Source organism: Giraffa tippelskirchi, chromosome 3 (assembly GCF_054371585.1).
Source record: "Giraffa tippelskirchi isolate mGirTip1 chromosome 3, T2T-mGirTip1v1.2.pri, whole genome shotgun sequence".
Classification (NCBI taxonomy): Eukaryota; Metazoa; Chordata; class Mammalia; order Artiodactyla; family Giraffidae; genus Giraffa; species Giraffa tippelskirchi.
In genome coordinates, this window is record NC_137277.1 from 169,081,235 (window position 1) to 169,218,233 (window position 136,999).

The following is a 136,999-nucleotide window of genomic DNA, read 5'->3' on the forward strand; positions in this document are numbered from 1 at the left end:
ACGGTGAAGAAAGCTGAGCGCCGCAGAATTGATGCTTTTGAACTGTGGTGTTGGAGAAGACTCTTGAGAGTCCCTTGGACTGCAAGGAGATCCAATCAATCCATCCTAAAAGAGATCAATCCTGGGTGTTCATTGGAAGGTTTGATGTTGAAGCTGAAGCTCCAATACTTTGACCACCTCATGCAAAAGGTTGACTCACTGGAAAAGACCCTAATGCTGGGTAGGATAGGGGGCGGGAGGAGAAGGGGACGACAGAGGATGAGATGGTTGGATGGCATCATCGACTCGATGAACATGGGTTTGGGTAGACTCCGGGAGTTGGTGATGGACAGAGAGGCCTGGTGTGCTGCAATTCATGGGGTTGCAGAGAGTCGGACACGACTGAGCGACTGAACTGAACTGAACTGAACATGTAAGAAATTCCAGGAGAAATATCAATAACCTCAGATATGCAGATGACACCACCCTTAACGCAGAAAGGGAAGAACTAAAGAGCCTCTTGATGAAAGTGAAAGAGGAGAGTGAAAACTCAACATTCAGAAAACTAAGATCATGGCATGTGGTCCCATCACTTCATGGCAGATAGATGGGGAAAGAGTGACAGACTTAATTTTGGGGGGCTCCAAAATCACTGCAGATGGTGACTGCAGCCATGAAATTAAAAAACACTTGCTCCTTGGAAGCAAAGCTGTGACTAACCTAGACAGCATATTAAAAAGCAGAGACATTACTTTGCCAACAAAGGTCCATCTAGTCAAAGCTGTGGTTTTGCCAGTAGTCATGTATGGATGTGAGAGCTGGACTATAAAGATAACTAAGCACCAAAGAATTGATGCTTTTGAACTGTGGTGTTGGAGAAGACTCTTGAGAGTCCCTTGGACAGCAAGGAGATACAAACAGTCCATCCTAAAGGAAATCAGTCCTGAATACTCATTGGAAAGACTGATCTGAAGCTGAAGTTCAAATGTTTTGGCCACCTGATGCGAAGAACTGACTCATTTTAAAAGACCCTGATTCTGGGAAAGATTGGAGGCTGACAGAGAAGGGGACAACAGAGGATGAGATGGTTGGATGACATCACAGACTCAATGGACATGAGTTTGAGTAAACTCTGGGAGTTGGTGATGGACAGGGAGGCCTGGCGTGCTGCAGTCCATGGGGTTGCAAAGAGTTGAACATGACTGAGCAACAGAACTGAACATGTAAGATTACCATATGTGAAGTTTATCAAATGAGTCTGTTCATTATGTGAAAAATGCCTTTTAAATGCACATAAATTATTTGTGAAGTGAAGTGAAAGTCTCTCAGTAGTGTCCAACTCTTTGAGACCCCATGGACTATACAGTCCATGGAATTTTCCAGGCCAGAATACTGGAGTGGGTAGCCTTTCCCTTCTCCGGGGGATCTTCCCAGCCCAGGGATCAAACCCAGGTCTTCTGCACTGCAAATTATGTATATGTGTATGATATATATTCACATGTATTATCACATATTTTGTATATCGTATATCACATATACTTACATATACTGAGAAGACATTTTTCACACAATGGACAGACTCAAAAGTGAGCATTTTATATTATGCTAAATTACGTACTCCAGCCATTCCAATTATAATACAGTCACAGTGTATACATTAAACATACACATTTTTTAAATTAAACATTTAGTTTCACTCTGAGTGGAAATGAATAGAAATATAGAACACAAAATCAGAAACTTTACTCATTTTTTTTTTGCATGTAATTTTCTTTGAATAATGTAAGCCTCATTGGGATCAAATCTTAAGCTCAATAAATAGAAGACACAGATCATGGCTCACTCTGTTCAGTATCTGCTAAATCACCAAAGAGGCTCAGATTAGCACTGCAGCCTTCTTATTTTTATTTCCCTAGAGATGCAGGAAGCCTGAAGGTTAAAGCACAAAATTGCTTCCACCAGTCTCATGAATTTTGAAGCACTTCCTGCACCGTGCTGATTTCACATTGCAGAACCGGCCTTAACCCTGACTCTCCTGCTACCATGGCAACCTGTTGGTTCAGAATGAACTGAATTGTGGGATTATCACAAAGAGGGAGGGAGAGGGGAGTTCTGCTTTATTTATTAAGTCAGTTCACTGTGTAATGCTTATGAGTGGGAAGACCAAGAAAAAGTAATTCTGTTGTTTCTTTTAAAGTCTGTGTTATATTTTAAACACACCATGGCTATTAAATATTCATATTAAGTCTATAGAGGTTAGTTTATCATTGTATCATCAGTGGGATGTAGACAACAAATGAAATCAAAATTAAAGTCTTCATTATCTCATTGAAGATTCATTTTAAAAAAGATGAGATTTGAGCAGTGTGCAGAAAGGACAATATATGAAATTGGAACTTGATCCTGTCAGTTTTCCCTGCCCATATCGGGTAACTTCAGCATGATTTGCAATGTTAAACTTAAAATAAACCTGAAGTGTTGGTTCATACCACCCACAGACTTCTGAACATTCTAATTCCCGTGAAATGGCCTCAGTCAAATTGGAACCCATGACAGATGGAATCAGAACTTGTTGCCTCATCACAAATCACTTTCTCAAAATAGCAGCAGCATGGGAAATAAACCTGTTTGTAAATGGAGTAAAAGCCTTTCACAATATGGTCTATTTCTGTGAAAATATACATATTCTTCCTATCCTTCTCTATATAATGTCTAATACTAGGATTTACACATTGCAAATGGCTAATAATAGTCGTTGATAATTAATTGGGAAATTTTACCTTACATATTTCACAACTACTTTGTTCTCCCCACGGTAAAACCACTTCACCCATATTACTGATAAATCCTCACAATAACCTTATAAGGTAAGTATAATCCCAACCTTAGATCCAGCTAGATTAAGTGTCTGCTCAAATAAATCACGGAGCTAGAATTTTAGTCAGTTTTGTTTTTTGTTTTGTTTCATTTATTATCTCCAAAGCCTCTTCTCCAAGTAAATGTTCCAATCCATCAGGTCAGAGGGACTTTCTAGAATTGAAGTCTGAAAGCTCTTTGAGCTATGATACAGGGATTGATATGCCAGCCAATGTTAGAAAGGCTAAGCTATTATGTGGTGGTCCAAATGCACCATGTAATACATGTGTGAAAACTTAACTGTTTAAAATAGCAAACTCGTGAGTGTTTCTAGATTCTCAGGATTAGAAAATTGCCAATTAAAAAGGGATACCCGTGTGGGGAGCTGCAATTGGGTTCTAACTCAAATTAAGGTAAATAGTAAACTAGATACTCTTTAAAGCATAAACGGTGGTACTATTCTGGGATTTCAGATGTTCTGAAAGCACCAAGGCTAAAGAACCCCTGAGATGACCATGTGGGATGCACAGTAAGCACTTTTTTTTTTCTATTAAACTGAGTTGAGGTTATAAAAGGTACATATTTCATAAAGCATAAGATAGCAAAGAGGAAGTATGCTTGATTACACCTTCTCATTTACTCAATGCATGTTTACTGAGCAGCTCACAGGAAAGAGCCATGGGTTGGGCACTATAGAAGACACGGAGAGGGTATTCAGAGCAAGTCTCTGACCTCAAAGAGTTTGTAATTTAACAGGTGAAACAGGTCAAGGTGAATAGCCATAGCTATGTAGCAAGACCAAGAAAAAAAAATGTTGCAACAAAGGTGAAAGAAAATCACCATGAAAGCAAAGTAAAAGGAGCAATCAATGCACTCTTGATGGAGGTGGCAGCATGCACACTAAGTGTTGAAAAATGACAAAATGTTAAAAAAGTCCAGCAGACTGAAGAAGCAAAAGCATTGAGATATAAAGATGTGCTGGAGCAACAGGAAGTACCAGTGTGGCTCCTACATCACTATGTCTTAGCACAGACTTTAGAGCCCAACTTCACCAAGACCTTCCACCCCATCATCCACTGCTCCCTGTAACATCTAAAGTCACAACAGTGATAATGATTTAATAAAAGACCATCAAGGGGAAAAAAAGTCTGATAAAATAACAAGCCTCAAGGAGTAAACAATACATTTTGACTTGAAAAAGTCCTGAGACTAGAGAGCAGAGTGGATGTAAGCATATGTAAATGATATGGAAATTAACCATAAATACACATGTGGCTTTGATCCTCCAGAAAAAAAAAAAAAAACTTGCTGATGATTGCTATAAAAACTCTTTAGAAGGTAGACACTGTCTGAACACTTGCAGACAAATTATCATCTTTGTTCCAAATCAAAAGACTTAAACTCTCCAAGAAAAACTCCTCTGGCTTTTCAGTCCCTGGTTCTTTTCACCCTTCAGAAGTTCCCTGATCAAAGCCCACGGGACTTCCTAGCCTTCCAACTGTCAGGAAGAATAGCAGCAGCATAAATGTCATTAGCCATAGAAGCTACATATTTGGGTTGGTATAATTTATATCTGCATGTGATCAATTTCCATCACATTTACAAGAGCGGTAAGTTTTTTCTTCTGTAATACTTACCTATATTGACAAAAATAGAAAAATAATTATAATTTTGTAATGCTAGAGAAGTATGGCATTTTAGAGGATTGTCTAATCATATCATTAGCTGTTCTGATAATGCATATGTTCAACTGAAAAAAAATTTCTGGGTCCATTTATCACAAGTAGACAGCTCCTACTTATCCCCTTTCTACTAATGCTAAGTTACAGAAATAACTGAGTTCCAATGTTGCTACTACATTTCCTTTAGGCAAAATTGAAAGACTTGATAAAGAAATATATTGAAATCTGAATCAAGAATTTCTATTTCATTAATTTCATTCTGTAAAAAATTATTTCCTTAAATATTAATTTCATTCTGTAAAAATTTAAAATGAGTATATTGAAGCAGTATTGATAAAATAAAATTGTTACTTCTTTATTCTTGCAACAAGGATTTTCTTGTCTCACTGTTCTAAATTTAAAGTTCAGCTCTTTCTATTTTCTCTCTTTTTTCCCCCTGTCTTATTTCTTTATTCTAAATTCATTCGTTTAGTCAATATCTATTTTCTGTGTACTTTCTATATTCCAGTAACTGTTCTAGGGAGCTAGAGGTACCACAATGAATAAAACAAACAATAATTACCTTCAGGAAGGTTACATGTAGTGGTGAAGAAGTAAGAAATAAAGAAAATAAAAGTGCAAATTAAGAATATTAGATAAGAGACTTCCCTGGTGGTCCAGTGGATAAGACTCTGTGTTCACAAAGCAGGAGACATGGGTTCAAACACTGGTTGGGGATAAAAGATCCCATATGATGCATGGCAGGGCCAAAAAAAAACAAAAGAAGAAGAAGAAAAAAAGAATGGGAGATAAAAGAAGTAACAATAAAAATCAGACAAGGAATAGAAATAGGAAAATTGGGTAGGAGTTGAAGTTTTGGAAAGAGTGACATTGAGAAGTCAGTATTTCACAGAAAACTTGAAGTAAATAAGAGAGAAAACCATTTAGATATTTGGGAAAATAGCACTTCTGAAGGAGGAGACAATAAATGCAAAAGTCTTGAGGTGGGAGCATGCTTGGCATTTTCTAGGACAGTGAGAAAGCCAGTGCAGGTAGAGCACAGAGTTCTGGAGAGAGCAGTAGGAAATGAGTTTAGAGTCAGATCACAAAAGCCATGTAGATCATAGCAATAGCTTCAGTTTTTATTCTCGCCAACAAAGGTCCATCTAGTCAAAGCTTATGGTTTTTCCAGTAGTCCTGTATGGATGTGAGAGCTGGACTATAAAGAAAGCTAAGCACTAAAGAACTGATGCTTTTGAACTGTGGTGTTGTAGAAGACTCTTGGGAGTCCCTTGGACAGCAAGGAGATCCAAACAGTCCATCTTAAAGGAAATCAGTCCTGAATATTCATTGGAAAGACTGATCCTGAAGCTGAAACTCCAATACTTTGGCCACCTGATGCGAAGAACTGACTCATTTGGAAAGACCTTGATGCTGGGAAAGGTTGAAGGCAGGAGGAGAAGGGGACAACAGAGGATGAGATGGTTGGATGGCATCACCAACTTGATGGACATGAGTTTGAGTAAGTTTCAGGAGTTGGTGATGGACAGGGAGGCCTGGTGTGCTGCAGTCCATGGGGTCACAAAGAGTCAGACATGACTGAGTGACTGAACTGAACTGATCATCTGATCCAGATTATAAGTGGGTCAGATTGGTTGCTGTGTTTAGAATACAGTGGAAACAGGAGAAACCAATGGAAGTATGTTCCTAGGTGAGAGAGAAGCATGTCGGTAACAGTGGAAGAAGTAAGAAGATGCAATGTGGACATATTTTGAGGTTGTGACAACAGGATTTGATGCCAGCTCATGAATGGGTTATGAGATAAAGAGAGGAATCAGGGACAAAATCAAGGGTTTTGGTCTAGAGATGGGACCAAAACTTTGAACCAAATCTTTGAACTGAGATGGGAAAGTGAGAGGGACTGAAATTGTGTCGAGAAGTAGGAAACCAGGAGTTTCTCTAAGGCCATGTTACATTTGAGACACATGTTGGACATCCAAGAGGAGAGGTTATTTAGACATCATTGGAGTCCAGGGAAATATTATAGGCTGGACATACATATTTGGAACTTGTTGACCAAAAGAAGACCTGACTCATTTGAAAAGACTCTGATGCTGGCAAAGATTGAAGGCAGGAGGAGAAGGGGACGACAGAGGACGAGATGGTTGGATGGCATCACCGACTCAATGGACATGGGTTTGGGTGGACTCCAGGAGTTGGTGATGGACAGGAGGCCTGGCATGTGGTTCATGGGGTCGCAAAGAGTCGGACACGACTGAGAGACTGAACTGAACTGACCAGTAGTTGGTGATAGACTTAGTAAGATCACCTAAGGAGTGAGTGTAGACAGAAAACAGAAGGGTTCTGAGGTCTAAGCTCTGGTCTCCAATGTTCTGAAGCCAGGGAGATACAACTAGACAGCAAAGGAGACTGAGAAAGAATAGCCAGTGAGGTCATGTGAGAACCAGGTATGTGTGATGGTCTAGAAACCAAAGAAGGTATTTAAATGTAAAATATATACATATGATTGCAATATCAAATATTGCTAAATCAAATAAGATAAGGACTTAGAATTGATCACCAAATTTGACAATACAGAGGTCATTGATGACCTCAACCAGAGCCATTTCTGGAAAGGGTTTGAGAATGTGAGGGACAATTTGGGTAAGTACTCACAATTCTCAAAGAGTTTCTTCTAAAGAGAAGACGAGATGGATGAAACTGGAGCCCATTATACAGAGTGAAGTAAGCCAGAAAGAAAAACACCAATACAGTATACTAATGCATATATATGGAATTTGAAAGATGGTAACGATAACCCTATATGCGAGACAGAATAAGAGACACAGATGCATAGAACAATTTTATGGACTCTGAGGGAGAAGGTGAGGGTGGGACGTTCTGGGAGAATAGCATTGAAACATGTATATTATCATATGTGAAACAGAACACCATTCCTTGTTCGATGCATGAGACAAGGGCTCAGGGCTGGGGCAATGGGATGACCCAGAGGGAGGGGATAGGGAGGGAGGTGGGTGGGGGAAAAAAAAAAAAAGAGAGAGAGAAGACGAGATACAGGCAGCCGGTGTGAGGGAAACTGGGATCAGGAGAGGTTTCGTTTGCTTGTTTTGTAGGTCTTGCAGTTGGAAGAAATAGCAACCCATCTTTATGCTGGTAGGGATGATCCAGTAGAAAGGGGAAAGTGATGCACAAAAGGAGGGAATTACTGATGCAAGTTTCTTGAGTAAGCAGGAGGGCAGGGTTGATCACATAAGTGGAGTCATTAATAAAGGCACAGGGACACAGAACAGTTATTCAAAGCAACAGGAAAGCAGAGACTGTACCATGGATGCAGGTGGGTAGGTAAAAGTAGAGACGAGAGTTTGTAAACATCAAAAGTTTGTAGACATCTACATAGACATCAAGTCTGTGTAGACATAGACTTCATTTTTCTCAGTGAGACAGGAAGCAAGATCATCACTTAAGAGGATAGATGGTGAAGGCAGGATTGGATATTTGCAGATGGAGGAGAAAATACGATATTATCATCTAAGAAGAGAGAGATCTAATGGTTCAGGGGATATTAGGATTCCAGAACAGCATTAATGGACCACTTGAGATCTGTGAGTGTGAATTTAAAGTGAAATTTATCAGTGTGGTTACGTGTCCTCTCCTGTTACATTCAGTTGTAAGAGAGAAGGTAAGAGTGGGTGGAGAACTGGGCTTGACTAGAATTCTTGTTTAGCAAAGACATTACAATGAAGGGAGAGATAGAGAGGGGTCAAAAATGTTTTCAAAGGAATAATTATAATGATGAGCCATGGAATTTAAACTTAACAACAAGGGTGGTGAAGAGTAAAGGGGATAAGAGAGAGTGGAAAGATGGTGGGATCCACAGGTTCCATTTTTGGTGGGTGTTGGGGATTATTGGAATTAAGGTACTAGAGACAGTATAGTGGAAACATAGAAGGTAGCTGCTAGTGTGAAATATTTGGAATTCAGATTTAGGATAGGTTGCAGTTATTAGTAAGGTTGTAGTTATTAGTAAGGTTGCAGTTATTTTCAAGGGCATATGTCACTTTCACTTTCACGCATTGGAGAAGGAAATGGCACCCCACTCCAGTGTTCTTGCCTGGAGAATCCCAGGGACGGCGGAGCCTGGCGGGCTGCCGTCTATGGGGTCACACAGAGTCGGACAGGACTGAAACGACTTAGCAGCAGCAGCAGCAACTATGCAACTGAATAGCTGATTAAGAATGGAACCTGAAAAATATTGGAAAGGTCATCTTTATGCATATTGAAATCAACAAGTATTAACACAACAACAATGTAAGAAAAAGTGACAGTGAGCAGGGTCTGTGTTTAGTGGGTGAGGGTAAGTGACTTGGGGCAATAGATGTCTGCAACATAGAGGGGTAGAGGCTGAGTAAGTGATGACATGAGACATGAAACTGGATGCTTTTATGGAAGAGGGAAGGTGAAAAGTGAGCAGCAAAGAGGAGCAAGAAAGAGAGTCTCAGGGGAAGCAGGAACCTCAGAGGAGAGGTAGGATTTCCTCAGAGAAAGGTTAAAAAGAGCAGTTACAAAAGAGTTTGAGGATGCAGGGGATTTTGGTGATGACCAACCTTGAGTATCAAAGAACAAATGAAAAAAGATACAGGATATAAGAAGGAGTAGGAATTGGGTCCAAAGAAGTGACATACAAAGTTTAGGGGGCATTTGAAGTTGAACGGTTCTATGAAGACTTACAAGACCTTTTAGAACTAACACCCAAAAAAGATGTCCTTTTCATTATATGGGACTGGAAGGCAAAAGTAGGAACTCAAGAAACACTTGGAGTAACAGGCACATTTGGCCTTGGAGTACAGAATGAAGCAGGGCAAAGGCTAATAGAGTTTTGCCAAGAGAACGCACTGATCATAGCAAACACCCTCTTCCAACAACACAAGAGAAGACTCTACACATGGACGTCACCAGATGGTCAACACCAAAATCAGATTGATTATATTCTTTGCAGCCAAAGATGGAGACGCTCTATACAGTCAGCAAAAACAAGACCAGGAGCAGACTGTGGCTCAGATCATGAACTCCTTATTGCCAAATTCAGACTTAAATTGAAGAAAGTGGGGAAAACCATTAGACCATTCAGGTATGACCTAAACCAAATCCCTTATGATTATACAGTGGAAGTAGGAAATAGATTTAAGGGACTAGATCTGATAGAGTGCCTGATGAACTATGGGCAGAGGTTCGTGACATTGTACAGGAGGCAGGAATCAAGACCATCCCCAAGAAAAGGAAATGTAAAAAAGAAAAATGGCTATCTGAGGGGGCCTTACAAATAGCTGAGAAAAGAAGAGAAGTGAAAAGCAAAGGAGAAAAGGAAAGCTATAACCATTTGAATGCAGAGTTCCAAAGAATAGCAAGGAGAGATAGGAAAGCCTTCCTCAGCAATCAGTGCAAAGAAATAGAGGAAAACAATTGAATGGAAAGACTAGAGATCTCTTCAAGAAAATTAGAGATACCAAGGGAAAATTTCATAGAAAGATGGGCTTGATAAAGGACAGAAATGGCACGGACCTAAGAGAAGCAGAAGATATCAAGAAGAGGTGGCAAGAATACACAGAACTGTACAAAAAAAGATCTTCACGACCCAGATTATCATGATGGTGTGATCACTCACCTAGAGCCAGACATCCTGGAATGTGAAGTCAAGTGGGCCTTAGGAAGCATCACTACGATCAAAGCTAGGGGAGGTGATGGAATTCTAGTTGAGCTATTTCAAATAGTAAAAGATGATGCTGTGAAAGTGTTGCACTCAATATGCAAGCAAATTTGGAAAACTCAGCAGTGGCTACAGAACTGGAAAAGGTCAGTTTTCATTCCAATCCCAAAGAAAGGCAATGCCAAAGAATGCTCAAACTACCACTCACAAGTACACTCATCTCACACGCTAGTAAAGTAATGCTCAAAATTCTCCAAGCCAGGCTTCAGCAATATGTGAATGAACTTCCAGATGTTCAAGCTGGTTTTAGAAAAGGCAGAGGAACTAGAAATCAAATTGCCAAATTCCATTGGATCATTGAAAAAGCAAGAGAGTTCCAGAAAAACATCTATTTCTGCCTTATTGACTACGCCAAAGCCTTTGACTGTGTGGATCACAATAAACTGTGGAAAATTCTGAAAAAGATAGGAATACCAGACCACTCGACCTGCCGCTTGAAAAACCTGTACACAGGTCAGGAAGCAACAGTTAGAACTGGACATGGAACAACAGACTGGTTCCAAATAGGAAAAGGAGTACGTCAAGGCTGTATATTGTCACCCTGCTTATTTAACTTATATGCAGAGTACATCATGAGAAACGCTGGGCTGGAATTAAGATTGCTGGGAGAAATATCAATAACCTCCAATATGCAGATGACACCACCCTTATGGCAGAAAATGAAGAAGAACTAAAGAGCCTCTTGATGAAAGTGAAAGAGGAGAGTGAAAATGTTGGCTTAAAGCTCAACATTCAGAAAAGTAAGATATGGCATCCGGTCCCATCACTTCATGGCAGATAGATGGGGAAACAGTGGAAACAGTGGCTGACTTTATTTTGGGCGGCTCCAAAATCACTGCAGATGGTGACTGCAGCCATGAAATTAAAAGACGCTTACTCCTTGGAAGGAAAGTTATGACCAATCTAGACAGCATATTAAAAAGCAGAGACATTACTTTGTCAACAAAGGTCCGTCTAGTCAGGGCTATGGTTTTTCCAGTAGTCATGTATGGATGTGAGAGCTGGACTATAAAGAAAGCTGAGCACCGAAGAATTGATGCTTTTGAACTGTGCTGTTGGAGAAGACTTGAGAGTCGCTTGGACTGCAAGGAGATCCAACCAGTCCATCCTAAAGGAGATCAGCCCTGGGTGTTCATTGGAAGGACTGATGTTGAAGCTGAAACTCCAATACTTTGGCCACCTGATGTGAAGAGCTGACTCATTGGAAAAGACCCTGATGCTGGAAAAGATTGAAGGCAGGAGGAGAAGGGGATAATAGAGGATGAGATGGTTGGATGGCATCACTGACTCAATGGACATGGGTTTGGATGGACTCCAGGAGTTGGTGATGGACCGGGAGGCCTGTCATGCTGTGGTTCATGGGGTTGCAAAGAGTCAGACACGACTGAGCGACTGAACTGAACTGAACTGAACTGAAATAAGGAGTGACTTGGAAATCTTGTGTAAAGGGCACCGTCATCTTTGTCTTGAGTGCATGCATGCATGCTCAGTCACTTCCGTCGTGTCTGACTCTTTGCGACCCTATGAACTGTAGCCTGCCAGGCTCCTGTGTCCAAGGGATTCTCCAGGCAAAGATACTGGGGTGGGCTGTCATGCCCTCCTCCAAGGAAGCTTTGTCTTAACTGTCCTCAAAATGGGTAGGTTCGAGAGGCTGTGAGTGTTGAGGGGAGGGAAGGCTTGGTAGATGATGATCTTGACAAAAGTATGCAGATTTCTGGGCCATCTGACTCCTGATGTTGGCATGGACTCCTACAAAGGGGTGCTGTCATAGTGCGCTCTTCCAGCAGTGGCCTGCAGAGGGCACTGGTGAGGAGGGCTCAAGCTACTTCCTGACTTCTGCTGAAAGAGGCTGCAGGGCAGGGAAAAGGGCAATGTTGCCCTAATCTCAATTAGTTTGTCATCCACCTCCTTGAAATATACTTAGAGCTTAATTTCTTATGCTAGTAAGCAATGTACTGAAACACTTATGAAAAAAATATCTTTGGATCAGAAATAAATACATCTGATGAGTCAATAGCTGGGGAATATGGTGAAGCTGCAAAAGGGCAAAGATGCTTGCTGACTGGTGTCTGAGAGAAGTCACACAGAGTATATATATCCCAAATTAAAATATCTCCCCAGCTACCAATCATGGTGCCAGAAATGTCACCGTTAGAGAATCAGGGAATCTCAAGCGTAACTAAGACTGAGAAAAAGCAACATGGTACCACAGAACGAATGCAGGATTTGGCATCTCACTGATCTGTGTGTAAACCCCAGCCCAGGGCCGCATCAGCTGTGTCATGTCAGCTAACTTGCTCTAATTTTCTAACTCCCCTGTAGAATATTCACACACCACAGGGAGGGCAAGTTTCTGTTGGGTGGAGACAGGTGCCAAGTTCACATTTCTGCTTGGGGCGACCATGGAAAGATTGTTGATTTAGGACACTGGCTGCATGAAACAGAAAATTGAAGAGAATGTTTAGCGGGCTGATGACATATGTGGACATCTGCAAAGCATGGTGTATAAATATGCACTTAGACTCTAAGCCCCACAAATATCCTAGATCTCTGCATAATCTCCAGTTCATAGTATTTCCCTGTGAGGTATTTGAGTAAAAAGCACTTATTAGGAACACTGTAGAGACAATTCACCTCTAAGCTCTCTTCCACTTATAGATTCTAGAATTCATTGAGAGTGTATGATAATTGGACAGGAAAGAGTCTGGGCAAAGTTATAAAACAGGAAAATAGAGGTTCAGTGTTTTTCCAAAGGTATGCAGGACCCTCTTATTGTGTTTTGACCATCAAGGATTTCCTCTCCACTCTCCCTCCGTCACAGCTCAGATTGTAAGAATCTGTCTGCAATGCAGGAGACCAGGATTTGATCCCTGGGTCGGAAAGATCCCCTGGAGGAGGAAATGGCAAACCACTCCAGTATTCTTGCCTGGAAAATCCCATGGACAGAGAAGCCTGGCGGGCTACAGTCAGTGGGGTCTCGAAGAGTCAGACACGACATAGTGACTAAACCACCTTTCCTCCTTCACACACACACACACACACACACACCACACAGATGCCCTCTCGTGGAAATGACCCACAATGAGACACATAAGCCTCTCACCACCCCACCACCAATGCCCCAACCGTCAGCTGAAAGACCACTCCCAGAGAGGCAGTGCGGTGGAGTTAGGTTAGGAAAACAGGCTTTGGCAACTCATGACATTGGGTGACTTGGGGACAATTATTTAACCTTTCTGGGTTTTGCTTTTTCTGATGTAAAAGGGAATAATAAGAGGCCCTTGACAGTGATACAGCACAAACTGAATGGAGTAAAGTGTTTAGTCTTGTGCTCAGTGCACAATAAATATTCAATAAATAGTAACTATGATTCATTTCCTTGGTTTTTTATGAGCACTGTTGTTCTGTTGCTCTATATATTTTCTTGCTGCTGCTGTTGTTGATTTCCTGTTGATATGTCAGGATGCTGATAGCATCAACCCCTGAAGTGATGCACATTATAACAATTCTGTACAGCCTCACCCACTCAGGATTCTATCCAGTCCACAGACCCAGAGAGAGGGCAGCTGATGTATTCTCCATCGTGTCTGTGCCATTGACTTACCTAACAGTCAGTCTGGGGGTCCTTTGGCCCCTCTCACATCATACAAAAAAGTAGCAGTTTTGTCTTCTGGGGAGCAGGGTAACCTGAAAATAGGCAGATTGCTTCCAATTCTAGTTGTTTCCAATTGCCCTATACCCATCTCTTCTTTTTCAGTGCTGGTTATAGAAGACTTAAATGTTTTTATTTACAAAAGTCAAGGGTAAAAGGTATAAATATAAATTATTCCATAATCACAATAAAACTAAAGGCAAGCTCTAGGTAGTGAACTGCTAGAGGATATTGCATTCTACAAATGTATAATGTGATCATGTATTTCCATTCATTATTTCTTACCTGGATTGACTGTGGAAGGAAATAATTTTCTCTTTTAGCTCCATACTGCTTGATCCACAGCCATTGCCTCTGGATTTCCAGAATGAATAACCCACAGTTGTCCACAAATAACATTTATTAAGCAACAATAAAACACACAATAGAAAAGGCCTTATAAGTAAAACTATATATTTATAATGCTTTATTTTTTTTGCTCCGGTACTCCACAAAACACTACAGACAGTAACAAAATAATTCAGTAAATATTAAAAACTTTCAAGAGACTTATAGGACACTCTTTATCATATGTGAGCATCAACAATGCCACGGCTATTAGATACACTATTAAACACTATCATAGATATCTTTCTTGAATTAGGGCTATGATTAATATTTTTATTCAGAAGTCATAACATTTACACATACCCATACACAAGAGAACAGTTCAGAGTAAATGAAGCAGACACTCCAGTGAAATGGAATCATCTGCCTGTACAGCATTTAAAGGTATTACAGTGTTAACAAGAGAGAAGTCAACACACTAAAGAGAAATATTGGGGTTTGCTTGGGATGGGAGGGGTGAAGGTAGGGCAATCGGTGAGAGCTGCTCACATATTTTCCATTGCTCTCTTAGCAATGTGCTCCCTTCCCTTTTCTGCCTTTTCTTGGTTGAGGTATTCCAGCACTTTCACTAACAGATCTTCATCCAAGTACGGTCTGTTGGGAGTATCATCACTCTTCGGGGTCCCTACAGGGAGCCTCTTGCTTACCGAGGCCAGTTTGTCAGTCTCCTGAGAGCTGTGTTGACTCAAATGCTCTTTGAGGGCCTGCTCGATTTGGTTCTCATCCCGTCGATCATCCTCAGTTGAGCCTTGACTGGGAACTCGCTTCACTGAGTTGGCATTCATGATCTCAGGGTATTTAACCAGCATCTTGGCCAAGTACTCTCCCAATTCTTGATCCTTGTCATTCAGGTTCTCATATGCCATCTGTCTGTTTTCAACATCTGGCATCCAGACAGCTTTGGGGAGCTGGTTAGCTTTAGATCTTCCAGGACCATAGGGCAGTCTTGACAGAACTTTCTCTCGGTTATACTGATTGGGAAAATATGGAGGCTTTGGATTTGCAGCACTCTCCATCCCTAAAAGATTTAGAATGTCCTCCACACTGAGCCCATCCGGTAGGGCCTCTGCCACAGCATGACCAGGTGCTTTAGGGTAGCCATTCTTGGAGAGCATCTTATTTTGGAACAGATCTGGATGGTCTAAGTCAACCTCTGAGATGTCTTCAGGTTCAACAGGAATCTCAAGCTCCTGCTCTGGTTCCACTGTCTTCTCTCCAGTTTTGAGCATGTCAATTAAGTCTTCAGGGGGTATCTGTAAATTCCTTGAGATTTCAATCAGCTGATAAATAGATTGAGGATCAAGTGGTTTCTCAAACAGCCTAGTTGCTCTTTCCCCAGTTTGCCCATTCTGGGACCTCCCACTTCCCACAGCATTCACTAATCTTTTCAGATAGGCAATTACTTTGGAGACATCATCTGAGAGTTGGTCTTTACTGTCTTTCCGGAGATCTTCATCTTGGAGGCCCAGCTGCCCAGAACGCTTCATTTCCTCATTGATTTGCTCAGCTTTGTCTGCATTCTCTTTGCTGTCTCTTACCTCTTCCTGGGTTTGACTCTCTATTTTTTCCTCTACTGGGTTCCAATCTTCTCCCCCAACCACGTCTTCATAGGCAATGTTATTAGCCTTGTAGATATCATCTTCATCGTCTGTGTAAAGTTTTTGCTCCTCATCAGCCCTCTCACGCTTCTGGTTGTTTGGTCCTGTCAGTTTCCCCAACTCTTGGAAGACAGATTCCAATGTAGCAAGATTTTGAGGAGTATATTGTTCCTCCACTATTTCATTTGTGCGTTTGAAGGGGTTGTCCCTGGAATTCTCTTCATACATAGGAGGGAATCTCATGTGCTTGAGCTTTCTCTCTGCCCACTGTTGAGTCTCATAATCATCAGGCATGTCCATTGGAAAGTTCTTTTCTGAATTCAAAGTATAAGGCCTGTTTTCCTTTGGGGCAGACTGGGGCTCATTTTCAGCCTGTCTCAAAGCTTCAGCTATTATCTTCATCCATTCATCTTCACTCAGGGAATCCCTTGAACTTTCTGGCAAGTCACCGTTTTCTTTTTGCTGAAGGGGAACAGAAATACCTTGGTAGGGGTTGTAGTCTGGGCTGCTTTCTTCTTTGTGAGCTTGTTGTCGGAGCTTTTCTATGTACTCCAAAGCCCTGATCATTTCAGGACTGGGAAACCTTTGGCCATTTTCCAATCTGAGATCTGGTTCCTTCTGAAGCAGCTGGTTTCTCTGAAATGAAGCAGCTTCAGCTTCAGAGAGGAGGAAAATTAAAGGGATGAGAGACAGGACTGCTCCAAGCCAGTGAGTCTTAGCTTCTGCCATGTTTGAAAGATTTCCTTAAAGCATAGAAAACATGAGTTAACACAAATGAAACTGACTAGTAGACTCTATAGCAAAAAAAGTAATTAACCATTGAGGGGGGAAAAGAACATAGTAGAGATTACTCCACATTAATTTAGGATGACTCTTTTTGAAAACTTAAATGTTTCATACCCAATCCTCACAAGCTAACCACAGGAATCTTTAGCAAAATTTTTACCCATTTTGCACCAAATTTGTATGGTATTCTTTTGGTTAAAATAATAGCAAAAACACTGATATGAGGTTTCTCAAATACGATTTTTTAACTTATAAGACATGTTTTGTTTTAGTATGCAGTATTTCTGTTAAATAAAGATTTTCCAAGATGAGTTTTAGTTATTTGTACAGCATTTATATTGAAATCACTGGCAGAAAAATTAGATGGCTCAATTTAAAACATGCATGGACACACACACAGAGTTATATCCTTATCAAAAATCATGTGGTTTAATTTCTGACTTGTCCATCTAACTTGTTGTAGAAACACAACAAAGGTGACATTACTATAGAAGATGAAGTGATATTCCATGTTAATGTTAATCATACTGAATTCTCTTGTGGATGAGTCTCAGTCATATGTATTTTCAGAAATAACTTGTCCTTTAGTCTGATACCAAATCATATTATTAATTCTGGAAGGTCTGTACCTTAATGACCTCCAGAATATGGGTCTTCTCAAGTCCAAGCTAGCAGGCAAACTTAACAAAGTTTTTTCTTTTTAATATTCCCAAAGCAGTATTTATTTACTCAATGAATTCCAAAATACTGAATTTAGAAGTCTGGTATTTTATGATCATTCATCTTGATTGACATGTAATAGCACACATGGTACTATCAGGACACACAAGCACAATAGTCAGAATTGCAAAAAAAAAAAAATCCATAATAGCCAATGATATTTATTTCAGTGTAAATGTACCAATGTGCTGAAATATAAACTGTTTTAAAACATCTGTGCCCCATATTTCTTCTAATAATTTTACTGTGACTGTCTTGTAAAATGCAATCATGATTATATTATTCCTCAGCCCTCAAGAGATATAGTAAATAATAACAGATGCTACAGAGAGAACATAAGTTTTCTGAACCAGTCTATTTCTGAACTTGTAAGTGTTCAGATTCAGCTTGACTTAGGTCTGTGCCTATTTGGGTGTGGACCTATGAAATCTCAAATAACTCATTCAGTTAGAAAATTTTAAAATAATCACTATGTAATTCCCAATTAAGAAAAATGCATACTGTGTGTTGAATTCTTCCACTTAAAATTTTTCATTCATTCTTTTTCTTCAAGGCCTTATAGTCTTTTGTATGAATTAGCAAAGGATTAGTTTTTACATGCTTTACATTTGGCATTGCTAACATTGAAATCTATTTTAATACATGCAATTTTGTTACAAATAAAGTAAAGGAATTTTATAAGTTTCTAATGGTATCTTAACTGAATTATGGTTTTGTGATATATAAGTTAAGTTATTGGATATCATTATCTGTTAGCTTAGACATCAACTGTAGAAAATATCATTGTTCACTAGATCATATTGGTATTTAAGTAATATTTTCAGTTTTTAGAATCTAAAAATGTTGTACTTACAGAAATTTCTTTAGTACAGATTTATTTATTAAAATGACTATTAAAATTAATTATTAAAATATGCACTTATTTACATTAAGTTGGCTACTTAATTTACTGAAAGGAAAATCTTTAAAGGCATGTCAGAGAAAACTTCTAAAATACTTAATATGAATCAATGTTACTAGAGGAAACTGTATTCATAACTTACTAGGCTTAAATAAAAGTACATTATGCATTCTTCTTTATATTATTTTAGGACTAGTTTAGATTTGAAAATCAATTTTCCACATTGGCATTTGGACTAGCAATTTTAAGAATCTTAGTGAACTTATTTTCTTTGAAACATTAACCCTGAAGTATCCTTAACCCAGTTATATGCTAGGTTATGTGCTGATCTTTAAAATCATTATTTTGTAAGTGAACTTTGCTGTGGTGTTGGAGCATAACATTCAATGCAGTTATTTAAACCACAGGCCTAACAAAAGCTACTGTTTGGTCATTTACTCAGATTCAGTTTGGGTGACATAGTTATTGCCTTTGACTAAGACTCAAGGGATTTTTTCAGATGAGCTGCTAGCAGCTCATCTAAATAGTGAAGGTGGTTTTAACAGTTCTGATGTTCTGTGTAGAATTTGAACCAAAAAACCTCATAAGTTAAAATGTCTTTTCTATTTAAATTATACTAGAGCATTGACAAATGCAACTGGATGTATCAAATTTGAGCAATTCAATTAGTTAGGATACAGGAAAAAGAAACACTTGTCCGATTCAAAATATTTAGCAAAATATTGTACAACCTCTTTCAACCAAAGCATAATAATAAATAATTTATATAGTTATAAATGTTTCCTCATACATTTCAGTTATCTCTTTGTTACCCATGGTCATATCCAACCTATAACCCAAGATAATATTTCCCCCTGAATAAATGAAGGAGCTCATTCTAGTCTTACTTTGCTAGGACCAAAATTAGTAAACAATAATGTAATCCCTTTCAGAGTATACCAATTGAGAAAATAATTTTATACAGTTAGTTAAATTTGAGCTCTTGCAAAGTAAATGTCAAAGAAAAAACAAACAAACAAACAAACCTAGCTCCAAAATTGGTTGCTTCTATCACCAATGTGTTTAACAGCTTTTGAATCATCGGACACCTACTGTTAAGAATATTAAGCATATAAATTGTATCCCTGCTCTTGTATCTGGTCCTTAGGGTAAGAAACAATAAACTAAGGAAAGAAACAAAATGTCAGGCTTGGTTAACTTTACATTAATAATGTGTATTGACACAAACATCCTTAACTTTTTCATATTCTTATATATGATTATCTAAATAACACAATGGTTAATAAATACCTGACAGCAAGCAGTGTAAATCACAAATGCAATCATGCATATATATGCACATATATACAGTGTCCTTAGGTTGCCAGATGAGCAGCAGGTTGCCGTTCAGCTATTCATAGATATAAGCTTGCCAAATGGTCTTTTTCTTCTTCGCTAGGAATTAAGGAGAGAATACGCAGTTTAGAACTTTCCAGTAAGTAGAAGGGAAAAGCAGTCTTACCTCTTATTTATATGGCAGAGGAAGTCCACAGCATGTTCCTCCCGGTCCGCGGCTTGAGCTGCTCGGACCGTTTCAGCACCCGGACAGCTCCTCGGCTTATAGAGAGCCGCCGCGCCTGACTCCGCACTGCCACACTGACGTCACCCGCTCAGCCACAAACCGGAGCACAGGCGAGGGTTTTCAAAGAACCCGAGAGAAAATAATCACTTTATAGATTTAAAAAAAAAAAAAAGTTGCATGCTTACGCCACCTGTCTTTCTGTGACAAAAACTGCAGTTCCCTTTCTTTTAACAAAATCTTTGAGGCTTGAAATAAAATGCTTTGCACAATTTCCCTTAGAAAAATCCGTCAGATAGACGTGGCTAATTGCAATATAATCTCATCTGTGTCCAAACAGCTTGTGATAAGGGTTTCCTGTTGCTATTGTTGTTGTTATTATCGTTGTTAAAAGAAAGTGTTACAGATAAGGACTTTTTTTTTCCTTCAGTGGCCACAAAGAAATTACATTAACATTCCTCAGTATGCTCCAAGAGGAACAGAATACACGTTTTGAATATGAAGTCGTATTTCACATTAGAACCACAAGTAGCATTGTTTTTAAAATCATGTTTATTTGAATAAAAAAGTGTTCTCTTTTTTATGTGAGTCGACCTCAAGGCTCTAATGAGTTAGGATTTTAATCTATGGCTTCAATATCTTTTTGAAGTGTATATTTCTAAGGACTCAGGTCTAATAGTTGATGATTCTATATGAATCTGTTGGCATATTTTACAACATCTGATCTCAAAAAGGGAAGCTCAGAAGTTGAGAATTCTTTCAATAAGAAAAAGAAAAAACAATTTTCTGTTTGAGAAAAGTGTGACACATCAGTTCAGTTCAGTCGCTCAGTCGTGTCCGACTCTTTGCGACCCCATGAATTGCAGCACGCCAGGCCTCTCTGTCCATCACCAACTCCCGGAGTCCACCCAAACCCATGTCCATCGAGTCGGTGATGCCATCCAACCATCTCATCCTCTGTCGTCCCCTTCTCCTCCTGCCCCCAATCCTACCAAGCGTTAGGGTCTTTTCCAATGAGTCAACTCTTCGCATCAGGTGGCCAAAGTATTGGAGTTTCAGCTTCAACATCTGTCCTTCCAATGAACACTCAGGATGGGTCTCTTTTAGGATGGATTGATTGGATCTCCTTGCAGTCCAAGGGACTCTCAAGAGTCTTCTCCAACACCACAGTTCAAAAGCATCAATTCTTCGGCGCTCATCTTTCTTCACAGTCCAACTCACATCCATACATGACCACTGGAAAAACCATAGCCTTGACTAGAACGGACTTTTGTTGGCAAAGTAATGTCTCTGCTTTTAAATATGCTATCTAGGTTGGCCATAACCTTCCTTCCAAGGAGTAAGCGTCTTTTAATTTCATGGCTGCAATCACCATCAGCAGTGATTTTGGAGCCCAAAAAAATAAAGTCTGGCACTGTTTCCACTGTTTCCCCATCTATTTGCCATGAAGTGATGGGACCAGATGCCATGATATTAGTTTTCTGAACGTTGAGCTTTAAGCCAACTTTTTCACTCTCCTCTTTCACTTTCATCAAGAGGCTCTTTAGTTCTTCTTCATTTTCTGCCATAAGGGTGGTGTCATCTGCACATCTGAGGTTATTGATATTTCTCCCAGCAATCTTGATTCCAGCTTGTGTTTCTTCCAGCCCAGCGTTTCTCATGATGTACTCTGCATATAAATTAAATAAGCAGGGTGTGACACATATGCAACTGTAATTAGTTTGCAACTGAAAAGAAGTTATGCTATAAATATTTTCTTCCTCCAGTTGAATCAGGTGAATTGAATACTTTCCATAAATGTGACCAATTCAAGGGATGATACAGTATTAATACTTAACTTCCAATCTCTCAGACTTGTAGTCATAATCATTGTTGTGCTTTACCAGGTAACCTGATTATATAGTTTATAATTTATATAAGTTTAAATTTTTAACTTCATTTTATTAAAGATATGATTTTCCTAAAAACCATTTATTTTGAAATAAACTTTATGCAAAAGAATCTTGCTATATAAAAGATCCCTTTTGTCTCTGTTAAATGAATAATTAGCCACTGATTTATTCATTCAGTAAGTTGTAATGCCTACTAAGTGCCAGATACAAAGATGAATAGTATCTACATATGTATATGCATATATATATATATATATATATATATATATATGTTAGGTTGGCCAAAAAGTTCATTTGATTTTTCTATAAGATGGTATGGAACATCCTGAACAACCAAACTTTTTGGCCAACCCAGTGTATATATTGGCCTAGTGGGGATAAGAGACAAACAGATTATTTTTATTTTAGGATAAGAGACAACAGATTATTTTTATTTGATATAAATTGAAAAGCACTAAGAAAGATGTCAGCCAGCAGAGACAATAGGGAGCATTGTTCAGTCTAGAAATCTTGGATGGGAAGGGTTCTGGGAAGAGAAGCCTGAGCTGAGGTTTCCATTATCAAGTTTTACTTAATGATTTCTAACTATGCTAGGTAAACCACAGTACTCTTGAACTCCTTGAGGAAACAGAAATAGTTTAAAACCTTAGGAAAAAAATAATCTTGGGAAAAATAGCCCTTGATTTTCTCTCTTTGATCTCCTGGTTAAGATATTTGATCCCTGATGACTGATCATTTGTGAATTGACATGGAACTCATACAGGCTTAGACTGGAGTCCCATGGCCAATTTATCTAATGTATTTATGCCTCATAATGGGTTTTTAGCACCATTAAGTTTAAGTGCTAAGTTGATGAGACCTGAGTTAACAAATCTCATTTCTCAAGTACATCTCAAAAAAATAAATTCATTTGCATATATTTTTGTTAGCTTTGCACACATAACATTTTCTTAAATCCTGACAAAGATAAACCACTCTGAGTTTCACCTAATTTACCTTCCAGTACTTCTGTGTGGCCAGTTGAACTAACCAATATCAACACAGCGTTAGAAGATTCCACAAGATTACTCTTAAAGGGTTGACTTGATTCAATAGAGGTCTCAACAACCCTCAAGGAAGTCACTCTTGATCAGCTAGTGCATATATGTGAAACTAAACATTTTGGCAAAGATTAGAAGCTATAGTTCTTCTAAGATCCCATAGTCAAACTCTTTGCTTAGAATGTTTTTAATTATCAAAAATCCATATAAAACCTCATTCAAAAACTCCAAGTAGAAGTGAGATGTCAGGAGGTAACAAGTGAGATGAACTAGCTTTATCAGCTAAAAGTGTGGGAGAGCAATGAGGCATTTGTGATTAACTGAATTCCTTTCTACTATATAAAACTGTGATAAACACCTACTATTTACTTAGTTCCATTATGTTGCAGGCACTGTGCTTGGAGTTTTGACAATCTAATTTAACCCTCTTGTCAACTATAATAGTTAGCTCTATTTGTCTCCATTTTACAGTTGAAGAAACTGAAGCTCAGAAATAACTCAGTTGGCCACTGTTTCCTCTCTCATAATTGGTAGAGGTAAGATTTGAACCTAGTTCTTTCCAAAGGTATATCCATAATAAAGACCATGATTTGGGCACTCTAGCTAGGTGATAGGAATACAGAAATGATTATGGCTTGGATCTAATAATGAAAGATCCAAGTCTAGAATACAATCACTTTGACAAAATTCTCAGGGGTTGTTCCAACTGTTTTTCCTGGTCACTGCTCAGTTGGCACAGGCCCAGACTCCTATTTGGGGCAGCAAACATGGAAAACAAGAGTGGACATTAGATCATCTCCTTGATGCTATGGGGCATATTATAATGTCTTCCAAATAAGAGAGTAGTTACTGAATTTGGAAAATTCTATTCAGTGGCCTGTGTTTCATGGATTTTTCAATGAATTATACTTAATATATCTCTAAAAGTCATTAATTTTTTGCCAGTAGTTATTTGTTCTAAAGGGAACTATATTCTCTAATAGAAATCTATTTGGAAAAGAAGTTAAAATGCAATATACATAGAGAAAGCAAACTTCTTGTTGATGTGAAATCTTTTAGAGCATGTATAATATAGTAAAGATAACCTATAAATCTTTTTATCACTAAGCTTGAGATAAGATCATTTTGAACATCCCTCACAAAATTTTAATTTTCTGTTAGGTCTAAATTGCCAATTATCATTGCCTCCAAGAAGCAAAGCTCTACATCTTGGACATTTTCAAAATAATTATGTGCTGTGTATGATAATGGTTTTTACTCAATTAGCTTGCATCCTCACCGTGGTGCTGTTAAGATCAAGCTAATCATTCACAACTTAAATCTAAGTAATTAGAAGGGACTCATTCCTTTTTATGATCAGATTTTCTTAAATCTTAGTCATTTTGTCCTTTGTTATTTAATTTCATATTTCATTTAAACCAGATTCTGATTTTCCTATCATTTGTACATGTAATTCTCTACCTTAGTAATCCTTCAATTTGAAATGTCTCTTCCACTCCATTACACTTCTCATTTTGTTTCAATTTATATGAAAGCAATTAAGATCCAGAAGGCCAATACATCTTCTTTCTTCTCTTTCTCTCCCCTCTTTCCTGACTCTAACTTCGTCCCTCATCCCTCTATTTCGGAAAACAAGATTTTCATGGAGAATTCGGTCTGCAGCCTTATTTTATACAGTTCTTGGAGTTCTCACAGCAAGTTCACTGGAGTGGTTTGCTATTCCCTCCTCCAGGGGATCACATTTTGTCAAAACTCTCCACTATGACCCGTCTGTCTCGAGTGGCCCTGCACAGCATGGCTCATAACTTCACTGAGTTAGGCAAGCCCCTTTGCTGTGACAAGGCAATGATCCATGAAGGACTGCAAACTTTGGGAGATGGTGAGGGACAGAGAAGCCTGGCATGATACAATCCATTGGGTCACAGAGTCGGACATGATTTGGCAACTGAATAGCAACCAGTCTGCAGCATATGTGACCTGAGGTCCTCCAGCACTTGCTGGGGGACAGAGGTGGTCTGTACTGTCTTCCCCAAGCCCCTCAAGGCCTGGGATCCTTTTCATTGCTCATTCATCACCTGTTTTCCTCTCTTCCCTCCTTCCTGCTTTCCTTCTTTATGCTTCTTGTTGATGCTTTACCTCCCTGATGTGTTGCTTCCAAAATTTACCTAAACTCTTCTAATTATAGTACAATGTATACAATAAGTTCTAATTTATTACAATTGGAATTTATCACAATTTATTTATTATTATACTTTGCTACAATAAATTACATTTTATTACAATAAAACAATAAATGTTCCTTCATGACATAAGATGACTTTAAAAAGAAAACTCATATCAAAGAAGAGTAAAATGTTTTTCTACTTCTCTTGCAAAAGCAGAGCTTATCAGAGAATGTATAAATAGGAAACTTCATACTGTATTAATATTAATACTGTAACTACTTAATACTATAACTACCTAGTTTTTCAGACGAGATTCATTTGGTGCTAGGAGGCCTTGGACAATGGCTGGCCAAAAATAAGTTGTGTTCAATTGAGTTAACATTTTCTCATGCCTACTGTCAAAGCTTGAAACCCTGCATTTTGGAAATTTTTAATCCTCTCAAAGTATCCTTATGCAAACAAACTGCCTTTATTTGTTAGAGCTTCTGGCACTGCCAGAAAATTATGTTTAAAAAATTTTTTAAGAAAAAATTTTTTTCATTATAGGAGCACTTTATTTTTTTCTACTGTTTCCCTTATTTTGTAATAAAACATTTTCCTAGTACTTGAGTTAAAATTTTAAATTTCACAAAAAGAAAACCAAACTACTTATAATTGCAGTATCTGTTTGTTCTTTGTAACGTTTCTGCTCCTCTTAGCAATTACTGGTGGCACCATATGGACTAGATAACATATAAGATCCCTTCTAACCCTTGAACCCAATACCTCTTTTCTTTGTGAAATGAAGATCAGCTGTGAAACTACTTTTGCATTTGTCTACTAAGTACTAAAATATGATCTTTCTCATAAACCCTCAGTGAGAACCACTTAAACCAAATAAATTTAGGCTTTCTTCTCCATTGCCTTTGGATTCTGAAGCCATCTGGTGCTCATAGGAAGAGAAAGTACCATTGTCTTAAATCTAATATCATGCATGTTTGAGCATCTGCTCCTTCAGTGGGCTTTGGGAGAAGAAAGTTAGTGTGATAGAAGTTAATTACTTTGCCTAAAACAATACTGTATGTCTTAATCTTTCAAATTCTCCTGCCACAATTGTTTTGTGAATCAACATTTTCAGTATTTACATGCAAATATTTTAATAAGGATATTTTCTGTTTGGAAACCACCCAACCACATACTCCTTAGCCTCCTTTTAATAGGAAATCCAGAAAGATGTAGGAGAATCTTGAAGATCAAAGTTCAGCATCTTTACAGTTAAGTTTAGCATTTCAGGTCTGGGGCTCCCACTGACATACCAGATGACTTTCACACTTCACTTAGCCTTTGCATGGATTTTAGAGAGCTGTTTTGATAAAATGAATATATCAGTTCTGGAGGTAGGGCACTTGCATATATAATATGAGGTAAGAGCTGAAAACCTAAAATGTTCTCCTTGAATCCAGCCATTGTGTCTGTATCTCATATCACAGTCGATTTTTCTCTTGGATATTTTTGTCCAGAAATTAGCACAGAAGTTGAAACATCTAACTATTTTGACACTGAAGTTATTTCACCTGTAAGTGGGGGGATATAAAATACATGGTACAGCAGTGATTTTCAAAGTACAGTCCAGATCAGCAATATTGGCATCACCTGGGTACCTCTTAGCAAAATATTCTCTCATGGACCACATATTTCTCCTAGTAAGTACTTACTACAGTTGTAATACAGTATTCATTGTTACCACATATAACCTAGCCTGTCCTGACTGATACAACTATTGAAATCAACTGGTTTGGTACATCATTATAACTTGAATGTCTATACCCTACTGTCATAGTCGTACCCAGACAAAAATGGTGAGATGAATTTGCAGTGAGGCTCTTGTCCTGCTTTTTCCTGGGACTCCTGTTCTCCAAGAAGCCAATCAGATGCATCTATGTTTCCCAATGTATAGAAGCATATTCACAGCACTATCAGAAGTGATTTGATGCCAGATGTAGACATAGCATCAAGTAACACTGAATTTCATAGTTTCGGAAATGTATTCCTTGCACAATGTCACAATTTCCTTGGTTACATAAAGAAGACAATTTCAGTTGGGGACTAGCGTGTTTTTAACAGTTTTCTACAACTTGAAAATCTTCCTTTTTGGTCTCAGGCTTAGAGCTGTCTGTAAGTTGCAGAATCTACCAAGATTTGTTAACAACTTTGTATTTTTAATGCATTATGGTTTAGGTTGCCTTCTGTTTATGTAGGTGATAAATTTTTCAAATTGAGGCAGTGATACAGACCTCCTTATATTTAAGCTTAACAAAAGAAGCATTTACAGAACAAATTTTTCTGTATTTTTTCTTTTCTAGTATTTATTTTATTTATTTGGCTGTGCCAGGTCTTCGTTGATCTTTGTTGTAGCATAAGGGATCTTTTTTAGTTGAAGCATGTAGGATTTTTTTTTTTTTTTTGGTTACAGCATATGGAATCTTCAGTTGCATGCAAACTTTTTAGTTGCAGCATGTGAATTTCTTTTTTTAGTTGTGGTATGTGAACTCTTATTTGGGTCATGTGGGATCTAGTTCCCCAATCCGGGTTTGAACCTGGGCACCCTGCATTGGGAGCATAGAGTACTAGCCACTGGACTTAGGGAAATCCCTGTTTTTTTCAATATAGAAAACACATACTAAGAAAATAATAGTATTGATAATGCTTAGAGATAGCAGAAATAACTCTTTGATTGACAATTTGGGGGGGAAATTTTGCATTACACTGTTATTTAACCTTGTGCTGTGTGCTTAGTTGCTCACTCGTGTCTGACTTTTTGTGACCCCATGGACTGTAGCCCACCAGACTCCTCTGACCATGGAGAGTCTCCAGGCAATAATACTGGAGTGGGATGCCATGCCCTCCTCCAGGGAATCTTCCTAACCCAGGGATCAAATCCAGGTCTCCTGCATTGCAGGCGGATTCTTTAACGTCTGAGCCACCAAGGAAGAATAACCTTCAGTGAGGTTTAATTCTCATATTGGGGTCCAGAACTACTACTGGCTATACAGTCACATCATCCTACTCCTCTTCCCATCTGCAAGAATGCTATATTCAATGACCAAAAAAAAAAAAAATTCTTAATATAAAAAATGTTTCAGTTCCAGAGTCAAACTTGCCTAAGAAAAAATTCAGTAGCAACAGTTACAGGTGGCAGAAGATAGAATGCTGAGCTTCTGTCTAGCTGTGTGACCTCAGACAAATCACTCAACCTCTCTGGGCCTCGGTTTCCTCATTTGTCAAGTGAGGATCTTATTACCTAGGCTGCGGGCCTCAGACAGTTGCTGCAAGAATCCAGTTATATAACAGTTGCAAAAATGCCCTGGAAAGTTTGAAGCTTTCTGCAGCTGGGCTGCCTGATTATTATTCATCCCCTAGCCCCTGAGAATTCACCGAGCTTGCCATACCTAAATTTTAAAACGGTAACCAAGCAAAAAAAAAAAAAAATCGTTTCCTTTATACCAATGTGATTAGAATTGATTTTCTGGACGCTGCTGCAAGGCAAGTCATTTGCAACCTCGCCTCAATTAGAAAGAAGAGAAGAAACGCAAGTGTTTGCGTAAACGCTGGGAGCCAGTTCCGCTCTCCAGCCGGCGGAGGTGGGGTTTCTTCTGGGAGGCCGCTTCTGGCACAGGCTGCCTCGACTCCAGAGTGGCGTCAGACAGATGAATTGGAAGTCCAAACACACACGGCTATAGGGAATAAGACGTGAGTCATGGTTTGCTGGGGCTGAGAGGCAGCTATGAATGAAAGCGAACATTTCTTTTCAGGCCCGCGCCGCCGCCGCTCAGCCCAAGGCCAGGTTCACGGTTTAATCATCAGCATCTCCGCACAGCCCAGCACGAAGGGGCCCAGTGCAGGCAATTTTCGCATTAAGCATTCATAAAGACGCGGCCGTTCGTTTCATTCATCCCCCGGTTCTGTCCTAATGAGCCTCGGGAACAAGGCTGAAGTGTCTTGACACTTTGGTGCCTTTTCCTGATGGGCGGACTACAGGAGGCTGATGATAGAGACAGTAGGGGAGCAGCGTTTCAGAGGGTCCAGGGATGCAGGCGCTGAAGTGACTGCCAGCCATCTTCTTCCAGCCACCTTGGTGGCTGAGCCAGTGTCAGGGTTCTGAGCGAAGGAGACTCTTTAAGGGCTTTTGTTTCCTGACCTCAACTACGAAATCTCTAAATTGCCTGTTTGTCTCTCTAGTATCTAAGAACTGAAGTAGGATTTGGGGGTCTTTTAACAGCAGCCACCAAAAGGCAAGGAGATAAAAAATCTGCTTTGTCTACTGCAACCGTGGATTCCTTCCTTCCCAACTATGCTTCATTACTCTTCATCTTAGCCAAAAGTCAAGGATCTTTTATCCGTTAAAAGGGGGGAGAAGTGGTTAATGGGCAAGTTCTAGCGCCAGGCTGCCCAGGTTTGAACACTGTCTCTGCCACTGACCAGTGTGGAGGTCTGATCAGGGTGTTTTCTTTGTGACTCTGCTTTCTCCTCCATAAAGTAGAAATCATTAGGCACCTCACAGGGTTTTGTGCACATTCAACGGTAAGCATTTAGTAAATAGAGTAATACTTAGTAGTAGTAGTAATATAGTATATAGTACTATTACTATTATTATTAGCAAATGTTTATCAGATATTTCCCTGGTGCCAAACATTGCACCAAGATTATAGAAGGTATCAAGGATAGAACGTAAATAAGATTCAGGGGCTTCCCATACACTCATGGAGTCTAGTCAGGAAAATGGGTTTTGGGGAAGACATCTGTATACAGAGCTAATTGTAATGGGCTGGGATAAACGTGCACATGAGGAACAGTGGATGGAGAGAGAGCACAATGAGTCCTGCACAGGCAGGCTGGAGACTTCAGAGAGCAGGGAAACTTTGAACTTGTCTAAGATGGTTTCAAGCTGCCGGGGAAATAGATGCATTTGCTTCATCTCAACCTCCCAAGCAGCCTGCATCTTTACACAGAACTTTCTTCCATTGTCTACAGAGCAGTCTGGTCCCGTACCCTGCATATGATCACAGGGTGCATGGCTATTCTGGAGCCTCATCTCTGGGTCCAGGGCCTCTCTCCTCACACCTGTGCTTCTTCAGAAGACATCCATGTTCCAGGATTTAGCTGTGTCTTCCAAACACAAAGATAATAAACCCAGTTTAAAGAGTGAGTCTATTTTAAGAATAAGAAAGGGACTTGCCAGAAACCAAGATTTCTTCTGCTATCAGAATATCCTCCTCTTTAGGCCATGGAATTATGATCTCATAGTTTTTATCAAATAGTCACAATAGAACACTGAGATAACCATTTTTCAGGAATTCTTACATGAGAAAAGGAAAAGTACATACCATACATCAACATGTATGGCTCAGAATATGATGGATATAGTTACTGGTTGTAAATGACATCTACTCCGGAATTCATAGAATACAGCACAACTTTTGTTTTGTTTTTCTTCGCAAAGTCAATCAAATCCAATTCAATAATTGAATTTCTACTAGATGCCAAATTCTACGGATATTCCTGTAACTGTAATAAAAGGAGCAGAAAGCCATGGAAACACACACAAAAAGATGAAATAAGAAAATGAATGGTGTAGTGAGAATAGTTAATGTTTATTAAGTTTACTGTGTACCACACGTTTGACGATGACTGAACCTTTACGTAGGAAATACTATATGTCAAATTCTCCAAAATTGCCATTTTTAGATAAAAATTGTTGCATATGGACAATATTATGTGATTCAACTAATTTTGTTGATGAGGACAATGAGGTTCAGAGAGTGTCATGAACAGACGCCAATGACCTGTGGTCAGACAATCCGGGCTGTATTTCTGGCTTTACCACTCAATGTTTCCTATCCTTATAAGGACACTGGGAGGATTAAGTGGAAAGCTGTAATAAATGCAGTTACTGGCAAATTATCAGATCTTAATAATCTTTTCTTCTATAATAACCGGCCCCTACTTAAGGGAGAAAAAGAAAAGAAATAGGCTGACCCCCATTTCCTAGGCAATCAAGGGATTGGGGGTGGATGGACTTTCTAGTACCCTGGGCTGAACACCAAGTCTGGCCCTGTTTACCCCAGGTCCCAAATCTGGAAATATTTAAGAATGTAAGGTAGCAGTTCAGCTTGAGGCTAAATTAGAGCCAAGAAAAATCATCCTACATCAACCATGGACACCAGGGAACTGGACCAGAGGAAGGTTCTGAGTTAGAGGTTAAAGGAGCAGACTCTGAAAGAGGGGTTTCCATGGTAAGTAGAATCAATGAGTTCAAGGTCAGGAAACAGGAGACAGAGGCTTTTTGTTGAGTTTCTGGAGACTTGGGATGAACCTGCCAGGTCTGATTAAAGCGAATGCTGAGAAGTTGACAAAAACTACTGGAATGGAGCATGAAAAGAACTTAGAGAGTCATTTCAGTTCAGTTCAGTCACTCTGTTGTGTCCAACTCTGTGACCCCATGGACTGTTGCATACCAGGCTTCTCTGTGCATTAGCAACTCCCGGAGCTTGTTCAAACTGATGTCCATCGAGCCGGTGATGCCATCCAACCATCTCATCCTCTGTCGTCCCATTCTCCTCTTGCCTTCAATCTTTCCCAGCATCAGGGTCTTTTCCAGTGAGTCAGTTCTCATACAGAGTAAGACATAGAGAGTAAAAGAACTAAAATGTTGAGCATCCCATTGGTGGTATCGCTGAGGGCAGTTTCCCCAAAGCCACGGAAATGGAAAAGGTTTCTAAAGATTCTCACAAAGCCTCCTCTGCTAGTTCTGTTTGCTGCCCTGGGGCAAGCCATGAAGGAGAGCTGGCACCTGGCAATTATACCGACATGATAGGAACTCTCCACCCCCCATCAGAATTGAGATTATAGTTTTTACCCTCATAGTCTCAGTATTTTATCCCACCCCAAAATATGATGAGGTAAGTAGAACAAATTTAAGCTAAAGAATTTGATGATCATCTTTTAAATAAGTGGAGTCCCCACTGAACACATTTAAATCTAATTGGGCATTATTGGCACCCAGTTTTGTATAACTGGACCTTACGTAGACTATGTGGTAAATGTGTTTCCCTCGGACTCCCACGTCACCCTGTGAATCTGTGATAGAAGCAATTCCCTCCCACAAGAGCCATCATTACTCAGGGTTGCAAAACCCAGCAAGACGGATCAGATGTTCATCACCCTGTGCTTGTCATCATCTCTCTTGTGATTACTTGTCACCATCAACACAAACCATGGCCACAGAGCGTGGACTGTTGAGTTAAAAAAGAAAAGGAAGTTGCAGTTGTTTGGGATCCCTACATCTTCCTTGGCAGCCCCGTCTCTCTCCATGACTGCACCACCATGAGGACCAACCACACTGAAGCCCTGCTCTCTGATTAAACCAATCTGTGAGAAAGACAGAAAATGTCATTTGAGTAAGCTTCCACTCATGCATTCACTCAGTCATTTGCTCATTCATCAAATGTTTAGTGAACTGATTGAATAATTCAGGACAGAATGAGCTGTGTTCCCTTCCCTCTCATAGCTCAGAGCCTAGTAGGTGGCAGTGAGGGTGGGTTTATGGAGGTGGATGACAGAGACACATGCATAAGTCCTTGTGACCAAAAAAAAAGAAAAGCAGAAGAAAATACATTCTCAAGAGAGTCACAAGGAAAAGGCCAAGAAGCAGGAGGAGTTATTAATTCTCCCCAAATTCAAGAAAGGAGTCATGAATATGATGGCATTTAAATAGGGCCTCAAAGAAATAAAGAAAGCTCATGCTAACATGAGCCAGATACAAGGTGGGGAGAGAACAGGTCTGCAGGAAAAAATAGAATTTGGTTTGTCACGATGAAAGCTAACATTTATTAAATGTTTTCCTGTTACAGCCACAGGAAGATTTTTAAGATAAGTTATAATACTTAATTCTTATAATAATCTTGTGAGACAGGTGTCTTTTATTCTTACTTTACAGAGAAGAAACATAAAGGCAAAAATATCCAGCAACATTCCAAGCTCAGGCTTTTACTAAGGGGAGGAGCTGCCTGCCTCCTAACCATGCCCCCAAACTGAAGGATGTTATAGAGCAAGTCTAGAGTCTTGATAGAGGACCCCATCCCCTTGGAATGCCAGGTGGAAGGGCTTGGGCTTTTTTATTGTCTAAGGACAGAAAGGAAATAAATGACAACACAGAGGAAAACAACTTGGGCAGCTGTGTAGAGAATTCATTTGCATTTTAATGAGAACGTTTACCACCTCCAGCCAGAGTTTTTAACTGAGGGAAGCTCAAATTCAAAGTGGGAGGGAGCCTAAGAGGTTAGAGACTTCCTGATGGAGCCTGAGTGGGAAGAAGGTCAGCAGAAAGAGACTCTCACACGGCTAGCGAAGGCAGCTCTCCAGCAGAGAGGAATCCACCCCAGCCCTTCTCCTTCTATAAGGAGGGAGGAAATCTCTGTCGTTTTATCCAAAGTCACAGAGGTAGAGGGTGGCAGAAGGGAGATCCGAACATTAGTCTTCTCTCTCCAAGTCCTATGTTCCTTCCATTGCATGACTCGTATTTAAGCTTCTCGATATTTCAACTAGGAAGAGCCCTCTAACAGGCTGCCTGGAGCTGAGCTTCCAAGCTCTGCCAGGTGCCTCCAGCCCAAGGGGCACATCCAGCCCCCGTGGCACCATGATTCCTACATCACAGGGAGGACTGTCAGCTGCCCCTTTTTCCCCACCCCAGGCTACTTCACGGTGCACTCCTCCACGGCCCGGGGGCCTCCTACTCTCAACCACTCATGTGTTGTCTCCTAAGTTTCCCCATGGACTGTAGCCCGCCAGACTCCTCTGCCCATGGAATTTTCTAAGCAAGAAAACTGGAGTGGGTTGCCATTTCCTACTCCAGGGGATCTTGCCAACCCAGGGATGGAACCCATGTCTCTTGCATCTCCTGCAGTGGCAGGTGGATTCTGTACCACTACTAGCCCATCTGGGAAGCTCTTCTCCTAAGTTCGAGAGTGTGCACGCTAAGTCGCTTCAGTCATGACCAACTCTGTGTGACCCTATGGACTGTAACTGCCAGGTGTCTCTGTCTATGGGATTCTCCAGGCAAGAATATTAGAGTGGGTTGCCATGCTCTCCTCCAAGGGATCTTCCCGACCCAGGGATCAAACCTCTGACATCTCTTGCATTGGTAGGCGGGTTCTTTACCACTAGTGCCACCTGGGAAGCCCTCTCTTAAGTTTAGACCAAAGCAAATAATCTAGAAGTACCCAGAGAAAAGTTAAAATAAATCCAGTTGGGATGTCAGGTGAACCAGATGCAGAAGATCAAGAGTCTTCTGTATTTTAAACGCAGGTCTCTTAAGAATGAGATATAAATCTCATGACCACTGTGGAACTTATCCTCTTACAGCTTCACAATTGGACACACGAAGCTATTGACCTTTCACCTAATTGGTCCAAATTAGGTTTTGCATCTGATTGCATGCAAGCCTTGCTGATTTGTTATTTGTGCATTTGGCCACCTGATTTGAAGAGCTGATTCACTGTGAAAAGACCGCGGTGCTGGGAAAGATAGAAGGCAAGAGGAAAAGGGAATGACAGAGGATGAGATGGTTGGATGGCATCACAAACTCAATGGACATGAGTCTGAGCAAACTCTAGGAGATAGTGAAGGATAGGGAAGCCTGGTGTGCTGCAGTCAAGAGTTGGATGCGACTGAGCGACTGAACAACAACAACAATAGGAAACAAGGCCAGCCTGATTTCAGCTCTATGCTCTTCTGCACAGCACTCTTTCTTTCTTTAGTTGGAGTGTCTTAGCAGGAGAGAGTACTCCCTGATAGAGGAGCCACTTTTCATCAAGTCATTCAACATTTTGCAAATTTGACTCAAGCAACCCCAGTAGAATGTTCCTCTGTTTGCTGGAACAGCAGCTACATGGACTAAGAGAGAAAGACCAGAAGACCAGAAAGGCAGCCAGGACGGACAAAGGCAGGCATGCTCAGTCAGTTGTCTGTCTAAGGAAGTTTCATCTGCTGGGTGAAGTAGGGAAAATCAGTGATACTCCACATCAGGAATGCAGCAGTACTGATGGCGATTGTAGTATTTAGAAGGAGAGAAACAGGATCCACTCACACAGAGGAGAACTCTGCTCATATCTAGGTCAAGTGTAAGAGACCAACCAAGCAGGCAGGATGGGAGTTCTTGACCATTCCCTACTGAAAATCCTTGAATGACTAGCCACTGCTCTCAAATTAACATCCTAATTTCTAACTCGGCTCAGCAGTTGCTTTTGAGCCTGTCCCTCCTTACCTTTCAAGATCCACCTCCTTTCACTCTAGTCTTACCTTTCTGCTCCTCAGTCACACAGGGCTTTCTGCCACTCCAGGACCTTTGTGCAGGCCATGTCCTGAATGTGGAGCATGGCTCCTAAGCCCTCTTAATTAACTTTTGTTCAGTGTGTAGCCTTCCCTTTACGCATCATCTTCTAATGGAAGCCATCTTTGATATCCAGGTTGAAATAGGTTCCCTTTTCACAGACTCACAAGGACCCCAATTTCCTATTGTATTGACTATATTTTCTTAATTTCTGGCTTGAAGAAGTATAGTCAAACTCTCTGCTTTCTTTTTTTCCAAGATTTTTTTGATGTGGCCATTTTTAAAGTCTTTATTGAATTTGTCACAATATTGCTTATGTTTTGGCTTTTTGGCAGCAAGGCAAGTGGGATCTTAGTTCCCTGACCAGGGGTCAAACTCGCACCCCCTGTATTGGAAGGTGACGTCTTAATCACTCGACCACGAGGGAAGTCCCCCAAACTGGCTATTGAATCAGCATTTTATGATAACATGCCCCACCCTGAGTGAGCCTCCATAGCCACTTATCTCACCACCCAGGCAACATGAGGATGGTAAAATTATACATGAATGAGGTGCCAGGACATGGGGGCTCCACTTTGCCAAGGAGAAAATCATAAGTAGTCAGGAACTTACTTTGTGTGTGTTTATGTCTTATTATTTATTTCTTATTGCAATATAATTGAGATAAATACTGTATAAATTTAAAATGTTGATTTGATAAATTTATCTATTGCAAAGATAACCACCATAACATGAACAACCACCTTCTATCACATCACATAATTATCATTTCTTTTTTGTGGTGAGAACATGTAGGATCTAGTCTCTCAGCAACTTTGAATAGGTAACAGAGAATTGTTGATTATAATAGAAGCTTACTTTTAAGATTCGTCTGAAAAAAGGCATCTGTGTTTTCATGAAGCCCTGAAGGCATTGCAGAGTGTTTCTGGAAATACGTCCATTCCGTTAACACCCAAGAGCATTTAGGAACAACATCTGAGTGATAGTTGACATAGCTGTAACTGTAAAATAACAGTGCTGATAGCCAACTCCCAGGGCTTAATCACAGAATGCTAGTGTTGCCTTCCTTCTTGCTTTCTCTTTAAAATGTGTCACAGAGGCTAAACATACATCCTGAGCATTTCTTTGGAAGCCCCTGCTCTGCTTTCTGACACAGCATGTCCAATTAGATGCCCAACATCCAGCACCTCTGACCCCATCTGTGGGAGGAAGGCTCTCAAGTTCCGGCTTCTATTTCCAGCCTCGAAGAAGATGAGCCCAGGGAGGTGACGCATCGAAACACTTCGCCTGTTGTTTCCTAATTGACAGCCTGAAAACATCACATCAAATGATCCTCTCTCCAAACCCAATTAAGTAGCTTGCTTCTCCCAGAAGGCATGCTTTTTTTTTTATAGTTCCCTTTATCCTCGTTCTCCATTCCCATTCCTAACTCTGGCCACCTCCCCATAGGAAAGCATCAGTTCAGTTCAGTCGCTCAGTCGTGTCCGACTCTTCGCGACCCCATGAATTGCAGCACGCCAGGCCTCCCTGTCCATCACCAACTCTCGGAGTTGGAAAGCATACTAATGTGTTTAATGCTTATCTTTCTTGGTTGTTTGTATTTTTACAAAATGGGCTTTATCGTACAATATGCATGTATTTTTATGTACATTGTATTGTACATTGTATTTTTTGCACTTTTTTCACTAATCACTATACCTCTTCGATTTAGTTACTATGCATGCATCTAATCAGTACATTATGAGTGTCCACACCTTATCTGGTCACTGACTCAGTGACAGGTCCTCTGCTTACTTCCAACTCTCCCTCATTGTGAACAGTGTTTCAGAAGGCATCCCTATGTGTATCCTCTTATATCTGAACATATTCTTATTTTTCTAATGGCCAGATTGCTCTCCAGAGGTTCTTAAGAACTCCTCTATCTTCACATTCCCATCCTAGTCAAACCTTTGGCATTTTCCAGCCTCCCACTTTTTGCCAAACTAATATGTGTAAAGTGTTATCTCATTATTTTAATTTGCATTTTTCTGGTTACTAATGAGTCTGAGCAACCTTCCATATGTTTGATGGCTTTTTGGATTTCCTCTTCTGATTAAATTTTCTATTTATATCCTTTGCCTATTTTTCTTTTCTGTTTGCTGTCTTGTAAATATTCATCCCTTGTCAGTGTTAAACACTGCAACTATCTTCTCCCATTCTGCCATCTATTAACTTTGTCTATAATGTTCTTTGCTAAACATAAATCCTTAATTTGGATGTCCTTGAATTTGACATTTTTTTATTCTAAGGTATTCATTCAAGATTTTATTTTAAAAGATTTCCTTTACCCCATGTCCCAAATACTTTTTTTTTTACTCTTAAGTGAATAGTTTTCCTATTTATGTTTAGGTCTTTAATCTCTTTAAGGTTCATCCTTGGTTGTGGTATTAGTAAAAATCCAGTTTTGTTTTTCTCCATATAAGCAGCCACTTTTCCCAGTCTCACCTACTAAACCATCGGTCTGTCAACTCTCCATTAATTTATGGTGCCATATTTACTGTAGTAATATTTATTGCAGCCATGAAATTAAAAGATGCTTACTCCTTTGAAGGAAAGTTATGACCGACCTAGATAGCATATTAAAAAGCAGAGACATTACTTTGCCAACAAAGGTCCGTCTAGTCAAGGCTATGGTTTTTCCAGTGGTCATGTATGGATGTGAGAGTTGGACTGTGAAGAAAGCTGAGCGCCGAAGAATCGATGCTTTTGAACTGTGGTACTGGAAAAAACTCTTGAGAGTCCCTTGGACTTCAAGGAGATCCAACCAGTCAATCCTAAAGGAGATCAGTCCTGGGTGTTCATTGGAAGGACTGATGTTGAAGCTGAAACTCCAGTACTTTGGCCACCTCATGCAAAGAGCTGACTCATTGGAAAAGACCCTAATGCTGGGAAGGATTGGGGGCAGGAGGAGAAGGGGACGACAGAGGATGAGATGGCTGGATGGCATCACCAACTCAATGGACATGAGTTTGGGTAAACTCTAGGAGTTTGTGATGGACAAAGAGGCCTGACATGCTGCGATTCATGGGGTCGCTAAGAGTCAGACACGACTGAGCAACTGAACTGAACTGCACTGATTTATTGTAGTATATGACATTCTGTATATTTGTGGGACTCTTTCTCATCTTTTCATCATATTTCACTAGTGTATATATTTGTTCTTGAACATATGCCATACTTTTTCATTGTAATAGTTTTGTAGTACATTTTGATTTCTGGAAAGGCTAGTATGCCCTCAATATTTTAAAAGTTAACTTAGATATTCTTGGATCTTCCTTCTCTGAAATAAATTTTATAGATTTATCAAGTTCTTTTTAATGTACAACTAGAAAGTTGAATGATATTCATTAAATTTAAAGATTAATTTTTAGAAAATTTACATCATTAAACCCAAATAAATGTTTATTCATTTATTTATATAATTTTCAATGTATTTAGTTTCAAAGTTTTTGTCTCTTTGCACAAAGTTAATTCCTAAATGCTTTATGGATTTTGTTGTTATTATAAGTGGTATTTAAAGTTTCATTTTATTATATTTGGTACTAGTATAGAAAAAATTGATTGCTATATGGAGTTTAATTTTGTATGCTTTAACTTACTGAATTTCTTTGTTAGTTCTAAGAGTTTGTATGCTTGTTGTGATTACATTGTTTTAGATTAGTGTATATCGTCTCAAATAACAATAGCTTTGTTTTGCTTTCCTAAGACTTTATATCACTTTCATATGGGCCAGGACCTTCAATACTGTGAAAACAAGGCCTGGTATAAGGTTCTTTGTCTTTTCTGATCTTAGAAGTAATACATTATAGTTTCTGTATTACATATATTTGCCACAGGTTTGGGGGACATACCAGAGATCAAATTCACTGTCATCGATAAAGCGAGAGAGTTTCAGAAAAACATCTATTTCTGCTTTATTGACTATGCCAAAGCCTTTGACTGTGTGGATCACAATAAACTGTGGAAAATTCTGAAAGATAAGGGAATACCAGACCACCTGACCTGCCTCTTGAGACCTGCATACAGATCAGGAAGCAATAGTTAGAACTGAACATGGAACAACAGACTGGTTCCAAATAGGAAAAGGAGTACGTCAAGGCTGTATATTGTCACCCTGCTTATTTAACTTATATGCAGAGTACATCATGAGAAGTGCCAGGCTGGATGAAGCACAAGATAGACTCAAGATTCCCGAAAGAAATATCAATAACCTCAGATATGCAGATGACACCACCTTTATGGCATAAAGTGAAGAAGAACTAAAGAGCCTCTTGATGAAAGTGAAAGAGGAGAGTGAAAAAGTTGGCTTAAAGCTCAACATTCAAAAAACTAAATCATGGCATCCAGTCCCATCACTTCATGGCAAATAGATGGGCAAACAGTGGAAACAGTGGCTGACTTTATTTTTTGGGGCTCCAAAATCACTGCAGATAGTGATTGCAGCCATGAAATTAAAAAATGCTTACTCCTTGGAAGGCAAGTAAGACCAACATAGACAGCATATTGAAAAACAGAGATATTACTTTGTCAACAAAGTTCCATCTAGTCAGGGTTATGGTTTTTCCAGTAGTCATGTATGGATGTGAGAGTTGGACTATAAAGAAGGCTGAGCACAGAAGAATTGATGCATTTGAACTGTGGTATTGGAGAAGACTCTTGAGAGTCCCTTGGACTGCAAGGAGATTCAACCAGTCCATCCTAAAGGAGATCAGTCCTGGGTGTTCATTTGGAAGGACTGATGTTGAAGCTGAAACTCCAATATTTTGACCACCTGATGCAAAGAGCATCCGGTCCCATCACTTCATGGCAAATAGATGGGGCAACAGTGGAAAAAGTGGCTGACTTTATTTTTGGGGCTCAAAAATCACTGCAGATAGTGATTGCAGCCATGAAATTAAAAAATGCTTACTCCTTGGAAGGAAAGTAAGACCAACATAGACAGCATATTGAAAAACAGAGACATCACTTTGTCAACAAAGGTCCATCTAGTCAAGGCTATGGTTTTTCCAGTGGTCGTGTATGGATGTGAGAGTTGGACTATAAAGAAGCTGAGTGCTGAAGAATTGATGCTTTTGAACTGTGGTGTTGGAGAAGACTCTTGAGAGTCCCTTGGACTGCAAAGAGATCCAACCAGTCTATCCTAAAGGAGATCAGTCCTGGGTGTTCATTGGAAGGACTGATATTGAAGCTGAAACTCCAATACTTTGGCCACCTGATGGAAAGAGCTGACTCATTGGGAAAGACCCTGATGCAGGGAAAGATTGAAGGCAGGAAGAGAAGGAGATGACATAAGATGAGCTGGTTGGATGGCATCACCGACTCAATGGACATGAGTTTGAGTAAACTCCGGGAATTGGTGATGGACAGGGAGGCCTGGCGTGCTGTGGTTCATGGGGTCTCAAAGAGTCAGACACAACTGAGTGACTGAACTGAACTGGGGGACATAAAGTTTAATCAAGTTAAGAAAATCCTTTTCTTTTTTTAGTATCTGTTCATCTTTTATTTCCCATAGTAATTTCATTCATTTTTTAAACTTTTTACTTTATGTTGGAGTATAGCTGATTAACAGTGTTGTAATAGTTTCAGGTGGACAGCAAAGGGACTCCGTCATACATATACATGTATCCATTCTCCCTCAAACTCCTCTCCCATCTAAGTGGCCACATTACATTGAGCAGAAATCCCTGTGTTGTACAGTAGGTCCTTGTTGGTTGTCCATTTTAAATATAGGAGTGTGTACACATCGATCCCAAACTCGCCAACTATCCCTTCCCGCATCATTTCCCCTGGGAACCATAAGTTTGTCCTCTGATTCTGTGAGTCTGTTTCTGTTTTGTAATAAGTGCATTTGCATCAAGGAAATTCCTTTCTATTCTACTCCTTTTTCAATGCCATACTGCTTAGCTCATTTATTTTTAAGTCTTTCATTTCTCATAATATCACATTATTGTTATCGGAGTGCATGGTCTGCTAGATAGCGATCCCATAGTTTTCTCAAAGACACCACGGTAGCTGCTCTAATCCTGCGTCCACAACCATGGTGTTTTGGAGGAAAAGTCAAGGTTTTAACTCAAAAAAAATGACTTCCAATTAAGGACTGACTGTGTCCAATGCTAATCTGAAATTGAGGGAGATTCAAGGGGTGTATATAAAGCCATCTCCTCTCAGTCAAGAAACATAAACTTTCTATGGTGTCATGAATGGAGCACTGACAAGTGGCAAATTTTAGTTCACAACACAATTGAGACATTTGGAGCCATTTACATTTCAAAGGAAAAATTCACCGACAATAACCATAGGAAGGAGAAAGGTTACATGTACTTGAATGAAGCCTTAAGGGTATGGAGAGATTGTAACAGGAGATGGGAAATAATAGAGGCTGAAGAACTCAGACAGTGATTGTTGTTGTTCAGTTGCTCAGTCATGTCGGACTCTTTGCAACCCCATGGACTGCAGCATGCCAGGTTTCCCTGTCCATCGCCAACTCCCAGAGCTTACTCAAACTCATGCCCATTGAGTCAGTGATGCCATCCAACCATCTCATCCTCTGTCATCTCCTTCTCCTCCCACCTTCAATCTTTCCCAGCATCAGGGTCTTTTCCAATGAACCAGTTCTTGCCATCAGGTGGCCAAAGTATTGGAGTTTCAGCTTCAACATCAGGCCTTCCAATGAAGATTCAGGACTGACTTCCTTTAGGATGGACTGGTTGGATCTCCTTGCAGTCCAAGGAACTCTCAAGAGTCTTCTCCAACACCACAGTTCAAAAGCATCAGTTCTTCGGTGCTCAATTTTCTTTAGAGTTCAACTCTCACATCCACACATGACTACTGAAAAAACCATAGCCTTGACTAGATGGACCTTTGTCGGTAAAGTAATGTCTCTGCCTTTTAATTTCATGCTGCAGTCACCATCTGCAGTGATTTTGGAGCCCAAGAAAATAAAGTCGGTCACTGTTTCCATTGTTTCCCCATCTATTTGCCATGAAGTGATGGGACAGGATGACATTAATATTTGGTATAAGGAAGGGATCTGACTAGAGCAGAAAATAGTTGGAAAAGTATGAAATAAGTTCACATAGGCTTGGTGAAGCCAGAAAATGAAGAGTCTTTAAACTCAGGAGAGTAACTTAGTTTTAAAATGGTAAAAATGAAAGGTATTTGACAGCAGATTAATAAAAGGAGTGCTTTAAAATTACAATTTTCTAATTCTATTAAAAATATATATGTTCCCTTTATAGCATGGATCCACTCAATAGGTATTACTGAAGTCAGATACTGATGGAGTAGATATGTACTCTAAGATTCATTTGAAGTGTTCTGTTTAGACCATAGAGCAGACCTTCCCAAAAGCTATTTTTTGTTCTTTCTATTGGCTTGTTCACTTGCTGGTTGGTTTGTTTCAAGTTTTAATTTAGCATGGCCGTGTACAATAAATTGCTTATATCTTACTCAAGGATTTTTGATTTGGCCATGATTTTTACAACATAGTACTTTCCATTCCTGCTGACCAGAAAATAAGCTTATTCATTAACTGCATTTTTGACTAAACTCTGGCTAAATTTTCCTAAACAGAACAGCTTATTAATCTGACTGGTAGATTAGCTGGCTGGAGTTATGGGTTCAGTTATGTCCCCCCAAATTCATATGTTGCAGTCCTAACCTCCCATACCTTAGAATGAGAACTTATTTGGAAAAAGGGCTACTGAGGATATAATTAGTTAAGATGAGGTCATACTGGAACAGAGTCCATCCGTAATCCATTATGACTACTGTCTTTTAAAAGGGGCAAATTTGGAGACAGATATGCACAGGGAGAAGGCTATGTGAACATGAACCAGAAATAAGGGTGATGCATTTATAAACCAAGGAACACCAAAGACTGTCATGAAACTAACCGAAAATTAGGAGGGAGGTATGGAGGAAACTTCTTCACAGCCTCAGAAGAAACCAACCTTGCTGACACTTTGATCTTAGACTTCTAACCTTCATAACTGTGAGACAAATTTCTATTGTTTCTGCCATGCAGTTTGTGGTACTTTGTTACAGCAGCCCAAGCAAACTCATACAGTTGGTTCACAGATATGCACTACCTTGGCTCTATCAGAAAGGCATGAGAGAATCAGAACAGGAAAGTAGCAACACAAGGGAGGAGGAGTGATAGTCTGGCTCCTTTGCAGGTCCTTGTAGAATTAGCTCCTTAAGAGATTCATGTTAGAATTTTTCATTTTTATTTATTTTTTGGCCATGCCACACAGCACATGGGATCTTAGTTCCCTGACCAGTGACTGAACCCATGTCCCCTGCACTGGAAGTGCCGAGTCCTAACCACTGGACCGCCAGGGAAGTACCAAAGAGATTCCCATTAGAATTTCAGTTGAGAAGTTCAAAATGTCTGGATAGGACAATGTATCCTGGAGAACATGTTTTCTTCTCAACTCTTAGAGATAATAGTTGAAGAGAGAGATAATAGTAGAAGCTGTTTCAAAAGAGAAACAAGGTATCGCCCAAAAGTAGGGTGCTTACAAGTGTCCTGTTGTCCATGCAGCCAGCCCTAATGCTCCACAGCTGAAGGACAAGCCCTTGGGCTGAAAAGAGAATGCCCATGAAAAGGCTGGCTGCCCAGGAATCAAACATCCTTAACATCTGAGAGAATTTCCAAATAAGAGGAAGGCAGGCTTGGAAAAGAGTCACACTAATAAAACAAAGGGGATGAAACATTTTCAACTTGGTTCATGGCATATGGGTTTGGGGCATTTGACTCAACTTAGCCAATCAGTGCTGAGCACTTGGAATCTTGGTAAGAGTTTCAGTGAAGCAGGAACAGTCAGAGGTTTTCAAGGATATGGAGCAGAGTCCAGTGGCATCATGACAAATGTCTTATTTGGGAAGATACCAGTGGTGGCTACCTACACTAACCAGTATAGTGAGGTGACTCTGCCTTGACCTTATCTTCCCAACTCCCCTGGTTTTGCCAGTTTGCCAAGCCTGCCTCTATACTTCCCATTGCTGGACTTCTCACTGGTGGTACAGTGGTTAAAAATCCGCCTGCCAATACAGGGAACGTGGGTTCAATCCCTAGTCTGGGAAGATCCCACGTGCCACGGGGCAACTAAGCCTGTGTGTCACAATGACTAAGGCCAGGCTCTAGAGCCTGTGAGCCACAACAAGAGAAGCCACCACAATGAGAAGCCCGTGCACTGCAACAAAGAGTAGCCCCCACTTGCCGCAACTAGAGAAAGTCCGCACACAGCAAGGAAGACCCAACACAGCCAAAAATAAATAAATAAAAATTAAATTAAAAAATAAATATAATTCCCATTGTTTGAAGGAGCTGTCTTCCATTCATTGCTGCTTAAGTTAACCAGCACCTGGTATGTGTGGCTGGAAACCAAGAACACTGACTGGTGGAGTCACTTATCTATTCCGCCCATGTGGGCCCCCAGCACTAGTGACCTCGAGTTTCCTCAGCCTCTGGGCCCTCAGAGAGCTGCGTCCCACTGCTATGCTCTCTCAGCACCTTGCGCATGCCTCTAATGTGCCACCCATGACCCCCCATCTGCTTTTCTGCCTGCCCAGCATGATCTTGGGCTCTTTCAAAATTAAGAAAGGGATTTGCCTGGTGGTCCAGTGGCTAAGAATCTGCAGTCCCAATGCAGGGGAGTTAAGTTTGATTGCTGGTCAGGGAACTAGATCCCACATGCCCCAACTAAAGAAATTGCATGCCACAACCAAGACCAGCTAAATAAATTAATTAATTTAAAAAAAAAAACAAAAACCAAGAGAACAGTAATATTTGGCTTTGGTGTTTCAGTTTCAATCTCACCGTGCATGCTAAGTCACTTCAGTCATGTCCGAGTCTTTGTGACCCTATGGACTGTAGCCCACCAGGCTCCTCTGTCCATGGGATTCTCCAGGCAAGAATACTGGAATGAGTTGCTGTGCCCTTCTCCAGGGGATCTTCCACACCCAAGGGATCGAACTCAGGTTTCTTACGTCTCTTGCATTGGCAGACAGGTTCTTTACCACTAGTGCCACCTGGGAAGCTCAGTCTCACTAGCACCTGATAAACTTTTTTTTTTTAACATACTTTTTCGAATGGTTGTCTCCTATCTCCCTTAACCTCTTCCTCATTTTTGAGGATTTGAGAATAATATGGCTCCCAGAGGAAATGGAGGAACAGTGTATGAAATAGAACCAGGGATCTTCTGGATTCCTCTAGGTGCTCAGATGCCACACTTTTGAGATGGCCTGAGACTCTAGTCCTATCCACTCTTGGATTAGTTCTCCTGCCTCTAGGCGAACACTCTGCTACCTTCATTTTTGTACCAGAACCACCATTTCTGTAAATCTTCCAGCAAGTAACTGAAAGTTGAATGAATTCAAATCTAACCTTTTTTTTTTTTTTTACTAATTAACTAGACTCTCCTAAGGCAGTAGTAGGCCCACTAAGACTCCTGCTAATACCTCCTCAAGGATTCTAAATCATGAGATTACACAAAGGGCCCTTCCCCTAACTCTTGCTGGACGTCCACTTCTCTAATTTCTCTCTGGTTCCTGGAAACTCCATCTCCAGCAGGCAATATTACTTAATTAACAATATTTGTCTACCAGCTTTAAGTAAGATTTTCTAATTGCAACAGTTTCACATCACTTTTGCTCATGTTGATAAGTTATTTAAACATCATGAATAATTCAGATTGAGGTTTTGAATTGTTAATCAGAATAATGATAGCTTCAGTTCAACAACTTCACTTGCAGTGACTTTGAAAAAGGCCCCAAAACCATTTCCTGCAACAGCCTGAGGCTCTGCTCTCAAAGCAAAACAAGAAATTGCTAAAATTGCTATACAGTGACTACTTTTGTGTTAACTTTGGACGTGGTAATACAACGCAGACTGATATCACTCCATGGCTACACTTCACAATTGCAAATATCACTGCATTCTCTCTCACATTGATTTGCAATCTCTCTATTAGTAGCATACCCTAAAAGACAGAAACGGTATGGCCCTAACAGAAGCAGAAGATATTAAGAAGAGGTGGCAAGAATACACAGAAGAACTGTACAAAAAAGATCTTCATGACCCAGATAATCACGATGGTGTGATCACTCACCTAGAGTCAGATATCCTGGGGAGTGAAGTCAAGTGGGCCTTAGGAAGCATCACTAGGAACAAAGTTAGTGAAGGTGGTGGAATTCCAGCTGAACTATTTCAGATCCTAAAAGATGATGCTGTGAAAGTGCTGCACTCAATATACCAGCAAATTTGGAAAACTCAGCAGTGGCCACAGGACTGGAAAAGATCAGTTTTCATTCCAATCCCAAAGGGCAATGCCAAAAAATGTTCAAAGTACTGCACAATCGCATTCATTTCACATGCTAGCAAAGTAATGCTCAAAATTCTCCAAGTGAGGCTTCAACAATACGTGAACAGTGAACTCCCAGATGTTCCAGCTGGATTTAGAAAAGGCAGAAGAACCAGAGATCAAATTCCCAACATCTGTTGGATCATAGAAAAAACAAGTAAGTAAGAAAATAAGTGTTAGTCGCTCAGTCGTGCCTAACTCTTTGCGACCCCATGGGCTGCAGCCCACCAGGCCCCTGTGTCCATGAGATTTTCCGGGCAAGGATACTGGAGTGGGTTGCCATTTCCTTCTCCAGGGGATCTTCCCAACCCAGGGATTGAACCCAGGTCTCCTGTACTGCAGGTAGATTCTTTACCAACTGAGCTACAAGGAAAGCCCTAGAAAAAAAAAGAGAGAGAGAATACCAAAAAAAATCCATTTCTGCTTCATTGACTGTGCTAAAGTCTTTGACTGTGTGGATCACAAAAAACTGTGAAAAATTCTGAAAGAGATGGGAATACCAGACCACCTGACCTGCCTCCTGAGAAATCTGTATGCAACTCAAGAAGCAACAGTTAGAGCCAGACATGGAACAGCTGCCTGGTTCCAAATTGGGAAAGGGGTCTGTTAAGGTAATGTATTGTCACCCTACTTATTTAACTTATATGCAGAGTATATCATGCGAAATGCCGGGCTGGATGAAACACAAGCTGGATTCAGGGTTGCTGGGAGAAATATCAATAACCTCAGATATGCAGATGACACCACCCTTACAGCAGAAAGTGAAGAGGAACTAAAGAGCCTCTTGATGAAAGTGGAAAAGGAGAGTGAAAAAGCTAGCTTAAAACTCAGCTTTCAAAAAACTAAGATCATGGGATCCAGTGCCCTCACTTCATGGCAAATAGATGGGAAACAATAGAAGCAGCGACAGACTATATTTTCTTGGGCTCCAAAATCACTGCAGATGGTGACTGCAGCCATGAAATTAAAAGACGCTTGCTCCTTGGAAGAAAACCAATTACAAACGTAGACAGTGTATTAAAAAGCAGAGACATTACTTTGCCGACAAAGGTCCATAAGTCAAAGCTATGGTTTTTCCAGTAGTCATGTAGGGATGTGAGAGTTGGACCATAAAGAAGATTGAACACTGAAGAATTGATGCTTTTGAACTGTGGTGTTGGAGAAGACTCTTGAGAGTCCCTTGGACTGCAAGGAGATCAAACCAGTCAATCCTAAATGAAATCAATCCAGAATATTCATTGGAAGGACTGATGCTGAAGCTGAAGCTCCAATACTTTGGCCACCTGATGTGAAAAGCCGACTCATTGGAAAAGTCCCTGATGCTGGGATAGATTGAAGGCGGGAGGAGAAGGTGAAGACAGAGGACAAGATAGTTGGATGTCATCACCTACTCAATGGACATGGGTTTGAGCAAGCTCCAGGAGATGGTGAAGGACAGGGAAACCTGGCGTGTTGCAGTCCTGGGTTTGCAAAGAGTCGGACACAATTGAGTGACTGAACAACAACTAAAAGACAATGGAAACACCCTTTCTGTTTAAGGACTATCAAGTGAGCAGAATTTAGCAAGTGTCTCAATCTGAGAACAGTTAAAGATTGCTGTCTATGTGGAATAGTCCTGGCCTCACCTGTACCCCTTGGCAGATGACTCACTTTCCAATCTGTTACACCAGGTTTCTCTTTTCAAGACAAGCTCCAGCTTGCATGCCCAAGTGGCACCTGATAGACCCACTTGGATGTCCCATCATCTCGATACACCCAGTTTAACTGATTCCCTGTAGCTCAGGGTTTTTTTTTCCCCAAGTACTGTGTCTTGGTTAATAATGGGGAGACAGCAGGATATAGTAGTTAAAAGCATATCAGTTAAAGTATTGGATTGGCCAATGAGTTCATTTGGAATTTTTCCATAAGATAGTATGGAAAACCTGAACAAAATTTTTGGCCAACCTAATAATTCCCAGCTGTAAATTCTAACTCAGCACTTATAGCTACATAACTTGAACAGTCTTTTTAGGCTCTCTGTGCTTCAGTTAACCTCATCTATCTGTAAGATGAGCATGATAATACCAGCACTTATTTCATAGGATTAAATGAGTTAGCATTTCTAAAGCACTTAGACCAGCTCCTGGCCCATAATAGGCATTTTTAAAGTGTTAGTTAAAATGCCGTCGCCCTCCACCCCATCAAATGGCCCTGGTAACTACCTTCCCTCCATCTCTCTTCACATGTTTCATGTCCCACCTTCCCCATGAATCTCTTCTTTATCACATCAGCACACAGTGGTCCCTCCCTTTCTCAGCTGCAAGTAGCACATGGAACTGAGAGTGTTCTGTTCCCTTATTGGTACATGTCTGCCATATTCATTATATCTGCCACCCGTTTGTCATTCCTCCTGGGTAGTTATCCTTGGGTGTTGGTGGACTTTGTTTCTCTTTTATTAATCACTGAAGGTCAGGGCTTTCAGAATTCCCCGCCGGCCCAGTGCTAGGCATGTAGTAAGCGTTATATAACTGGCAATTATCTATTTCGGTAGTTGAGTGAAAGAGACAGAAAGAACAAAGATTATGACAGAGAAACATAAGAAGCAGTCAGCCTGAGAGAATAGGTCATGTTTCCTAGCCCTCTGCACTCTCAGATCATAACCTTCCTCACAGTGTAATTATTTGTTTAATGGTTATATCCTCTGCTAGAATGTAAAACCTCCAGAAAGGTGAAGACCATGGGAATGCATTTCCACTGCTTCTAGGATTCTTAACTGTAACTATGTGGCTATCACTCTGATAATGCCTCTGGTTATAGGCAGTTATGTTTATATGATACTGAATAGCCTGAATGTAAGGAGATTTTGTAATTTACTATTAATCACCAAAAGACTTCCCAGGTGGCACAGTGGTAAAGAATCTGCCTGCAATGCAGGAGATGCAGGTTCAATCCCTGGGTCAGGAAGATCCCCTGGAGAAGGATACGGCAACTCACTCTAGTATTCTTGCCTGGGAAATCCCACGGACAGAGGAGCCTGGCGGGCTATAGTCCATGGAGTCGCAGAGTCAGACACGACTGAGTACTGAAGGTGGTGGTGTTAATCACCAAGTCATTGTGGTTAGATTTCTGCAAAGAAGAGAACTATTTACACAGGACTAATAAATGACTCTCTGCCTATAGTTCAACTCCACAGATTTTTAATAGCCTAGATCTGAAATTCAGCATTAAGGAATTGACTGTTCTACCTTAACTTCACAAATGTATTTCTTTTCTGACACACAGGAAAAATCTATAAATTCAGTTCGCTGTTGAAACAGGAATGAAAAAAAAACCTGAAATCATCAGAATTTACCATGTCACCAAGCACTATTTGTCTCTGCAATTTACCCTGACTAGCATCTCAAAGTTTGACTGGGGTAGAATAAGGTAACTTAAGAGTGATTGACATTTGTTTCCATTAATTTGTGGAAATAGAGAAATAAAAAATTTAATAACCACAAATTACTCTCATGATATTTTATCTGTTTTAAGCATTTTAGCAGATTGGCAGTGAATAGAATGTCCTATTTAAGTATATTCAATCTAAAACACCTCATTTGCCTAAAGAAAGACAACCATTAGTGAAAAGTTTATTTTTCAAAATTCAAGAAGTAGCTGAAACATGTCATGGTTTTTCAGAGAGCATGCTTTAATGACCCAGATTTTTCTTTTGAGCTACTCAAAAGAGAATCTCTAGAATGGCTACCAAAGTACATGAAAGACACTAACCTATGAAATAGAAAGTTAGAGACCATTCAGGAAGGAATCTTGACTGATACAATTACCCTTCTTATAATGCTTATCAATATCAGGCAACATATTTTAGCCAGAGACTTCTCTAACCACTGACTCATTAATGCTCCTATTAACATATAATTTTCGAAAAAGTTAAAAACGTGGGCTTCCCTGATAGCTCAGTGGTAAAGAATCCATCTGCCAATGCAGGAGACACGGATTTGATTCCTGATCTGGGAAGATCCCACATGCTGCAGAGCAACTAAGCCCATGAGCTACAACTACTGAGCCAGCGCTCTAGCGCCTGGATACAGCAATTACTAAAGCCCACATGCCCTAGAGCTTGTGCTCTGCAACAAGAGAGAAGCCCCTGGTCACCACAACTAGAGAAAAAGCCCATGTAGCAACAAAGACCCAGCTCAGCCAAAAATAAAAAAATTTTTTTCAGTTAAAAACCTGATGCTCTTATAAATACAAAATAGACACATGTCAAAATTTCCATTCAACTGATTAATTAATTAGTGAGCCAGTAAGTAAAAAGAGAAGTAGAGTCAGATACTCCATAGAAAGCTAAAATAAGTTTGCTAATAGTTTCAAAACTGGCAAATGTCCTACTAGGCAATAAATAGTAACTTTACAGGTGATCAGTTTTATGGGTAGGAATTATTTGCTTTGTCCCCAAACATAATTTGTGATATCAAATTTCCTACAAGCTAATTTCTACTCTTACAAGGCTGTGAAAATCTCTAATTAGAAGGAAATAAGAAGTTTAACAAAGATATAGCCTCCTCTCTGGAAAATTAGATAGTCCCCAGGAGGGGTGGGCCTGCTGCTGCTAAGTCGCTTCAGTCGTGTCCAACTCTGTGCGACCCCAGAGACGGCCGCCCACCAGGTTCCCCCATCCCTGGGATTCTCCAGGCAAGAGTACTGGAGTGGGTTGCCATTTCCTTCTCCAAGGCATGAAAGTGAAAAGTGAAAGTGAAGTCGCTCAGTCATGTCCAACTCCTAGCGACCCCATGGACTGCAGCCTACCAGGCTCCTCCGTCCATGGGATTTTCCAGGCAAGAGCACTGGAGTGGGGTGCCATTGCCTTCTCCGGTGGGCCTGCTAGAAACATGCAATATTGCACTGAAAAAGCACTCAGTAATGATTGGGAAAAATCCCCTGTAGGAGGAAATGGCAACTCACTCCAGCATTCTTGCCTGGAAAATTCCATCGACAGAGAAGACTGGCGGGCTACAGTCCATGGGGTCACAAAGAGCCATGACTTAGCAACTGAGTACACGCACACACACAATGCTAGCCTAGTTAGCTTGGCTGCCATAACAAAGTGCCACAGACTCAGTTGTTTAACCTACAGAAATTTATATCTTACAGTTCTAGAGGCCAAAAATCCAAGGTCAAGGGGCCAGCAAAGGTAGGTTTTCTTCTGAGGTCTCTTCTTTTGACTTGATTTGACTTGCATGTAGCCACCACGGAGCCCTTTCAGTGCAATCACAGAGCTCTTTCTGCCTCTTCTTTTAAAGGCATTAATCCCATCTTGAGGGCCCCACCTCAGGATCTCTTCTAACCCTAATTATGTCACAAAGGTCCCATCTCCAAATACCATCCCTTTGGAATTTAAGGCTTCAACATGCAAACTGGGAGGGAGGTGAACATCCAGTCCACAACAAATGTCTTTTGTCTATTTCAAAGTTTTCACATAATTTTCTTAACTCTCCAAACACTTCAGTCTGATAAGTGAAAACTATGATCTGTTCTGCTTCAAAGGCAAAGAAATTAAAACCCTGGAAATTTTTTGAGGAAGGATGTTCTAAACAAATATGTGAGGATCATGTACAACAGGAAAGATTCAAGGTCAGAAATGGTGAGTTGATGAGGATGAGAAAACAGAAAAATTCTTACTTCCTGGCCAGCTGACTTGTCCTGGAGTTCCTGGTCTTTTATTCGGATGACTCGGGCGATCAGCAGATGGGTAAGTACAAGAATACCACCATCTGTTAAGTACCACCATCTGCTGCATGCCTACTATGTGTCAGTCACTTCATATACATTGTCTTGACCGCACACAGTAACCCTGCAGAGTTATTATTCCCATTAGGCAGGAATATGACTTGGTCATGAAGTCCTGGTGAGGTGCTCAAAAAGACTAAGTTGAGAGCAGGTCTAGTTCTGTCTGGTCCCACTGAACATGATTCATTCTGTAACACAGCCTTCAACTCTAGGCTTCATCTGTGAGTGTTGTATTCATGGGAAGCACCACACATTCATTTATTCTCTTACTGAGTCCCTCATATGTACATATGTGAAGAGATAGTGACTTCCAAGACATTCAGGTCCCTGGCACCTTTAACTGAGGTGGGAAAGACAAGGAAACGGGACCTGTGTATGAAAGAGATCAAGGATTTGACTTTGGAAATGTTAAGTCTGATATGCCTGTAAGACATCCAAGCAGAGATGTCAAGAAAGCAGCAGAGCAGAAGAGGGCTAGAGATTCATCAGCATCAAGTAGTTATTTAATGATAAGCAAATTCATGCCTCCAGAATAATACTCTTTTGCAAGAAAAATCATCACCAAACCTGACACTCAGGGGTATGGGCATACAGATTATTGAAATATTTAAACAACTTTATATGAGTTGGCTACCTGTGACTGCCTCAAGTCTCCCAAAGGCTCTTTCCCTCCCTCTGAATTCCAAATACCCCTGGGCCTGCCCACCATCCAGTTACTAAAGGTATAATATCTCTAAGTAGTGGCAATTCAAATTGATCTCTACTCATACCCTACTATTTAGAATATTTAAAATATCACCTCTAATTCATAACCACTAAGTCTTGACCTCTTAATATATGCCAACCACCATGTTAAGTCTTTATTTGAATTGCCTTATACAGTCCCTATAACCACCCTTTGTAGTAAATGTTAATATCATCCCCATTACACAGTTGAGGAAACTGAGGCTCAGAGGAGTCAATAACTTGTCCTAGGCCAAATGGTGAGTGATGGAGTCAGGATCTAAATCAAACAGTCTAACCTTGGAGCCTGTACCCCATTCTGCTCCTCCAGCCCTAGAGAGGCTCTATCCTTGGCTGACAGCCCTGACCAGGGCACAGGGATCTATTCAGCCTATAGCCTTCAGCTCCTATCCACTAGAACAATGAGTAAACAGAGTTCTCTCCTGGAGCTGACCACCAAACTGGTGCTTATGTTCAATACTGAACAGTTGTTTTCTTCCTCCAAGCTCTCTCTTATGAAGTATGACAACAATGGGAAATTGTTGATTCCATGCTTTTCATACCAGTTTAAGTTATTTGTGCTATTCATATGTGTTCACTACATAATTTAATCACTTTGTGTCACCTGTCTCACTTGGTAGCACTTAACCAAAATAATTGTCTGAGCATCCCTGTTCATACTTCAAAAATAATGTTCAGAGACAAAAACAGTGGGTGGTCTTACGGTGGTCTTTATGTCAAGTCCTAATAATACAATGATGATGAGGATGATGAGGATGGAAACATAAGATTTTAAAGTGGAAAGTTAACAGCTACACACTACTATGTATAAAACAGGTAAACTACAAATCATACTGTACAGCACATGGAACTATCTTCAATATCTTATGATAACCTATAAAGGAAAAAATCTGAAAAATAATATATATGTGTATAAACATATATGTGTATATATATATAACTGAGTCATTTTGCTATACAACAAAACTAACGCAACCTTCTAAATCAGCTATACTCCAATTTTTTAAAAAAGCACAAAGTCTCCTTAGAGGCTATTGCTGTTGCTCTTCAGTTGCTAAGTCATGTCTGATTCTTTGTGACCCCATGAACTGTAGAACACCAGGCCTCCCTGTCCTTCACCATCTCCCGGAGCTTGCTCAAACTCATGTCCATTGAGTCGGTGATGCCATCCAACCATCTCAGCCTCTGCTGTCCGCTTCTCCTCCTGCCCTCAATCTTTCACAGAATCAGGGTCTTTTTCAATGAGTCAGTTCTTCTCATCAGGTGACCAAAGTCAGCTTTAGCATCAGTCCTTCCAATGAATATTCAGGACTGATTTCCTTTAGGATTGACTGGTTGGATCTCCTTGCTGTCCAAGGGACTCTCAAGAGTCTTCTCTAACACCACAGTTCAAAAGCATCAATTTTTCAGCGCTTGGCTTTCTTAATAGTCCAGCTCTCACATCCATATACGACTACTGGAAAAACCATCAGTTCAGTTTTTGAGACTGCATCCATAGCTTTGACTATATGGACTGTTACCTGGTTTTTTGTTATCTGTTTGTGTCTCCCCAAAATTCATATATGGAAACCTCATTCTCAACGTGATGATATTGGGAGGTGAAGTCTTTGGGAGATTATCAGGTCATGAGTGTAGAATCCCCATGAATGGAATTAATGACCTTTATAAAAGAGACTCAGAGAGCACTCTTGAACCTTCTGCCATGTAGAGGACACAGCTGTCTATGAACCAAGAAGTGCGCCCTTCTCACCAGACACTGGATTCGCCAGCAACTGGATACTTAGACTTCCAGCCTCAGAACTGTGGGAAATAAATTTCTGTTGTCTGTAAGCCACCAAGTTTATGGTAGTCAGTTGTAACATCCTGAACAGAAGAAGACACTAACTCATACACTCATCTTCCTATTTATAGTAAAGTTTGGACACATCCTATATCGTGGATGAACTTCAGAGATGTTATGTGGCATAAAATCAGCCAGACACAAATGGGTGAATATTATACAACTCCACTTATATGAAATATCTGGGCTAAAATTCATGGAGACAGGGGGTAGAATAGAGTTTACCAGCAGGGTGGAGAAAGAGGGTAGAGTGGAGAATTGTTGCTTAATGGAGTTTCTCTCAGGGATGATGCAAAAGTTCTGGAAATAGTGGTAATAATTTTATAACAATGTGACTTAAAGTAGCTGAATTGTACACTTAAAATGGTTAACATTATAACTTTTATATTATATACATTGTCTGACTAATTTTTTTAATCCAACAGACTACTCATATCTAAGCAACTGACAAAACTCAGCCATTTTAAGAAAAAAAAAAGCAGCAGAGGCAAGATAAAGATTTTTTTCACACATATGAAAGCTGGTGATTTTTTTATCAGCAAACCATTATTACAAGAAATATTAAAGAAAGTCCTTTAGGCAGAAGGAAAGTGATACCAGATGGAATTGTAGAAATATGATTCTATACCAAAGACTGAAAAGCTAAGAAGTGGTAACTACATGGGTAAATATATGAGGTGTATTTTATTATTGTCTCTTTAAAAGATAATTGACTAAGCAAAAATATCAGCAATGTAGTATGGAGTTTACAATACATGTGAAAGTAAAATATAGCAATAGCACAGAGGTCAGGAGAGAAAAGCAAAGAGTGATACTATTGAGAGGCCCTTATACTATACATAACACGTATAATATTACTTGAATGTAAACTTTTTTTTAAGCCATGTTGCACAGCTTGTGAGATCTCAGTTCCCCCACCAGGGACTGAACCCAGACCATGAAAGTAAAAGCCAAGATTAAATACAGAAAACAGAAATTACTGCGGGTGATACAGAAGGTTAAATGCTTTAAAAAAAAAAAAGAAACAGTTTGAAGGTTGGAGAAAGTCGAGTCCAAGTTCCCATCATTGTAAATGTGATGCAAAGTCAGGAGTTGCTACACCCATCGCCTCTGCTGCTAATTTTAAAGCCACTTCCATACACAAATCCAGTGACCATAGTGATATGTGGAATCCAGCAACTGCTAAAATTTATTTCTATTAAAACCTAACTGTCCATCTCTGTCCACCTTCTGCTGAGAGATGACATTCCCTATCCTTCTTCTTTTTATGTCTCATGAAAGTTCATCAAATAATTGAATCTATTCAGTGTTCAGGACCCTAGCTCCAAAAGAGTCAAGGTAATGCCACATTTTTAGCTTTCTAACTTCCCTAAAAAGAAGGAGGGCAAAATGAAGACAGAGAAAGTCAATCTAAGTAGCCAGGAAAGCTAAAACTAGTCAGTTTGACTGAGAGAATAATTGACTCACCATTTGAAATCATTTGTTAACAAAAAAATTATTTATTTCCATTTTGTTTGAAAGTTTTTCAGTTTATAAAGTGATAACTTTTTTAAATCAAAGTATGTATTTTATAAGTCTAATGCCAAAATCAAATTACAAACACATTTGCTTATTTCTGGGCACTTTATTTAAAAGGGTTCAAATCAGTGTGCTGCACAAAAAGAAGCTGACCTTATTAAATACTTTTTTATACTACTGTACCTGTTAAGTCTTGTTTGGCTTGCCTATAACACAATAACAAAACACTATTGAAAATAGTTTCAGGATACTTTTCCAGGTCACCAAAGTTTTGGGTTTTTTTTTCCCCCCTTTCAATGGCTAAAACAAAATGGGATTTAATATCCACAAGGCAAAATAATACAGGTAAAGGTAAAGATAAGTGAACCTAACTATATATGTTAATGGGTTCAAGAATCTTAGAATGAATTGAAATGTCTCAAAACATATGGAAAACGTGCATATGCCAATGAAAACATCTACTTATTCCATGGTCAGTGAAGCCAAAAAATATTTAGTACTTATTAAAATATTCTTATCAAACCTTTTTTGAGCAGTGACACTATTACTTCTGAGCCAGGTCACCAAGACCAGCCCAGGTGAAAATGACCATTGGTCTCAATTGAGTGTTTTTTTTCTCGTCATGTCTCAGTCATTAATGAGCAAGTAGACTTTGCAAAAGGTGGACCTAAGATTCCAGAAATGAAGTGGCGTGAGTTGAATGGGCTCTTGAATCCATCGTGGTTCATCATAGAAGCTCAAAAGTTCAGTGCTCTCAGCAACCCAGGTGATCTGAAGGAAGAGTCAGCATCACATAGAACTATGGGCTCACTGTTTCATGTTCTATTTCAGGCCAAATAATATCAAGCTGGGGAGAAGATGTGTCATCTATACATCTAGTTTGTATACCTGTAATTTAAAAAATTATATGGCATCTATTACATATTTTGCAAATGTGCTTTGTAAAAACTCCTATAAGTAGGTGCTATTATTATCCCTTTTTACAAATGAGGAAACTGAGGCACAGAAAAATGAAATAATCTGTCCAAATTCTCACAACTAATAAGCGGCCAAACAGAATTCCCATTCAGTAGGTCTGTTTCCAGAGTCCATTATGCCAGTCCAAAACTGCCACAGCAAGCTGCTTCCATGAAAGAATGAAAGAATTTTCAAGTTTAATTTCTTGCTCTACCTTCAGCACTTCTCAAACTTTTGGTGCCGTAGGTCTGGACACAGAAACAGTTTTCTTTGTTCTCCTTATCTCAAGTCAAAGCTGATGATTCAAATTACTCCCCGGGTAGGGGCTTCCCAGGTGGTGCTAGTGATAAAGAACGTGGCTGCCAATGCAGGAGACATAAGAGAAGTGGGATTGACCCCTGGATCGGGAAGATCCCCTGGAGGAGGAAATGGCAACCCACACTAATATTCGTGCCTGGAGAATTCCATGGTCAGAGAAACCTAGTGGGCTACAGTCCACAGCATTGCAGAGTCAGACACGACTGAAGAGATTTAGCACAGCACAGAGTAGAGTCCATCCAGCTGTGTGCAAATAAGTCTAACTGTTTACAAATGGATAGGTTTCTGCTTTCAGGCCACTACATGTTTACTTTTAAAGCATTTGTTTAAACCTATTAAGTTCAGGGATTCTGTCAAAGTTGCTTACAAAAACATCAAACCCAAATTTAATAGTCTTACAGAGAAGGAATATATTGACTCACATAATGGAACAGTGCTGAGGTTTCAAGTGTGGCTTAATTCAGGACCCAGAGCGGTGTTACTAGGATCCATCCATTAGCTCTACAGTCCCAAGTCTTTCCTGATAATACAAACCAATTGCCACAACTGGATACCCTTAGCCCTGATTGGCCTGCCTGGAATCACGTGACCTGCTTGGATCAAGCAGGATGCTGGGGTAAGTAGCACAGTGTCTGCTGTAGGAAGTAACAGGACCTCAGTCTCTAAGGTCTCAATAATCACTTCCCCTGCTCCACCTATTTTCTGACTTAATAAGACAAACTTGAACTCAGAGCATTTCAGTTTTGCATTAAAGAAAGAATATATCTTAAAAACAAAACAAAACAAAACACTGTGCACTCATTATCCTTCACATTTCCAATGCGAGATAGGTCAGTTCAGTTCAGTCACTCAGTCATGTCCGACTCTTTGTCACCCCATGGACTGTAGCACGCCAGGTTTCCCTGTTTGTCACCAACTCCCAGAGCTTGCTCAAACTTACGTCCATTGAGTCGGTGACACCATCCAACCATCTCAGCCTCTGTTGTCCCCTTCTCCCGCCTTCAATCTTTCCCAGCATCAGGGTCTTTTCAAATGACTCAGTTCTTCACATCAGGTGGCCAAAGTATTGGAGTTTCAGCTTCAGCATCAGTCCTTCCAATGAATATCCAGGACAGATTTCCTTTAAGATTGATTGGTTTGATCTCCTTGCAGTCCAAGGGACTCTCGAGAGTCTTCTCAAACACCACAGTTCAAAAGCATCAATTCTTCGGTGCTCAGCTTTCTTTATAGTCCAACTCTCACATCCATACATGACTACTGGAAAAACTATAGCTCTGACTAGATGGACCTTTGTCAGCAAAGTAATGTCTCTGCTTTTTAATATGCTGTCTCGGTTTGTCATGGCTTTTCTTCCAAGGAGCAAGCGTCTTTTAATTTCATGGCTGCAGTCACCATCTGCAGTGATTTTGGAGCCCCCCAAAATAGAGTCTCCCACTATTTCCATTGTTTCTCCACCTATTTGCCATGAAGTGATGGGACCGGATGCCATGATCTCAGTTTTCTGAATGTTGAGTTTTAAGCCAACTTTTTCACTTTTTTGAAATAGGTCATGTCCCTTGAAATAGGAGGTTTATCAAGTCAGTATATGCACAGAGTTTTCAGGTGATTTTCTCGAAAGACTTCAATTTTAACTGTCTTATCAGACACACAGGAAAAACAATTCATTACCAAAACATGTTTGCCAATTTTACTGTTTTCTTTACAGTAGTTTTTTTTCTTTTTTTTTTTTTGAAGTGATACCTATTATGAAGAGATGAGGCTCCCATTCAATACTGAAAGCTCGCCTTTGCATTAAGCTTTGGTAACGTCAGAGAATCCACACTACTAGGTCATTGGCTCTTTGATAATAGCAGTAAGTCTTGTCCACAGGTGAGTATTCAGGACCTACTACAGTGCTTAGGACATACGAAAATGTTCTTTTAATGCTTAATAAATGAATGAATGAATGATAATTGTCAATATTTAAAACTTACTAATTTTATGGACTCTGAGGGAGAAGGTGAGGGTGGGACGTTCTGGGAGAATAGCATTGAAACATGTATATTATCATATGTGAAACAGAACACCATTCCATGTTCGATGCATGAGACAAGGGCTCAGGGCCGGGGCAATGGGATGACCCAGAGGGATGGGATGGGGAGGGAGGTGGGTGGGGGGTCCAGGAAGGGGAACACATGGAAACCCATGGCTGATTCATGTCAATGTATGGCAAAAACTATTACAATATTGTAAAGTAATTAGCCCCCAACTAAAATAAATAAATTTATTAAAAATAAATAAATAAATAAATAAAAAATGGGAAAAAAAAAAAAAGAACTTACTGTCAGAAACTATTCTAAGGGTTTTATATTTATTAACTCAGTCTTTGTAAAAAGTTTTGGGGAAGATACAGCTATTATTCCCATTTATCAGATCACAAATCTCACATACATAGTAGGTGATGAAATGATATTTTATTTTCGTTTTCCTTAATTTTTAAAATTTTAAAAACTTTACTTAAGTATAGTTGATTTCCAATGTGTTCATGTCTTCTGTATAGCAAAGTGACTCAGTTATATGTATATAACTGTACACTGTATACATGTAAGAACTTTTCCTATTCTTTTCCATTATGGTTTGATGGTGTTGTAATCAGGCAATCCCGCATGAGAACCCATGCTCTTAAGCACCATGATGCACTCATGATACTGACACTTGTGTCCATGGAGTAACGTCTGTATGTATAGTCCTAGGAGTGGGAGCTGCATGGTGGATGCTGAGTCTCTTCCTTATGAGACCTAAGTTTCTAAACATCCCTTGGTATTAATTTGCTTCATCCCCAGGGGTATCACTTCCCTTTCACCAAACACCCCCAGCTACCCCAGCGCACTGGTCACTCTGACAAGATCCCTTCCCCCTCTAATATTTCACAAGTTCTATATTTTAAGATGTGTCTGAAAATAGTTTATTTCATATTGGGAAACAGAGGTCTCAAACTCAAGTGCTTCTGGGTTCTCACAGATAAAGAAATTTTGACAAGTGTGGTCAAATGTCACTGGACTTTCCTGCCAAAGGGCATTTAGATGCAAAATACTTACTTTTTAGTGGTGGCCAAACAAAATGGTTGAGAGGGCTGCACTAGGGGCCAGCAGTTTTCAGCTCTTATACTGAGCTTGGAGGTTTGTTCTAAGAAAACCTCACTGAGATAGCCCCAGTGGCCTCAGAGGACACCCCTAAAATAAAATGAGAAGAAGACTGCTGAAGCTAAATCAAGTGAGGGGGACCAAGTTACCTCCAGTAGAAATCTAGAATGCTCAGAGTTGACCTTTGTAGTTAATTTTCCTTTTTTTTTGTTTAAACAAGTTATACCTTAAATATCTCTTCTTATAGATATTTCTTTTATCTTTTACTTTAGCTTTTGTATAAGTTGTGTATTTAATTTAAAAAATATTGGTTTCTTTGTTTTAAGAAATGCAAAGGATTTGGAGCTAAAAGAATAAATGTTCTATTTTCCTCACTTTGGAATCCATTAAATATTAATAGAGTCAGAGCTTCTCCTTGACAATTATAACATCTGTCATTTTCTTAGGTCTTATTCTTTCTTTGCACGAGCTCCACAGGCAACTCCCAAAGGAAAATTTCCTGCATGGAAACAATGGGAGCTTTCGAAGGGGGGGAAAGTACCTTTTCTGTGTGGAAATTGAACAGTCTGCATGTGTCCAAAGGAAGTCAATAAAAAACAAAAGCAAGCACAAGAATTAATCAAGAAGTACACCAAAAGCTGTAGTTTATGAAAATAAACTTATCACACATCTTCAATTAAGAAGCTTAAAATGGTTCTGTACATTAAAAAAAAAAAAAGAGTAGAGGGATACCCAGACCTTTGGTCACCTCCACTTTAGGAATGCTTAGGTTTATTTTTTTCATTTTTGTATTCCAAGTCATCTAAAAATATGTTATTTAATGAGAATTATGTTCAAACATCTTTTGATATTGATTTCTAACATAATTCCACAGTGATAAGAGAACAAACTTTGTATGATGTCAATGCCTTTAGACCATGAAATTTTTGAACCTTGTTTTATGTCCCTAGGTAAGTTCCAGTGTCTCCTGGTTTATAGTGTATGGGAGCTTGAATAGAATTTGTATCCTGCTTTGTGTGAAAATCGTATAACTCTTAGTTACGTTGAATTGGTTCACAGTGCTTTTCAGATCTACTATATCCTTCTACTTTTCTATTTTTGAGAGTTTGATATTAAAACTCCAACTAAAAATCTTAATTTATCTACTTAAAAAATAATTGTAATATATTATGGAACTATATGTAACTTTCTTCTGTATTTTCCAAGTTTCCTGTAAATATGTTATCATACTTTCATAATTTAAAAAAAGAGAAAAATGCAAAAATATAAAAGTGTAAGTTAGAATGCTTTTAACCCATTCAGTAAAACATCAATTAACTAGGCTGTAATTAATTAGAACATTTCATTACCTAAATTTTGTTTTGTTTCTCAAATGTTTTCTTTAAAGAAAAGTAGCAATTAAAGATGATATTACAGGTTTCTTTTAAATATATTGCAAAGACTATCTAGCAATTAGCATAAATTCATCCCAATTTTCTATACCTTCTATAGTTACAGGCTTGTTCCATAAAAAAAAAGATTACTTTGAGATAAAGCTCAGAATCGTCAAAAAGGATTTAATTTTAATCATTATGCTATATTCAAACTAAAGCAGAAGAGTGGGCTCATACTTCTATCCATATGTACTTGAGAAAGATTTTAGTAGCAAATTAAAGTTGAGTAAACAGAGTATTCCATGCTTGGGGTATTCTACTTAAAAGAAGTCAACAGACACTATGGTATACCAAATCAGATGTGAGGAAGACAGCTTTCCCCCATCCAGAAGGCCAGGTAAAGCCTCTGAGAAGTGAAAATCATTCAGTCATGTCCGAGTCTTTGCGATCCCTTGGACTATAGTCCTTGGAATTCTCCAGGCCAGAATACTGGAGTGGGTAACCTTTCTCTTCTCCAGGGGATCTTCCCAACCCAGGGATCAAACCCTGATCTCCCACATTGCAGGTGGATTCTTTACCAGCTGAGCCACAAGGGAAGCCCAAGAATACTGGAGTAGGTAGCCAGCCTATCCCTTCTCCAGTGTATCTTCCCAACCTAGGAGTTGAACCAGGGTCTCCAGCATTGCAGGCGGATTCTTTACTGAGTTAACAGGGAAGCCTTTGTAATTGCCTATATGTGGGCCAATCTTTCACACATAGGATTTGGGGCTGCAGTAGCACTTTGCAGAAAGCACAGAAAATTGTACCTTTATTGCTTCAGCCTGGAAGGAACATATTTCAGTTCCTGCTACAGTCCAGTGGTCAAAGCTAGCCATATTGTTCTGTCCAACTTCAAACAGGGCTGAGAATGATTATTTTTCATGTGTTAAGGGGGTGATAGAGAATGGGAGATATTGATAAGCCCCAGTAATGACAACCATGGTGCAATAAGCAGACTTAGTGGGCCCAACTGAAACCATTAGGTGGCATTTCCAGGGCTTCAAAGGGTTCTGGTACCAAGTCCTTTATGTCTCAGTTGAGAAAGAATTCAGCGAGAGGCAAAATGATAGATATGAATATTAGAACAGGATGCTTGTGAGACTTACAAGCAGGTGGGTGAGAGAGTGCCTTCTTAAGAACTTAGTGGGTTACAGGTTTGTAATCAAAGGAAAAGTGGAAAAAGGGAAAGACCACTTTTTTTCTCATTTTTGAGTAGACATCATGCTTTCATCATCAGCAACTCCTCCAGGTTCAGTTAAGTTCAGTTCAGTCGCTCAGTCATGTCAGTCTTTTTGCAACCCCGTGAACCACAGCATGCCAGGCCTCTCTGTCCATCACCAACTCCCAGAGTTTACCCAAACTCATGTCCATTGAGTCGGTGATGCCATCCAACCATCTCAGCCTCTGTCGTCCCCTTCTCCTCCTGCCCTCAATCTTTCCCAGCATCAGGGTCTTTTCAAATGAGTCAGCTCTTCGCATCAGGTGGCCAAAGTATTGGAGTTTCAGCTTCACCATCAGTCCTTCCAATGAACACCCAGGACTGATCTCCTTTAGGATTGACTGGTTGGATCTCCTTGCAGTCCAAGGGACTTGCAAGAGTCTTCTCCAACACCACAGTTCAAAAGCATCAATTCTTCTGCGCTCAGCTTTCTTTATAGACCAACTCTGACATCCATACATGACCACTGGAAAAACCATAGCCTTGACTAGACGGACCTTTGTTGACAAAGTGATGTCTCTGCTTTTTAATATGCTGTCTAGGTTGGTCATAACTTTCCTTCAAAGGAGTAAGCGTCTTTTAATTTCATGGCTGCAATCACCATCTGCAGTGATTTTGGAACCCAGAAAAATAGTCTGTCACTGTTTCCACTGTTTCCCCATCTATTTGCCATGAAATGATGAGGCTGGATGGCATAATCTTAGTTTTCTGAATGTTGAACTTTAAACCAACTTTTTCACTCTCCTCTTTAATTTTCAACAAGAGGCTCTTTAGTTCTTGACTTTCTGCCATAATGGTGGTGTCATTTGCATATCTGAAGTTATTAATATTTCTTCTGGTGATCTTGATTCCAGCTTGTGCTTCATCCAGCCCAGCGTTTCTCATGATGTACTCTGCATATAAGCTAAATAAGCAGGGTGACAATATACAGCCTTGACATACTCCTTTTCCTATTTGGAACCAGTCTGTTGTTCCATGTCCAGTTCTGACTGTTGCTTCCTAACCTGCATATAGGTTTCTCAAGAGGTAGGTCAGGTGGTCTGGTATTCCCATCTCCTTCAGAATTTTCCACAGTTTATTGTGATCCACACAGTCAAAGGCTTTGGCATAGTCAATAAAGCAGAAATAGTTGTTTTTCTGGAACTCTCTTGCTTTTTCAATGATCCAGTGGATATTGGCAATTTGATCTCTCGTTCCTCTGCCTTTTCTAAAACCAGCTTGAACATCTAGAAGTTCATGGTTCACATATTGCTGAAGCCTGGCTTGGAGAATCTTGAGCATTATTTTACTAGCGTGTGAAATGAGTGTAATTGTACGGTAGTTTGAGCATTCTTTGGTATTGCCTTTCTTTGGGATTGGAATGAAAACTGACCTTTTCCAGTCCTGTGGCCACTGCTGAGTTTTCCAAATTTGCTGGCATATTGAGTGCAGCACTTTCACAGCATCATCTTTTAGGATTTGAAATAGCTCAACTGGAATTCCATCACCTCCACTAGCTTTGTTCGTAGTGATGCTTCCTAAGGCCCACTTGGCTTCACATTCCAGGATGTCTGGCTCTAGGTGAGTGATCACACCATCGTGAATATCTGGGTCGTGAAGATCTTTTTTGTTGGGCAGTGGAATTTTCTTGATTCCATGTGGTCAACTGTGGACTGTCATGGCACTATGGAAATATTATTTCAGGCCTCAGTACAATGAGAGGGTCTTTACTTTGAAATGTCATCTTTCCATAAATTATTGCTTTTTATGTGTGTAGAGAGCATATCCTGCATGCATGCTCAGCCACTCAGTAGTGTCTTACTCTTTGTGACCCCATGGACTGTAGCCTGCCAGGCTCCTCTGCCCATGAAATTTTTCAGGCAAAAATACTGGAGCTGGTTGCTATTTCCTCCTCTAGGGGATCTTCCCACCCAAGTCTCTTGCGTCTCCTGCACTGGCAAGCGGATTCTTTACCACTGCACCAGAAAGCATGTTGTTAGGGGTCATTAACTTACTGAGCTCACTGGAGAGGATGTGGTCTCCTGCTACCTTTGTTTTATTGTTTGGGGGCGTGTCTCGTGCTTCTGCTGCATGGTTTTGTTGCTAAGCAAGCCTATTTGGTTTTGTGGTTATGCAAACCTGCTTTCTTGAGTGATCATTAACATAGAAAGGTCACCCACATTTTTTCTACTTACAATCCCCTAGTGGGATTAACTATTTAATCACCTACTTTCTCCCTTTACTCTGTCCCTTTCACAACCAGTAGTCTGTATTTCTGCTCTAATTTCTCCTTGTGCAACTGGATGAGGAGGTCAGACTCCTGTGAGTCCTGGAACCCTAATTTTCAGACAGAGGAGGCTGTGTGAAATTCTTCAAACCAGGCTTATCACTCAAAAATCAGATCCTGCATTTTAATCACCACTTGATTCTATGTGCCTGCCTTCAGCTGGTCAGGACCCATGAGAGAGAAAGATGAGCAATTGGCCTCCTCCCAAAAATCCACATCTGGCAAAAATATAGAGTGAAGTCAGACTTAGAGAATGAATTTATGTTACCAGGGTGAAGGGTGGAAGGAAGGGATGGTTAGGGAGTTTGAGGCCAACACATACACACTGATATACTTAAAACAGGTAACAAAGTCCTATTGTATAGCACAGGGAACTCTGTTCAATGTTATGTGGCAGCCGGGATGGGAGGAGAGTTTGGAGGAGAGTGATACATGTATATGTATAGCTGAGTCCCTTCGCTGTTCACCTGAAACTATCAAACATTGCTGATCAGCTATACCCCAATATGGGCTTCCCTGGTGGCTGAGCAACAAAGAATCCACCTGCCAATGCCTGCCACTGCGGGAGTTGTGAGTTCGATCCCTGAGTTGGGAAGAACTACTAGAGAAGGAAATGGCAACCCACTCCAGTATTCTTGTCTAGAAAATTCCACAGACAGAGGAGCCTGGCCAGCTACAGTCCATGGGATCACAAAAGAGTCAAACATAATTTAGGAAGGAACTAAACAGCAGTAACAATATCCCCATACAAAGTAAAAAATTTAAAAAAGATAGAATGGATAACTAACAAGGACATACTCTATAGCACATGGAACTCTGCTCAATATTATGTGGCAGCCTGGATAGGAGGAGAATGGATCCATATATATATAAGGCTGAGTCCCTTTACTGTCCACCTAAAACCACCACAACATTGTTAATCAGCCAGAGTCTGATAAAATAAAAATATTTTTTAAAAATATAGAGAGAGGTGCTATTGGAGGTGGAAGGTTCTTCACCCTATCCAAGGTTGTGTGTTATGAGTAAGGATTAACAGTTCACATTTCTGAGAAGAAAGTGAAACTATTCAATAGCAAACTGTCATCTGTGCCCATGCCTTCTGTCCCCAGTATGCATCCTGCATGGGAAGAACAGAAGTGTTGACACAGAACTCATCCAAACAGCCTCCAGATGTGCAGTCTTATTACAAATTCCCACAAGATACTCTGGAGAAATAATTCATCTTCCAGTCCAATTAGACATGAAGCAGGAAATCAGGAAACACAGATAGAGAGGGCACTGAGTTGATGAGAGGACCCTTTTGCTTAAAAAAGTACCTGCAAAAGTCAACAAATGGAAATTCATTTGGTACACTACGTTGGGGTCAACAGCGTCATTTGAGGTTCTTATTTTCTCTCTCTATCCTTCTCTAAATTCTTTTCCTTTAAGTTCCTCCATTTTTCCTTTTTACAGCAGAAGATGGCTATGTTTCTAAGGTTTAGAGGAGAAACAAGACATTTCTCATGTCAGAAAAAAGTGCTGCAATTGGGGAAACAATGTTTACTGCAGTAATTCAGTTATGTTCAGTAACTTATGTTCCTTTTGTAGAAAATCTTAGTTTTCCATGATACAAAACATTAGGGTTAAAACTAAGTTTTAAAAAAAAATACTATATGTAGAAAAATCCCTAGAAGCTATTTTTAAATTTTTTTTTGTTCATTTAAAACTTATTTTTAATTGGAGGATCATTGCATTACAATATTGTGTTGGGTTTCTGTTGTTCAACAACGTAAATCAGCTATAATATAAGTATACCTATATCCCCTGTCTCTTAACCCTCCCCAGAGACTACTTTACCAACATATTAACCAGCTTTGTCTTTGGATGATGAGATTTCAAGTGATTTCCTGGGCTAATGGTGCCAGCTTCGTTAGAGTGATTTACATTTTACTCTGTTGGCGCCATGATAAGCTGTCTGGGAAATCAGTTTCTCTCCAACCGTCCCCTTTGACCCTGAAGTCTCTCTTCCTCTTGTTTTGCTTTTCAACTTTATTGAGGAATATTTGACAATTGGAATTATAATATGTTTGCACAATATAATGATTTGCTATACATATATACTGTAAAATTATTCTCATTTTTGAGCTAATTAAAACACCTACCACATCACATATTTACTCTTTTTTATTCAATTCATTTAAACTAAAAAAAAAAGGTTTACTCATTTCTCCCTTTTCTGGCAATCACCAATCTGTTCTCTACACCTATGATCTTGGTTTAGTTTGCTTTGAGATTCCATATATTAGAGAGATCATGCAGTATTTGTCTTACTCTGATTTACTTCACTTAGCATAATGTCATCAAGATCCAGCCATATGTTACACACAAATGGCAAAATTCTATTTCTTTTCATGGCTGGATAAATTCCATTGTATATATACACCACCATTTCTTTATTTGTCCACTGATGGACATTTAGGTTGTTTCCATATCTTGACTATTTTAAATAATGCTGCAATGAGCATGGGGATGCAAATATCTTATTGAGTTAGTGTTTTCGTTTTATTCAGGTAAATAGCCAGCAGTGAAATTGCTGGATCATATGGCAGTTCTATTTTTTTCTTTTTTGAGGAACTGCAATACTGTTTTTCATACTGACTGAACTAGGTTACATTCCCACCTAGACTGTGCCAAGTGTCCCCTTTTTTCACATCCTTGCCAACACGTGTTATTCTCAGAGGGAACTGCTCCGTGTGTACATCCATGAGAGGAATAAAATTCAGGAGCTTCCCGTGTCACTCTCCTGGTCTGAAGTGAATCAAATTCTCTCTTAATATCTGAGGAGTCTTCAATCTTTCAAATGAAAATAAATGTATTTGTTACAATCAAGTAAGAATTTCAGTTATTTGTGTTGATAGAAAGAAAAGTTTCTACATCAATTTGGTACTCCTTTTTACTAAAACTACAACTACAATATTTTTGTTATGAGCTGAATGTGTCTCTCCAAAATTGCATGCATTAAAGCCCGAACACCCATGAAGCTCTATTTGGAGACAGGGTCTTCAGGAGCTAATCGATTTTAAATGCCATCAGAAGGATTGATAGGATTAATATCCTTACAGAAAAACCTCAGGAAAACTGTCTCCTTCTTCCCTTCCTCATAGACACACTAAAGAAAGACCATGTGAGAAAATATCAAGAAGGTAACCATCTGCAAACCAGGAAGAGAGCTCTCATTAGGAACCAAATTAGCCCATATCTTGATCTTGGACTTCTCAGACTCCAGAACTGTGAGAAAATTGATTTATGTTTTTTAAGCCACCTAGTCTCTGATATTTTGTTATTGCAGCCTGAGCAGGCTAAAACAAATTGCTTCTATCTATTTTTTTGTCTTATAAATTTTTCTTCCAGGAATTTGCATTTCTTCTGTGAAGGTTATTAGTTCTGTTCATTGACTATTTCTGGCTCTCTGCTTTCTGAGCCCATATAGTATCGCACTCTTTTATTTCCTTTGAAGTTAAGCAGAGCCATGAGACTATCTGGCCAAACAAACACAGGCTGATCATGATATAGTTATTCTCTTCCCTCAGCTGATGTGATTTTAGAACCTGTAAGCACATGATGTTGGCATAGTGTTTCTATCATCCAGGGTCTTTAAGTGACTATGTTTAGCAGAGACTTTCTACCCAATGGTCACTGCTTAAGGAATAAATCTGTGATTTCTGGTTATTTTTTCCTGCTGCATAGAAAAGCCTGTCTTGACTGGTATAGGTTCACCATTTTAATTGAACATAGTTTGGGAAGTCCAAGCCATGACAATCAGAGAAGAAAAGGAAATAAAAGGAATAAATATTGGAAAAGAAAAGGAAAAATGTCACTATTTGCAGGTGACATGATACTTACTATACTAGAAAATCCTAAAGATGTTATCAGAAAATTTCTAAAGCTCCTCAATGAATTCAGTAAAGTTGCAGGATACAAAATTAATACACAGAAATCTCTCACATTGCTATAAACTAACAATGAAAGATCAGCAAGAGAAATTAAGGAGACAATTCCATTTATTATCACATCAAAAATAATAAAATACTTAACACATAAACCTACCTAAGAAAAGTCTCTAGTGGTAAAGAATCCGCCTGCCAATGCAGGCTACATGTAACAGACCCGGGTTTGGTCTCTGGGTTTGGAAGATGCCCTGGAGGAGGGCATAGCAACTTACTCCAGTATTCTTGCCTGGGAAATCCCATGGACAGAGGAACCTAGCGGGCTACAGTCCACAGGGTTGCACAGTTAGACACGACTGAAGCAACTTAGCACACGCCTGCAAGGAGACAAAAGATCTGTACTCTGAAACTTTAAACCTTTCAAAATTTAAATATCTGTTTTTTCATGGAATTAGACTTTTCTTAGAACAAATTGTCATATCAGTTTTCATCTACCTTGTGGGGTCAATGAACACTAAACTATACCCCCAACCCAAACACGTGTTATATTGCTCTGGATTCAGTTATTAATAGTTTTATTCTTTTGGACCCATTATTTCTATCTCTGTACATCCTATTGCTAAATGATCATACCCATGAAAATGATAACTCATTAAGAATTTTTTATCAGGAGTATCTTACCATGAATACAATCTGGGATCCTTAACTGCTAGATAACTGAATTCTTGAAGGATAGGAGACAGATGAGGACATTGGGTAAGCTGCACAGTGGAGGGTTTTGGACAGAAGGGCATGAATCTTCTGGAAATAAAAAGTGAAAGTAATATAAAAAGAAGAGAACGTCTTCACAATGTTTTTACTCAGAAGAGACTCCAAGACACTCCAAAAGAATGTAGTGAGTGCTTTTCTCTATGGGAAATTGAAAGTGTGAAAATGTTCCTTGCTCAGTCATGTTTGACTTTTTGGGACCCCATGGACTATAGCCTAACAGGCTCCTCTGTCAGTGGAATTTTTCAGGCAAGAATACTGGAGTGGGTAGTCATTCCCTTTTTCAGGGGATCTTCCCAACCCAGGGGCTGAACCTAGGTCTCCTGCATTGCTGGAAGATTCTTTACTGTCTGAGCCACCAGTAAAGTCCCTATCCCTAAGTGAATTACTTTCTTATAAATCAAGAAAAGCTGGAGGAAGAAATGGGGTGTGAAATGTACCAGTTAGAGGAAGAAAGCTGGACAGCAGTGGGAAAACAGAAATGCTTCTATACATCACAAGGTATAGTTACAGGACCCTCATAAGAAACACAATTCCCTCTGAATTCAGCATTCTTTGTTACACATACAGTATGGATCAGATATTGAGCACTATTTCCAGAAGAATAGACTGTTATAAAAATGGCAGCAGTGAAAGAAATGGGGACAGCAGGAGCAGTCATGAAAGTACACTAAGAGTACCATAATACATATTTTTCCATTAAAAGTAAATGCTTCACATAAAAATGCACTGTTTCTCAGTAACTACTCTGTTTTGTAGCTTCTGTGAATCAAACTTGGGCTATCAAGTGTATAAGAGTGGAAAATAATGAGTCTTGCTAATTACCATCTTATCCAATTGGCATGCAGCTTGGGAGGAAAAAAATTACAGTTTGTATCTCCCTGGGGAAACAGTGGAAACTGTGTCAGACTTTATTTTTTTGAGCTCCAAAATCACTGCTGATGGTGATTGCAGCCATGAAATTAAAAGATGCTTACTCCTTGGAAGGAAGGTTATGGCCAACCTAGATAGCATATTTAAAAGCAGAGACATTACTTTGCCAACAAAATCCATCTAGTCAAGGCTATGGTTTTTCCAGTGGTCATGTATGGATGTGAGAGTTGGACAGTGAAGAAAGCTGAGCGCCGAAGAATTGATGCTTTTGAACTGTGGTGTTGGAGAAGACTCTTGAGAGTCCCTTGGACTGCAAGAAGATCCAACCAGTCCATCCTAAAGGAGATCAGTCCTGGGTGTTCATTGGAAGGACTGATGTTGAAGCTGAAACTCCAATACTTTGGCCATCTCATGTGAAGAACTGACTCATTGTAAAAGACCCTAATGCTGGGAAGGATTGGGGGCAGGAGGAGAAGGGGATGACAGAGGATGAGATGGTTGGATGGCATCACCGACTCGATGGACATGGGTTTGGGTAAACTCCAGGAGTTTGTGATGGACAGGGAGGCCTGGTGTGCTGCGATTCGTGGGGTCGCAAAGAGTCGAACACTACTGAGCGACTGAACTGAACTGAACTGAACTGATAAAAAGTTGATCTCCCCACAAATGCTTTCTAAAACATACCATTCCCTTCTTTATTTCCAAAGAATATGAAAGATGACAAGATACTCTTGCATCTCCCACTTCTGCTGACAAGATTCCATGCTAATTACTTTGAAGGGATGCTCATGGTTACTGAAATGAAGAGCCAAATGAAGAGCCAATTGTCAAATATGACAATATTAGGAAAATCCTATAATATTTGAATAAGATTAGTTCTTCTTCTCCCTCCAGTTTCTCCATCTTTCTCACTCCACTACTCCTAAAACATGAGTTCTTTGACTTCTTTGCAACATTCAGGCCAAGAGCCCTTACATTTTCTCTGAATCACCCCTCTCCTGTCATCATGTCCTTCCCTCTCCATCTCAGACAGCAGGGTCCATCACCTCAAGCAGGATCTAGCCAGTATCCCCAAAGCCTTTGTGCCGCTATCTTTCCAATGCACTCATCTATCAACAGTATATCAGATTCAATTAGCAAAACACCTATTCACAATGGCATAAACAATAAAGTAATTATCCCACATAACAAGAAGACCTCTGGTTCAATCATGTTAACAAAAACCAAGTTCTGTCTTTCAACCCTGCATCTTTATATGTCATCTTGCCTTCAGACCATTTCACCAAGCCTCACCTGCAGGACAGCACCCCATGGTATAAAACTGACCATCTTTTCCTTCTCTTTCTTTTTAGAAGCAGAAAAACATTTTCCTGTCTGTGGATTCTACATTCTTACCTAGAATTCCATCACAGGCTCATACCCTTACCCAAATCAGTCATTGATAAGGGACCACCAAGGTTGGCTTAGACTAATCAGGACCAACTTCCCTTGAAGGAAATGTCTAAACTGAGGTGATGCATGCATGCATGTTCAGTCGTGTCTGACTCTTTTCCATCCCGTGGACTGGGACCCACCAGCTCCTCTGTCCATTGAATGGGTTGCGATTTCCTACTCCAAAGGATCTTTCTGATCCAGGAATTGAGCCTGTGTCTCTTGTATCTCCTGCATTGGCAGGTGGCTTCTTTACCACTGAGCCACTTGAGACTGAGAAGAGTGGTCACCTAAATAAAAGCAGGACTCTGTTAGGAAGGAGAAAGGGAGAAGAGTGAGTATGATGTAAGCAATTAATCATGTTTGAATTTTAGTGCAGTCTCACCAGCCACCATTACTACAGCCTGACACTAGGCTCTGCTGGCAAAATCATGCACGTATAAGGAATGCACATTCATGACATTTTGACAAGTTGGACACTAATACCTCCTAACAGTTCATCTAGTCTTGTCTTCCCAGAGGGGATAGTCTAATCTTCATGTTGCTTCACACACTAACACTCACATCTCCCTCTCATTCTCTGAAAGTTACAGGGAAATTTGGTGCCATCACAAGAGCTCTATGAATTTTCTAAACCATTTCTGCAAATGTACTTGCATTTGCCCCAAACTGTTTCTTCTTCCTTGCTGTGACAACAGAAAAGTTGTTCCTGATCCTAAATAGAGTAAAACCTTTTACATCTATTACTGATTCTGTTCCTTCTCTCTTTTCCAAGATCCTTCTGCCAATAGGCCCCCTCTCTACCCTATTTTCAATCTGCCCTTCACTGCAAACTTAATCCTACCAATGTGTAGGGAGAAGCAAGCCAGCTGATAGTTGGGTGATTTATGGTGGTTTTGTTTAGTGTCAAAATATCTCTCTTCTGATCTATGTTTCCTTTTGAGATCCTGAAGAAAGTCTTTGTAACTCAACATTTGTTTGTCTAGTCTTATAAATAAAGAGGGGTTTAAAAAAAACCTTCAATGTTTTCAAACTGTAGTGCTGGAGAAGACTCTTGAGAGTCCCTTGGACTGCAAGGAGATCAAACCAGTCAATCCTAAAGGAAATCAACCTTAAACATTCATTGGAAGGACTGATGCTGAAGCTGAAGCTCTGGTACTTTGGCCACCTGATGCAAAGAGCTGACTCATTGGAAAAGACTGATGCTGGGAAAGATTGAGGGCAGAAGGAGAAGAGGGTGACAGAGGATTAGATGATTGGATGTTGGATGGCATAACCGACCCAATGGACACGAGTTTGAGCAAACTCAGGAAAATAGAAGGACAGAGAAGCCTGGTGTGCTGCAGTCCATGGGGTCACAAAGAGTCAAATACAACTTAGGGACTGAACAACGACAACAACAAAAACTTATCAGCATGCTTATCTCTCAATTTTTTAAAAGAAAAAATTCCCATTGTACCCCACATTCCCATCTATGAAATGCACTGGGCAAAACATTTTAAAGAGCTTTAACATAAAGTACTTGCTAGCATAAGGAAGGGGAGAAGGAAAATTAATGAAGAGAAGGAAATAATCTGATAAACACAGCTAATATTGAGAGAAGTACCTCCTGGAATTATTTGTCCCCAAAAATGTCTTTCAGTAGAAGGAAAGGCACATCCAAAGAAATAATGAATTCCGTAGCACGTGTAGCTCCCTTTTCTCTGTATGTCCCTGGTCCCTTCTTTTGCTTGGCAAACTCCTTCATTCTCTTCAAGACTCTGCTCAGATCTTAATGTCTCAGCACACTGTTGGTTTGCACCCTCAAGAACTCCCCAGGAGATAGGGATGCTCACCATATCCCTATGTTTTAGTTGCTGCCAACATTAGACTATGAACTCCTCAATGATACATTCCTACTCCTAAAACTATACATGATACTGTACACATCTAGATTTATGTCTGGTACAGAGATATTTGTTGACTAAATAATATGGATATTAATAAAAAGAGTTCCCCAGGTGAAATTCAAAACTGGCCCCTGCACATGGAGTGCACAAAGAAATCAAAGAAAGAGGCAGACCACTCCTGATTGGTAGATGGCAGGTTTGTTAAGAGCTTCCCTGGTAGTTCAGCTGGTAAAGAATCCATCTGCAATGCAGGAGACCCCGGTTCAATTCCTAGGTCAGGAAGATCCCCTGAGGAAAGGATAGGCTACCCACTCCAGTATTCTTTGGGCTTCCCTCAGCCCAAAGAATTGATAAAGAATTCGCCTGCAATGCAGGAGACCTGGGTTCAATCCCTGGGTTGGGAAGATCCCCTGGAGGAGGACACGCCAACCCACTCCAGTATTCTTGCCAGGAGAATGCCCATGGACAGAGGAGCCTGGCAGGCTACGGTCCATGGGGTCACAAAAAGTTGGACATGACTGAGCGACAAAGCACAGCACAGTGCCAGTTTGATAAGCAAGGAAACTTATATATGGGTCTTGTCTTGAGCAGTTGTAACACCAGTAGATCTCTGCACCTGTTCTACAGAATCTTCAGCGTTTATAAAGAGGCCTTAACAGGGTTCAGCAGGTATTCAGTCCAGATGGTCTCAACAATACCTAACTCTCTCAAGGCTGTATCCTTAAAATAGCACCTAGCGTGGGAACTGTGGGCAGAACGAACATACAGCCCAAAAACAGGTGACAAGAGGGGGAGCCTCTGATGGCCTGGGTCCAGTTGTTGGGTCAACTGGCAGTCATGTCCTCTTTCAGACCCCCTGCAACACAAAATTTCCTTGACACTCCCTTCTGAGGACAAGGGCAAACCTCTAAGTCTTTGGTTCCTCTATTAATCTCCTTGTAGACTTGTATTGTCAATATTTGCTCTTCTGTGGTTATTTTCCCCAATTGGCTGTGAGCTCATTAAAAGCTGAGAAATGTTTGCATTCTCACGGCACACATATTTTAATTTTTCTCACACAGTATGAGATCAACAACTGCTTGTGAGTTATGGTGGCAATTCTATTAAGAATACAACATGTTTTACGAAAAATGACAGCTTACATTTTCCCCCATGGCTGATGGAAAGATTACAAAAAAGACCAGGAGAATTTGTTCTTTTAAAGAAATGGGGAACTAAGATCTTGCCTGTCACATGGTATGGCTAAAAAAGGAGGAGGAGGGGAAATCTAGGATTTCTGCTTCTAACACTTTAATACAGAAATGTGACAGTTTCCAAAGGTAGTCCCTGGCATAATTGCAAAAACCACATTAAGGTGCTAAAACATTCATCTGAAATTCCTGTGAAATTAGACATTCAGGGTTTTTTTTTTAATGACTGGAATAACTGAAAAACTGTAATAAAAAACTTGATGTGGTCATGAAATGAAAAAAAGCCTTAAAACTGCCTTATTAACAGCATGGAATTTTAAACAGTTTAAACATTAACTCTTTGCTGCAGGGGGTGTCAAAGGCAAGAGATCTTGTAATGATAATTGCTAAAATACTCTTAATTTGTTTCCAACCATTTGAAATAGCTCTTAATCACTGCTCTATCTTTGATCAAGGCAAAGAAAAAAATCATGAATGTTAAAATCATTGAGCATGCCCAGGGCCCAACAAAGGGCACATGTGTTCAAGTTTTTAAAGCATGACCCAAAATTAAAAACCCGACAGTTGGCAGAGACTTTAATTGATAACGAATGTAAAGATGGACTTGTCTCTTCCATCTGTTACTCCTGGTTTATGGATCTCATCATTACTCACTTAAATTTTACAGAAATTTCAAGATCGTATTTTTCTCACTTGAATGTTAAAAATATTTTAAGACCATTCTCTATTTTCATTTCAGTAGCTTGATTGCTCATTTATGACATTTTAAAAGATACATCTAGAAGAAGATGCTGTGAAAGTGCTGCGCTCAATATGCCAGCATATTTGGGAAACTCAGCAGTGCCCACAGGACTGGAAAAAGTCAGTTTTCATTCCAGTCCCAAAGAAGGGCAATGCCAAAGTATGTTCAAACTACTGCACAATTGAACGAATTTCACACGCTAGCAAGGTAATGTTCAAAATCCTTCAAGCTAAGCTTTACCTGTATGTGAACCGAGAACTTCCAGATGTATTAGCTGGATTTAGAAAAGGCAGAGGAACCAGAGATCAAACTGCCAACATCCACTGGATGGTAGAAGAAGCAAGGGAATTCCAGAAAAACATCTACTTCTGCTTTCATTGACTACACTAAAGCCTTTGACTGTGTCAGTCACAACTAACTGTGGATTCTTTACCACTGCACCACCTTGCCTAACATAGTCATGTTAAACAAAAAAAGAAGAAGAAACTATTTCTTATTTTTATTTTATTCGAAAACTCTAGATATTTTCAGACATTTCTAAATTAGCTTAGTGTTTCTTTAAAAAGCCATCCAAATAATTCTTAATGTTTTTAAAGAGAATTTATTTTACCCATAAAACAGGAGTATTTTGGCTCGTTTCCCTTTTCTTGTTAAAAAGCTGAAATATAAAAGTTGAATTTATAAGTAGTAATAATTTGCACTGAAGAAAAACTTCCTAAAAACATCTATGACAAAAACAAACAAACCAAACTTAATCAGCCAGGATTACACATCACATTTTAATTATCAGAGGAGAATGTTTAGATGGAGCACTTCCAGCTTTATATGTGAAGTGACATGCTGTTTTAATTTCTAATTAATTTCAAAACCACCATTTCAAAAGACCAATCAGCCATTCAGCCATGGAGTTATCAGATTTGATTGTCAATAGACAACAGTTCAGAGCTTCCTAATAAAAAGCAAAATAGAGGAGCATTTATGGAGATCTGCTAGGATTTAAATAATTACAATTGTTAGCAGATTGCTATTTGATTAGCATCCATAGGTTCCTGACTCTGAATACTAATGAAAGGCAAGGTTCACTGATGATCTCAAAGTCATCCAGTTACAGCACTCATCTGTAGACCAGATATCTAATTAAGTTGACTGATATGACTGTTTTAGACACCATCGTTCATACACTCGGCCCCATGAGACATTAGGTACTATTCGGAGTGTGCGTGGGCACGTACATACATATACATACATAAAATGTCATATTTAATAGTAGTAATAATTGTATAAATAGTAATCACAAATAAGCAGTGAGTGTTTTTTAAATGGCCATCACTGTGCTAAGAATTTGACATGTGTTGTCTTATCTAAACCTTACTACAGGACCACAAGGGCTTCCCAGATGGCGCGAGCGGTAAAGAATCCACCTGCCAGTGCCGGAGACATAATGAGATGTGAGTTTGGTCCCTTGGTAGGGAAGATTCCCCTGGAGAAGGAAATGGGAACCCACTCCAGTATTCTTGCCTGGGAAATCCCATAGACAGAGGAGCCTGGGGGATACAGGCCATGGGGTCACAAAGAATGGGACATGACAGAGAGACTGAGCACACACCATAGGACTGCAGGAATTTCTCTGGTGGTCCAGTGGTTAAGACTCTGTGCTTTCACTGCAGGGGGTATGGGCTCAATCCCTGATTGGGGAACTAAGATCCCACAAGATGTATGGCCAAAATAAAACAAAAATTTTTTAAAGTTTATTGCAATTCTGCGGGGTAGGCGCTTTAGTTATTTTCACCCTCCAGGTGAGGAATCGAAGGCTCCCAAGGGTTAAAAAACGTCAGAGCTAAAAATTGGCCGAGATGTGGCCCATATCTCAGTCTAGGAACTCACTCACTAAGCCTCAGGTTTCTTCGTATAGAAAGGGAAGGATAATAATAACAATCATCACCACAATAGTGGCAGCTATTGCATATAAATCTACTGTCTGTCTGTCTCTCTCTGCATGAGCTGGGATTTTCATATTCTCCTGCCCAAAGATTTTGGAACTCCTAGCTCTGTAGTCCTTCTGACTCCGTGACCTAGGCTTTTGCTCCCATACCTTCAAACTCAGATGGAATTACACCAAATTTCCTGGTTTTCCCACTTGCAGTTATTGTGGGACCTCAAATCCTCCATAATATGTGAACAAATTCCTATCATAAATCAAAGTCTCTCTTTCTCTTCCTACTTTGTTAAATATTTTAAGCATTTATTTTATATCAACATTTCATATTTTGTTATTTATCATGTTACTCACATATAGAGAATGTCTACATTATTAATATTAAAAAAATGGATTCTAGCAATTGTTTTTGGTGTTGTAGACTTTTAAATAAATCACATAAATCAAGCCATGTCTGAGGAAATGACTGACTATGCTTCTGAAATATTAAACCAGTGGTTGATGAGTCTCCTCTTCAATTAGGGAGAGAATTAGGGAAGTTATGGTTGTGACCTGCTTTTGATTTCCAACATGAGAGATTATGTTTGTCTCATCTCCCTAATATGAGAAAATATCAAAAAGGCAGAAAGCAGTGATTTTGCTAACAAGTCTTAGATAAAAGGGCAAAACTAAATTGCTGGGCAAGTTATGTCCACTTGTCTGAAGTCCCTCTCCACTCATTATAGTCACCAAGTAAAGGAGTGACTTTTGGATGAAAGTCTCATTTCTCAAAGATTTCCTTTATTAATCTGTTTGGTCTGCTGTGTACAGAAATTTTTTTTTTTTTTTAATAAATTCCTAGGAACAGCTGGGGTTGTACAAGTTAGGTCACAATGGGTCAGCACTGCTGGAAAAACAAAATTAGAGTTTGGGGGATATTAAATAAAAAAGAAAAATCTGTAACATTTACTCTGATGAAGGAGAATTAGTGTAAAAGTACATCAGTTCAGTCAATTCAGTAGTTCAGTCGTGTCCAACTCTTTGCAACCCCATGGACTACGGCATGCCAGGTTTCCCTGTCCATCAGCAGCTCTATCTCCTCTAAAAGTAGATAGAAACTGGCTAACCCAACTCTTACAGGTAAACATTCCAAGACCTTAAAAGGTGATACTGGGACCTCTTTGGGAGTGTGGTGAACTACCTACGAGCTCACGGGGAGGTGGTGAGGTACATATAAGGACCAAATTGCTTTCATAAAAATGACCCAAATAATAGATTAAACACAGATTCCTGGAGTTTATCAGGGAATTTACATATTTTAGGGCTTCCCTGTTGGCTCAGATGGTAAAGCATTTGCCTGCAATGGAGATCTGGGTTCGATCCCTGGGTTAGGAAGATCCCCTGGAGAAGGGAATGGCAACCAACTCCAGTATTCTTGCCTGGAGAATTCCATGGGCTGAGGAGTGTGCTGGATTATAGTCCATGGGGTCGCAAAGGGTCAGACATGACTATGTGATTAACAAACACACACACACTACATATTTTAAAGGTGCCCCAGATTTTAAAAATTAATGGAAAGTCAATTTGCAAATATTGTCTTTGCAAGTAAAAATGTCATAATTAAATCAGCTTTTAATGAACTAATCTATAACCATCAAATGACATTTCAGCCATAAAACCAAGGAATATAATCATTACCTTTAAGCAATCTTGCCACAGAGATGCAATAGTCAATTTTGAAACAGGTAAAATTTAAACAATCCATGAGATATTTTTGTCTTTAAATCAACAGTTCAACATTTTTTTCAGTTATTTATCCTACCCAATTGAGCAGCTCTTTTGAGTTATACACACACTACTTCCATCTCGGTTGCAAATGACATAAAATTGAGGAACAGAAGTCAACTGGTATGTGGACTCCATAATGACATATAAAAGTTAACACTATCCATTACTGAACTAATTAGGCTAATTGCCTTCTCAGAAATCTAGATCTGAATATACTGTAAACAGTGACAGTCTATTCCCACGTGACTAATGCTACGATTGGAGTTTAATCAGCAGTTCCATGATGCTCTCAAATTCAAACTTCAAGTTTGGGCAGTCTTTCTGGGCAAAAGCATTAACAAAGTTACAGGTTTTAACCATGTCCTTCCTAAGGATTTTTCAACTTTCAGTGGCAACATGGCTTCGTGCCAATTGTACTAGAAAAGTTGAAGACCTAGATCAGTGATTTCCACAGTGTCCTTCTTTTCCACCAAAATGGGAATCACCCGCAGAACCACCAGAGGCAACTTTGAAGTCTACATTCTCACAAATTACACCGGTAATTCTGATGTGAGAGAGAACACTGCTCAAGATCCTATTTTAAACTTTGTCACTAAATATATTGGCCAGCATAGATAAAGTATATAATATCGCACATCTTGGTTTGCCAATCTATATATGGAAATGACATTTAAATCTTTCTCCTGGAAATACTGGAAAGGTAACATTAGTGAATTACACTTAAAAATTAAAACTGAGGATTATGTTTAAAGAATGGCATAACCAGTTTAGCATTAGAAAAATCTGGATCCAAAACCCAATCTACTGCTTAGTCATTGAATTTATATCTCAATTTCATTCTTGCAAAAAGGAGATAATAATGCCAACCTCATAAAATTATATGAAATTAAAGGAGATATTATAGGCAAATTGCTATCTTGTGATTGCCACATTGTGAATACTCAAAAGAAAAAAAAAAAAGGTAGATATTACTAAGATGAGGAAAGCTACAAATTTGGTGGGGTTTACCAAATAAGAGAGAGAAATAAAATTACGTTGTCATAACCACTAATATTTTTGGAATGTTTGTTACCAACTGCATATAACTAGCTCCTCCTGACTGATACAGAAGTCACTTGATGGTAGAATGTTTACTTTTAAATAAAGGAATTGTTTTGTTTATGAACTTTGGTCATTATGGATATAAAATTCTTTAGACAATGAAAAATCTACAAGGAAGATACACAACAATTCTCTACTTATAAATAGCATTTGCAGAGGCAAACATAGAGAGCCCTTGGCAGGAATATATCTCTTGCCAGATGTTCAGTTTCACATTTAACCAGATGTCCTGTAGTTTTTATTCTCCAGTCACAATTCATTTCTAATGCTTATGAAGATGAGATCTTCTTGAGACACCATGAGGGCAGTCCTCTTTCGGTGGACAGTTTGCCCCTATCCTGGCATCCCAAACTCTCTAGACAGCATTCTATCTGCCCAGATCCACCCGTGCTTCTGCTGAGTGAGACACCAGCAGGTCACTCGCCACTTGTCTACCAGCCCAGCAGCTCTCAACAGTTCCTCTCTGAGCCTGGGAGGACCCCTTGAGTCTTGTCAACATCTGTCACTGATGAGTTTGCGTAGAAAGACACCGACTAACATGTGTCAGGACGGAAAAGTAATGATAGGAAACCACCAAGAGTAAATCATAAAGGCTATTACTGTTGCAGATCAATACCACTTAGGAAAACAGTAGAGGGTTGAAAGAACACAGAATTTAGAGTCAAATAACAGGAATTTGAAAGCCAGTTCCTCCAGTCTCACCAGTAATATACCTAACATTTATTGAGCACTCTCTAAGCACATTACATGCATTATCTCATTTAACCTTCACACAACACATGAGATGAATTCCACTGTGCTGTGCTCAGTCGCTTCAGTCATGTCTGACTCTTTGCAATCCCATGGACCATAACCTTCCAGGCTCCTCTGTCCATGGGATTTTCCCGGCAAGAATACTGGAGTGGCTTGCCATGCCCTCCTCCAGGGGATCTTCCTGACCCAGGGATCAAACCCACATCTTCTGTGTCTCCTGCATTTCAGACAGCTTCCTTACTGCTGAGGCACCAGGGAATTGGGATACACCCAATTCTACAGTATCATTACCCTTTTCTAGATTGAGGAGCTGAGGGAAAATGAGGCATACTACAAACAAAAATGTTTCTTTCAGTCCACCAGAGAGTTCCTCTTTTTTAAACTCCTATGATGGTCAAGTCTTCTGTTTATCTGCAAACTATATTGAGGGAGCCAGGAGTCTGAAATGTCTATGTAATTAATTTGGGGTACAATCAAGGGACAGTGGGTCAGTTAGGAAATGCCTACTGTCAAGCAGTGACATTTACTAAAGGTGAAACTTATGACATTAGATAGAATTGGGCAGAACTGGACAGAAAATAAGGCCGCATCATTTTCAGGCTAAAGTGAGTTCATCAGTATCTTCACACTGGATTAAATGAGCATTCCTTCAGAAATTTTCCTCCAAAAGTGTTTCGTGAAGATAAAAATAATTTAAATAGCCCTAGATATCTCACCCTACCCACCTGAAACCTTCAACAGCACAATATCTAAAGGAAAATGTCCATAACCCTTAACCAGGAATTGCAGGTCTTCACAATGTGCCCCAAACACACCCTTCTGGCCACTCTTATTTCCCCCCAAGCACGTACACTGACCCTGGGGCACACGACCTTGTCCCTCTGTTACCAGAGCACGCCTTTGCCTCTTTGTTCATGCTGTTCCCTCTACCAAGTATCCATCTTTCCTAACCATTGTCCGTCCACACAATATCCGTGTGTGCTGGTGTGCTCTGACTGCTATAACAAAATGTCACAAACTGAGTGGCTAAAAAAGCCCCAGAAATTTGTTGTCTCATGATTCTGGAAGCTAGATGTCTCAGATCAAAATGTTGGCAGGGTTGATTCCTCCTGAAGATTGTGAGGGAGAATCTGGTCCATGCCCTTCCCCGACCTCTGGGGGTTTTCTGGCATGCCTTTCCTTATAGGTGAATCATCTGGATCCCTGCTTTCACATTCCCGTGGCATTCTCTGTGTGTGTCTGTGTCCAATTTTCCCCTCTTTTACTAGGACACCAATCAAAGTGGTGTCAGGACCCACCATACTCTAGTTTGACTTCATCTTAACTAATTACATCTGCAACCACCCTGTTTCCAAATAAATTCACATTTCGAGGTATCATGCCTGGTGATTTTAACATAGGAATTTGGGGAAATACCATTCAATCCATAATACAATTGTTCAATTCTTACATCAAAAATAACCACTTCATTTAAAAATACCCTCTTCCCAAAAAGTCCCCAAATTCCACGGCAAGATGTAAGTATCTCTCCTCTGGATTTACAAGGGTGTATCACATTGATGAAGCTGAAGCTCCAACACTTTGGCCATCTGATGTGAAGAGCTGACTCATTATAAAAGACCCTGATGCTGGGAAAGATTGAAGGCAAGAGGAGAAGTGGATGACAGAGTATGAGATGGTTGGATGGTATCACCGACTCAATGGACATGAGTTTGAGCAAGCTACAGGAGTTGGTGATGAGCAGGGAAGCCTGGCATGCTGCAGTCCATGGAGTCACAAAGAGACACAAACACAAAGTTTGCTCAGACACAAACTGAGCAACTGAACTGTACTGATCACATTGAATGACTTTCAAGTGTCTTATGGTACATCATACCATATTTCCCATATGTATGTTTTTTTCCCGAAGGTAGGATTTATGTCTTGCTCAGCTTCAAATTCTCTTCATGAATAATATCTTGACATAGTCAGTGCCTAATCCATGCTTGCAGAACAGAACTTTAAACTCTTCTTTATTTTCATGTGGTCACTTTTTCATCCCTTACTTTTCTACCAAGAAGTCACACCCCAGAGGGTGTTCATCCTTTGCAATGTACATCACTGTGTTACTTTTCTGCCAAGAAGTCACACCCCAGAGGGTGTTCATTCCTTGCAATGTACATCACTGTGAAGCTGAGCTGGTGACATACATGAACTAACTAACCACATGATGTTTTAGAAACTTTACCATATCAGCACAGACATTTCTCACAAGTAAAACCACTTGGTCCAGAATACCAGGCTAGTGTCTTACATAGGTGATTATTGTTGTTGTTCAGTCGCTAAGCTGTGTCCGACTCTTTGTGGCCCCATGAACTGCATTATGCCAGGTTTCCCTGTCTTTCACTATCTCCCAGAGTTTGCCCAAACTCATGTCCAGTGAGTCTGTGATGCCATCCAACCACCTCATCCTCTGTCAGCCCCTTCTCTTGCCCTCAATCTTCATAAATGATGAGTACCAACCTAACAGCAATCTGTTGAATGAAATGTATTTTTAAAAGCTTTGATAAGATTCACTGGAATTGAATGATATTGATAAATTCACAGTGCTAACATTATATCATTTACATCGCAACAATGTCATTCCTTGACAAAGCTTTTCAATATTTCTTGTTCTTCAGCTCCCAACCCCTAAAATAAAGGTGAGCATCCATCATGGCTGCCCATCTCAACAGCAATTTGAGATGCTGAATACTTTTGAGAGTGTAGCATGTTTTTAAAAACCACTAAGTGCAGAATATAATTTCCATAGCTAAAAGAGGTTTGTCATTAGCACCAGTTATTAGTTCATCTATTTTAGTGAAAGTCTTTTCCTTAGAAACTGACTTGGCTTTCATTAAGCACACTGAACCCAAATGAAATTGGGGCCTTGTAATTACCAGGAAAAGGAAAGATCAATTGAACTGATACTGTTCCATAAGGCGGCCCTTTTTATTTCTTTCTTGTGAATCATATGAACTTCAGGGACCGCTCACACCCATGCTTTTCATTAACGAACAGGTAACGCATTTAGCTTTCTCTTTATGACTCGATCCAGGAAACGCTCTGATCTGGCCCCTGTGGTTTTGAAATAAACAAACTACTTTCTCATCAATATTGAGATAACCTCAGAGAAGCTGGAAGATAGGTTTTATCCAGCAAAGGAAAAAAACAGAGCATTTTGCAAAGACAAATATATATATATAGCTACAGTACGCTGATAGCAGTCATCTGCCAAGGTGTATAAACCCCTGGGCTTATAGGCCAGGAGGGCAACTCTCTCTGACACAGCAGCTTCTGGGGCCAACTCTGAGAGGGAGGCTAAGGACTGTTTGACCACTTGTGGGAATACTGATTCCCACTGTTCTCCTAATACAAGCAGTAAATCACCTATATGTAATGTACCCACACTGTCATTTAAGGCATAATTAGATTCTAACTATAAGGGGAGCAATAACTGGGACTGGGCAGGAGTGAGGGGCAGAGCGGGACAACATATATATATATCCTCCCTTCCCCATAACCAACTACATACTTCTTTCTGTCTCACAGTCTTGCTTTATCTAAAATATTCTCAGCATAGCCTTCCTTGTTAACATACTACTCTTTTCTTATAGCTTAATTGAGGTATAATTGGTATAGGAAAAAAACTGCATATGTTTAATGTATACAATTTGATGAGTTTGGCCATATGCATATACCTGTGAGATAATCACTACCATCAAGGTAGTAAATATATCCATCACCTTCAAAGGGCTTCTCTAATGGCTCAGACAGTATAGAATCCATCTGCAATGCAGGAACCCCGGATTCAATCCCTAGGTTAGGAAGATCCTCCGGTAAGGGACAGGTCCCCACCCACTCCAGTATTCTTGCCTGGAGAAATCCTCGGACAGAGGAACCTGGCAGGCTATAGTCCATGGGGTCACAAAGAGTCAGACACATCTGAGTGACTAACACAACAACATTACCTTTAAAATTTCCCTCCTGCCCCTTTGTGGGTTTTTCCTTTGTTGTTTGTGTGTATGTGAGTGTGAGGTAAGTACACTTAATGTGAGATCTACCGAGTTTTTAAGTGTGAAATACAGTATTGTTACCTTTAGGCAACACATTACTATTAAAATGTGAAAAGGAGCTAGGTTTGCAGAATGTGCTCAAGAAGAAAGACTGTTTATCCTGATCTTCCCCTAGCCAGGCTTCTGATTGTCATTAACAGATTTTAAACTGTCACTAAGTCAAGTCATCACTGTCCTAAAGAAGGAGAAACTATAGAAAGCATTCTTTAAAATAAATTTGAATGGGACTTCCTTGGTGGTCCAGAAGTTAAGAATCTGCTTTGCAATGCAGGGGACATGGGTTCATTCTGTGGTTGGGGAACTAAGTTTCCACATGCTGCAGAACAACTAAATCCATACACCACAATTAGAGTCATGCACCACAACAGTGAAAGATCCCTCATGATGCAGCAAAGATCCAATGTAGCCGAATAAATAAATAAATATTGTTTAAAAGTGACTTTGTATGGACTCTTGGAACAAACTGAGATCCAAGCTCTATGGACCCAAAGGCTTATCCTTTCCCAGAGATTACTTATTACCTCCAAATGGCATTCATTCACATTAAGACAGCAGGGGTTTTGTTCATTACAAACAAGCACAAATACTGTGCTATAATTGATACTTTTGAACTGTAGTGTTGGAGAAGACTCTTGAGAGTCCCTTGGATAGCAAGGAGATCCAAGTCAATCCTAAAGAAAATCAGTCCTGAATATTCACTGGAAGGACTGATGCTGAAGCTGAAACTCCAATACTCTGGCCAACTGATGCAAAGAACTGACTGATTGGAAAAGACCCTGATGCTGGGAAAGATTGAAGGCAGGAGGAGAAGGGAATGACAAAGGGTGAGATGGTTGGATGGCATCACCGACTCAATGAACATGAGTTTGAGCAAGCTCCAGGAGTTGGTGATGAACAGGGAAGTCTGGCGTGCTGCAGTCCATGGGGTCGCAAAGAGTTGGACATGACTGAGCGACTGAACTGAACTGAATCTATACAATCTATTCTTTGCACATGTTGAAGTCTCTCAATTCCATAAAATCTTGCACACATTGTTCCTACTCTTTCCTGGTCACTCAACCAAATTTTCTCCAAGGTTTCCTTTTCTCTAACAGGAAATGGAGATTGACTCAGTCTGCACACAGACATCAAGCTATTGTCTTTATTATTCTGATTACAATACAAGAATGAATTCAAGTCATCTACCTCTCAGGCTCCTGACTCTGTGTTTTAATCCAGCCACCATGTCCTCTTAGGAATGGCTTTGTCATCCCATCTCATCCACTGGCCCTTGGGACTTCCCTGGTGTTCCAGTGGTTAAGACTCTGAGCTCTCAATGCAGGGGCTACAAGTTCACTCTCTTAACTGGGGAAGATCCCACATGCTGCATGGCATAGCTGGAAAAAAAAAAAAAAGCAGTAGCCATTCTTGCTGGTAGAGGATGTTGAGACATGACAGAAGAGGACATTTTTCAGTGCAGAAACTAAATCTAGAAAAGGGTGGGATAATTGCCTGGTGACTTGAAGAAAGTAACAGCTAAAAGAGGTTTTGACTCAGTTTTCAAACTTGATCTTAATTATGGGAAAATTTCAAATCATTCTAGCTACAAAGTTAGTTTCCTTGGATTGTGTTAGAGGCAGAAAAATAAATGTGAAAGAAAAAGTTTAAAGGAGGACAAGTGTACAGGAAAGGAAAATGAGGAGAAAGAGCCTGAACCATCCAGTCATTGTTTAATGATAACTCATGGTGCTGCCCATGAGTCATTTATTATATATTTGAAAGAAAATGGAGATGTACTTAGATACCTTCCTACCTAGTTAAAAAGAACATAAGGTACTTTGGAGTTCATCTTAAAACCTTTTGTGTGGATATGATGAACAAAGAAGAGCTATGACTCAGTGATTAACTAGAGGAAATGAGTCATAAGATGGAATATGTAGCTGTTTGAGCTTCCTCACCAAAATCAGCCAATATGACACTCAGTTTGTAAACTTCCTGAACACTGTTACTGCTGTTAATATATTGATTTTTCAACATAACATACATTTCTTGATCCTGAAACTTTCGATCCAACTTTGTAATGAAATAGACTCTCAAAAACCAAGGGAGACCTTGGATTTATTTTCTTCTGTCTTTCTTTCCAAGTAAACATCTGCATTGATCATGGAATTTATTCAAATTATAGCAAACTCATAAACACAAATAATCTATGCTCTCAACCTGTGGGGCACAAAAATTCAAATGTATTTAAAAGAAGTTAATTTAACTATTTCAAAAAGCCAGTCATGGCAACTTCTGGCAGCTGCATCATAAAATGCACAACCTCAAGGTCTACAAAATGTTTCACAGTTTATCCAATGACATACAAAATGGCAAATTTTTCATTTTAAAGGGAAAGATGATCTTAAATTTCTATTATGTTTGATTCTTTTATATCCATCCAAACACTTGGGTTTATATTTATAATGAATAAACATCTCTTTTGAAAGCAAAGGGAGATCCTGAAGATGATGAGAACATATTTTCCTTTTTTTCAGTTTTATTGAAGTATAACTGACAAATAGAATTGCACATAAAGTGTACAACTTGAGGAACTGATAAACTGTATTATATGTTGATAACCATAATCAAGATAATTAACATATCCATCACAACACAAAGCTACACTCTGTGGATGTGTGTGTGGGTGTGTGTGTGTGTGGTGAGAGTGTTAAAGATCTACAAAAATCCTTCAAATTTCAAGTATACAGTATGGTATTATTAACTATAGTCACCATGTTTACATTAGATCTCCAAAACTTATTCATAACTGGAAGTCTGCACTCTTTGACCAACATCGCCCCACTTCCTTCCCCTACCTCTGACAATCATCCTTCTACTCTACTTTGTAAGCTTAATCTCTTTTCCTTTAAGATTCTACGTATGAATATGATCATACAGTATTTTTCTTTCTCTTTCTGGTTTATTTCAGTTATAATATTCTCTAGGTTTATACATATTGTCACAAATGGCAGATTTGCTTTTTTCTGGCTAGATAGTATTTCCCTGTATATATTTAACCACATTTCTTTATCCATTCATCTGTCAAGACATGGAGGTTATTTCATATCTTGACTATGTGAATAATGCTGCAACAAACATAGAAGTGCTTGTTTTCTTCAGATATAAACTCATTAGTGGGTTTGCTGGAACTTACAGTTATTATATTTTTTTATCTTTTGAGGAAACTGTACTGTTTTCTGTTATCATTGTACCAATTTACATTCTCACCAACAGTGCACAAGGGTTTTCCCTTTTCTCCTCATCAACACTTGTTATTTCTTGTTTTTTGACAGCAGCCATCCTAAGAGGTGGGCTTCAGAGATGGTACAGTTGTAAAGAATTCACCTGCCAATGCAGGAGGCACAAGAGATCCCTGGGTTGGGAAGACCCACCAGAGTAGGAAACGGCAACCTGCTCCAGTATTCTTCCATGGCAGACTCCATGGACAGAACCTGGCAGGCTACAGTCCATGGAGTCACAAAGGGTTGGAGGTGACTATGCAAAAGAGCACACAGCACACACATCCTAACCTAAGGTGTGAGGTGATATCTCACTGTGGTTTTGATTTGTATTTCCATAGTAGTTATAAGGTTGAACACCTTTTAATGTACCTGTTGGTCATTTGTATGTCTTCTTTTGAGAAATGTCTACCCAGGTTATTTGCCAATTTGGATTATTTGGGGTTTTGCTTTTTTGTTTTGCTATTGAGTTGTTTGACTGCCTTATACATTTTGTATATTAACCCTTTAAGAGATGTATATTTGCAAATATTTTCTCCTATTTTATAGGCTGTCTTTAAACATTTTTGATTGTTTCCTTTGCTGTGCAGACTCTTTTACATTTGATGATGTCTTGCTTGCTTATTTTTGTTTTTGTTGCCTGTGACAAGATTTATCTCTATGTTTTCTGGAATTTTTATGGTTTCAGTCTTACATTTAAGTCTTTAATTCCTTATGAGTTAATTTTTGTGAGTGGTATAGGGTAGGAGTCTAGTTTCATTCTTTAGCATATGGCTGTCCAGTTTACCAACACCATTTATTGTAGAGACTGTCCTTTTCCCATCATCTGTTCTTAGAGCACTTGTCAAAGATTAGTTGACTTCATACGTGGGTTTATTTCTTGGCTCTCTATTCTGTTCCATTGACCTAGGTGTCTGTTTTCAATCCTGGTACCATACTATTTTAATTAACATAGCTTTTTAATGTATTTTGAAATGAAGAAATGTTATGCTTCTAGCTTTGTTCCTCTTTTTCAAGATTGCTATGGCTATCCAATGTGTCAAAAAAAATGATAATGACCCAAAGACTCAATAATTTAAAACAGGAATTGGCAAATTGGCATTTTATATAAGAGATCAGATAGTAAAGACCTTAACTTTAATGGGTCTTACAGCCTCTGTCACAACTACTCTGCTGTTATAACACAAAAGCAGGCATAGATGGTATTTAAAAGAATGGAGCATGCTGTGTTCCAATCAGTTCAGTTCAGTTGCTCAGTCATGTCTGACTCTTTGCAACCCCATGGACTGCAACACACCAGGCTTCCCTGTCCATCATGAACTCCCAGAGCTTACTCAAACTCATTTCCATCAAGTTGGTGATGACATCCAACCATCTCATCCTCTGTCATCCCCTTACCCTCCTGCCTTCAATCTTCAAAGCATCAGGGTCTTTTCCAATGAGTCAGTTCTTCACATCAAGCAGCCAGAGTATTGGAGCTTCAGTCCCAGCATCAGTCCCTCCAATAAATATTCAGGACTGATCTCCTTTAGGATGGACTGGTTGGATCTCCTTGCAGTCCAAGGGACTCTCAAGAGTATTCTCCAACACCACAGTTCAAAAGCATCAATTCTTCGGCACTCAGCTTTCTTTATGGTCCACTGTCACATCCACACTTGACTATCGGAAAAACCATAGCCCTGACTAGACAGACCTTTCTCAGCAAAGTAATGTCTGCTTTTTAATATGCTGCCTAGGTTTGTCACAGCTTTTCTTCCAAGGAGCAAGCATCTTTTAATTTCATGGCTGTAGTCACCATTTGCAGTGATTTTGGAGCCCCCAAAAATAAAGTCTGACACTGTTTCCACTGTTTCCCCATCTATTTGCCATGAAGTGATGGGACTGGATGCCATGATCTTAGTTTTCTGAATGTTGAGTTTTAAGCCAACTTTTTCACTCTCCTCTTTCACTTTCATCAAGAGGCTCTTTAGTTCTTCACTTTCTGCCATTAGGGTGGTGTCATCTGCATATCTGAGGTTACTGATATTTCTCCCAGAAATCTTGATTCCAGCTTGTGCTTCATCTAGCCCAGCATGTCACATGATGTACTCTGCATATAAGTTAAATAAGCAGAGCACCAATACACAGCCATGACGTACTCCTTTCCCAATTTGTTCCATGTCCAGTTCTAACTGTTGTTTCCTGACCTGCATACAGATTTCTCAGGAGGCAGGTAAGGTGGTCTGGTATTCCCATCTCTTTCATAATTTTCCAGTTTGTTTTGATCCACACAAAGGCTTTGGTGTAGTCAATAAAGCAGAAATAGATCTTTTTCTGGAATTCTCTTGCTTTTTCAATGATCCAGTGGATGTTAGCAATTTGATCTCTGGTTCCTCTGCCTTTTCTAAATCCAGCTTGAACATCTGGAAGTTCTCAGTTCACATATCTTTGAAGCCCGGCTTGGAGAATTTTGAGCATTACTTTGACAGCATGTGAAATGAGTGCAGTTGTGTGGTAGTTTGAGCATTCTTTGTCATTTCCTTTCTTTGGGATTGGAATGAAAATTGACTTTTTTCAGTCCTGTGGCCACTGCTGAGTTTTCCAAGTTTGCTGGCATATTGAGTGCAGCACTTTCACAGCATCATCTTTTAGGATTTGAGATAGCTCAACTAGAATTCTATCACCTCCACTAACTTTGTTCATATTGATGCTTCCTAAGGCCCACTTGACTTTGCACTCCAGGATGTCTGGCTCTAGGTGAGTGATCACACCATCGTGATTATCTGGGTCATGAAGATCTTTTTTTGCATAGTTCTTCTGTGTATTCTTGCCACCTCTTCTTAATATCTTCTGCTTCTGTTAGGTCCATACCATTTCTTTCCTTTATTGTGCCCATCTTTGCATGAAATGTTCCCTTGATATCTCTAATTTTCTTGAAGAGATCTCTAGTCTTTCCCATTCTATTGTTTTCCTCTATTTCTTTGCACTGATCACTGAGGAAGGCTTCATCTCTCCTTGCTATTCTTTGGAACTCTGCATTCAAATGGGTGTATGTTTCCTTTTCTCTTTTGCCTTTATCTTCTGTTCCAATAAAACTTTACAAAAAAAATGTGGTAGGCCAAATATGGTCCATAGACATAGTTTCTGATCCCTGTTCTAAGTTATCATAGGTGACTTTGATCACCAAAGCCATGAAATTAAAAGACACTTGCTCCTTGGAAGAAAAATGCTGATAAACCTAGACAGCATATTAAAAAGGGAAGACATTACTTTGCCTACAAAGGTCCATAGAGTCAAAGCTATGGTTTTTGTGCTACCCCATATATGGCAGCCCACCAGGCTCCCCCGTCCCTGGGATTCTCCAGGCAAGAACACTGGAGTGGGTTGCCAATTCCTTCTCCAATGCATGAAAGTGAAAAGTGAAAGTGAAGTCACTCAGCCGTGTCCAACTCTTAGCGATCCCGTGGACTGCAGCCTACCAGGCTCCTCCATCCATGGGATTTTCCAGGCAAGAGTACTGGATTGGGGTGCCATTGCCTTCTCCGTACCTGCCCAGAGATATAGGTAAATGCCTTGTAGTTTTATAATGTGAAGGAAACAAAAACTAAAAGTCGTCTTTTAGTTTGTCATCTACTCAAACATCTTATCCTTCATGTGTATGAGACAGATCACTCTATTTTCAGGAAAGCAATATGAAAAGGAAAAGGAAATAATAGATGAGAGAAGAAGAAGAGTGCTCAAATAATGGATTTATTGCAGTCATTCCATTTTCTGGAGAATAGGAAAAGGGGTGGTGTATTCTGCTTTTAGTATGGTTGAGGCCCTCCTCTCAGACCAACCCTCTAGTAAATAATAACCACAAACTCTGGGCAAAGTATAAAACACAATTAACTGAAGGTACTGAAGGGTGAACAAAGGCAGGAAGAAATGGAGTGGAGTCAATATTTGTAAAAAGAAAAAAAAAGAGAGAGAGAATGGCACTGGGTAAATTTCAGTTTTTATAACTTTCTAAAGGATGGCAGTTTCAAGGATTAAAGAATTGAGTTGAAATTTGAGCTGACATCTACTGCAGGAGAGACAAAAATTTCCAATTCAGTTTAGCCAAGTTACCAGCCTGGTTTTTTTTAAAAAAATCAATATTCTTCAAAGGAACACGATAGAACCAAGAATTTCTATAACACATTCTTCACAATGTTCAGGATACAATACAAAATTGCTCAACATACAAAGAAATAGAAAAACATGCCCGTTCTCAAGAGAAAAGATTGTAGAGACCAGTCCTGAGAGGATCCAGATGTTGACATTAGCAGATTAGGATTTTTAAAGCAGATATTATGATTATGCCCAATGATGTAAAGGAAAATATTCTCACAGTGTGTGAATATTAGGGCATCTCAGCAGAAAAGTAAAAACTATAAAAAGGAATCAAATATAATCTCCTCACCTGGAACATGCTATATCTGAAATTAAAGTGTTATCAAATGGGCTTAGCATCAGAGTAGAGATGACAGAGGAAAGAAAGATCAGCCAGCTTAAAACCAGATCAATGGAAGCAATACCATCTAAAGTAGAGGGATTTCCGTGGAGGTCTAGCGGTGAAGAATCTGCCTTCTAATGCAGGGGGTACAGGTTCGATCCCTGGTTGGGGAGCTAAGATCCCACATATCTCATCACCAAAAAAAACACATCGTAAAACAGAAGCAATATTGTAAAAAATTCAGCAAAGATTTTAAAAATGGTCCACATCAAAAAAAAAAAATCTTTAAAAAAATTTTTAAGAAAAGATGAATAGAAAAGAGGATGTGAGAGAATAGCATTGAAACATGATATTGCCATATGCAAAACAGATGACCAGTGCAAGTTCAATGATGAAGCAGGGAGCTCAAAGCTGGTGCTCTGGGACAATCTAGAGGGATGGGGTGAGGAGGGAGGTGGGAGGGGGTTTCAGGATGGTGGAAAACATGTACACCCATGACTGGCAGATTCATGTCGATGTATGGCAAGAAACCACCACAATATTGTAAAGTAATTAGCCTCCAATTAAAATAAATTAATTACTTTAAAAAGAAAATAACAAAAGAAGCAGAGCATCAGGGACTTGTAGAACAATATCAAAAGGTCTACTATACGTATAATTGGCAGTCTCAGAATGAGTGGCGGGTAAATATGATGTAGAAAAAAATTTCTGAAAAAATAATGCTTTTTATTTTCAAATTTGGTAAAAGTAATAAATTTACAGTAAACACTAAGCAGAATTAATTCAAAAAGAACTATTCCTAGACCCATCATAGTCAATCTGGTGAAAACCAAAGAGAAAATCTTAACACTAGACAAGGAAAAATGACACAGGGCACACAAAGGAACAAGAATCACTGACTTCTCGTCAGAAACAATGATCTTTACAATGCTGAAATATTTTTTTAAATAGTGAAGGCAAAATTTTATCTCCAGCAAAATCATTCCTCAAAAATCAAGATCAAAGACATTTTCAGACAGGAAAAAACTAAGATTTCTTGACCTGCCAACATGCACTGCCAAAAATGCTAAAGAAAGTTCTTCAGGCTGAATGGAATGAAAACCTAAATCTTCAGGAAGTAATAAAATGCATTAAAATTGGGAAATATGTGTAAATATATAAATGATTATTTTTCTCTTAAATTTAAAGATATATGTGGCTCTTTAATGGAGGAGGGCATGGCAACCCACTCTGCAGGTATTCATGCCTGGAGAATCCCACAGACAGAGGTCACAAAGAGTCAGACACAACTGAAGCAACTTAGCAAGCACACACAAATGGCTCTTTAAAGAATCACATTCATCCAAATACTTGAAGACAGACTGAATTTTTCATTCTAAATCTAAATATTATCAAGCTTAGATCTTAAAAGATCTTCAAATTTTTCCTGGCATGAAACTGACATTTGGATATAACATAGTTATTGTTTTCTGAAATTAAACACATGTTTTCTATCAACATTTACTTGTCACATTCATTTTATTTGCATTTTTTTCTCCCCTTTGTAGAGAAATGTATCTAGAGTTAATAAGCTTAGCAAGCTTCTAGCCTAATAGGATTATTCTCATAACATCTCTTTTGAAAGGGAGACATTTTCCTAATGGACTATCATTTAGAGAGATTTTTGAGTTGTGAATCAATGAAGCAATAAATAATGAACACACTCCTGTGTAGTTAGAACTCCTAGGTTTCAGGACATGTTTTTCTTCATTAACTCTGCTGACATTTAACTTAAAGCAAGATCAAAACATGTTCATATATGGGTAAAGTTCTTAGAGAAAAACAAAGTTTATGTAGTTGTTGTTTAGTCGCTAAGTCATGTCTGACTCTTTTGCGACCCCATGGACTGTAGCCCGCCAGGCTCCTCTGTCCAAGGGATTCCCCAGGCAAGAACACTGGAATTGGTTGCCATTTCCTCCTCCAGGGGATCTTCCCCACCCATGGACTGAACCCATGTCTCCTTTGTTGGCAGATGGATTCTTTACCAATGAGCCACCTGGGAAACGCCAATAAAATTTCCTGAAAAAAATTTATAATGTTAAACACTTCCAAAAAAGAAAAGCATAATTTAAAAGTTAAGCTTAAAGTGTGTGTATCACAACAAACTGGAAAATTCTTAAAGAGATGGGAATATCTGCCTCCTGAGAAATCCGTATTCAGGTCAAGAAGCAACAGCTAGAACCAGACATGGAACAATGGACTGGTTCCAAATTGGGAAAGGAGTACGTCAAGGCTGTATATTGTCACCTTGCTTATTTAACTTATATGCAGAGTACATCATGAGAAATGCCAGTCTGGATGAAGCACAAGCTGGAATCAAGACTGCTGGGAGAAATAACAATAACCTCAGATATGCAGATGACACCATCTTCACGGCAGAAAGCAAAGAGTAGCTAAAGAGCCTCTTGATGAAACTGAAAGAGGAGAGTGAAAAAGTGTTGGCTTGAAACTCAACATTCAAAAAATTAAGATCATGGCATCTGGTCCCACCACTTCATGGCAAATAGATGGGGAAACAATGGAAACAGTGACAGACTTAATTTTCTTGGGCTCCAAAATCACTGCAGATGGTGACTGCAGCCATGAAATTAAAAGAGGCGTGTTCCTTGGAAGAAAAGCTATGACCAACCTAGACAGCTTATTAAAAAGCAGAGACATTACTTTACCAGTAAAGGTCCATCTAGTCAAAGCTATGGTTTTTCCAGCAGTCATATATGAATGGGAGGCCTGAACTATAAAGAAAGCTGAGCACTGAAGAATTCATGCTTTTAAACTGTGGTGCTGGCAAAGACTCTTGAGAGTCTCTTGGACTGCAAGATCAGACCAGTCAATCTTAAAGGAAATCAGTCCTGAATATTCATTGGAAGGACTGATGCTGAAGCTGAAGCTCCAATACTTTGGCCACCTGATGTGAAGAGCTGACTCATTGGAAAAGACCCTGATGCTGGGAAAGATTGAAGGCAGGAGGAGAAGGGGATGACAGTGGATGAGATGGTTGGATGGCATTCATAGACTCGATGGACATGAGTTTAAGCAAAGTCCAGGAGTTGGTGATGAACCAGGAAGCCTAGCGTTCTGCAGTCCATGGGGTCGAAAAGAGTCGGATATGACTGTATGACTGAACTGAAGCTTAAAGTGCATTCAAACACTAGTGGATAAAAGAATGAGATTATATGTCAATGCTATTTAAAATTTGAGCATCACTCAGTTCAGTTCAGTCGCTCAGTCGTGTCCGACTCTTTGCGACCCCATGAATTGCAGCACGCCAGGCCTCTCTGTCCATCACCAACTCCCGGAGTCTACCCAAACCCATGTCCATCGAGTCAGTGATGCCATCCAGCCATCTCATCCTCTGAGCATCACTAGGAAAACTATAATAAAAAAAAAGCCAGACAATACCAAATGTTGGTGAGGATGTAGAGAAATTGGAATACTCAGAGACTGCTGATCGGAATGCAAAATGGTGCAGCCACTTTGGAAGATAGTCTGGCAGTTCCTTACAATATTAAAAATAGAGTTATCAAATGTTTCAGCAATTTCGATTCTAGGTATATACTCAAGAGAAGTGAAAACAAATGTCCGCACGAAAACTTGTATATGAATGTTCACAGCAGCATAATAGCCAAAAAACAGAAACAACCCAAATGTCCATCAACTTATGAATAAATAAACTGGTATATCTATACAGTAGAATATTAACTGACAATAAAAAAGACTTACACACTAATGCACACTATATTGTAGACAAACATTTTTAGAAACATTATGCTAAGTGAAAAAAGCCAGTCACAAAAGTCTACATATTGTATGATTCTATTTATATTAAATGTCCAGAATAGGCAAATCCACTAAAGAAAGAAAGTAGATTAGAGTTTGCCTAGGGCTGGGGTACAAAGGGCTTGGGGAAGGACAGCTAAAGAGTGTGGGGCTTCTTTTGAGGGGATGATGAAAATATTCTAAAATTATATGTGGTGATGTCTGCATAACTTGGTGAATTCATTAAAAACCACTGAAATATAAAAAAAAATAAAATAAAATCTTGAGCAAAAATATCTAAAATAAAGTCATCAAAATCATATTCAGAATCTTCTCATAGTTTCTAGAGGCAAGCAAACAACAAAAAAATATTTTGTGTGTTTTTGCATTTGCCAGCTAGACATTTGTTCTGGGTGCTCTGCCAATACCTCAGCATCTGTATTTCAGCAATTAAAGTTATCTTATGAGGACTTCCCTGATGGTCCAGTAGCCAAGATTCTGTGCTCCCAATACAGGGGGCCTGGGTTCCATCCCTGGTTTGGAAACTAGATCCCACATACTGCAACTGCGAGTTCACATGCCATGCAAAGATCTCACATGCCTAAGACCTGGCGCAAATAAATAAGACTTGGCTGCTATTGAAAACACCAATACCACCAGTAGAAACTACTGCTTTTTTTTTGGCTGCTCTAGGTCTTCATTGCTAAGGGTGGGCTTTCTCTAGTTTCATCTCTTGGGCTCTAGGGAATGCAGGCCTCAGTAGTTGTGACACATAGTCTTAGTTACTGTGTGACATGTGGGATTTTCCAAGACCAGGGATCAAACCCGTGTCCCTTGCATTGGCAGGCAGATTCCTCACCACTGGATCACTGGGGAAGCCCCAGAAAACTATTCCTGTGTGACCCTGAGGATACAGAAAGAGTTGGAGAGGGAAAGGGGAATTTATGGGGCTGTGAAGGCTGCCTCGACAGTAGGAACTTTTTACATTGCTTTTTGAGATGAACTTTCTTATATCTGAAATTCCTTTTCAAGTGTGCACAAGGTCCGTGGTGGAGGAACTCTGTTCCCCTTTAAATCTGATTATCTTATTCACAGATTGGGAAGAGGGGCCCAGAGACTGGGCTGGGATAACCTGGAGAACAAGGAAGATTGCTCCGTACGAGAGTCCTAGGATAGAACGTTTCACCCAACCATCTATTCATCATCTCGGCCACCAGCATCAGCAGGCAGCTTTCAGCCAGAGTCACAGCTTAAGGGGCCACACTCCTGGGTGAAGCTGGCAGGATCTGAGCTTTTAGCCTTTCAAGATCCATACTGGCTGGCACAAGAACAGAGATCCCTTCTAAAATTGAACATGTCAGCCAAATTAATCCTATTAAACTCTAAATGACCCTCCACTGAGGGATGCACATTAAGAAGATTGTTGCTATATTACAATCCCTTTTCTACCATAGAAATCTTCTTAGGAAAACAGAATTTTCAAAAATGTCATAAAATGTCAGAGGTAGAGGTCATCTTAAAAGACTATAGACTGCCTTAGTAATCATCCCATCCTATCATTTTATTTCACAAATGCTTGGCACAAGGAGAAAGAAAATTCATCAAAATACGTGAATCACCTTTTTTCCCTTAATTGAAAAATAAAATGCATATAACATATAATATCTATAATTGGGTTTATGGAATAAAATAAATTCTGAGCATTTTTAGCTCCTTAAAATAAATCTCAACATAGTCTAATCTAAAACCTCCAGAAATCCCACTGCTGGGCATATACACCGAGGAAACCAGAATTGAAAGAGACGCGTGTACCCCAATGTTCATCGCAGCACTGTTTACAATAGCCAGGACATGGAAGCAACCTAGATGTCCATCAGCAGACGAATGGATAAGGAAGCTGTGGTACATATACACAATGGAATATTACTCAGCCATTAAAAAAATACATTTGAATCGGTTCTACTGAGATGGATGAAACTGGAGCCCATTATACAGAGTGAAGTAAGCCAGAAAGAAAAACAACAATACAGTATACTAATGCATATATATGGAATTTGAAAGATGGTAACGATAACCCTATATGTGAGACAGAATAAGAGACACAGATGCATGGAACAATTTTATGGACTCTGAGGGAGAAGGTGAGGGTGGGACGTTCTGGGAGAATAGCATTGAAACATGTATATTATCATATGTGAAACAGAACACCATCCCATGTTCGATGCATGTGACAAGGGCTCAGGGCCGGGGCAATGGGATGATCCAGAAGGATGGGATGGGGAGGGAGGTGGGTGGGGGGTCCAGGAAGGGGAACATATGTAAACCCATGGCTGATTCATGTCAATGTATGGCAAAAACTATTACAATATTGTAAAGTAATTAGCCCCCAACTAAAATAAATAAATTTATTAAAAAAAAAAATAAAAAAAACAAAACCAAAAATAAAAAAATAAAAAAAAATAAAACCTCTTTAAGGATAAACTTGAAATAGATCTTTAGGCAAAGTGCTCATCTAGACCACTCCTATGTTGATGTAAATGTCTTCTCTGACTGGATTGATTTTTTCCCTGCCATTAGAATGAGGCTTACAAAGCATTATCTCTCTAAGCGCTAACCCATTCTAGATATTTTTTCATAGGTGGAGTGTACTGCCTTCTTTTCTATGCCACTGTACATATCTTGACTTCTTTCTTCCTGTTGACTTTATTCTAGGTTGAACTTTTAACATGGTGGAAATTACTTCTACTGCAGCTTTCAGGCTTCAATCAAATTTTAGGAAAAACAAGCAAAGTCCAGCATAAGATATGTGCGTGCACAGTCATTCAGTCTTGTCTGACTCTTGCAATCCATGGGCTGTAGCCTGCTGGGATCCTCTGTCCATGGGATGTTCCAGGAAAGAAGATCAGAGTGAGTTGCCATTCCCTCCTACAGAGGATCTTCCCAACCCATGATGGAACCAGAGTCTCTTGCTTATCTTGGATTGGCAGGTGGATTCTTTACCACTGAGCCACCAGAGAGGCCTCCAGCATGGTAACAACATTACGCCTAATACGTACAGCATGCCTAATGAGTGTGAGACAACTTACTAAGTAAATTACTTCATTATCATGATACCTGATTTTATCTAGAGTTGGGTAATATTAAAATCTCCATGTTGCTTACAAAAGAAGAGACTCAGAGTTAGGAAATTGCCCAAGGTCACATAATTAGAAATAATAGAACCAGTATTTTAATGCTAACAATTTATATCCGAGCCCTCTCTCTTAATCACTGTGCAAACCTACCTATAAATGTATGGCGGACCATAATGAGAGACAAAGCTGGAAAGTAATTTGTGACTTAGATTTATTATGCATGTGCTCTGTTGCGTCAGTCATGTTCGGCTCCTGTGTCCCCATGGACCGTAGCCCGCCAGGCTCCTCTGTCCATGGGATTCTCCAGGCAACAATACTGGAGTGGGTTGTCATACCCTCCTCCAGGGGATCTTTCCAGTCCAGGGATTGAACTCGAGTCTCCTGTGTCTCCTGCATTGGCAGGCGGATTCTTTACCCACTGAGCCACCTGGAAGGCTCCAGATGTGCTACAGGACTGAGTACAAAGGGGGCATCCAACCCAGTCTGGGGAGCTCCAGGAAAAATTCATAAATGAGTTACCTTCCGAGACAAATTTTGAGTCACGTACTATGGCCAACGTATTCTCCAACCAGTGGGAAGATCATAGAGGAAAGAACAGAGGTATAAAAGGGTGTGGGGCACTTTTTTAATTTAACAATTATCATTTGTGTCATCTTAAAAAAATCAGTCCACTGAATTATGTAGAAATAAATATGCAACAAGTTGGCAAAACAAAGTATACTTTAAATATGTTTCACTAGATAGCTCATCTGAAATTCTGGATTTTTCAGTCACATTATTCTGATGCTATGGAAGCCAACTAATTCTTAACTTTAGCTGGTGTAAGACTCGGAAGCCTGGCTTCACTGCAGAATCCTGCTGCTATGTAATCTTCTCTCCTCTGCCCTTCCAAGCTTTCCTTTAGGGTTAATTTGGCTGTACGGGTGGCATCTTCAAGTTCCAGATCATGGTTACATCTTTTCTTAAGGAGAAGTTTTCCCAGTCACATAGTTCTTTCCCAGTGATGTGACTTCCCAAACAAAGTAAGGCCTAGATGGATGTGACTGAAATAAATATGATCATCCCTCATCATTCCAACCAAAAAAGAAGAACACCCTCCAAGTGAAGGAACACCACCTGAATGGGGGTATCCTTGCATCCCAGAAGTTATGCTCTGTACCAGCAGAGTTATGACAGTGGGTTTTCGGGAAGCAAGATAGTGTTGCTGAGCTGGTTTCCCAGCTCTGTGCACCAGCATTCTGAGATATGAGCTCACGCCACCGCACGTCAAACCTCAGTGCTTGGTCGTTGCTTCCACGTTGTGTTCCCGTCACTCATACTACAGGATGGATTTCTGTTTCTTCTCGGTTGCTAATACCACACCATTTGCAGCTATCGTTTTCACTGAAGGGATTCCTCCAGCTACCACAGCCAAAGGGTATTCAGTCTGGACAAGTTTAGCAGAAAGGCTGGATGCGGTCAGTGAAAAGTGATAACTCTGCTCTGCCAACTTTACCTGGACAGCACTTTTTTGTTGTTTATAGTAGCTTTCTTCATAACTGCCAAAAAATTGAAATAACTCACATGACCACTAATCGGTGAGGAAGGCAGAGTGAGTTCACTGGTGAAAATGGGCATCAAATCAATGCGTGTCAAAGTGAAAACAAAAGTGTTACTCAGTCATGTCCAACTCTTTACAACCCCATGGACTGTAGCCCGCCAGCCTCCTCCATCCATGGAATTCTCCAGGCAAGGATACTGGAGTGGGTTGCCATTCCCTTTTCCAGGGGATCTTCCTGACCCAGGGATCAAACCTGAGTCTCCTGCACTGCAGGCAGATTCTTTATCATCTAAAGCACCAGGGAAGCTCCTGGATGTCAAAGTGAAAGTGAAAGTCATTCAGCCATGCCCAACTTTTTGCAACCCCATGAACTATACAGTCCGTGGAATTCTCCAGGCTGGAACACTTGAGTGGGTAGCCTTTCCCTTCTCCAGGGGATCTTGTCAACCCAGAGATCAAACCCGGGTCTCCCTCATTGCAGGGAGATTCTTTTCCAGCTGAGCTACAAGGGCAGCCCAGATGTCAAAGGATACCATCAAAAACTCCCAAACCAGGGGACTTCCATAGTGGTTGAGTAGTTAAGACCTCTCCTTCCAATGCAGGGGTTGTGGGTTCAATCCCTGGTTGGAGAACTAAGATCCTACAGGCCTAAAATGCCCCTCCCCCCAAAATAAGATAAAACAGAAGCAATATTGTAACAAATTTAATAAAGGCTTTTAAAAAAATGGTACATATCAAACTAAAATCTTAAAAAAAAAAACCTCCCAAACTAGAGAATGAAGATTAAATAATAAAACATAGAAATCTAGGTCTTTCCAAAAGATAACTATAAAAGTATTAGAGAAATAAAACCCTTAAATATCAAATGATAAATTTTTAAAAACATATCACATAAATAAACACGGAAAACAATATAAAATAATTCGGAAAAGTTAAAACAAAAACCCTATCAACAAATGTGAATGATCTTAATTCACCTATTAAAAGAAATAAATCTCTATTATGCTCACAGAGCAAGACCTAACTTCATGATGCATTCAAGAGACACACCTAAAATAAAGTGACTCAGAGGTTTAAAATGAAATGGGCAAAAATATCCTAGGAATATGGAAATAGTAAGAAAGCAAGTCTTCAGATTTTGATGTCTCAAACAGAATTCAAGCCAAAATTCATTAAAGACAAAAAGGTCCGTATGAGTACCAAGTTTTAAAATTCACAAAAAATATCAGACAGTTGAGTATCAGTATGTTAAGTAAGGTACAAACTACATTTATTGAGCTTTATTAAGCAGAACCATAGGTGATGCAAAGAGAAATAGAAACATACTAATAATAGGAGACTTCCACTCTCAGTAGAAGATAAATCATGATGACAATAAATATATAGAAGACCTAAATAACATATTTAATAAGATAGCTCTTATGGACCCATACTGAACATTAACCTTGACAATAGAAAATACATTTTCCTCCCAGGCACATGTTGTGTATTTACAAAAGTGATCAAATATTAGGTCACAAGGAAAATAATAATAAATTGCTTAAGACAAAAAATAACTCAGATGACAATGCAATAAAATCAATAAATATTAATAATGTATTTTTTAAAAAGCTTAAAGGCCCTTCCTCCTAGAAATTTGAAAGCTACAATTTAACTGTTGCGGATCTGAGGAGACTAAGGAGATATGACTTCTAAATGCAGTGTGATACCCTGGATTGGATCTTGGAACAGAAGGAGAACATTAATGGGAAAACTGAAAAATCCAAATAAAGTCTGGAGTATAGTTCACAGCATAGTGTACCAATGTTGTTTCTCAGTTTTCAGTCAAGTCCAAATTTTTGTGACCCCAAAGACTGTAGCCCAACAGGCTCCTCTGTCCATGGAATTCTGTAGGCAAGAATACCGGAGTGGGTAGCCATTCACTTCTCCAAGGATCTCCCCAACCCAGGGATTGAACCCAGGTCTCCTGAATTGCAGGCAGATTCTTTATTGTCTGAGTCATAAGGAAGCCCCTCAGAGTTCACAGCATAGTGTTCCAATGTTGGTTCTTCGTTTTGACAGATGTACCACAATAATATAAGATATTAACAACAGGCCATCTGGTTGAAGACTATATGGGAACTCTGTATTATCTCTGCAGTGGTTCTATAAATGTAAAATCATTTCAAAATAAAAAAGTAGTTTTAAAAGCTTTCAACTGAAAAACACTTCTATCAAATAGCTATTAAATACAAGGAGATACACAATCAAAATAACAGAACTTCTAAAAGTTATTGCATTGTTTTTGACTCAGGTATTTATTACTCTCTAAGACATAACCAAATAGGCCTACTTATCATTCATAAAATCTTTAAAAATCTATTAAGCTCTTTAATATCTGTATAATAAATCAATACTATAACCCATATAATTAAAGAATTACAATAGTAAAATTGAGTGCTTAAGAGATTTTTATATAGATATAGAGCCAAAAATACAGGTAAGCAAAGCCAAAAGAAGACTCATTGTCCATATCAATCTTTATAATTGGTTGAAACACTACAATTCAGAATCTGTGGTATATATTTAAAGCTGTTAATTGAGGAAAATTTGAAGCCTTAAATACTTTATCAATACAAAAAAAATTTTAAGCTAAACTCCCAACTCATAAAAGCAAAAAAAAAAAAAAATCCACCACCATCACAGCAACAAAGTAAACCAAAATATAGCACAAAGAAAGAAATAATAAATATAAAAACAGAAATTAATGAAGGAGGTAACAGAAAAACAACATATGTAATTAGTGAAACAAGATATCAGTTTCTTTAAATATTAACAAATTAAGTAAAGCACTAACTAACTTAATTGGGAGGAAAATACAAATATACAAAATTAATGCATTGGGAGAAATAATTATTGAAATATAAGAATTTTTTAAATAAGATTAATTTGCAGACCTCTATACAAATACATTTGGAAAACTAGGTGAAATGGGTAATTATGCAGGAAAATAGCTTTCCAAAACTGACTCATTAATATAGAATTCAGAAGGATAAATTTCTAAATTGCTTGCATAAATTAAAATAAATAAAAAGAACAAAAAACTTTTGAATAACTAAAAGGTGAATTCTAATTGTTATTGCTGTTCAGTCGCTAAGTTGTGTCTGACTGTTGGCAACCCCATAGACTGCAGCACTCCAGGCTCCTCTGTCCTCCACTAGCTCCTGGAGTTTGCTCAAATTCATGATGTTCATTGAGTTGGTGATGCTATCTAACCATCTCATCCTCTGCCACCCTCTTCTCCTTTTGCCTTCAATCTTTCCCAGCATCAGGGTCTTTTCCAATGACTTAGCTCTTTGTATCAGGTAGCCAAAGTATTGGAGCTTCAGCTTCATTATCAGTCCTTCCAATGACTATTCAGGGTTGATTTCCTTTAGAATTGACTGGTTTGATCTCCTTGCAGTACAAGGGGCTCGCAAGATTCTTCTCCAGCAGCATAATTCAAAAACATCAATTCTTTGGCACTCAACCTTCTTCATGGCCCAACCCTCACATCAATAATGTAATTTCAGTCTATTGTTCTTACATCTAATCCCAATGACAAATATAACTTTCATATGCCCTTCTGAAAATCTTACTGCTGTTTAAAATATTAATTTGTTAAAGGTTAGTAAAAATTCAAATTCCAAACGAGAGATTTGGCTTTATATTTGAAATATGTCTGTTCATGATCAGACTTGATCCACGTCTTACTATGAACTGTTTTCGAATTCAAACCTGTCATGTTTGTTTTGAACTTCTCCTAGAGGTACCTACCACCTGATCTCTTCAATCAGAAGCATTTCTCCTTATAAACCATCACTTGAGTGAGTAAACAAGCTTCTTTTGCTCATTTCTCTATTTTTGCCATATTTGACAATACTATCATTCAACGATACTGGGTGTGTTTTTCTCTGAATTCCATCAGCCCTAGTGAAATCACCGGCGTGAATGATCAAAACCATTTGTATGGTTCTTAATGAATTAAAGTTATTCTTATTTTAATGGAAATAAGAGTACTAAATGACCTTTGTTATCAAGTGATAAGAAAAAAAATATTGCTATTTGATTTTTTTTTAATTTCCTTTTGTTGTTGTTGTTGAGCTAAACTCTTCAGAAATACTGTTAACTGGACTGGTGATATTTTTTTCATTTATACATTTCACGCTGTCAGCACGACCTCTCGCTGTATGTGTGTGCTCAGTCACTCAGCCACGTCTGACTCTTTGACCTCTCTTACTGCCATTTAAAATTTTAAAGAAAATCAAGTATTTCTTCCAGACAAAATATAATGAATGTAGAGATAACTATATAAGAGTCAGATTGTGACTTTTTAGTTGCAAAGAGGAAAATACAATTATTTCTCATTTTTTTCCTTAAATATTCTCAATAGAATGAAAGTTTAAAGATGCTACAAAGTGCCCTGGTTTTATCTTTCACTTCCCACTGCTATCACTCTTAAATTTCTTTCTTTCTGTGACTTCTCTTTTCTCTTAGAGCCAAAGACAAATTTTGTTTTTCATCATTATCTGAGCTTAAATTCAGTTGAGAAGGAAATGAGAAGCGTGGGAGCTGATAAGCACAAAAATGCAATTCAAATAAAACTGGCTTTTGCATTTTTCAGTCTTCAAAGACAAATCACAGTCAGGTTTAAGGATGAGTTTCATTCTGCTGTGGTATGGATATCCTCTTACTTATTCAGTATTTCCTGCATGCCAAGCATGGGGAGGAAGTGAGGATACACCTCTGGGCATTGGGCTCTGGAGATAAAATGGTGAGAAAAACAAGACAGAGACCTCACCCCATAAAGCAGAGATTAGAGTCAGGAAGATTAATTAAACAATCATGTAAATCAATGCTAGCTATACGAGATGGTTGGATGGCATCACCGATTCAATGGACACGAGTTTGAGCAAGCTCTGGGAGACAGTGAAGGACAGGGAAGCCTGGCGTGCTGCAGCCCACGGGGTCACAAACAGTGGGACACAAATGAACGACTGAACAGCCACAATGAAGAATACAAGAAAGGAAAGGTAGGTGGCATGATGAGCACATATTACAGGGAGATCTGGAGCATTCCATCTGGGTCAGATGAGGCCCTGGGGTTGAGAGTTCAAGATGGATAAAACCAAGGCATGGGGTAGAGGATGAGAGGAGTATTCAGGCAGAAAAATGGACTGTCCACAGCTTCTGTCATCTGAGGAAGTTTGGTTTGAGCCACAAAAAGTGCCTCACATGACTTCTCTGGTGGTCCAGTGGTTAAGAGTCCATGCTTCCAATGCAGGGCGTGTGGGTTCAATTCCTGATTGGGTAACTAAGGTCTCACATTGTCTGTGGCATAGCCAAAAAATAGAAATCAAAAAGAAGTGCTTCATAATGTAACTTCACAGTAATTCATCAGTCATTTTGAGGGAAAAAAATAGAAATATGAGTGACAGTACTTAGCACAGAGTAAGTGCTAAATAAACTTGAGCTTCTATTATTATCATATTCCATTTCAACACACCACCACCCACCTCTCTCCACAGCTACAGCTCTCCCAGCCAGCTTATAAACAAACACCTTCCGAGGACGACATACTGTACTATCCATCCCCAAACAGGAACCCCTTTTGATACGTATTGTAGATTCTGTTCTGGGAACTTCCCTGGTGGTCCAGTGGCTAAGACTCCACACTCCCAATGCAAGGGGCCTGGGTTCTATCCCCGTTTAGGCAGCTAGATCCCACATGCTGCAACTAAGACATGGTACAGCCAAATAAATAAGTAAATAATTTTAAAAAAAATAAATTATGTTCTATAACATGGCAGAAGTCTTCCCTGAATGCATAAAATTAATGTATTGGTCATTTAGCAAATGCATGTTAAGCAAATACGTGATTGATAATAATGACAGCTAAAATTTGCTGACGACACACCCTTGGGAAAGGCTGTCTTAATAATAGTGAGCTCTTCAGAAAAATTTTTGAGGCAGGTATTAATACTTTTGCAGCCATAATTTTAGTAATGGAGGACAAAGAGGTTAAACATTTTCTCCTAGCAAGTGGCAAAGCTAGACTTAGGAATGCAAGAAATCTATCTCTGGGATGTGAGAGCTCCATTTGTCTCTTTGAAGACAGACAAGGCACTTGCTTACCTAGAGTTTACAACTTACTTAGAAAGAGGCAGTGAGACCATGGAAATTCAATAAACAAGTAAATAAATAAACTTGATAACTGCCATTTGTGACTAGTCTTGAAAAGGGATTAAACCAAATGATGTGGTGAATAGGATTAAGGGTGGGCAGGGGAACCCTGCTTTAGAAAGAGTATTCAGAGATGACTTCCCAAGGGAGGGGCCTTAGAACTGATACTTAAAAGATGGAGAAGAGATAGCTCTGTGAAAAAGTAGAGAAAAGAATTCCAGCAGAGAAAATAGCAAATACAACTGTCTTGAGGTAGGGCAAGACTGGTGTATGGGAGCAGCTAAAGAAGGCCAGAATCTACTTCTGCTTCACTGACTACGCTAAATAAAGCCTTTGACTGTGTGGATCACAGCAAACTGTGGAAAATTCTTAAAGAGATGGGAATACCAGACCACTGTACCTGCCTCCTGAGAAATCTGTAGGCAGGTCAAGAAGCAACAGTTTGAACTGGACATGGAACAATGGACTGATTCCAAATTGGGAAAGGAGTATGCCAAGGCTGTATATTGTCACTCTGCTTATTTAACTTACATGCAGAGAACCTCATGTGAAATGCCAGCCTGGATGACTCACAAGGTGGAATCAAGATTGCCAGGAGAAATACCAATAACCTCAGATATGCAGATGACACCACCCTAATGGCAGAAAGTGAAGAGGAACTAAAGCCACTCTTGATGAAGGTGAAAGAGGAGAGTGAAAAAGCTGGTTTAAAGCTCAACATTCAAAAAACTCAGATTATGCATCTGGTCCCATCACTTCATAGCAAACATGGGGGAAAAGTGGAAATAATGACAGATTTTATTTTCTTGGGCTCCAAAATCACTGCAGATGGTGACTGCAGCCATGAAATTAAAAATCACTTGCTCCTTGGAAGAAAAGCTATGACAATCCTAAACAGCATATTAAAAAGGAGAGACATTACTTTGCTGAGAAAGGTCCATCTAGTCAAAGCTATGGTTTTTCCAGTAGTCATACACATATGTGAGAGTTGAACAATAGAGAAGGCTGAACACCTAAGAACTGATGCTTTCGAACTGTGGTGCTAGAGAATCCCTTGGACAGCAAGGAGATCAAGCCAGTCAATCCTAAAGGAAATTCACCCTAAATATTCTTTGAAAGGACTGATGCTGAAATCAAAGCTCCAGTTCTTTGGCCACCTGATGTAAAGAAGTGACTCAGTGGAAAAAACCCTGATGCTGGGAAAGATTGAAGGCAGGAGGAGAAGGGGGCGACAGAGGATGAAATGATTGGATGGTATCAGGTATCACGGACTCAGTGGACATAAATTTGAGCAAACTCCGGGAGATATTGAAGGACAAGGAAGTCTGGCATGCTGCAGTCCATGGGGTTGAAAAGAGTAGGACATAACTGAGTGACTGAACAACAAATGGTTTTTCCAGTAGTCGTGTACAGATGTGAGAGTCGGATCATAAAGAAGTCTGAGTGCCCAAGAATTGATGCTTTCAAATTGTGATTCTGGATAAGACTCTTGAGAATCTCTTGGACAGCAAGGAGATTAAACAAGTCAGTCCTGAAGGAAATCAACCCTAAATATTCATTGGAAGGACTGATGCTGAAGCTGAAACTCCAATACTTTGGCTACCTGATGTGAAGAGCTGATTCGTTGGAAAAGACCCTGATGCTTGGAAAGATTGAAAGCAAAAGGAAAAAGGCAGAGGATGAGATGGTTAGATTGCATCACTGACTTAATGGACATAAATTTGAATAAACTCCAGAAGATAGTGGAGGACAAAGGAGCCTGGCATGCTGCAGTCCATTAGTTCACAGAGTCAGACATGACTTAGTAACTCAATGCCGCAACAAAGGAGGCCAGACCAAGAGGAGAAAGAAAAGTGAGATAAACCAGATTATGTAAGACCCTCCTGCCACGATGGGAGGTTTGAATATGTCACCTGAAAATTAATGCAGAGCCAGTAGACATTTAAAACGAGAATCAGAATAAGAAGTTCTCATTAATATTTTCAGTTTCACAATAGCTTTCATATTAAGGAATAGATTATAGGAGTCAAGAGACAAAGAAGAGAGACCAGTTTAGAGCTAATGTTGTCAACCCAGTAAGGAGAGATCATAGTTTAAACCAGAATGCTGACACTGGACATGGAGAGATAGGGACAGAGCTAGAAATTTAAAGTCTTACTTAGGATGAAATGGTTGGATGGCATGACTGACTCGATGGACATGAGTTTGAGTAAACTCCTGGAGTTGGTGATGGACAGGGAGGCGTGGCGTGCTGCAGTCCATGGAGTCGCAAAGAGTCGGACACGACTGAGTGACTGAACTGAACTGAACTTATGAATTGGATGTAGAGAATGAGGACAGGGAAATCAAAGGTGACTCCTAGACTTTTTGGCTTAAATAACTACAAATGGTGGTTCCTCAAAGGGAGACAAGAAAAGATCAAGTCTCAGAGGGAAAGCCATGAGTTTCATTTTGAATATGAAATCTGAAATACCCATGAGGTCTTCATGGAAAGATGTAAAGCACAAAGTTGTATATGCAGTTTGACCCTAGGGCTAGAGAAAGAAATGTGATCGTCATTGACATGTAAGGTATTTAAAGCCATGGAGGGACTTCCCCGGTGGTTAAGAATTCACCTTGCAATGCAGGGAGTGTGTGCTCAATCCCTGGTCAGGGAACTAAGCTCCCCTTGCGCCACAGCTACTGAGCCCAAGCCACAACAAAAGGTCCCCCATGCTACAACTAAGACCCATGCATCCAAATAAATAAATACATATTCTTTTTAAAAAAGTAAAAGCATGGAGATCTCCCAAGAGAGGAAAGAAGAGAAGTCTTAGACCACAGTTCCCAGGCATCACTGGCTAATTCACCATCCCTTTCTGGGTCTCAGATTCCCTACCAGTTATTTGGGAGCAAAGTAATAATGATATATCTTGTCTCAGGCCGGAGGAACCTAGGAGTAACACTCTTTCCTTTTATTCATTCTTGATCGCCCTCTACATTGCCGGCAAGTAAGAAGATATTTTTATTCTATTCCCTAACACATTCTCAAATAGGTTGAAAGACTGATGAGGGCTTTGGAGCAAAACAAAGAATAATTCTTAGAACACAGTTCAGTTTTCCTCTCATTGAATGTGGCCTGAAGATAAAGCTCCAGAAGAGTCCTTATTCCTTTTCCTTTCAGAATGCTCACAATAACAGAGGCAGGGATGTTACTAACTTCTTTATGTAAACCCACTGAATCTGAGTGACATTCCATGGCTCTAAGGAGTAAATAAGCACAAACCCCTGTATTCCAACCACATAATCATATCTGAAAATTCAGTTTCAACATCAGTATTTACAAGAGCCCAGCAGATGCTTTTGTCCGTCAATCAACAAGTATTTACTGTGCCCTTAGGGCACCTGGTAGTGGATGAGACTGCTTTTGTGAGCAAACAAGCATGCTCTCTGCTTTGAAAATAGAAATTTAATCACTTGTTCGTCCAAGCATTTGCCTTCAACTTTTCCAGTATGCTTTTTTGTGAATGACTAAGAGACCAGCTCCTGCAAAGGCAGCCTGTGAATCTCAGCCAGAGTCCCCAAGAGGAAGGATGACTCATGTGCACCTGACGTCAAAGACTCTGTTCCTTTCAGCAGAGTCGGAAGAGAGTGGTAATGGCCTGGGTCGAATGACCCAGATGCCCCCCTGAGTCTGTGCAGGTCATGACGGCTTCCTCCTTCCCTGCCTGACGGTGATGATTTCAACCCAAAGAAAGTGGAAGCTTGAAAACTCCAATTTCATTGTCAAGGTGACTGGAAAACCAAAAACAGGAGTTTTTCCTCCTGTCAAGTGATAGCCACGCTTTGTTGTGAGTTTTTTTTTTTTTTCTCTTTGGAAAATGCTAAAAGAATGCAATCCCTTTCATACTGTGTTTTGTATTGATTTGGGTCTTAGCTCAGGCTACTATATCAAATACTACCAACCTGGTGGCTTAAAAAACAGGCATTTATGTCTCACAGTTCTGGAAGCTGGAAAATCCAAGATCAAAGTGCTGGCAGATTTGGGATCTGACCATGACCCACTTCCTGGTTTGCAGGTGGCTGCCTTCTTGCTACATCCTCCCATGATAGAAAGAGAGAGAGAAAGAGGGAGCTCTGGTCTCTTCCTCTTTTTATAAGGACACCAATCCGATCACGGTGGCTTCACCATCATGACCTCATCTAATGACCTTCTAAAGGCCCCTCTCCAAACACCATCACATTGAGGGTTAGGGCATCAACACATAAATGTGTGAGGGACACACACGTGCAGTAAATAATCATTTACTTACATGTTAAAGGGCTTCCCTAATAGTTCAGTTGGTAAAGAATCCACCTGCAATGCAGGAGACCCTGGTTCGATTCCTGTGTTGGGAAGATCCGCTGGAGAAGGAATAGGGTTCTCACGCCAGTATTCTTGGGCTTCCCTTGTGGCTCAGCTGGTAAAGAATCTGCCTGCAATGTGAGAGACCTGAGCTCATTCCCTGGGTTGGGAAGATCCCTTGGAAAAGGGAAAGGCTACCCACTCCAGTATTCTGGCCTGGAGGATAGCCAAGAGTTGGACATGACTGAGCAACTTTCACCTACATGTTAAAAGTGATCAGTTCCAGTGTACCTTTTACTTTATGACTGCCAAGGACCTTACCAGGATATGCATAGGGCCATTCCACTACTTACTCATTCAAACAGAGGTTCAAGTGCACTGAGTAACCCCTGGGTCACAGTTCAACAAAGCTCTGACAAGAGTCAGAAAAGTTAAACAAATGTGACCTTGGAAACTTTGTGGCCATGTCACAGTTCAGCTCCCTTTGGCATCGGTCCTGGGGCCTTCCACCCAGGCTTGCTTTACTGTTTAATCTCCTGGGTCATCTGATCTATTTCATCTAATCTATTCTAAATCTTTCTCTTCTTTCCAGGGAAACTGGATATCTAATTTAACTGGGTATCAGTTAAACCTAAATTGTTGATGACATCTAGTGGGTTACTTGGTCTTCCTCTGAAGTTTCAATTCAAGTCGTATGTCTGTTTGTTCCAGCACCCCCTGACCACTTAATTCTCTGAATTTTTATTTCATAAAGGTCCTTATCACACCTTTAAGCATTTTTATGTAATATTAACTTTTCATTGTATCTTACAGTTTTCTTTGTGGATCTTGAGAGAGATAAACTTACCTTATCATCATCCTAGTTTTTCTTTTGTTCTTTTACTCAGAGCATCCATCACCACAATGCTTTGTACTAAAGATTAACCCAATAAGAACTTTTGAGATTGCATAATATTTACATGATAGTAACCTCTGAAACTAAAGTGAAATGGCATAAACCTAATAGCATTTCAGGTATTATAGTTGATGGGTAGTAAAGATAATTCAGAGTAAGAAGGACTTTAGGGACCCCTTAACATATCTGCATATATGCTATTGATATGAAAGACCAGTCGTAATTAATTTGATGCTAAATCCTGCCCCAGCTTAGGCTTCAGTGTGACATCATCAACCAAATGTACACAGGACCAATTAGTAACAGAAAACCAATTGTTGACATCATGAAAGAAGGACCTAGCCTATGAACTATGACACTAGCAGAGGGCACTTCCTAGAGTATAAGTCTGCTAAGGAAAGCCAATTAGAACAAAAAGTAGATGCCTGATGAATGTTGGATAAGAGTTAAACAGAGATATTCTTAACAGGCTTCAGAAAGCTGATAAATTGCCCTTTCCTTCTAAAAGGATAACATTTTGGTCTTTTGAAATTGGAACCCTGATCTTTGGGAAATGCTTAGAGCCACTATTGGTTTTGTTGTTCAGGCACTAAGTCACATCCAGCTCTTGGCAATCCCATGGACTGCAGCATGCCAGGCTCCCTTGTCCTTCACTGTCTTCTGGAGTTTGGTCAGATTCATGTCCATTGAGTTGGTAATGCTATCCAAAAATCTCTTCCTCTGCCGCCCCGTTCTCCTTTTGCCTTCAATCTTTCCCAGCATCAGAGTCTTTTCCAATGAGTCAGCTTTTCCCATCAGGTGGCCATACTATTGGAGCTTTAGCTTCAACTTCAGTCTTTCCAATGAATATATTCCATGACCAAGTCTTATACTCTGACTCCTTTGTCTAAACTTTACATAAGTCTGTATCTTCTGAATTCTACATCTTCATGTTATCTCAAAACTCTCTACGTTTCCCCCCTCGCTTTAGGGGGGTCATTTCCGTACTGAGTGTTGTTATTATCACTCTCATTGAAATTCTGTCTTCTGGACTCCTGGGGAACATCTACCTGGTAGCCTCTAATAGCCTCTAACCCTTTGTATTCCATATTCAGTCTGGAATGTCCCAAGTTTGGGTATGTGTCAAGAAACTGAAGCAGTTCCAGAAGCTCACCCTAAAGAGAGCCAAACATTTGGCATCTACTAGAGAAAAAAAGGAGCATCATACATGATTATTAGAGATCAGATAAAGGCAGGTGGTTCATGGTTATTATACTGGAGAGTTTTAGGGGAGAAGTGTTAGTTGCTCAGTCATGTCTGACTCTGTGACACCATGGACTGTAGCCTGCCAGGCTCCTCTGTCCATGGAATTCTCCAGGCAAGAATATTAGAGTGGGTTGCCATATCCTCCTCCAGGGGATCTTTAGGGGAGAACAGGCCCAAAATGAAATATGGGTAAGTGCAGGAGTCATATGGCACTTTGGTTTTAACTCTGTAGAACTCAATATGTGATAGTGCAATGAAAATCTCAAGGTTTAGGACTTGCCTTGTGGTCCAGTGGTTAAGAATTATCCTTGCAATGCAGGGAACTTGGGTTTAATCTGGTTCCCTGGTCAGGGAACTAAGATCCCACATGCTGCAGGGCAACTAAGGCCTCATGCCACATTTACCAAACCCACGCTCACACCACAACTAGAGAGAAACCTGAGTGCCGCAACAAAGATCCCACATCTGCAACTAAGACCTGATACAGACAAATAAAATATATATATACATACGTATGTATATATATATTAAATCTCAAGGTTTAAAGCATGAGTAATGTCACATTTCTCTTTGCTTCTTGAGAACTGCTGTCTCTCAGCTCCAGGAATCAGTGACTGTATTTCTATTGACTTTCTGCTTGTTTTCTGTAGGCATTGCATCTCTGCCAACATTGATTCTAACGTGGAATAAAAGTGAGCTATATCTCCTTGAAATAAATCCTACATCTTCTTGAATGTTATCTCATCTCATACATTTCCCATTCCTAAAATATATCAAGTTGAATAAATTTCCCAGCATGGTAAGTGTAAACTGATGTTCCAACACCCTTGTATGAAACTTCATTTTCTGTCCAACAATAGTTCCTATTGTTATTTCTCTCATTCTTTCTTTCAGAGGAAGATCTGAATGTCAGTAACTCTGCAGGGCCACAGCCCCCGTCCAAATCCTAAAACTTGTCAGAGACAAAGGCCAGGCTCTGGATTATTCATTTCTCCTTCAAGATTCTAGGTTCCAATAACTCCAGCCTCTTTCCTCTGTTTGCTAAGAGTGCCAACTTCCTCTATGATACATCAGGATTCAATTTTAGCCTTTTCAACCTTCCATCCTGTTTGAACAATTCTTTATATTACATTTTCTCTGCTAAAATGACTGATATCTGTTTTAATGGCTGAATCCTAGCTGATATTACTATTGATACCACAAATTGGATTTCTTTCCCACCCACTGGCTCACATGTGTTTTAGTAAGGCGGCTGATAACAGACCACCTTACCTGCCTCCTGAGAAGTCTGTATGCAGGTCAAGAAGCAACAGTTAGATCCGGATATGGAACAATGGACTGGTTCCAAATTGGGAAAGGAGTACGACAAGGCTGGATATTGTCACCCTGATTATTTAACTTATATGCAGAGTACATCATGTGAAATGCTGGGCTGGATGGAACACATGCTGGAATCAAGATTGCTGGGAGAAATATCAATAACCTCAGATATGCAGATGACACCACCCTTATGGCAGAGAGTGAAGAAGAACTAAAGAGCCTCTTGATGAAAGTGAAAGAGGAGAGTGAAAAAGCTGCCTTAAAACTCAACATTCAGAAAACTAAGATCAAGGCCTACAGTCCCATCACTTCACGGCAAATAGATGGGAAAACAATGGAAACAGTGACAGACTTATTTTTCTTGGGCTCCAAAATCACTGCAGATGGTGAGTGCAGCCATGAAATTAAAAGATGCTTGCTCCTTGGAAGAAAAGTGAAGACCAACCTAGATAGCATATTAAAAAGCAGACACATTGCTTTACCAGAAAAGGTCCATCTAGTCAAAGCTATGGTTTTTCCAGTAGTCACGTATGGATATGAGAGTTGGACTGTAAAGAAAGCTGAGCACCAAAGAATTGATGCTTTTGAACTGTGGTGTTGGAGAAGACTCTTGAGAGTCCCTTGGACTGCAAGGAGATCCAACCAGTCCATCCTCAAGGAAATCAGTCCTGAATCTTCATTGGAAGGACTGATGCTGAAGCTGAAACTCCAATACTTTGGCCACCTGATGCAAAGAACTGACTCACTGGAAAAGACCCTGATGCTGGGAAAGATTGAAGGTGGGAGGAGAAGGGGATGACAGAGGATGAGATGGTTGGAAGGCATTACCAACTGGATGGACATGAGTTTAAGCAAGCTCCAGGAGCTGGTGATGGACAGGGAAGCCTGGCATGCTGCAGTCCATGGGATCACAAAGAGTTGGACACAACTGAGCAACTGAACTGAACTGAAGGTGGCTAAGCTAGTTGGTGAAAGAGGAGAGTGAAAAAGTTGGCTTAAAGCTCAACGTTCAGAAAACTAAGATCATGGCATCTGGTCCCATCACTTCATGGGAAATAGATGGGGAAACAGTGGAAACAGTGTCAGACTTTATTTTTTTGGGCTCCAAAATCACTGCTGATGGTGACTGCAGCCATGAAATTAAGACGCTTACTCCTTGGAAGGAAGGTTACGGCCAACCTAGATAGCATATTTAAAAGCAGAGACATTACTTTGCCAACAAAAGTCCGTCTAGTCAAGGCTATGGTTTTTCCAGTGGTCATGTATGGATGTGAGAGTTGGACGGTGAAGAAAGCTGAGCGCCGCAGAATTGATGCTTTTGAACTGTGGTGTTGGAGAAGACTCTTGAGAGTCCCTTGGACTGCAAGGAGATCCAATCAATCCATCCTAAAAGAGATCAATCCTGGGTGATCATTGGAAGGATGTTGAAGCTGAAACTCCAATACTTTGGCCACCTGATGCGAAGAGTTGACTCATTGGAAAAGACCCTAATTCTGGATAGGATTGGGGGCGGGAGGAGAAGGGGACGACAGAGGATGAGATGGTTGGATGGCATAACCAACTCGATGGACATGGGTTTGGGTAGACTCCGGGAGTTGGTGATGGACAGAGAGGCCTGGCGTGCTGCAATTCATGGCGTCGCAAAGAGTCAGACATGACTGAGCGACTGAACTGAACTGAAGCTAGTTGGTAATTTCAGCTTATCTAAATCCAGTGGGCACAATGTCACCAATGTTGTAGACTAGTGTGTTGTTCTTTGGAATATCAGGATGATAAACATCTCTGCATTTTATAAGTCTTTGAGGTCTTTTTGTGAAAGCCTTAGAGGACAAATTAGAGTATATCCTTGTATGTGTGTTTAAATCAGTCAGTAATGATATTTGTTGAGTACCTACTATGTATCAGACACTGAGCAAAGGATGAAAAGATGATGAGACAAGAGGGCTGCCCTCAAGGAATGTTGTTTTGTTTTTTTTTTCTGGAAGAGGCAGTCTAGTAGAAATAAAGGTACACAGATAAATTGTAATACAATCATTAAGTGGTATGATGTAAAATAATAAGTGATGTGGGAGTACTTTATATAAGAAGAAAGCTACCATTTATAGAAAAGATCCTTGAGAAGGGTGTAAATATGTTATTTTGGAATTGGCTTGAAGCCAGAAATAAGAGTATAATTCAGGTCTTCTTGTTAGAATAGGATAACGAGCAGGATACATTTTCTTTTTTAAAATTAATTTTTTCTTTTCCGAGGTCTCTGTAATAAATTTATACTTGCTTTATAGTTCGAATAAATCTTTTTTTTTAATAAATTTATTTATTTTAGTTGGGGGCTAATTACTTTACAATATTGTAGTGGTTTTTGCCGTACGAATAAATCTTAGTTAAAATCCTCTCAAACAAAAGCCCTATCCTGTGTAATAGTTATGCAAGAATCCTCCTTCATACATAGTACCCAAAGCCAGGTGTAAGTAACAAAGGTTGTGATGATGATAATCTGGCTTCACCACTTACCTACCAGTGTGATCTTTTGCTCTCTCTCCATTTCCTCAAATGGAAAATGGAAATGATAAGAATATATACTTAGTAAGATTGTTGTAAGAATTAAGTACATGAATACAAAGCCTCTAGAACAGTATCTAGCATATAGCAAGAACTCACTAAATAGTAGCAATAACAACAACAACAAAATAATTGCAGCTAGCGTCCACTGAGCACTCCCCAGGTAGTAGGCACTATGCTAACCTCTCAATGGATTCTGTCGTCTGCTCTCCCAGCCAGATATAACTAAGAAGGATGAGAGTTTAATTTCAATTCCTTTAGTTACCCATATTCTCAGTCTTGCCTAAAAAATCCCACGGACAGAAGATCCTGGTGGGGGCCACAGTCCAAAGTGTTGCAAACAGTCGGACACAACTGAGCGACTAAGCACACATTCTCAGTCTTGCATTAAAAAAGTGGTAATTGTGCACAAGTATGAATAATTCATTACTTTATTAGCTGCTCATGTCTATAATTCATTTTGGTCTTTCTCCTTAGAAAACAATAGGATAGATCACATCTTCACACCATGACCCTGGACCTTTTCCCCAAACTAAATAAAAGCTTTGAATTCTTCCAAGGCAGCACAGAATTGCTTTTACAAGCTGCCCTTTGGAATAGGGACTGACTTCAGCATGGACCTCAATGAGTTAGCAATCTCACTGTCAAGTGATCTAATTACTGTTGTGGATATATTTCTGCTCTTTTAGTGCTGCCGCTGCTGCTAAATCGCTTCAGCCGTGTCCGACACTATGCAACTCCATAGACGGCAACCCACCAGGTTCCGCCATCCTTGGGATTCTCCAGGCAAGAACACTGGAGTGGGGTGCCATCGCCTTCTCCGACTCTTTTAGTGAGGCTTCAGTAGTCCCTGAAGGAGGAGGAGGAAGGGAGGTAAGAAAAAGAGAAAGAGGAAAAGGAAGAAAGAGAGAAAAAGAGGGAAGAGAGGAGGGAAGAAAGAAAAGATGGGAAGAAGAGAGGGAGGGAGGGAGGGATGGAGGGAAAGGACAGAGGGAGGGAGGAAGGAAGGAGAGAGGGGGAAAAGGAAGAATGAAAGAAGAGAGAGAAAGAGAGGGAGAGAAGGAATGGAAAAGGGAAGAAAGGGCAGTAGAAAAGTGACAAAAACAAACAAAACCAGCTTTGAATACGTTCTGCACTGTGAGTCACAGGTGGAGGTACTTTTTAACCTTAAATAAGTTTATCTGTAATAAAACGTTTCTTGTTCCTGGTTTATCCAGTTAAACCAGATTAAAAGGGACAGGCTCAAATGGGAGCTAGGTGGAAAGAAACCATGAGATAAATTCTTGCCAATGTCTCCTATGAAGTGCCTGGGGCTCCTGAAGCTATATTTAGTCTTCTGAATCCAAGTTCACGTCATAAATACAATAAGGAAGAGGAGCCTGGTGTAACTGATATGCAGGCTGCTGAGTGTCTTTGAAGGGTATAATTCACACATCAACACCAGTTATTCTTGTTTTTCTGCGTCATTCCCTCTTCAGGGACAATTTTAAATCATCTGTGGGTAGACAGTTCAGTCAACTAAAAGTAAATTTTTCAATTTTCATAAAATAAATCCTATACAAAGAAAACAAGAGAGCATAAGGAAATGTTATTCTCCTCTTTGGGGATATTTTTCTCTCTATTTGCTTCTTCCCTTAGCACAATAGATAAATTTATTCATCCCAGAATAGACTGTGTGCTGAGACTCATAACTTCAGAAAATATTTAGCACCCAGCGCAATATTCAAAGACTTTGTGCTTAACCCTAGGGATAAAAGGACAAGTAACACCGAGCCCCTGGTCTCCAGAAACTTATTGTCTAGAGATGAACACAGATAAATAGACAAGCAGCATGGAAGTGCTAAGCTGGGGAAGTTCTGGAGACTGAAGTACCAGGTCTGAGTACATATCACCATTGAGTAGGCGGAATCAGAGAAGGCCCCCTGAAGGTAACACATAAGTTGAGAGGGAAAGAATTTAATATCAGTCCTTTATTCAACAAATATTTATCAAGGGCTTCCCTGGTGGTCCAGTGGTTAAGAATCCATCTTGCAATGCAGGGGACACCTGTCCGATCCCTAGTCCATCAAGATCCCATATTGCACAGAGCAACTAAGCCCATGAGCCATAACTACTGAGCCCGCACTCTAGAGCTGCTGCTCTGCAACAAAAGAAGCCACTGCAATGAGAAGCCAGTGCACCTCAACTAGAAAAGTAGCCCCTGCTTGCACAACAAAGCTTGTCAAAAATGAAATAAATAAAACTTTAAAAATTAAAAACTAAGTTTATTGAGCCTCTTATCTACACAAGCACTGTTACAGACCTTGGGGATACAGTAATGAATAAGACAAAACTCCTGCTCTTGGGTAGTTTATTGAGAGAGACTGACAGTAAATAAGCAGATAATGAATGTATACTATCACTTTAGATACTGATAACTACTAGAAGAAACTAAAGCATAGTAAAGAAATAGAAAGAATTTCTGAAGAAATAGAAAGTAATAATACAAATAAAGCAAAATAGATTGTGTTAGAAAAAATTATAATAAAAAATAAATGGAAAGTCAGGAACAGCCACTTTGAGTAGGAGACATTCAAATACAAATCAGTAAAGTGGGGAAGCCAGACAATGGACTCATTTTTCTTTACATTCTCTTTTTTTAATTGAAGTATAATTGATTACAATATTATGTAAATTACAGGTACACAGTATAGCGATTCACAATATTTAAAGGTTATACTCTGTTTATAGTTATTATAAAATATTGGCTCTATTCCTTGTGTTGTAGTAATACAATAATAGACAATTCGCTCTTTGTAGCCAAATGGTGCCTATAAAAAGCAAGTATGAAACCTCTGTGGAGTACAACACTGAGCTTGTGCTTCCCACATGTCCAGGGGCTTAGCTAGATGACTCTGCTGATCTTGACTGGGCTCCATTACAAATCAGGAGTGAAAACCTGCATGGCCCCAGTAAACCAAAGGGGAGAGTGACCTGAAAGTAGAGGTGCTGGCAGGATCCAGGTTCATGCAGATGAAGATAAAGTATCTGAACTTGATTTAACATGTGATGGGAAGCTTTTGGAGGCTTTTGAGAAAAGAAATGCCATGATGTGTTTATTATTTCTAAAAGATCCCTCTTATATATTGTTGCAGGATGAACTGAAGTAAAGAAAGAATGGAAGTGACCAGCTAAAGGACATTTATGATATCCTGGCAATAAATCTGGGTGGCTGGACAGACTCACAGATATGGAGAATAAACTAGTGGTTATCAGGGGGGCAGGGAAGGAAGGGGTTGGGGAGGAGGAGGTACAGACTTTTGGGTGTAAGATAGGCTCAAGGATGTGTCGTACAACATGGAGACTACGGTCAATATTTTGTATTAACTGTAAATGGAAAGTAACCTTTAAAAATTATATAATTTTTTAAAAAAATATCTGGTGGCTTGAACTAGGGTAGTAAAGGCAGAGGTGACAAAAATAGTCTGAATTTTTTAAATCTTTGTAAGAGACACCTGACAGATCCTAGAGGTGGGCTGGAGGTGAGGGAGAGGGATGAACAAAGTATAGAGGTAGATTATGAAGGCTAGACTCACCCATCAGCCCCACAGCAACAGAGAGTGGGTTCCCTTCTTGTCCAGAGAGGTTACATTGCTCCTCTCCAGCTGCTCTGACACGGGGACACCAGCAGATTAGACAAGAGGTGTGTTCCTCACCCCAGATTGCCAATGGGAACACTGAGTCCACACCCAGCAGACTCTGGGTCAGGGATTAAACCCTGTCTCTATAGTCTCTGTGGAACTACTTCACCTGTCTGAGTCTCAGCTTCTTCTTTACAACAGAGGCAATCGCTGACAGTCCAAAATGCTGGCAAAGGTGTGGAGCAACAGAAACTCTCATTCACTGCTGGTGGGAACGCAAAGTGGTACAGTCTGGAAGACAATCTGGAAGTTTCTTTAAAAGCTAAGCATGCTCTTGGACTTCCCTTGTTGTCCAGTGGTTAAGAATCCACCTGCCTTCCCTGTGGGGCTTCCCTGGTGGCTCAGATGGTAAAGAATCCATCTGCAACAGGGGAGATCTGGATTCAATCCCTGGGTTGGGAAGATTCCCCTGGAGAAGGGAACAGCTCCCCACTCCAGTAAAGCATTCTCTTGAACTTCCCTGGTGGTCCAGCAGTTAAGAATCTGCCTTCCTTCCCTGTAAGACTGCAAAAAATCACCAAGAAGAGTTCTTAGCTCAAAGAGATAGAAAGTTTTGGGAAGACAAAATTATGAAGTTGCCTGAAAAAATGGCAGAAGGTAGTGGAACAAAACTTCAGTGAAGTTCTCAGTGAAAATGAAAAAAAAAAGAATCCGCCTGCCTTGCAGGCCAGTGCATCCTTGGTCCAGGAAAATTCCACATGCGGCAGAGCAACTAAGCCCGGGAAGTGGCTGTGGCGAGGTCCAATCTCAGCCTTTATGCTGTCGAAAGGAATTATTCAGGGGACTCTGAGGTCAAGTCCAGGAGGTCAACTACGAGGAAGGCTCTGGAGCCATACACGACTGAGAGGAGACTGCAAACACAGAGCCCGAGATCAGAGGAGGACATCCCACCTCCAAGATCCCCAAAGCCAGGGGACAGCAAGGACTTCCCTGGTGGTTCATGGTTAAGAATCTGCCTGCCAGTGCAAGGGACAGGTTTAATCCCTGCTCTGGGAAGATTCCACATGCCGTGGGGCAACTAAGCCCATGTACCACAACTCCTGAGCCTGCGTGCTGCAGCTACTGAAGCCCATGTACCTAGAGCCTGTGCTCTGCAACAAGACAAGCCACCGCAATGAGAAGCCCACACACCGCAACAAAAGAGCAGCCCCTGCTCATTGTAACTAGAGAAAACCTGTGCACAACAATGAAGACCCAGGGCAGTCAAAAATAAATAAAGATGTTTTTTTTAAAGCTAGGGGACAACAACAGAGAAGAGAGAATATGGAGTAAAGGTTGAGCACAGATCGACAGAGAGGGAAAAAAGCTCGGGCTTGGCTCAAGGCAAACTTTGTGATTGTGGAGTTGTGGCTCTGTTTCCCTCCCCAGATCTTCGGCTGGGCACATTCTATCTGGGCTGAGGCAGGGCCTCTTAGAGCCAAGAACTGCTTAGATAACTGGGATGTTTGCATGGATTTGCCAACAGAACAGAAATGGGTCACTCAGCACCATGGTGGGATACCTCTGCTAGAGCAGGAATCATGGAGAGGCCCCTTGGAGAAGGCAGGGGGCAAGGAGGAGCTCCAAGCAGGACTCTGTAGAGAGGAGCTGGAGCTGAGCCCCTCAGTGAATGGCATGTTTCTCAGGGTTGCCCAGGCTTAGCTTGAACCCACCCAGAGCAATTTCTCTCACTCTAAGTCAGAAGGCCATAGAGGGCCATGTGCAGGACATCCAGAACTTGGAAGCACCTGAAAAACACAAGCACCATCCTCCCTTGGCCCTCCTCCTCATGGTCAAACTTCCATTCTTCTGTTCTGAATGCATTCTTGGCCAAACCAGGAATAGACAGGAATCCATTTTTAAAAATACTGTGAGCCAGGAATTTGGCCTTTCACTCAGCTGTTTCTTTGGCAGAGTTCCTCAATGCATTTAGCATCTACCCACTCACCAGCATCCTAGATCAATTTACTTTCTGACAGGGGTGTGGATGTCTCAGAAGAGGGTCTGTCACAACAGCTCAGTTCCACTCATTCAAGCACCCATAACTGAGTTTACACTAAGTCACTTCCATTGTGTCCCACTCTTACAGACTGTACCCCACCAGACTCTTCTGTCCAGGCAAGAATACTGAAGTGGGTTGTTATGCCCTTCTCCAGGGGATCTTCCAGACCCAGGAATCAAACCTGCATCTCTTGCATCTCCTGCATTAGGAGGTGGGTTCTTTACCACTAGTGCCACCGGGGAAGTAACTGGGTTTAAGTGAAGTGAAAGTCGCTCAGTCCTGTCTGACTCTTTGCAATCCCATGGGCCATAGAGTCCATGGAATTCTCCAGGCCAGAATACTGGAGTGGGTAGCCTTTCCCTTCCCCAGGGGATCTTCCCAACCCAGGGATCAAACCCAGGTCTCCTGCATTGCAGGCAGATTCTTTACCAGCTGAGCCACAAGGGAAGCCCAAGACCAAGAATACTGGAGTGGGTAGCCTACCCCTTCTCCAGTGGATCTTCCTGACCCAGGAATCGAACCGGGGTCTCCTGCATTGCAGGCGGATTCTTTACCAACTAAGCTATCAGGGTTAGCTGACAGTTATTGAGGTCTTTCTAACTCTCAGGCATTGAACCAAGCTCCTAGAAGCTTTACTTCATTCAATTCCCACAACAATCTTAAATGAAAAGAGGGATTTTTCTCCCCCTCAGTTCCACTGATGAAAAAAATTGAGAACCCAAGGTCCCACTGAGAGTAAGCGGCAGAGCTGAGATTCAGATTCATACTAAATATTTAATTATGACCTTGAATAAGGAACTCTAGTCTAAACATGACATTGAATAAGGAATTCTGGTCTAACTTCAGCAGTGAACTAGGAATCTGTTCCAAGATGTGGGTTCCATCTTCAACTCTGCAATTCACTATCTACTGGGAAAGTCACTTGCTGAAAATAAGTCTATCTTAAACTTATTTAAAAGCTTTTCAATTATAATAAAGACAGGGATATGGGAAAGAAAGTGTTAAGGGTGAGAGAGATAGATTGGGGCTTAACTGGAGTGGTCAACAAAGGACTCTCTGAGGAGATGGCATATAGGTATTTACATATACCATACTTGCAAAATTGCAGAAGAAAACCAGAGGCTGTCACACATGTTGGGTTTCCCTGGTGGCTCAGCAGTAAAAAAAAAAATCCTCCTGCCTGTATCTGTCAATGAAGGAGATGCAGGTTCTGTCCCTAGGTCTGGAAGATCCCCTAGAGAAGGAAATGGCAACCCACTCCAGAATTCTTGCCTAGGAAATTCCATGGACAGAGGAGCCTGGCAGGCTACAGTCCAGAGGGTGGCAAAGAGTCAGACACGACTTAGTAACAACATCACGTGATGGGTTACATGGGGGTGGTTGCTGCAAGCACTGAGGTGGAGAGACTGGGACAAGACCTCAGGCATGACAGAGAATTTGGACATTATTTTACAGGCACCAGGGAACATGGCAGGTTTTAGGGTAACAAAGGGGTGGTAACTTATCTGTGCTTTGCTCAGTCCCAAAGATATCACTGGCACAGAACCTGGGTTAAAATTCACTCTCCAATTCTTCACGGGAGAGACTGAAACAGTCACCATTGTCTCCTTCCCTGAAAAAGGGCAAACAATGTAAACTATATCTGATGTTTTTCAACAAAACAGAAATATAACCATGATTATATCCCCTGGCAAGGCTCTGAAGCCAGACTTTTACAGAAATAACCACAAAAGTCACAAGAAATGAGATATGTGTGACATGCCTTACAGCATCAGTTTTCAAAAAGACATAAATCAATTAAGGAACATAAGAATCCCACCACCCACAGCATACTCTGCAGAGTGTGGAGAAAGGGGTCCTGCAGGCAGTCAGGAAAAGGAGAAACTTCCTTAAAAGACAAAGAAGCACAGAGTGTCCTGAACTGTCAGGGTCTCTTCCTTAATTTCATCATCAGTTTTTTAAATATGCAGTTTATCCAACATCTGCTTTGAGCACTGAGGAGTGGGAAGGGGTCTGTGAGCCATGCAATTTTGTTTAAGATGGACAAAATTCACAATGATGGACCCCTAACCCTCACTAGCTGTCACTTGAGTGGTCATAAAATATACCCACATGAATTATTGGGTTAGTCAAAAAGTTCATTTGGATTTTTCCATAAGATAAGATGGAAACCCCAAACAAATTTTTTGGCCAACCCCAATACTTGACAGCCCAATACTTAATCTTTAATATTAATATTTAATAACTCAATACTTTGCCCACCTGATGCAAAGAGCCGACTCATTGGAAAAGACCTTGATGCTGAGAAAGATTTGAGGGCATGAGGAGAAGGGGGCGACAGAGGATGAGATGGTTGGATGGCATCACCGACTCAACAGACATGAGTTTGAGCAAACTCCGAGAGAGAGAGAAGGACAGGGAAGCCTGGCATGCTGCAGTCCATGGAGTGGCAAAAAGTCAACATGACTCATCAACTGAACGACAACAACAACAAATACTTAATAGCCATTAAAACATAACCATTCCTCTATCCTGAGCATTTAGATTGGTCCTAATCTTTTGAACTACTGCAAAACTACTGCCAAGATTATCTTTGCTCATTTTGATATTTCATATTTTTAGGAGTAGCCAAATTTGCTGTGGAAAGTTCAGATAGCAAAAATTTTCGGCTTAGTGGGGCATGCAGTCTTCCTCCTCTTTTTCTTCTCTTTCCTCTTTTAATAATTTTTTAAACATGTATATCCATCCTTAACTGGGTGGTTATACAAAAACGGTCCTCATATTGAATTTAGTCCATGGTCAACCCTGCATTACATTCTCAGAACTCCTTGGCCAAAGGATAGGGTCATTATAATGCTATTTACATGCACTAACAAATGCTTCTTTAGCAGTATGTGCTGTTTACCCATGGTATCCAACATTAGGCATTATTTTCAGTTTTGGGTTTTTTGCTAAATATCACTTATATTTTCATTAAAGAAATTTTGCCAGAAATTCTTATAATTTCCATTTTACTGCAACTTTTAAGAGTTTGGAAATGGAGCCCATGGCCCCAGAGAAATAAAATGCCTCCTTCTGCCGTCCTTGTAACTGTATTGTGGAAAGGCAGCCTAGTTAAATCACAAAAGGTGCCACGTCACATCAGACCCTCAGTACACTGAGGATGTTACACTCCATGACTCGCCTGTGGCCTTTTGAAGCTGTGTAAAAATCAGCTTTTCATTTGGGAATGATCCTGAATATGTCAAAGGAAGAGACCGTTTTAAGCCTAGAGTTTGCCTATGATTAAAGTTCATCTTGAGTCAAATTTATCCTCTTGGCCTTGGGGGTGATATTAATCTCACGCTTGCTTTGTCCAGTGAAGCAAGAAATTCATCCTGGCCAGCGGCAGGCCTGCAGCCACCATCACAACAGCAGGCAGGAGTTCAGAAAGGACCCTGCGGGAAAAAGGGGAGGAGAAAGACCACCACATCTGCCTTAAAGGAATCCTGTTCCTTGAATTCAATATGCAAGAACTGATGTGTGTGTTTGTGTGTGCTCAGTCACTCAGTTGTACCTGACTCTTTGCAACCCCAAGGACTGTAGCCCACCAGGCTCCTCTGTCCATGGGATTCTCCAGGCAAGATTACTGGAGTGTGTTGCCATGCCCTCCTCCAAGGGATCTTCCTGACCCACCTGTGTATCTTGCATCTCCTGCATTAGCATGCGGGTTCTTTGCCACTGGGCCAGGAAGCCCTGTATTCAAGTGCAATTTATACAATCAACTTACAGGATGCTCTAGTTTTCTTCTTGAAGATATTCAGGCAAAATAAACCCTCTCCCCAACATCACAGTTGGAACAGCTTGCCTGCCGTTTATCAGACTAATCTCAGTTCAGTTCGGTCTCTAGGTTGTGTCCAACTCTTTGCAACCCCACGGACTTTAGCACACCAGGCTTCCCTGTCCATCACCAACCCCCAGAGCTTATTCAAACTCACGTCCATTGAGTTAGTGAGGCCATCCAACCATCTCATCCTCTGTCATCCCCCTCTCTTCCTGCCTTCAATCTTTCCCAGCATCAGGGTCTTTTCCAATGAGTCAGTTCTTCACATCAGGTGGTCAAAGTATTGAAGTTTCAGCTTCAGCATCAGTCCTTCCAATGAATATTCAGGAATGATTTCCTTTAAGATTGACTGGTTGAATCTCCTTGCAGTCTAAGGAACTCTCAAGAGTCTTCTCCAACACCACAATTCAAAAGCATCCATTCTTTGGCACTCAGCTTTCTTTATAGTCCAACTCTCACATCCATACATGACTACTGGAAAAACCACAGCTTTGATAGAACTTAGTTGGCAAAGTAATGTCTCTCCTTTTTAATAAGCTGTCTAGGTTAGTCATATTTTCTTCCAAGGAGCAAGCATCTTTTAATTTCATGGCTGCAGTCACCATCTGCAGTGATTTTGAAGCCCAAAAAAATAAAGTCTCTCACTGTTTCCATTGTTTCTACTGATCTCGGGGCCCTCAACTGTCAGTAGCTTGAAGCAGGATCTCAGTTCCCCGACCAGAGATTGAAGCCAGGCTGTGGCACTGGACTTAACAACTAGACCACAAGCTCAAGCCAATGGCTGGTGACAAGGCCCTAGCTTGTCTGCTTTGTATAAATGAATTTCAACAGAAGCAGAAAGTAGTGAAACAAGTAAGGTGTTGATTAGGAGGAAACAACAGTACAGGTGGATAGATACACATGGGTGGGTTCAGACAGAGTCCTGCCCTTGTGGTAGTTTAAATCACTTGTATGGGACATGTCTTCTGGTTTCCCTCTGGCCAACCATCTTGCTTTGCCTGGTTCTGAGTCCGTACTTGGTATAATTCAGGGTCCTTCCCTGTGTATGTGTGCAAGATGGATTGGATTTCAGCATAGAGGACTATGGGTAGGTTGACACCACATATTATAGGGTGGCACTCCTTCCCTTTTTGGCCTGCTGGGAACTTTTCTGTGCACATGTACATAGGAAGGTCTCCTTGACCTTGAAAATGAGAAATATGTGATCTCTTTATCTCTTACCTGGGCAGGACTCAGTTCCTCTTTGTTCTTGCCATTATCTTCATCTTAGAGTCTCTGTCCACAGGGGACAGATTTCAGCTGCTCAGCCTGGGGCCCTTCTATTTCCTCCCTGAAGATAATCCAGAAGAAAAACCAAGACCAGCTTTGATGGAATACTTTCGGTGTTCCACCCTCTCCTGAGCATAGATGGGATGCTGAGGCCGGTATAACATATCTGTCAAAGTCATACAACTGGCAGGTAACAGCATCAGGATCTGAATCCCAAAGTTCCACATCCAAATAAGACCTTGGGTACCTTATTGATCAACTCAGAGATTCTAGGTGCTAATGTCAAGAGTTTAGAAAGTGGACTATGTAAAGAGATTAACCTGGCCTTAAAGCTGAGAAAGGCCCCCCTCCCCTTGCTCCCATGCAAGTCTGCCTTTCCTGATTCCCCTGAGGGACCAGTCCCAGCAAGGCTGATAGACAAGCTTCCACAGGCAGAGTTAGAACTCCAAGTCAGCCAAATTGTCTGTTTTATACACACTTACCTTTTGCTTATCTCATCCCTTGGGAACATGGAGATACTTTTAATGTCAGAAGAAACAGAACTGGACTTCCCTGGTGGTCTAGTGGTTAAGAATCTGCCTGCCAATGCAGGGGTCACAGGTTCGATCCCTGCTCCAGGAAGATTCCACATGCCTCAGGGCAGCTAAGCCTGTGAGCCCCAACTATTGAAGCCCACACTCTCTAGAGCCTGTGCTCCACTACAAGAGAAGCCATCACAAGAAGTCCATTCACCACAACTAGAGAGTAGCCCCCACTTGCTACAAATGGAGAAAGTCCTCGCACAACAAAGACCCGGTGTAGCCAAATATAACAAATAAATAAATAAAAATTTTAAAAAGAAGGAAAAACAGAGCTGAGAGTTTTTCCCCAGCCATGTCAACTCTGGCTCTGATCATGCAATCCCAGCAAAGAGGAACAACTCCACCTCCTCTCCATTTCCCAAAACACCTTCCTAGACTTTCCCCTTCCTGATTTCCATAACGATTTGTTTTCAATCAGTTCAGTTCAGTCGCTCAGTCATGTACAACTCTTTGTGACCCCATGGACTGCAGCAGGCCAGGATTCCCTGTCCTTAACTACCTCCTGGAATTTGCTCAGACTCATGTCCATTGAGTCGGTGATGTCATCCAACCACCTCATCCTCTGTTGCCCCTTCTCCTCCTGCCTTCAATCTTTCCCAGCATCAAGGTCTTTTCCAATGAGTCAGTTCTTTGCATCAGGTGGCCAAAGTATTGGAGCTTCAGTCCTTCCAATGAATATTCAGGACTGATTTCCTTTAGGATGGACTGGTTGGACTTCCTTGCAGTCTAAGGGACTCTCAAGAGTCTTCTCCAACACCACAGTTCAAAAGCGTCAGTTCTTCGGTGCTCAGCTTTCTTTATGCTTCAACTCTCACATCCATACATAACTACTGGAAAAACCATAGCTTTGACTATATTCCTAAGTGATAGCATCTGAATAGGCCTGTTATCTGGGGTCCCCAAGACCACCCTCAGGCTGGATGCTTCACTAGGACTCCTAAGAATCAGAAGCTGTGAGAATGACAGTTACAGTTTATGGTTGTAAAAGGACAGAAAACAAAATCAGCAAAGGGAAGAGGCATGTGGGGCAAAGTCCAGGAGAAACCAGGTGCAGCCTATGTGTCCCACTTGATGGTGTCACACGGGAATACCCTTAATTCTCTCAGCAAAGATGGGCACAACACATGCTAAGTGCTGTCAGTCAGGGATGTTCCCCAACCCAAAGTAAAAAGACAGGCTTTTAGGACTTTCCTGGCGGCACACTGGATAAGAATCCACCTACCAGTGCAGGGGACACAGGTTCGATGCCTGGTCCAGGAAGATTCCACATGCCACGGAACAACTAAGCCCATGCACCATAACTACTGAGCCTGTGTGCTGGAGTGACTGAAACCCGTACACCTAGAGCCTGTGCTCTGCAACAAGCGAAGCCACTGAAACGAAGAATGGCCCCCACTCCCTGCAACTAGAGAAACCCCATACACAGCAATGAAGACTCAGTGCAACCAAAACTAAATAAATAAAGATAAAAAAAATAAATAGAAACAGTACATGAGCCCCAATGTTCAAAAAATGGCAGGTGTTTACCATCACTCCCACTGTCAGGATAAACTGGCATGCTCTAGTTGTGGGGCCCAGCCCTCAGGCATGAAAAACACTCTTTTCAGGCAGAACATTCCCAAGGCTCAGAGGTTTTCTCCCTAGAGCCAGCCAGCTCTGGAGGCAAGCTTTTATTTAGAATGCGCAGGGTTGAGCAATGCAGACCTGCTGAGTTAACCCTTTCTGTACAAGTCATGAGAAAAAGAGAGAAAGATCTCCTCAAAGGACTTGATCTACAACATTAAGGAATAATATGGGACAGTAGGGGGACTTCGCTGGAGGTCCAGCAGTTAAGACTGTGTTCGCAGTGCAGGGGTCCTGGGTTCCCTGGTCAGGGAACTAGATTCCACATGCCACAATGAAGATTCTGCATGCCACAGTTAAGACTGTTGCAGTCAAATAAATACATTTTTAGAAATCTTTTAATAAAATAAATTATTTTTAAAAGGGGGGACAGTAGGAACCTGAATCCTCATGGATTCCATGGGAACCCCCTGAACAAAGTTTCAACCTTAACTTCCACCTGAAGTTCAAATGTATTTATTTATGGAACAAAGAGTAAGTAGCTATGTCTGCCCTGAAGACACTGGCAATCTTGAGTTAGATGTACCCTTTTGTGGATGTGTGGTTACGCATCTCTGAGCCACAGTGTTCTCTGTTCCTGTAGCATCTGATGTCATCTGTTAATGCTGGGGAGGGACAATGCAGGCAGCTTCACAGGAGCTGACACCTGAACTGGGGCCCAGATGGTGACTGAGAATTGCCAGGTCAACAGTGAGCAGGATGCTCTCAAGGCAGGAAAGAGCTTTCTAGGGTTTTCAGGTTAAGGGTCAGGCATATGTATTAGAGACTGAAGAGCTTCAAGCATTGGGGGTTTCCAGACTGTCATATTGATAAGGTTACTTTTCTAAGTCCTCTCTGTAAGGTCAAGTTTGTAAGGCTAGTTTTTACTGGGTAGTTTATGGGAGTCTCCCAACCTTTTTACATCATGGCACTCATAAAAGATAATCCTGTTTGGCTCTCAGACTTCCTTTACAATTATGCCCATTCTAATTCTTATTTTACTACTTTTCAGTTTATTAACAGGAGCATGAGATGAAAAAAGCAATAAATGGACAACCTTTACAGTTACCATCACAAAATAACCTATTCCCTTTTATGCTGTCTTTACTCCCTTCTCTACTCATCTGTCCTAAATTTTTAAAAGAAATTGCCTTTCTGGTCCCTTATGAGTTATGTCTTAGCTAAGTCTACTGTGAAATATAATTTACTGGTACCAAGGCAAATACCACCTTCTGCTACAGCAAGCTTCTTTGGAAGGTGTTTTTCCATTTCCGTTTACCAATGTGTCCTCATAGCTTTGTTTTCACATCAGTTGCATTAGTACAGATTTCACATGGTATCTAAAAATCTAGTTAATTCATTTTTTGTAGCAGAGGGCAAAGGAAAGCTAAAGAGATGGAGGGGAACTAGCATATCACTATTTTCTACTCCAGGAGTTAGAAAAAAAAAAATCAGAAAGGGAAGTTCTATTCTAACAAAAAAGCCAACCTCTGTAATAATCACATAACAGAGTCATACACAGTCTATGTGACACAATTAAAAACATAGAAAGTGCATATCTTTGGATAGAAGTGAAATATATAGATTTTAGGAGGCTGTTCTTTGTACAACCATGTCAATAAACCATTAGATTCTCTCATGTTGCTGGTGAGAGCTGACAGTGTGTTTGCAACTCAGATGAATGGCATCAATATAAAAAAGCTCAGTGTCATTCACACAAAAGATATTGAATTAAGGCTGACCTGGAAGTGTAATAGGTTAACTTCTGGTCCCAAATCACCTGTGTTCTTTCCATGTTTCCTCTTTCCCAAGAAACTAAACATATCATTATGACACCACCAATAAGTACTCAGTTTTAACCTTGGTCACTTTACTATTATCACAGGGACAACTGCAGCCAATTCATTGGAAGGACTGATGTTGAAGCTGAAACTCCAATACTTTGGCCACCTCATGCGAAGAGTTGACTCATTGGAAAAGACCCTGATGCTGGGAAGGATTGGGGGCAGGAGGAGAAGGGGCGACAGAGGATGAGATGGCTGGATGGCATCACCGACTCGATGGACATGAGTTTGGGTAAACTCTGGGAGTTGGTGATGGACAGGGAGGCCTGGCGTGCTGCAGTTCATGGGATCGCAAAGAGTCAGACACAACTGAGTGACTGAATTGAACTGAATTGATATTTTACTGTGTGTCAGGACCATAAAGAAGGCAAAACACCAAAGAATTGATGTTTTCAAACTCTAATGATGGAGAAGACTCTTGAGAGTCCCTTGGACAGCAAGATCAAACCAGTCAATCCTAAAGGAAATCAACTCTGAATATTCATTGGAAGGACTGATGCTGAAGCTGAAGCTCCAATACTTTGGCTACCAGATGCGAAGAGACAACTCATTGGGAAAGACCCTAATTCTGGGAAAGGTTGAAGGCAAAAGAGAAGAGAGTGGCAGAGGATAATATGGTTCGAAAGCATCACCAACTCAATGGACATGAATTTGAGCGAACTCCTAGAGTTAGTGAAGGACAAGGAAGCCTGGCATGCTGCAGTCCATGGGGTCTCAAAGAGTCAGACATGACTTAGCAACTGAACAACAATAACAATAGGCACTGATAAGAGTTCTGGGGACCCATCTGTAGGCAAAGTGGAAACAGAAGTGTCACCCGAAGTTTTGGGACTCTACTGTGCTTCAGAAATACAATAATTTAATGCTATTTCTGAATAGTATCAAGAATTGTAATGAATTATACCAAGACAACACAAGAGATAGTATGAAGTCTCTTGATGAAAAATGAACTATTCTGGTGACATAGTCTAGAAACAAGCAGACTGCTTGGTGGCCTAATGAATCTCTTAAGATTCTTCAAAAACATTCCCATCTGGAAGTATTAAGAAAACTCTTTTTATTTTATTTTTTGGCCATACTGCGTAGCTTGTGGAGCATTATTTCCCCAACCAGGATCGAACTGGGGCTCATGATAGTGGAAGCGCTGAGTCCTAACTACTGGACCACAAGGGAACTGCTGAAAAATATACTTTCTTAAAGGGGGGGTTTCAGGTTCTGGTTTGATAACTATAGGTTTCCTCCATTATCCAAAAGCAGGGTGTCTTATGAAAGTTTTTGTAAGCCATAATGGCATAAATGCAGAGAAGCAATTACCTCAGGACACATGTTGCTCACAGATGCACAAATAAACAGAGATAAAGCACAGGTACTTATACACACAGTTCAAAGCTATGGCAGCTTGATGCTGAGATGCTGAGTGTAGCTCCACAGAAGGAGCTTTGTGGCACCATTCTTCTGTTCAGGGTGCCGCTGCCTCTGTAGCAGCTTCCCAGGAAACACACATGCATGCCTGTGTGCTAAGTCGCTTCAGTTATGTCTGACTCTGCAACCCCATGGACTGTAGCTTGCCAGGCTCTTCCATCCAAGGGATTCTCCAGGCAAGAATACTGGAGTGGGTTGCTGTGCCCTCCTCCAGGGATCTTCCCAAACCAGGGATCAAATCAGAGTCTTTTTTTAAGTCTCCTGTATTGGCAGGCAGGTTTTTTTACCACTAGCGGCACCTGGGAAGCAGCTCCCCATGAAACACACACAGTATCATATTTTTGTTTTTTGCCTTTTTTTGTAAAATTGAAAATCCTCTTCAGATTCATTTTGGATATCAACAACAGGAACTAATAAAGATCTTTTGTAAAAGCTAAGTGGTGTAAAGCAAACTTTTGAAAAATGAGGGATACCTGTATGAGAAATTGTGTCAGTGACTGTAAGTCTTTAATAGGCCCTTTAGGAGATTCAGAAAAGCAATCTTCTCTGTCTCTCTTTCACACACACATAAACACCTACACACACACACACACACACACACACACCCAGCTCTCAAGGACTGTTCATAGCTGCAAGCAATAAGTCCGGTCTATATATATTTATACTATTATACTAAAAATGATAAGTACCCTGGGAGGCACAATTATAAAACAAGGGGATTTTAGAGGAGGAATTTCAGTTGCTCAGTCATGTCCGGCTCTTTGCAACCCCGTGAACCGCAGTACGCCAGGCCTTCCTGTCCCTCACCAACTCCTGGAGCTGACTCAAACTCATGTCCATCGAGTTGGTGATGCCATCCAACCATCTCGTCCTCTGTCATCTGTCCTCTCTGTCCTTCTGTCCTCTCTGTCCTTCTCCTCCTGCCTTCAATCTTTCCCAGCGTCAGGGTCTTTTCCAATGAGTCGGTTCTTCGCATCAGGTGGCCAAAGTATTGGAGCTTCAGCTTCAGCATCAGTCCTTCCAATGAGTATTCAAGACTGATTTCCTTTACGATTGAATGGTTGGATCTCCTTGCAGTCCAAGGGACTCTCAAGAGTCTTCTCCAACACCACAGTTCAAAAGCATCAATTCTTCGGCACTCAGCTTTCTTTATGGTTCAACTCTCACATCCATACATGACTAGTGGAAAGACCATAGCTTTGACTACATGTACCTTTGTCAGTAAACTGATATCTCTGCTTTTTAATATGCTGTCTAGGTTTGTCATGGCTTTTCTTCCAAGGAGCAAGCACCTTTTAATTTCATCTTTTAATTTTCAGAGGAGGAAGGTAGGCTGGGATAAGAGAGGAGGCATGAAAGTGACACTTAAGTTGGGTACTAAAGAATCTGAACATAGGGAGATGGAGTAAATAACATTTCCAGAAAAAGGAAAAAGCAGAATAAGCAACAGCCAAGAAGAGTAACACATCAACCTGTGGAAGGGTGGGATGTGTGACTTGGAAGTCAGATCATGGAAGGTCTTAAAAGTCAGAGTAAGAAGGTGCATCAGCAACCACCGAAGCAGGGTAAATGTTTAATACAGGGTGGCAAGCCCATGTACCATCAGTGAGGTTAGGTGGGTGTAACAGTGGGGACTGTAGAAGTCTGCAGTACATTTCCCCCACTTTCTGCTGATTCCTGAATGC

At 40.1% G+C, this 136,999-nt stretch overlaps 1 protein-coding gene and 1 pseudogene across 1 annotated transcript; both read right to left on the reverse strand.

Annotated features, from left to right (window-relative positions):
• Positions 1 to 14,321: 14,321 nt before the first annotated feature.
• On the reverse strand, positions 14,322 to 115,655 carry SCG2 (secretogranin II). The gene is made up of 4 exons (XM_081579635.1): positions 113,941 to 115,655; positions 113,062 to 113,224; positions 19,616 to 19,759; positions 14,322 to 16,661 (listed from the first exon to the last, which is right to left on the reverse strand). Exons 3-4 carry the CDS (start codon positions 19,665 to 19,667, stop codon positions 14,806 to 14,808), a joined length of 1,908 nt encoding a protein of 635 aa, XP_081435761.1. The 5' UTR covers positions 19,668 to 19,759; positions 113,062 to 113,224; positions 113,941 to 115,655; the 3' UTR covers positions 14,322 to 14,805.
• LOC145540500 (proteasome subunit alpha type-2 pseudogene) lies at positions 101,804 to 113,951 on the reverse strand (annotated as a pseudogene).
• Positions 115,656 to 136,999: the final 21,344 nt, after the last annotated feature.

What these genes read in the sequence shown, in the direction of transcription:
- SCG2 (XM_081579635.1), bottom strand. Translation starts at nt 19,667, where the DNA reads ATGTGCATATATATGCATGATTGCATTTGTGATTTACACTGCTTGCTG. An exon ending in TTTACACTGCTTGCTGTCAG is followed by an intron (nt 16,662 to 19,615) that starts GTATTTATTAAC and finishes CTATGCTTTAAG; the next exon opens with GAAATCTTTCAAACATGGCA.